The sequence below is a fragment of the Panthera onca genome, chromosome X (genome assembly GCF_046562875.1).
Source record: "Panthera onca isolate mPanOnc1 chromosome X, mPanOnc1 haplotype 2, whole genome shotgun sequence".
Classification (NCBI taxonomy): Eukaryota; Metazoa; Chordata; class Mammalia; order Carnivora; family Felidae; genus Panthera; species Panthera onca.
The window spans coordinates 30,519,058-30,639,044 of NC_138357.1; the positions used below are offsets into that span (position 1 = coordinate 30,519,058).

General features: G+C 45.7%; 2 protein-coding genes across 3 annotated transcripts; one reads left to right on the plus strand and one right to left on the minus strand.

Annotated features, from left to right (window-relative positions):
- The first annotated feature begins 39,125 nt into the window (after positions 1-39,125).
- On the plus strand, positions 39,126-94,215 carry TMEM255A (transmembrane protein 255A). 2 transcript variants are annotated; one of them, XM_081793778.1, is made up of 10 exons: positions 39,126-39,360; positions 46,051-46,193; positions 56,066-56,128; positions 58,483-58,572; positions 64,382-64,450; positions 65,738-65,809; positions 66,222-66,310; positions 76,049-76,211; positions 83,341-83,484; positions 93,122-94,215. In XM_081793778.1, the coding sequence occupies exons 1-10, from the start codon at positions 39,303-39,305 to the stop codon at positions 93,278-93,280; spliced, it is 1,050 nt and encodes a 349-aa protein (XP_081649904.1). In that variant the 5' UTR covers positions 39,126-39,302; the 3' UTR covers positions 93,281-94,215. The 2 variants fall into 2 exon arrangements, with proteins under 2 accessions (XP_081649904.1, XP_081649905.1); XM_081793779.1 differs by lacking the exon at positions 65,738-65,809.
- Positions 94,216-96,368: 2,153 nt separating this feature from the next.
- On the minus strand, positions 96,369-104,135 carry ZBTB33 (zinc finger and BTB domain containing 33). The gene is made up of 2 exons (XM_081793909.1): positions 103,818-104,135; positions 96,369-101,347 (listed from the first exon to the last, which is right to left on the minus strand). The coding sequence occupies exon 2, from the start codon at positions 101,343-101,345 to the stop codon at positions 99,327-99,329; it is 2,019 nt and encodes a 672-aa protein (XP_081650035.1). The 5' UTR covers positions 101,346-101,347; positions 103,818-104,135; the 3' UTR covers positions 96,369-99,326.
- Positions 104,136-119,987: the final 15,852 nt, after the last annotated feature.

The window sequence follows — 119,987 nt, forward strand, 5'->3', positions numbered from 1 at the left end:
CCCTCATCGGGCTCTGTGCTGTCGGGATTCTCTCTCTCTCTCTCTCTCTCTCTCTCTCTCTCTCTCAAAATAAATAAATAAACATTAAAAAAAGAAATATACAAGAATGTGATATTGGGATCTCACCACTGTATGGTATCCCCCAAAGAGCTAAAACTAGCTGGTTATTTATGAAGTATCTAAGGTACTCCAGCTTTTATGTCCTCTGGGAATTCCTGCCCGTCAATACGAATCTGCCTGACAAAAGCCTGACTCCGAGGTCAGTGATGAGGGACTTTATTTGTCACAGCAATAGTAGTAGCCAGAGTATAAAGATTTTCTTGGGTCAATTCCCTTTGTGTCCAGATTTCACAGGAGCTCCTCACAAAGGGCCAGGGGACACCCAACACCTGTTGTGACTTGTGCTGCAGGAGAGCAACACTGAGCTGCCTGAACCTGAGTCTTTCACGGTGGGTGGTAAGTGTGCCTTTCCTTTGCTCCAGAGGGAGACCCCGGGTCTTCCAAAGCCATTCACGCCACAAATCCTCTTGAAAAGCTACTCCAGAACAGTGTCAGTCAGCTCAGAACTGCACAGGAGCATGAGAGATCCGTGGGAAACGACGGCCTCAACACTAGTTAGTGATCATGAACAAGCCCCAACCTCTCTGAGTCTCATCTTGTTTTCATCAGTAACACGTACAGTAAGGCCTCGGATTGCGAGTAACTTGCTCTGCGAGTGTTCCGCAAGACGAGCAAACATTTCTAATAAATTTTAACTTGATAAATGAGTGATGTCTTGCAATATGAGTAGCACAAGATGCCAAATATCATATGATCACAACTGAGCCAATGGTTCTTCTCTCTCTCTCTCTCTCTCTCACTGCAGGATTATGGGTGATCACCTCTCATGCTCGGATGCTTGGTCTCAAGCCACGGTGTTTGGCAGAAATCAGTGATTTTTCAGAACGCTGGAAGGTGCCCATAACTGGCACTAGTGTATTTTTTTGTACCTTCAAAGCACCTCTGGACAGTCCTTTGCTTCTCCATACAAGAGGAAGCATCGGAATGCTTTGCTTCATTCTAGGTCAGGCTGCCGGCAGATATAGCCCTTTCCTCTGCTGCCTTATTGCCAGTTACATTAAATACAGCATAGGACCAGAGTATTAACACTGTACTGTAGTCAACATCCGTGCGAGCGTCTACAATGGCCCCCATGCGGAACAAGATTCCATTGAGCCAATAGATAGCAGTGATTCCGTTAGTGATAGTGAAAGTCGTCCTACACAATAACCCTCTTCTCTCTGGTCTCCCTCACACCAGCCACGAAAGTTCTCAAAGTGCAGGTTAATTTATTTTTCTTTATATTTTGCATTTTCTTTATTATTCTGTATTACATTATAGTATTATAATCATTTTTATATGAATACTTTTAGGATATGGAACGAATCATCTGAGTTTCCATTATTTCTTATGGGGAAATTTGCTTTGATATAAGTGCTTTGGATGACGGGCATGTTTCCGGAATGAATCATGCTCGCAAACCAAGGTTTTGCTGTATATTGAATAGTACCTCCGCCCTGGTGTGGTGAAGGGTAAATGAGTTCAGACGTGTTAAAGCACCAGACGCCTAGAAGATGCTCAACAAATGTTAGTTTCGTTGCCCTCGCCCTCACTTCCCTTCCTCACTACCACTAGCCTGTCCTGCTGCTTGCCACGGTCACTTCTGTCCCCGCAGCCATCCCACGGCTGCCAGTGAAGAACTCAGTTGATTGCTCACCCCTTTTGCTAGTCTCCAGCCACATCCTGTCAGGATTTAGGTCTCAGTTAATTCATTAATTTTTCATTCATTTACAAATATTTATAGGACACTTACCATGTGTCAGATACGATGCTAGGGGCCAGGGATCTGGCAGAGAACGAACAAGGCATGGCCACCACTGTCATACAGCTTGCCCTTTAGCTGGGGAGATGGACATGAAACAAACAGATACAAAATTATTGGTCACCAGGAGAAGATAATATACGGAAGAGAGGATTTTCCCCATTTCCTTCATTCGACCTGCACTGCCTCACAGAGAGACGCTGTCCGCATAGGATCGTATCTCTTACCACTTTTCCTTGATGGAATCACACTTCACTCCTGGGCCCTAACTAGGTGAAAGGTCGACCTAAACTTGTGAACCGGCTAGGATGTAGAACGCCGTCCAAAGAGCGGAGTCCTATTACATTCCAAGACAGGCCGAGACACTGGTGATAGAAAGGAGGGTCAGGGAAATAAGGCTTCTAGAATCTGCTGAGAAATTGAAAGAACAGATCCCAGTTGACATCAGCAGAGCCGTTCTTTAAGACAAAACACAGCTGCCAAAAGAGCGTTTGTAAGCTAATCTGTTAGCCTTCACTCTTAAGGAACCCACGGAGTGCCCTCATTTTTCATGATTAATTAGCTACAAAACCTTCCTCCCTTTCTTCAAAGGTCAGTCTCACCTCTGGTGTGTAAAGAAATGATCACGGTCTCCAAACCAGTGAGGTATTTCACGGGTTTGCCACCGCCCGTTCTCATCCTAGCTGAATGTTTTTTCTCTCCAATAAGGATGTAAGAACCTTGAAGGCAGAGCCCGCACCTTACTTATAACTCACCGCCACTCCTTCCCCTCCCAGCAAAGCCTGCATCTACTCAGGGACACAAACAATCTGTTCTCAAAAAGAAATACATGAATAAATACATAGCAAGAAGAAGAAGAAGAAGAAGAAGAAGAAGAAGAAGAAGAAGAAGAAGAAATGACACTGTGGAATGGTGTGTTTACAAAGCAGATTCATGGTTGTTTTATTTATAAAAATTCTCAGACTTCTCTGGTCAGTCACTCTTACGGCATCAACAAAAATATTTTTCCCCAAGTATTTTGTGAGCCCAAACAGATTGGCCTGCCTAGTTTCACAGATCAGAAAGTCAGGCGCTTATCCAAACCAATCCCCTGCTGGTACCGTACTGCTAGGAATAGAAGCGAGGGAACTTCATCCCTAACTCTCCTTTTAATCATTAGCTCGGCCTCTTTCTTAGTCTAATCCCCTTGATCACGAGTCCGAGACCTTTCCAATGGTATGTCAAGTCTTCTGTCAATGTCCCTCCCCGGGGCAGGGGGCAAATGGCGATCAGCTTCAGGGGAAGGCACGAGGGAAGAGGTCATTACCTCTCAGCTATTGCAACAGGTCAAGGGAACAGAATAACCCTTTGGAGAGAGTGAGATTTGGAAGGAACTTTCAAACATGGCAGCAGGGAAACTCTCACAAGAAGGGAAGAGGAAGAAGCTATGACGACTGCAAACATGAGTCCAGGCACTGTATCTGGCTGTTCACTTCTCAGGACTGGATCTAGGAGGCCTTGGGAAGTCAACAACTCCTAACTTTATTCTAGAGGGGAAGGATGACGTAATGGAAAAGCATAGAATTTGGACTTTGGGGGCACCTGGGTGGCTCAGTCGGTTAAGTGTCTGACTTCAGTTCAGGTCATGACCTCGCAGTTTGTGGGTTCGAGCCCCACAGCAGGCTCTGCACTGACAACTCAGAGCCTGGAGCCTGCTTCAGATTCTGTGTCTCCCTCTCTGCCCCTCCACCACTTGTGTTCTCTCTCTCTCAAAAATAAATAAACAGAAATAAATAAATAAATAAATAAAATTTAAAAAAGAATTTGGGCATTGACAGTACAGTGTACTTAACTAAGTCTAAAATGAATAAAAACAGTGAGACACTTAGAGCACTAGAACTACAGTCACTCCTTTCTAGATACTTCTCCATTTCTAAAAGTTGTGAAATATTCTTACAGATTTTTAAATAGATTATTTTTTAGGTTCACAGCAAAATTGAATGGAAAATACAGAAAGTTCCCATATATCCCCTGCCCACTCCCCCACTCTCAACATCCCACACCACAGCGGTATGTTTGTCACAATCGGTGGACCTACACTGACATATCATTATCACCCAAAGTCCATGGTTGAGTTTACACTAGGGTTCACTTTTGGTGCCGGACATTCTATGCATTTTGACAAGTGTATAATGCTGTGTATCCACCATTAGGGTATCATGCAAAATAATCTCACTGCCCTAAAAATCCTCTGTCTCCCTCTATCCCCACCCCATCCCTAACACTTGGCAACCACTGACCTTTTCACTGTAGCCATAGTTTCACATTTTCCAGAATGTTACATAGTTGGAATCATACAGTATATAACCTTTTCAGATTGGCATCTCTAAGTACATTCATTCATTTAAGGGTCCTCTCGTGGCATGAGAGCTCATTTCTTTTTAGTACTGATGACAAACAAATTTGATGCATAGAATATTATTGTGTAGCCTAATGAAAAATGTTAAAAAGCTAACACCATAGGGAAACCACTGTGGTAGGGTCCCCTCTCTATATGGAAAGAAAAAAAAAAAACCTCAAGGCAACCTGGTTTTATGCGTACGTGACAACATCCCTCATGACCTTGTAACATGAGACCACTTAATCAGACTGCATGTTTGTATGTTACCATAAATGGGAGACAGGGAAGTAAAAAATATATTTTAAAAAAATTATGCCAAGTGGCGTTCGGGGCTCAGTTCTTCGGGTACAACCCAACTGAGCGGTGCCGGCTCGAATAAAGTTGCTTCCTGGAAAGAAAAGCCTCGGGGTCACGACTCTGTGCAAGAACCCTGCTACACCACTGCGGAGGTCAAGAAATAGAAGATTGACAGCACTCAAGAAATAACCTTCTCCCCATGTGAACTTCTAAAAGACACTAGCTGGAATCTTCAAAATATCAATAACAAGAAAAGTTGGGAGGCGCCTGGGTAGCTCAGTTGGTTAGGCGTCCGACTCTTGGTTTCGGCTCAGGTCATGATCTCATGGTTTTGTGAGTTCAAGCCCCGAGTTGGGCTCTGTGCTGGCAGCATGGAGCCTGCTTGGGATTCTCTCTCTCTCTCTGCCCCTCCCCCACTTGCACTGTCTCTGTCTCTCTCAAAATAAATAAATAAATAAAAAGAAAAGTTGAAAGGTTTGTTTGAAAATTTTTTAATGTTTATTATTTTTGAGAGAGAGAGAGAGCAGGGGAGGGGCAGAGAGAGAGAGGGAGACACAGAATCCAAAGCAGGCTCCAGACTCTGAGCTCTCAGCCCAGAGTCCGACACGGGGCTTGAACTCACAAACTGTAAGATCATGACCTGAGCCGAAGTCGGATGCTTAACGGACTGAGTCGCCCAGGTGCCCTGAAAGGTTTGTTTTAAATTAAAGAACTCTGGGGCGCCTGGGTGGCTCAGTGGTTAAGCGTTCAACTTCAGGTCAGGTCGTGATCTTGCAGTCCGTGGTTTTGGAGCCCTTATGGGGCTCTGTGCTGACAGCTCAGAGCCTGGAGCCTGCTTCGGATTCTGTGTCTCCTTTTCTCTCTCTGCCCCTCCTCCGCTCACACTTGGTCTCTGTCTCTCAAAAATAAACATTAAAAAATTTAAAAATAATAGTAAATTCAAGAAGTCTAAAGGGACAAAGCAACAAAACGCAACATGTGAACCTTGTTTTGTTATTGTCTCTCCTCACCCCCCAAAAAAGATTAATAAAAGACATTCTTAGAGAAATTTGAATATGGCATGTTTATTAGGCGATACTATAGAATTATGTTAATTTATTCAAGAATGATAATAGTATTGTCATTATGTAGGAGAATGTCCTCAATTTGGGGAGACGCATGCTGAAGTATTTAGGGATAAAGCTTCCTGATGTCTGCAACTTATTTTGAGATGGCGCAGCAAAAAATATATATAGGCGTTCCATTTCCAGCATGACAATGTGAGGAGCTCTGTGGACCGGCTCTCTGATGAAACCGGGGAAAATTATGGAAAATATACATGCAGTCATTAAATCTCTCTAGAAATGATCCCAAGGACATACAACAAATTAAGAAGCTTCTATTCAAGAAAGTCTACTAAAATTTGGTGAGAACATGGAGTATCTATAGGATTTGAGCCACGACCCATTCCCTCCATCTCCCTTTCTTTTTTTTTAAGTTTATTTATTTATTTTGAGAGAGACAGAGCACACGGTGGGGGAGGGGCAGAGAGAGAGGGAGAGAGAAAATCCCAAGCAGGCTCAGCGCTGGCGGCGCAGAGTCCGACGTGGGGCTCGAACTCACAAAAGGGTGAGATCATGACCTGAGCCCAAACCAAGAGTTAGAACCTTAACTGACTGAGCCACCCAGGCGAACTTTCATCTCCCTTTGTTAGCTCCGTGAGGACAGAACTCCACCCCAGATTGGTGCAGCTGAGGACATAGGGCTCCCCCTTCTCCTAGTTCCCCGTTGGAGGGCTGTTTTCTCCGGAGGGGCAAGAGGTGAGTGTTTCTCATCTGGCCCTTAGCTACCTGTTGCTGAGGCTAGGATCTGATGAGTGTGGAAAGGTACAGGCTTCCTTCTTCCACCTACCCCCCACGTGTGGGGTGGAGGCCTCTATCTTGGGCATGGTACCGCTGAGAAATATGGAGATCCCACTCACCCCTGCACTGGCTTGTGAGGTGGTGCTTCTGTGCTGGGAAAAGCAAGCCTAGAAAACTTGAGGCTATCGCTCCCCGTTCCACCGAACACTAAGCTTCTAGAATCGAGGTGCCACTCAGAGAAAAGTGCACCATTATCTCCACCCCCAGCTCCAGAGCCGTGGATCAGAGATTTTGCTCGGGGGAGAGAAGCAGGCCATAAACAGAGGGCTCTGAATGTCTTCCCAAAGGAACTGACTTCATTTGCAACAGTGTAGAGAAGTTCTAGTTTGAAGGAGCTCTCAAAGATAGTGGAGGTTGTTGGAGCGCCTAGATGGCTCAGGTTGAGACCAGAACAGGAAATGAAAGAAATACGAAACAAGGAACATATAAAGAACTCTTAAAAGTCAATAATACAAAGACAAATAACACAATTAAAAATTGAGCAAGGGGTTTGAATAAATATTTCTCCAAAGAACAAATACAAATAGCCAATAAACACATTAAAAAAGATGCTTGACATCATGATTGATCAAAGAAATACATATCGAAACCACAATGAGATGTCACTCATAAAAATGAGGATGACTATACTGAAAACTCAGAGGGGCTCCTGTCGGTTAAGTGTCCAACTTCAGTTCAGGTCACCATCTCGCAGTTTGTGAGTTTGAGCACCACAAGGGGCTCGCTGCTGTCAGCACAGAGCCTGCTTCGGATCCTCTGTCCCCTTCTCTGTCTGCCCCTCCCCTGCTTGCACGTTCTCTCTTTCAAAAATAAAATAAAGCAAAACATTTAAAAAAATTAAAAATAAAAAATAAAAGGGCGCCTGGGTGGTTCAGTCAGTTAAGCATCTGTGAGGTCGTGAACTCCCGGCTCGTGAGTTCGAGCCCCGAGCTGGGCTCTGTGCTGACAGCTCAGAGCCTGGAGCCTGCTTCTGATTCTGTGTCCCTCTCTCTCTCTGCCCCTCCCCTGCTCACATTCTGCCTGTCTCTCTCTCAAAAATAAATAAACATTTAAAAAAATTTTAAATAAAAGTTAAAAAGTCAGATAGTAACAACTGTCAAAGAATTGGTAAAACTGGAACACATGTACATTGCTGGTGGGAATGTAAGAAGGTGCAGCCACTTCAGAAAACAGTCTGACAAAAAAATGGAAAGAGATTCCGTGCTCCTGGAGAGGAAGAACAAATATTGTTAAAATGTCAATACTACACAAAGCTATCTACATATTCAATGCAATCCCTATCAAAATAACACCAGCATTCTTCACAGAGCCAGAACAAACAATCCTAAAATTTGAAAAGACCCCAAATAGCCAAAGCAATCGTGAAAAAGAAAACCAAAGCTGGAGGCATCACAATCCTGGGCTTCAAGCTGTATTACAAAGTTGTAAGCGTCAAGACAGTATGGTACTGGCACAAGAACAGACACTCAGATCAATGGAACAGAATAGAGAACCCAGAAATGGACCCACAAATGTATGGCCAACTAATCCTTGACAAAGCAGAAAAGAATATCCAACGAAATAAAGACAATCTCTTTAGCAAGTGGTGCTGGGAAAACTGGACAGCAACATGCAGAAGAATGAACCTGGACCACTCTCTTACACAATACACAAAAATAAACTCAAAATGGATGAAAGACCTAAATGCAAGACAGGAAGCCATCAAAATCCTCAAGGAGAAAGCAGGCAAAAACCTCTTTGACTTTGACTGCAGCAACTTCTTACTCAACACGTCTCCAGAGGCAAGAGAAACAAAAGCAAAAATGAACTATTGGGACCTCCTCAAAATAAAAAGCTTCTGCACAGCGAAGGAAACAATCAGCAAAACTAAAATGTAACCAATGGAATGAGAGAAGATATTTTCAAATAACATATCAGATAAAGGGTTAGTATCCAAAATCTATAAAGAACCTGTCAAACTCAACACCCAAAAAAACAAATAATCCAGTTAAGAAATGGGCAAAAGACATGAATAGACACTTCCAGATAAAGGGTCAGTATCCAAAATCTATAAAGAACTTATCAGACTCAACTCTCAAAAAAACCCCCAAATAATCCAATGAAGAAATGGAAAAAAGACATGAATAGACACTTCTCCAAAGAAGATATCCAGATGGCCGACCGACACATGAAAAAATATGCAACATCACTCATCATCAGGGAAGTACAGATCAAAACCACGATGAGATACCACCTCATACCTGTCAGAATGGGTAACATTCACAATTCAGGCAACAGCAGATGTTGGCGAGGATGCGGAGAGAGAGGATCTCTTTTGCAGTGCTGGTGGGAATGCAAACTGGTGCAGCCACTCTGGAAAACAGTATGGAGCTAAAGCTAAAAATAGAACTACCCTACGACCCAGCAATTGCACTACTAGGTATTTATCCACGGGATACAGGCAGCTGTTTCAAAGGGGCACATGCACCCCAATGTTTCCAGCAGCACTACCAACAATAGCCAAAGTATGGAAAGAGCCCAAAATGTCCATCAACGAATGAATGGATAAAGAAGATGTGGTATATATACACAATAGAGTATTACTCGGCAATCAAAAAAGAATGAAATCTTGCCATTTGCAACTACATGGATGGAACTAGAGGGTATTATGCTAAGGGAAATTAGTCAGAGAAAGACAAATATCATGACTTCACTCATATGAGGACTTTAAGAGACAAAACAGATGAACATAAGGGAAGGGAAGCCAAAATAATATAAAAACAGGGAGGGGGACAAAACATGAGACTTTTAAATATGGAGAACAAACAGAGGGTTACTGGGGGGGGGGGTTGTGGGAGGGGGGATGGGCTAAATGGGTCAGGGGCACTAAGGAATCTACTCCTGAAATCATTATTGCACTATATGCTAACTAACTTGGATGTAAATTAAAAAATAAATTTTTTAAAAAAGAAAACAGTTTGTCAGTTCCTCAAATGGCTAAACATAGAGTTACCACATGAATCAGCCATTCAACTCCTAGGGATACAACCCGGGAGAAATGAACACACATGTCGACACATAAACTTGTACACCACTGTTTATGGTAGCGGTATTCATAATAGATAAAAGGTGGAAAAAACCCGAATGTCTATCAACTGATGAATAGATACACAAAATGTGATCTATCTATATAATGGAATATCATTCAGTCACAAATAGGAATGCTGTACTGTTACAGACTGAATTGTGTCCCCCCAAAAATGTGTATGTTGAAAACCCTGACCTCCAATGGGACTGTATTTGGACACAGAGCCTTTAAGGAGATAATAAAGATTAAATAAGGTCAGAATGGTGGTGCCTTAGTCTGATAGGACTGGCAGCCTTATAAGAAGAGGAAGAGATACCAGAGAAACCTCTCTCTCTCTCTCTCTCTCTGCAGGCACGCAGAGCAAAGGCCATGTGAGGACCCAGCAAAAATGCAGCCATCTGCAAGCTGAGGAGAGAGGCCTCACCAGAAACCAAACCTGCTGGCACCTTGATCTTGGACCTCCAGTTTCCAGAACTGTTTGAGCCACCCAGTGCGTGGCATTTTGTTATGGCAGCCGAAACAGACTAATGCAAGGTCCGACACATGCTACAACATATATGAAACTTGAAAACATTATTCTAAGTGAAAGAAGCTAATTGCCAAAACAACCACGTATATGATTCCATGTATATGAAATGTCCAGAATAGGCAAATCTACAGAGACAGAAAGTATATTCGTGCTTGCTTAGGGCTGGGAGGATGGAGGGATGGGGAGTTAATAGCTGAAAGTATGGAATTTATTTCTGAGGTGATGAAAATGTTCAAAAATTGAATACGGTGATGGCTGCATGTATCTGTGACGATACTAAAAACCATCAGTTGTAGACTAAAAATGGGTAAACTGTATGGGCTGTTAATTGTGTATCAATAAAGTTGTTAAAATATATATATGTAGGGGTGCCTGGGTGGCTCGGTCGGTTGAGTGTCCGACTCCTGATTTCGGCTTTGGTCGTGATTCCAGGGTTGTGGGTTTGAGCCCCACATTGGGCTCTGTGCTGAGCGTGGAGCCTGCTTGAGATTCTCTCTCTCTCTCTCTCTCTCTCTCTCTCTCTCTCTCTCTTTCTCTTTTGCCCTCTGCCCCTCTACCCACTCATGATCTCTCTCCCTCTCTCTCTTTAAAAATTAAAAAAAAAAAATAGGGGTGCCTGGGTGGCTTAGTCGGTTAAGCTTCCAACTTCAGCTCAGGTCATGATCTCACGGTCCATGAGTTTGAGCCCCGCGTTGGGCTCTGTGCTCAGTTTAGAGCCTGGAGCCTGCTTCAGATTCTGTGTCGCCCTCTCTCTCTGCCCCTCCCCCACTCACACTCTGTCTCTCTCTGTGTCTCAAAAAATGAATAAATGTTAAAAAAATTTAAAAATTAAAAAAATATATATGCATGTATGTATACACAGAAGGATATAAAACAAATACCAAAATGTTACCAATTATTACATCTAACTGGAGGGTGCGTGAGTATTAATTGTGTTATTTTTTTTCAATTTTTCCTATGTCTGTGAAAATATCCATAATAAAAAATTGGAAAAAGTAGAAAAAGTCCTCCCATGTGTGCCTTCTTCATTGCTCCCACCTTTCCTCTTCCAAGAAATAACCAACATCCTAGCTTTTGGGTTAATCATGCCCTTACTTTGCTTTATAGTTCTACCACCTATATATGATTCCTTAAACAATGTTTTTCAACTTTACTTGTTTTTCAACTATATATACATGGGGTCATACGGTATGTAATATGCCGTATGTAATATACGGTACATATGTAATATAATTGACCCTTCAACAACACAGGGGTTGGGACGCTGACTCCCTGTGCAGTCAAAAAATCCACCTGTAACTTTTGACTCCTCCAAAACTTTACTAATAGCCTACTGTTGGTTGGAAGCCTTATCAATAACCAGAACAGTCGATGAACACATATTTTGTATGTCATGTGAATGATATACTGTCTTCTCATAATTAAGGTAGAGAAAAGAAAATGTTATTAAGAAAGTCATAAGGAAGAGAAAATACACTCACAGTCCTGTACTGTATTTATTGAAAAAATCTGCATAGAAGTGGACCCGTGCAGCTGAAACTCATGTTGTTCAGGGGTCGACTGTATTTGTTCTTGTCTTGTTTGTATCATTCTTATGTTTGTAAGGTTCATTCATGTTGTTGAATGGAACTGTAGTTCGTTAATTTTCATTGCTGAATAGTATTCCATTGTATGGCTATATTACAATTTTTCATCTTTTCTACTGCCTGCTGACCAACATTTTGGGTGACTCAAGTGTAAGGTCTATTAATGCTGCCAAAAAACTCTCGCACGTGCCTTTTGAGGAACACACGTACACATTTCTGTTGGGTGTATAACTAGAAGTGAAATTGCTGGGTCACAAAATGTATTCGCTTCAAATCTCCAAGACAGTGGCAAGCTTCTTCAAAGTGTTTCAATCAAATTATATGGCTCAGTCGGTTAAGTGGCTGAATCTTGGTTTCAGCTCAGTTCATGAACTCACGGTTCGTTGTGTTTGAGCCCCATGTCGGCCTCTGCACTGCTTGGGATTCTCTCTCTCCCTCTTTCTCTCTTGCCCTCCCCTGCTTGCGTGCTCTCTCTCTGTCTTGCTCAAAAAGTAAATAAATAAACTTTAAAAAAACATATTTAAAATGTAGCCATTCTAGTGAATGTGTGGTAATATCACATACTGGTTTTAATATGCATTTCCCTGAAAAAGTTGAGGACATTTTTATATGTTTATTGGTCATTTGGATTTCCACCTCTGCAGAATAACTGTCTGTGACTTTTGGCCCATTTTTCTCATTTTCTTATTGTTTTCCAGCAATTCTGTAAACGTTCTAGGTCCTCAAACTTTATTTGCTACATATATATTGCAAATACCTTCTGCTACCCTGCAGTTCAGTTTTTAATTCTCTTAATGGTGTCTTTTGATGAACTGTTTAATTTTATCGTGATCAAGGTTATCAATCTTTTCCCTCTATGGCTAGCAGTTGTATGTACTGTGTAAGAAGTTCTTCACTATCCCAAAGTTGTCAACATAATCACGTACATTTTATTTTATTTTTTTTTTGAGAGAGAGAGAGGGCGCAAGTGAGTGAGGGGCAGAGAGGGAATCTCAGGAGGGGCAGAGAGAGAGAGAGAGAGAGAGAGAGAGGTAGAGAGAGAGAGAGAAAAAGAAGCAGTGTTCACCCGAAGCAGGGCTCGAGCTCACCCGGTTTGGGACTCGATCTCACGAGCCCTGAGATCATGACCTGAGCTGGAGTCAGATGCTTAACACCTGAGCCACCCAGGTGCCCCATCATGTACATTTTAAAAGCATAATTGTGCCCTTTAAATTTAGGTGTATAATCTACTTGTAACTAATTTGAGCGTATTAATTGAAGGGCCCAATTTATTTCAGTGTTTCCATGCAGGTACCCAATCATCTCCCCGCCCTTTTTGAAAATAACCATCTGTGCCTCTTGGCTATTCTTTGAAGAAGAACTCGCCATCCAGCTGCCAAGAGAGCAGTTAGCGGTCAGCCTCAAGCTGCAGCCCATTGGAGATCTGCTAAAGCATTTAAGCAGAAGCCAGGCGGGAGGCTTACTAAGACCTGATCCCTTTCGACCAGTGAGCAATTTCTCTAATGGGTTCTTCCAAATTCCAGAACACGTTCACAATTTGAGGTTCTCTGTGCCCCATCCTCCTTTCTCTTCCTTTTTAAAAAATTTTTTTAAATGTTCATTTATTTTTGAGAGAGAGAGAGAGAGACAGAGCATGAGTGAGGGAGGGGCAGAGAGAGAGAGAGAGAGAGAGAGAGACGGAGGGAGGGAGGGAGACACAGAGCCCAATGCAGGGCTCGAACCCATGAACTGGGAGATCATGACCTGAGCCCAAGTTGAATGCTTAACCGACTGAGCCACCCAGGCGCCCCTGGAGGCCAGAATTTTGAGCTCAGGGTGCCAGTATGGTCTGAGTGAGGGCCCTCTTCTGGGTTTCAGACATCTAGCTGTGTCTTCACCTGATAGAAGGGGCTCGGGAGCTCTGTGGGGTCTCTTTTATAAGAGCACCAACTCCGTCGTGATGGCTCCACTCTCATGACCTAATCACCCTAAAGACCCCACCTTCTAATATCATCACATTGGGCATGAGGATTTCAACATATGAATTGGGGTGGGGGTTGTAAACGTTCAGATCATAGCAGCTCCCCAGACAAGCATTGCCAGATTTAGCAAATAAGGATGACAAATAAAAAAATGTTTTGGGGTGGGGTACCTGCGTGGCTCAGTCGGTTGAGCATCTGACTCTTGATTTCGGCTCAGGTCATGATCCCAGGGTCATGGGATCAAGCCCTGAGTTGGGCTCCATGCTGAGCGTGGAGCCTGCTTAAGATTCTCTCCATCTGTCTCTCCCTCTCTCTCTCTCTCTGTCTCCCTCTGTCCCTCTCCCCAACTCATGTTCTTTCTCTCTCTAAAATAAAAAAAAAAAAAAGGTTTCATGGGATATACTTCCACTAACAATTTATCCGAAATTCTAATTTAACTGGGCATCCCACTGATTATCTATACCCCAACCCTGGACCTCTCTGCACCCTTAGAACCTGCACAAGTGCCCCACCCCTTCCCTGACTCGGAGAGTCAAGAGGATCAATACAGTATGGTCCCTAGGGCGCCTGGGTGGCTTGGCCAGCTAAGCATCTGACTCTTGATTCCTGCTCAGGTCATGACCTCACAGTCGTGAGACAGAGCCCTGTGTTGGGCTTCGTGCTGGGTAGGGAGGCTGCTTAAGATTCTCTCTCTCCTTCTGCCATTCCCCTGTGCATGTGCTCGCTCTCTCTCAAAAGTAAAAAAATTAAAAGAAATGCAGTATGGTCCCTAGGGCCAAATAGATGGACAGCCAAAAAGAGATAAAAAATATTATATCTTTATATGTACACAGGAGTCTGAGAAAACTATGATCCCTTGCATCCCGGACCTGAGTCCCTGGACCTGAGTCAGTTTTCAGACCTAGAACCCCTTGTCTGCAGAGGTGGGAAGTTCCCCAGAAGGAAGGACCCTATGTCACTATGGATATTATACACCATGGTCTCAGCTCTTCTCCAAAGGGATCTAGGGCCATTTATGTGGGTGACTGTACACTGGGGAAAGGGGAGCCATTTCGAGGACTACTGGACACTAATACTCAGCTCCACTGGACCTGTAGACCTACCAGGTGGTCATTTCTCTGGTCACTGAGTCTTCATTAGGATTGACATACTTAGCAGCTGGAGTAACCTCCACATTAGGTCTTTGTCCTGTGGCATAAGAGCTACGATAGTAGAAAGGCCAAGTCCACGACTCTGAAGCTGCACCCCACAGCTGAGATAGTAAACCAAAATGAAGACTCCATCCCCTGCCCCGGAATGGGGTGTAGCATAGATTGGTGCCACCTTTAAGGATCTCAGGGATGAAGCGATGGTGTTCCCCATTTGATACACCAGTATAGACCCTGAAGAAACTGACTAGGACTTGAACGATAACTGGAGATGACTACAAGTTCAAGCAGGTAGAAGCCAATCACAGCTTCTATGACAGTCATGGTACCTTTACTAGAGCAAATGAATTTGGCTTCAGGTACACGATAGATGGCCATTGATGTGGCAAATGTGTTCTTTGCTATCTCAATCAAGAGAGAGAATCAGAGAGAGCTCGCATTCACGCAGAATGTATAACAATATGCATTTACAGTTTTGTTCTGGAACATGTTATTTCTCCTGCCTTCTGTCATAACACAGTTCAAAGAGATCTGGCCTCTCTGGACACCCGCAGAACATTACTCTGATCCATTGCATCGGTGACCTCACTGTGCTGATTGAGCGGGATGAGCGAGAGATGGCTAGCACTCTGGAGGCCTTGGTAAGACACATGTGCTCCAGGTTGTAGGAGATAAAGCCTATAAACATTTAATGAAGTTTTTAAGAATCCAGTGGTCAGGAACACACAGGGAAATCCCTGCCAAAGTAGATGACAAATTGTGGTGTCTTGTAAAACAAAGCACAGCACTAGGACGGACCATTTGGATTTTAGAGCAAACCACTCCAGACCTGGGAATACAGATCCACTCGGCGCAGTCAGGGGCATGGAAGTCTACCACTTTTGAGTAAGTCACAGGGCGGTAAAAGCAGCCCTGATGCTCAACTCGCACGATCCAGCAGACCCCGTGGAGTGGGCAGAGTAAGGCGTGAGAACACACGCACTGGAGAGTTCCTGGCAAGTCCCGGGTCCAAAACACGGACTGCTGTTAACAGAATACGGACAGGGCGAGATAGGGAGGGAGCTTACGTAATCCCTTTGGACCCTTCTTGGTACTCTTTTGCCTTGCTCCGTTTTAATTGTGAATAGGCGAGTGCAGCAGGCCCAAACTGAGCTATGTATGGTTGGTTACTGGGGCTCAGGTTTCTCAGTAATGAGGGTTTTACCCACTTCACCATGTAAGCCGCCGGGACCAGCAGAGGTGATAGCCGGGGGCAGGAGGAATTTAGGATGGAGACAATTAGGGAGGAGATGAGGGATTCCGGTTGTAGTTCTGAGACCACCTGCGGCAGTGGGAGCTGCGGGTTTTTTTCCCCACTAGCCTCTCCCTCTTCTAATTGTCACTCGGGAAGAGAGGCCTATGGGAAAACGACAAAAACTTGTCCCCAAATATGCACAGAGAGACTGATGTGCTCAGCACAAGAGATGGATTGTGGCAGCCACGGAGGACCTCCCCGTGAGAAAGAACTCGCCATTCAACGCGGAGTGAGTGCTACATCCTGGCAATTCTGCCCGATGTGGGACTCCTCTACCCGGTAATCTTTGCTCTAGAGCTCCCTGTTGCACTGGCCAAAAATTTAGCCAGTCTGAGGCTCCTACTACACAATCCTGCTTCCTTCTCTTTTATCTTTCACAGATGATACCCACCCCACTCCCAATAAACCTCCTGCATTTCTAGCCCCATTTCAACTTCTGTTTATCAGGGGTCTTAAGACGACACACCATCCTCTCTCCATTTCCCCGCACCGTCTCTGTCATATAACAAGTCTCCATATATATGGATTGTTCTAGGGCTCTCTTTTGTCTCTCTGTGCCGATATTATACCATCCTGTTTACTATAGCTTTATAATATGTTGATATTTGGTTAAGTAAGTCCTCTCACTTCTGCCTCTGCTTCTCTAAAAGTGTCTACAATACCTCTTGTGTTTTTCTATGCGTTTAAAATTTAAGGCGTGCCTGGGTGGCTCAGTCGGTTGAGAGTCACTGCTGTCAGCACAGAGCCTGCTTCGTATCCTCTGTCTCCCTCTCTCTCTGCCCTCCCCTGCTTGTGCTCTCTCAAAAATAAATAAACATTTTAGGGGCGCCTGGGTGGCTCAGTCGGTTAAACTCCAACTTTGTCTCAGGTCATGATCTCACTGTTTGTGGGTTCAAGCCCCATGTTGGCCTCTGTGCTGGCAGCTCGGAGCCTAGAGCCTGCTTCAGATTCTGTGTGTGTGTGTGTGTGTGTGTGTCTCTTTGCCCCTCCCCCGCTTGTGCTCTGTCTCTCTTTCAAAAATAAACATTAAAAAATAAAAAACAAAAATAAATATTTTAAATAAACATTATAAATAAATAAATAAATAAAATTTAGCTTTTAAGTCTCTCTCTCTCTGTCTCTCTTGTCTCTCTCTCTCTCTCTCTCTCTCAAACACATACACACACAACATTGGGGGGGTTGTGACTGCAATTTCATTGAGTCTGTATTTGAGGGAATTAACATCTTTACAATATAAGTTTTCTAATTTATGAATAATGTATATCCCTTCTATATATCTACGATGTCTGTCAGGAAAGTATTATAGTTTTCCATATAGACGTCTTGCACACATTTTATTAGATTTTTTCCTAGGAATTTTTCAAATGTTTTATTTTGAAATAATATCAGTCTTACAGAAAAATTGCCCGGGTACACTCTGTACCCTTCACAGACACAGATTGCCCAACTGTTAACGATTTATAACATTTGCTTTCTGTTCCCCTATATATTTTGCTGAAACATTTAAAATTAAGTTGCGGGCTTGATGTTCCTTTACCTCAAAATAGGCATTTCTTATAAACAGAACTTCTCATATATAACTACAGAACAATTATCAAAATCAGAAATTAACATTAATAACAGACTATTATCAAATGTACTCAAATTTAAATTCATCAATTGTCACACTAGTTATCTTTAGGGCAAAAAGAAAAAAATCTGGTCCAGGATGCAACCTAGGATCACACATTGCATTTAATTGTCTTTTTAGTCTCCTTTTAACCTTGCATAGTTCCTCATTCTTTTTCCGGACCTTGACTTGTTTTTTGAATTTATGTATTTATTTTGAGAGGGAGAGAGGGAGAGGGAGGAAGAGAAAAAGGGAGAGAGAGAGAGAGAGAGAGAGAGAACCAGTGGGGGAGGGGCAAAGAGAGAGGGGACAGAGGATCTGAAGCAGGCTTTGCACTGACAGCAGAGAGCCGGATGCAGGGCTTGAACTCACGAACTGTGAGATCATGATCTGAGCTGAAGTCAGAGACTTAATGGACTGAGCCACCCAGGTGTCCCTGGACCTTGACTTTTTAGAGAGTACAGGCCATTTATCTTATAAAATGTCCCTTAATTTAGATTTTTCTGATGATTTCCATTATTAGATTTAGGTTATTCATTTTTGGCAGGAATGCCAAAGAGTGATGCTGTGTCTTTTATAGTGCATCACATCAGAGATACATGATATTGCTTTGTGCTTTTGCTCATAATGTTAATTAACTTCAACCATTTGGTGAAGGTGGTCCCTCACAGGCTTCTCTAATGTAAAGTTACATTTTACTCTCTGTAATTAATACAGATCTTATGGAAAGATACTTCAATACTATATAGATATTCTTTTTCTGATTATATTCTCATCCATTGATGATTCTTGCCTGAAAAAAGTGCAGAGCCTGCTTGGGATTCTCTCTCTTCCCCTCTCTATACCCCTCCCCACTCATGCTCTCTCTCTTTCTCTGTCTCTCTCTATCTCAAAACAAATAAATAAACTTAATAAATTATAAAACGAATGAAATAGAAAGTACAAAGTTAAAAAGGACAATAAGAAAATGACAAATTCAGCAAAGGGGCCTGACAACAGAATAGAGCAGGCAGAAGAAAGAATCCATGAATTTGAGAATAAGACAGTTGAGATTTTTTAATCTGAGGGGCAGAAAGCAAAGTGATCAGAGCCTCTGGGACCCGTTGGACACAACCAAGCATAAACACAATAAGACACCCAGAAGGAGAGGAGAGAGTGAATGGGGCAAGAGGTACAGATGAAGAAATAATGTCAGAAACTTCCTACATTTCGTAAAAAAAGAAAACGTGAATCTACGCACCCAGAAACCAAACAAAGGAGATTTTCCAAGTAGGAAAAACTCAAAAAAGATCCACACCTAAGACACATCATAATCAAACTGTCAAAAGACAAAGACAGAGAGATCATCTTGAAAGCAGCAAGAGAGAAATGACTCATTAGATAAAAGCGTGACGCAAAGAAGATTAACAGCTAATTTCTCATCAGAAACCAGGGTGCCAGAAGGCAGTTAGATGACTCATTAAAAGTGATGAAAGAAAAAGACTGTCAACTAAGAATTCTATATCCAGCAAAAGTTTTCTTGAAAAATAAAGGAGAAACCAAGACATTCCCAGATAAACAAAAACTAAGAGAATTCATTGCTGGCAGCCCTGACCTATAAGAAATGCTACAGGGAACTTCTCAGGCTTAAGTGAAAGGACACTAACTTGAATCCACATTAAAAGAAAAAAACCTGATAAACTTAATTGCATAGGTAAATATAAAAGACAATGTAAGTGTGGTTTTTTTCTTTGTAACTCCTTGCTTTAATCACCTCCTCTTCAACGCTTTGGTGAAGAATAGATTCCCCAATGTAGAATGATGAGGATGGCCAAACACATGACATCTGACACTGCGTAGATGAGAAAGCCAGTGGTCTACTAGTCACATACGCTCACAGGCCAGGGGAGGAGGGCACCAGATGCCGTGCAGGGAAACAAGGTGTTTGCACTTGAGCACAGAGTGAACAAACAGGGTCTGTGGGAGGCAGACTTTCTAGTGTCAAAAGGGTGAGGTGACTCTTGGTTCCCACAGAAGGGTGTGATTGGCTTTTTTGAATAATTCTATAGGCTGGCAGGAAACTGAGGCCTGCTGGTCAGGGATGAGCAAGAACTAACTGTGTCAGGTCCCCATGATCAGAAGTTGTTTTGTTTTGTTTTGTTTTGTTGTTTTGGCTAGGGGAACTTATCCATGGAAGCAGAGTGGGGAGGTGAACTTGTGGTTAGTCTATTTGAGGCTCTCCTGATTTTACCAGCTGTCAAGGCAGCACTTAATATTAATTTTAGGACTGGCATCACACATGACCCCTTGAATGTCTTATCGGTTTCAATCTTGGTTATGACTGAGAGTTTTAGAGAGTAGAAGTGCCTCCCTAGGAAGTGAAGTAAGTACTTGACCAGGAGGAAAAGGGCCACATGGTGAAATGATAGTTTTCAAAAACTTGAACTTTAGAGATGCCCCCCTTTATGGCCAAAAAAGGCATTTGAGGGACCTGTGTGGCACTAATGCGGGGAGTGCATGTCTCCAGGGGCCATGAATTTAGACTAATCAATGCCTGTAGCAATAGTGACACCCAGTGGGGGGGCCCATTTGCCACTCTGTAACTTAAATAAGAGTTATCTGAGGAGCCCATTCATTATGCCTTTCAATTAAACCAACTTCCTGGATCCTAGAGGGAAAATTCCACTGAAAGTCTTCTTTTTTTAAATGTTTATTTACTTTTGAGAAAGAGAGAGAGAGAGAGAGAGAGAGAGAGAGAGAGAGAGAGAATGAGCAGGAGAGGGGCAGAGAGAGAGGGAGACACAGAACCCGAAGCAGATCATGACCTGAGCCGAAGTTGGATGCTTAACTGACTGAGCCACCCAGATGCCTCTGAAAGCCTTCTTTAAGAGCCTTCATTGTGTATTCTGAGAAGTGAAATGAGTGTCCTTGTCAATGGCAATAATGTAACTACAAAAGTGATCAGGAATATCCTGGTAGGGCCTTGTATTGTGTGTGGCCTTAGTATATGTAGAGACATGTGACCTTCATTCATATTTTGGATATCTGTGAGGCAAGAGATTCCCAGAGTTCTTCACTCCAAAAGGGGGCGACTCTTGGGCAATGGCGCAAGGGTTTCTTAAAAATGTGCAAATGATATTATTTGTTGGCCAGTTATCCAGTGTTAAAATGACTACCTAAAGTATGTCCAATTGTGCTGACTCTTCAGTGCCATGCTTTTCAGGGACATTCTGGTTAAGGGAGGAAACCCAGCAACATTCTACTGAACTCCATCATGTATGACGGTGCAACGCCATCTATAAAGTGTATGAACTCCCATTGTTGGTCACTCAGTTGATCCTAAAGGGGTCTCTAGGTAGCCAGGGGTCTGGGAGAGGGTTGACCTCCTCGAGCATCATGGCATCTGGCAAGTGACAGAGGATAGAGAAGGTCATCCTCCTGTATGTGGGATCTACTAGAGGGCCCAGGTTTAGCTCTATCCTGTAACAAGGAGGTCTCAGTAGCTGTAATGTGCTTATGGAGTGCTGCTTCCATGACCCAAAGCATAATGGGCAGCTGGGTATCGAAGGCCACAGGCTTAGGGACTGTGAGAGCCTTGATTTTCAGGCTCACTATGTGGCCAGCAGTTGTTGCCCTAATAGTACATAGTGCAGGGCTATGAAGGGCAATTTCTTATATTAGAGGCCTATAGACCACTTATGGTCATCATAGGTGGCCCAGAGATTCCAGGAGGCATGGAAGGATGTTGCTAAAGCTACAGTGACGGAGTCTCTGAGGACACTCTTAGAGTACTTGTTGATTTCAATTTGGACAGATTCTGGAGCTTTGTATTGGAGACCGATTCAAGGCAAAATGATTTGCATGTAACAGCATCAGTGAGATTAAGTAAAATCTGTGAATGAAGGCTATGGTCGGGGCACTTGGGTGGTTCAGTTGGTTAAGCATCCAACTCTTGGTTTTGGCTCAGGTCATGATCTCACGGTTTCGTGAGTTCGAGTCCTGCATTGGGCTCTGTGCTAACAGGGCGGAGCCTGCTTAGGATTCTCTCTGTCTCCCTCTCTCTCTGCCTTTCTCCCATTCTCTCTCTCTCTCTCTCTCTCTCAAAATAAATAAATAAATAAACTTCAAAAAAAAAAAAAAAAAAGAAGAAGACTATGGTATTTCCAAAACAGCAACAAAATACTAGAGGATGTTGGACTTGTATTAACATTGTGGGTGCTGAAAGGGTCAGCAGCTGTTTTCTTAACTGCCAGAGATGGAGTAGCCCTCAGTATACCAAAGAGTTTTCAGGAATGTAACAGAGGTGGTGGAGCCTTGACTACGTGTGTGGCAATGGTCTGTCCCCTTTCTGTGAGTTCCTTTATCAGTATTTGCATGTCGTTAATAAATGTGTCACACGACTCTCCTTGGAGGATGGTGTCATGCATGTCATGTCATATCTGTGTTTCTAGACAGAGGTGGATGCTGTTAGGATCCTGGATCTTGCCGGCAAAGATGATGCATAATGGCAAGGCTGCTGAGGTATCCCACGGGTAGCCTGGTAAAAGACGTGTTGTTTCCTTTCAGAGAGGAAAGCAAACAGCAGTTGAGAGACTGTTGAAACAGACACCGAGCAGGATATATTATTCAAATCTATAATAGCAAAATATCTGCCAGTTGCTGAGTGGATGGAGTCACTAATTCCAATAGTCAGTGTCGGATATGGGGGTCTTAATGGCTGGGACCACAGCACTGACGTACAGTGATTCACTGTGAGGCACCGATCATTCTCCTCAGGTTTAAGACCAGGCCAAACTGGGATGTTAAATGAAGAAGCAGTGGGGATACTCACCCCTTCACTAATTAGATCTCATATCAGAACTTTTAATCCTTCAGGGCCCTGTTTTGAGTTACACTGGCCCATTAACTTTTTAAACTGGGGAATCCATGGCATCTCATTTAGTCAAGCCAATTTATAAGGGCCGAAGACTTTATATAATTTTAATTTATTACTCAATTGGGTCAGAATGTTTGTGCCCCCTGGAGGATAGTTTAGGGTCATGGGTGCAATGACCATGGGAAATTTTGGCAAAATACTAATTCTGATCGTTAAGGTGAGGCATACCTATCTGTCCTTTATTTTATATTCAGTAACTCCCTTAAGATTATAGAGTACCTTGTTTAAGTTTAATGGGTCCCCAGGTATAACTGTAATTTGAGTCCCACTATTGATCAAGTCCATGTAGGTTTGCCAATTGGTGCATTTAAGCAAATGTGGACGTTAATTCAGAACCTGTGTTGTAGAGGCGCAAAAGTCAGTCCGTGCCCTTTGGTCTTTTTGCTGTATAAATTCTTTTAGGAAATTTTGGATTTCCAGTAGTATCAAAGTGCGTGCCTTTGTCTTGATTTAAGTTTTTTCCTTGCAACCCTGAGGGGTGAGTTCTTTGTTGCAAAGGAGGCATAGCAGAATGGCATAGCGGGAGAGCACTGGGTCCACAATTCTGGTATGGCCCGACTTTTTTCCCCACAAGGGCTTTCCTTTTCCCCCCTATTTTTCTCTCTGTAAAAATTCTCTCACAGTAATTTAGATTTCCAGCCAAGCAAAGCCTCCAATTTTAGTTTCTGTTTCTGTCCAATCACCCGTGATATGGACCTTCTTGGCGGTTAGGGGGAAAGGTTCAGGGGCCCTGGGGCCTGCCTCATGGGCAGCTGTCTCTTCCTCCAGGGGATGCCAGTCAATCTTTCCAGGGTTGAGGTCCACAACCAATAAAATCATTCTGTCTGTGACCTGAATGGGATCCATCAAGTCCCATGACTGCAAGATTAGCCCTTGGGCCTCCTGGTGGGCGGCAGGGCTAGGCAAAGCTCAGGCACACTGGCTAGGGATTGTGCATGGGGAAAGCAATTAAGTACAAAATACTCCTTCCCATTTGTAAAAGTCATCAGTACCTGGGCCGTGGGTCACCATGGATGTGCACCTCGGTATCTTTGGGGGGGTCAGGAGATCATATGCTACAGTAGCAAGGGAGGTAGCAGCACAGGAGAGAGAAGCAAAGATACTACCCTTGTCTAAACAACAGTGACTATTAGGCAACCGGGGTGCCATGCTTAGTTCTCCCCAGGACGGCAGTCTCCTTCCTTTCCACATACCTCACAGAGAGGTGTCCCCAGGCCCATCCTGGCAGCGCACAATCATAAACAGGTTTGCACGGCTGCCCAAGCAGCCGGTGACAATAACCAGGCTAGACACAGTAACCAGAGAGCGATAGCTCCACTCTTGGTAGTCAAGTGCCAAGTGATTAGGACACTGTGTGTGCTGTCTTCACAGGCAGGAGGCCCAGCGCCCACCTGCCAAACCCAGACCAAACCCAATGACATGTCAATTAGCAACAATTCTTGTTGTGAGGATTAGAGCATTTAAACTCTTTTAATGCTTATTTATTTTGAGAGAGTGAGAGAGCATGAGAGCGTGCACAAACGGGGGAGGGGCAGAGAGAAGGAGACACAGAATCCCAAGCAGGCTCCACACCATCAGTAGAGCCCGACGCAGGGCTCGAACCCATGAACTGTGAGATCATGACCTGAGCCGAGATCGAGAGTCAGACGCTTAACCCACTGAGCACCCAGGTGCCCCAGGATTAGAACATTTAGAGTAAGAGCTACCAATACTTGGCAAAGACCACACAGTGCCCTGTAAGCCAAAGAGCAAGTCCATTAGCAATTGACAACTCTGTCCCAGACAGCATCCGCCATATCATGGAATCTGTTAATTAGCCATAAGCAGTGAATTAAAACTAACCAGGTGTCCTTGGTCATGGTTGGTCTATCCTCTTCATGATGCCAATTGTTTTGATCACCTCTTCTTCACCCTACTGATGAGGGAGGGATTCCTCCCTAGAATTATGGGGATGACTGAACACCCACCACCCAACACTGGACACATGAGCTTGGCAGCAGTTTATTAGTTGCATATACTGACAGCCTGAGGGAGGAGGAGGACACTGCATGTCACATAGAGCCACAGGCGGTTTGCACTTGGGATCGGGATGTACAACCAAGCGTTGTGAAGGGCAGGCTTTGTAGTATCAAGAAGATGGGGTGATCCCTGGTTCCCATAAGAGGATGTGATTGGCTTGTTGAAGTAATTCTATGGGCTGGCAGGGAACAGAAACCCACTACTCAGGGATAAGCAGGAACAGTGCCTGGTGTCCATGATAAGGAGGGTTGTTCGGCGAGGGGACCTTATCCATGGAAGCAGAGCGGGGGAGGAGAATTTGCAGTTAGGCCACTGGAGGCCTTCCCAATTTTACCAGATGTCAAAGCAACATGTAATATTAATTTTAGACTGTGTGCCACGTTCCTTTTTTCCCTTTCTGACTCAAAAGACAACTGCATAAAACAATCATGATAAATCTGTGTACATGGACATACAGCATAAAGATGTAACTTGTATGATAATAACAGCACAAAGGATGGAGGAGGGAATGGAGCTATCTTGGAGCACAGTTCTTACATAATATTGGTATTAATTTCAACTTGATTTTTATAGGTGAATGTATTAATTGCAGTCCTCAGGGAGACCACTAAGAAAATAACTGAAAATACGGTAAAAGAAATGATAAGGTAATCAAAATGGTAGACCAGAAAATAATGCATTTAATACCAAATAAGGCAGTAGTGGAGGATTTGATGAACACAAAAGACATGAAATAGAAAAAACAAATAGCAAAAGAGCAGACATAAAGTTTACCTTTTTGGTAATTAAGTTAAATCCAAATAGATTAAACACTACTATCAAAGGGCAGAGATGGGAAGAATGGATAAAAAAGCATGATCCAATTATATGCTGTCTACAGGAGACGTGCTTTGGATTCAAAGATACAATTAAGTTGAAAGTAAAAGGATGGAAAAGATGTATCATGAAAACGGTAACCAGAAGAGAGTTGGAATGGATACACTAATACCAGACAAATTAGACTTTAAGACGGAAGTTGTTAGTAGAGGCAAGGAGGAAGATTTTATAATAACAGTGAGGTCAGCAATTCAGGGGAATACAACAATTATAAATATATACACACCTAAAAACAGCCCAGCCCCATATATGTGAAGCAAACTCTGTCAGAATTGCAAGGAGAAATAGCCAATTCAACAACAATAGTTGGGGATGTTACCGCCAACATTATAGAGATTTTTTTTTAAAGAAGTGCTATAAACAATTGCATGCCAACAAAATTAGACAAACCAGATGAAATGGAGAAATTTGTAGGAAGACACAAGCTGCCAACGCTGACTGAAGGGGAAATAGAAAGTCTGAAAAGACAGGTACAAGCAAAAACATAGGATCAGTGGTCAAAATTCCCACCAAAACAAAGCCCAGGACCAGAAAAATTCGCTGGTGAATTCGACCAAAAGTTTAAAGAAGAATTAACACAATCCTCCTCTTCTCAAGCCAGAAACCTAGAAACCTTCCTTGATTCTTCCCTTTCCATCACCCCTCCTCCAAGTCTCCCAAGTGCTTAGCACAATGCTTGGCACACAGTAGGCATGTATTCATCTATTCAATGAATACTGAGCTACCATGTTCCAGGTACTGTTCTAGGCATTGGACCTACAGCAGTGAACAAAATAAGTCCCTGACTTCATGGGCCTTACATCGTAGAGAATGGATGAAGGAGTCAATCTTGTAAAACTTAAATCAGGCACCACTTCCCCCATCTCTCCTGCCTGGGTTAGGAAACCCTTCCCAGTCCTTTCTCAGAATCCAGCATAAACTTTTACCAATGCATTTAGTTTTCTGTGCTGAAATTATCTTTTTTTCTTTCTTTCTTTCTTTCTTTCTTTCTTTCTTTCTTTCTTTCTTTCTCTCTCTCTCTCTCTCTTTCTTTCTTTCTTCCTCTTTCTTTCTTTCTTTCTTTCTTCCTCTTTCTTTCTTTCTTTCTTTCTTTCTTTCTTTCTTTCTCTTCCTTTCCAAATCTCTCCCCCCCCACTTAGTTGTGACCTTCTTGAGAGCAGGATCTGAATTTTAATTATTTCTAGCATCTGGCGCATAGCAAGTATTCAACGATGGTTTGTTCTGCGCTATTCAAAGCGTCTTCTAACTTTGGATACCATCTCCACCTCCAGACATCGCCAAACACATACCAACTTAATGTGTCCAGGAACACTAGGCAGTGTTTTGTTTCTCCTGGATCCCAGATTCATTTCACACGTGGGGCCCCCGGGGGGCGCCTCAGGCAAAGTTTAGGAGTCCTTTTTTTTTTTTTTTTTAAGAGCAGAAATCCTTGTTTCATTTTTTTGGCTTCCCCCTTTTTTATTCGAGATGCCCGTCTCTCTGTCCCTCTCTCATTTAATCACCCGCACACACAGGAGTGTCCACTCCCCACCCTGTACATTGTCGCACTGGGGAAATCCTTCCCCAGGGCCAAGAGACGGAGGAGACACGATGGCAGGTGCACTGACCTACCACGAGGGCAGCTTTAAAAAAAACAATTTTTAACGTTCATTTATTCGTGGGAGAGAGAGACAGACAGAGAGACAGAGAGAGAGGGAGAGAGAGAGAACGAGTGGGGGAGGTGGGAGGGACAGAGAGAGGAGAGAGAGAGAATCCCAAGCAGGCTTCATGCTGCCAGCACAGAGCCCGATGCTCAGCTCAAACTCACAAACCGTGGGAACATGACCTGAGCCGAAATCAAGAGTCAGACGCTCAACCTACTGAGCCACCCAGGCGCCCCAATGAGGGCAGCTTTTTACCCCAAACGTGGTGGCAGGGAGGTGGCGCTGACAGTGGCTGTATTTTTCCCACTGCTTCTCCCTTGACCTCTTCCGTTTCCCGTTTCTCGCTCTTCCATCAGGGCCTGGGAGTCATGAAGTACTCCGTTCAGCTGCCCACCGAGAAGAGATGGCTCAGCCCTTTGTCTGAGCTTAGAGAGGGAGGCTGGGGCACTGTCCTTTGGATCCTTTTGGTCCTGAAGGGTCACCCTTTCCAATGTAAGCTGGGACTTCCATGTTGCCAAGCACTGCCCTGGGTCGGATCCCCGTGGCGATGCTACAATACGCTTCGCAGGGGTTTTTCGTGGACGATTTTCAAGCTCAGGAACAAAGATCCACAAGAAAAGATCCACCCAGCCTATCCCTACCACTGGGAAAACACCTCACATCACACATCCTGTTGAGGGAGGCCGGGTGCCCATCAGCTTGGGTGTAAAACGCATTGGGTCATTTGTGGCGGCCGTGGGGACCGTGGCGTGACTGTGGCGGCCACCTCGGGCTCTGATTTCCTTACCTGTTAGAGAACGTAATACTGACTAGGGAATTTTCGCAGGTCGGTATAATAACCCCTGTGCTTCTGATGGAAAAGTAGGCCAAGAAGGGTTAATTAGACCAGGGGACTCCAGTCATTTTGTGAGGAGAGGCCATTTTTCATTCCATTGAAGCCTTGAGAACACCTCTGGGAGGGAGGGGGAGCGGAAGGTGGGGGGGAGAGGTGCTTGTGCGTCGGTGTGAGTGTGTTGGAGGAGGCTGTCAGTGAAGGCCTTGAAGCCGGGGAGGGGCAGCTAAGAATGATGGGTCTGAGGGACTCCGGGAATGGGTACTCATGATAGGAGGGGGGTTAAAGGAGCAGACCGGAAAGACCCTGGGGGTGAGAGGGAGGCTGACAGTAAAGGTCCTTGGGGTGGGGAGGAGCTGAGGATCTGACAGTGATGACCCCACACAGGAGCCGTAGACGGGCTGCTGGTGTTTGCTGCACTCCGTGACTAGCTCATCCAGTGTCCCACTCGGGGCCCCCTGGGCCAGACTAATAATGTACGTGCCCCACTACAATGCCAACACATCAAACTAGCCACCATTAGAACAGGATCATTTTCCTCCAGGCAGCTGCTTGCTGCAATCATTCTGCTGATTAAATTTCATTCTGGAAAGTACTGCACAGACATTAATCAGGTGTCACAGCCACTCCATCCTATAGAGCCAAAGCCTCTCTGACCTTTAAAAACACACCAAACAGTTGCTAGAACACATCTCCCTAGGGAGGACAGGTCCTCAGGCCGGCCCTCAGAAATACACGCTGTCCTCGCCCCCTTCCAACCCATCTTCTTCTCCCCTGGAGACAGAAAGGGGTAACAGGGACCTTTCTGACATGTTTGCCTGGGGGACTCTGGTCAGTCTTCAGCCTTGGTGGTGCCAGCAACCCCCTACATCTGTGGATTTGAAGTCTAGAAGGGCTTTCCCACCTCAGAATAGCTTCCCCACTGGCCTACTCCACGGCCTGACATTTTCACTGTAAGAAAGCATTCCTTCCAGTTAAAACACCGTCATCTCCAGAAATCCTCTGTTCAAACAAAAACAAAATAAAACTGGTTTATCCGGAAGAAAGAATCCATAAACAATAATGGCACCTTTTATAATCACGGAGCACTTTTCCTTGCTTTCCATGTATTTGGCCATATGCTATCTCATTTCATCATATATCAGCCCTGTAAGGAAGATACTCTTATTATCCCCATTTTGCAGCCGTCAAGATGGAGGCTCCGAGACATGAATTGATTTGGTCGAAGGCCCGGGGCTAGAAAATGGTCTTCTGATGCCGGGCCTTAAGCGCTCTCTCTCACCCTGACACAAATGACTCTTGGCAACTGAGAATTCTAAAAAGAGATGTGTTTTGACGGGGAGTGGGGGTGGGGGGGGCAATGGTTGAGGTCACCACCAATAGGTCGTCAAAGGAAAAGCCTTCAGGGGCACCCGGGTGGCTCAGTCGGTTAAGCGTCCGACTCTTGGTTTCAGCTCAGGTCATGATCTTAGGGTCATCAGATTGAGTCCCGCGTGGGGCTCCACACTGGGCGTGGAGCGTGCCGGAGATTCTCTCCCTCTTTCTCTCTCTGAAAAAAGAAAGAAAGAAAAAAGAAGGAGCCAGAAGTCATGGTGGGGACAATGAGCACTTGGATAAGAGGAGGCAGATTGGGGGGCAGGGGGTGAGAGGTGCAGAAATCAGCCCGGTCTCCTTCAGTTTGGATGTTAGTATTTGCGCCCCCTGGTTTCTTCAACGTTTTTTTTTTTTTTTTTTTTTTTTTTTTTTATTTTTGGGACAGAGAGAGACAGAGCATGAACGGGGGAGGGGCAGAGAGAGAGGGAGACACAGAATCGGAAACAGGCTCCAGGCTCCGAGCCATCAGCCCAGAGCCTGATGCGGGGCTCGAACTCACGGACCGCGAGATCGTGACCTGGCTGAAGTCGGACGCTTAACCGACTGCGCCACCCAGGCGCCCCGCGCCCCCTGGTTTCTTTCCCTCAAGCCCGTAGGTGGCAAGTAAACTGCCTTATCTCTAGTTGGCCCTTCCTGCCAGAAGTGGAGCGAGGCTGGAAGCAAGTGGAGGACGGTAAGTCCTATGTTTCGTTCCCTGGGTTGGGCTGCCCTTGGTGATGGTGATGTGTACCGGCAGTCTGAGGCCGCCCACTCTCTTCAGGCAGGGCTCATTCAAGTCCAGGACATTAGCATTAAGACAGAGCATTATAACACTGTATCAGTAATGTAAGACAGTGCCCTGTCCTTAACGCATAATGTCGTTGAAAATGCAGAGTGTGTCAGACTGCAACTTAATTGCAAAGGATGCCTTGGACCATTCGGGACGCTACAGAACATTTGGCATAGCCATTAAAAACTGTTCTCCAGAGCCCAGGAAACTAATTGCAAATGGTTAGGTAATGCACAGCTGATGGAAATAAGATTTCCCCTGAAATTGATTCCATGGTATATGTATGGGGATGTTTACTGCAGTATTGCTTGTAACCATGAAAAACCAGAACTAAATTAAATGTTCAGCCATGGGGGGAGGGGTTGGTTAAATAAGCCTGAGACATTCACACGATGGAATGTTAGGCAGCTTCGGGGAAAAAAAATGAGGTAAATCTATGTATACTGACATGGAAACATGCCCATGAAATAGAATTGTTTTTTTTTTTCTTTTAAAGTAAGTTGCAGAATAAGAGTTATAGTTTGGTTCCATTTTTGCTCACTACCTATGTGTGTAAATGTGTACGTGTGTACTTGTGGGTACTTGTATATGCGTAGGAAAAATGGAGAAGTCTGGGAAAATATACACCAGATTTTTAACAGGTTACCTCTTTTAAAAAAATTTTTTTATGTTTATTTTTGAGAGAGAGGGAGAGAGAGAGTGAGCAGGGGAGGGGCAGAGAGAGAGGGAGACACAGAATCCGAAACAGGCTCCAGGCTCTGAGCTGTCAGCACAGAGCCCGACGTGGGGCTCGAACTCACAAACCGCGAGATCATGACCTGAGCCGAAGTTGGACACTCAGCCGACTGAGCCACCCAGGCGCCCCAGCAGGTTACCTCTTAAGAGTGAAATTGGGAAAAGGGAAAACACTTTCACTTTTTAGTTTATACACTTCCGTGATTGAAATCGAGGCACGTGTTTCATTTCTGCAATTGTTGGCTGTTTGCTAAAGGAAGGCAGGCTTTCTTGGACAACGCTTCCTCATTACAGCAGGATTCTGCGCTCCTGGCAGGGCCGAGAGGCAGGTCTAGAGTTAGGTGCATTTCATCTTCGACAGAACTTACGGCTCCAGCTGAACCGCAAAGCTGTGTTTCTTCTAAACACGAAGACACTAAAATGCAACCTTACCAAAGGAATCCAACCTAATAAACAAAGACGCTCATTTTCTCTCTCTCTCTTTACTCTTTCCCTCAGATTCCACCCACCCACCCCACCCAGGGCTGAGTTCCTTTTATCTTCCCAGACAGGTCAGTGTCTCAGAAAAGCTGTTCCTTTCAGGCAATCCACAGAGTAGACAGCCCCCTACCGGTGTAATTTCAGGGGCATAGAAAGAGCTGGACCAGAAAGAGTACTTGCCCACCTGCCAGCACCAACACGCTTTAATCACACAAAGAAAGAGAAGTACAAATTCCCTTGAAAGAGGTGACACATTGCCTGAAACTTGCACTCAGACAAGGAAGACTGAAAGCAGAGCTGTGTGTGTGTGTGTGTGTGTGTGTGTGTGTGTGTGTGTGAAAGAGAGAGAGAGAGACAGAGACAGAGACAGAGATAGAGATAGAGAGACAGAGGAAACCAAAGCAAGTGGGTCCCGAGCGGCCCGAAGCACAGGCTGCAGGGAGGACAGAGTGCAATTTACGAAGCATTCACATGTTTAATTTGTTTATAAAATACAATTTGGAGGGACGCCTGGGTGGCTCAGTCGACTGAGCATCTGACTCTTGATGTTGGCTCAGGTCACGATCTTGAGGTTGGTGAGTTCGAGCCCGGAGTCTGGCTCTGTGCTGACAGTGCTAAGCCTGCTTGGGATTCTGTCTTTCTCTGTCTCTCTCTGCCTCTCCCCCACTCGTGCTCTCTCTCTCTCTCTCTCTCAAAAATAAACATTTTTAAAAGGTAGAATTTGGAGGGTTTGGGGGGCTATTTTTAATAATACATGCTCACTGGGGCGCCTGGGTGGCTCAGTCGGGTAAGCGTCCGACTTCGGCTCAGGTCATGATCTCACGGTTTGTGAGTTCGAGCCCCGTGTCGGGCTCTGTGCTGACAGCTCAGAGCCTGGAGCCTGCTTCGGATTCTGTGTCTCCCTCTGTTTCTCAGCCTCTCCCCTGCTCGTGCTCTGTCTCTCTCTCTCTCTCAAAAATAAAATAAACACTAAAAAAATAATAATACATGCTAACTGAATATATTTGGAAGGTACAGAAAAATATACGAAAGAAGGTAGTCACTTGTAATTCTACTACCCAGCATTGACTACAGTCAGTATCTTCACGGTTTTTCCTTCTGGTTATTTTTCTCTACGTATATATGCAATTTCAAACAAAATTGGGATCAAACTGTACAGCCTACTTTTTCACTCATCATTATGGATATTTCTATGTCCCTAATATTTGAAAACACAATTTCAATAGCTATACAACATATGCACCTTTTGGCTGTGGTACCTTCTAGTTCATCATACCCTTAATTTGGGACATTTCAGGTTTTTTTTCCAATTTTTTCCTTATTATAAATGACATTGCCATGGACATCCTTGCCCGTAAATCTTAGTCCAGATTTCTCTTTCCTTAGTACAGATTCCCAGAAGTGGAATTACTGGGTCACAGAGCATAAACATTTTGAAAGGCTCTGTGGAGCAGTTTGAACTGGGAGCAAATCTATTGATTCCCAGAAACTACTGAACACAGAAATCCTCTCCAGTGCAAACGTGAACCAAACAGTTGGACACACACACCCCCGCCCGCGACGATGCCACATCTAATTAGGTGTTTAATGGATGTTTTTTGATGGGGATACAGGGAAAGGATGTACTCAGCTCTGTAATTAATTAGAGGAAGGAAACGGGGCAGTTACTGCTTAACTGAAGGCTATTCCGCTATCCCCACCAACCGCCATCTCTGGCAGGTAAACCAGAACATCCAAACTGTGAGACCCACAGAATGATCCCCTGACCCATTCCTGTGGGCTTAAGGCCACTTGCTCTCATCTCCTGCCCTTTCCCCGCCCTGATTAAAAAGAAATAAATGTGGCGAATTTTTCTGTATGGATTTTCCTTCAATAAATAGTTTACTGTATAAAATATGGTAATTATATTTACTCATTGACAGGTTTCGCTCTAACCTTAACATTTGGTGAATATTAACCTCTGTTAAATTTATTCTAAAATTCAAGCAAGCATTATTTAGCCTTTTTGAGTATCAGGATTTCCCTAGTGTATTCACTGATGCGCGCATTATTGTTCTCTGTCGCTGTTTTATGCCTTCAAATTAGGAACGTGTGAAAATCTGTGGAAAAACAGACTTTGATCTTAGAAAGAAACCCTCCTTTCTGTAGTAAGAAACAGATGTTTTTCTGAGCTTTCCTATCAAGAATTTATTAGAAGCATGTATATATACCTGTAGCATTTGGACGTTTTTGTTAATGTTTCCCAACAATGTGCTTTGAAACCAGAGCCATTTCTCTGTATTCATTTTCACAGAATTCTCCGGACGCTCTTCATCACACATTAGTGATCAGAAATGAGTTGTAATTTCCATTCCTTGCCCATAAGGGCTAAGTAGGTGTCGTAATATAAGTTGAGGGGAGTTTTATTGTGCAAGAATGAGCTACTGTTGGGTTTGATTGATTGAAGACGGACTTTGATGCAGTGTATTTGAAAGCTACTAAATGCAACTTACAAAGCTTAACAAAACACATTTTATTTTGTATTGCAAAAGTTCACTTTCAAAAAGGAGTATTTCATATTCAAAACAAACAAAAGTAGAAGTATGCGTGGAGAAAAAAATCAGGAAAAAACCGCATTTCAACCCGTAAATTGTCATCTCTGGGGAGTAGAGTTGCGGGGGAGAGGGTAATTTGCTGCATCATGTGCCTCGGCAGTTTGGAGAATTTGTACAGTGTCAGGTTTTATTCCAGTAAGCAGGAAAAAAGCAACATATGAAAAGGGCCATCTATTCAACAGGTGTTTAAGCCCCTACTACGTGCGAAGCATAACTAAGTGACCATTATAGAAATTTTGAAAGCTACAAAAAAAGAAGACTTCAGGGCATGTGCCACAGAGAACAATAATGACTACGACAATGAAAACAACGGAGCAGTTGGAGGTTTCTCGGGTTCTTGTGGACTGTGACGCAGTGTTGCCTGCCTACTGGGACTGCTCTCGGCCTCCGGCTCCTAGATCTGTGGTTCTCACCAGATGCCTAGTGCCCAGCTGACCTCCGATCCCGCTTCCTGACTGGCCCTTCCCCTCACGGGCTGTAACCGGGTGTGTCTCAAGTGCTAAAACATCTCCTTTGCTAGGTAAAGCCGAGAGAGTGTGAAGATCCAGGCATGTGCTGATATTGGGAAGGGACTTTGCTACAAATACTTTGGAGGACAATTTGGCCACATGTATTAAAAGCCTGAAAAATATTCAGACTTGATGATAAAAATCAGGATAGTGGTTGCTTCTAGGAGGGTTATTGGCCAAGAGCGGGTTCAAGGGAGCCATCCAGGATGTTGGAAAGGTTCATCATCTTGATCTGGGTGGGGGCTACAAGAGTATGTGTGTGAAAATTTATTGCTATGTGTACTTAATACCTGCGTATCTTACTGTATGCATGGTGCTAAAAATGTTTTGTTAGGAAATATATATGTGAAAAAAAATTAAAAGGAGCGCCTGGGTGGCTCAGTCGGTTGAGCATCTGACTCTTGATTTAGGTTCAGGTTGTGATCCCAGGGTGGTGGGATTGAGCCCCATGTAGAGCTCTGCACCGACAGCGCAGAGCCTGCTTGGGATTCTCTCTCCTCTCTCTTTCTCTCTGCCCCTCCCCCCCTACCTTACTCCCACTCACTCGCACGCACTTGCTCTGTCTCTCTCTCTCTCTCCCAAAATAAATAAGTAAACATTAGGAGCATCTGGGTGGCTCAGTTGGGTAAGCATCTGACTTCGGTTCAGGTCATGATCTCGAGGTTTGTGAGTTCAAGCCCGGTGTCGGGCCCTCTGCCGTCAACACAGAGCCTGCTTCAGACAATCTGTCTCCCTCTCTCTCTGCCTCTCCCCTGATCGCTCATTGTCTCTCTCAAAATAAATAAATAAACTTTAAAAAATAAACATAAAACAATTAAAAATAACATAAATTTTAAAAAAGAAAATATATATGTGAAACTTTCGAACCAATGATTCTGCTATAACATTATATCCTACAGTAACAAAAATGCAAATGTTTAGTTCATTGTGTTCCTTATAAATGTTAAAAAACTGGAAACCTCTGAAGTATCTGATAGCAGGGAGTGGTGAATAAGTGTTATTCCATTCATTTAAAATCATGTTATCAAAACGTTCTTACCAGTATTGAAAAACACTTTTAGTGTGTGGTAACTATTGTGTTTGGTCACTAGGATAGGAAGAAATCAATGGCAAAGTAAATACAGGTACCAGCGTTGTTCCCTGGTGCTGTGGTGATTGTCTTGGTACCCAAAGAAAATGTCCAGCTGACGATGGGAACCAGTCAAGCTTCGGGGGCGAAATCACAACATCAGCCATGGTTCTCCTCAGTGAAGATTCAAGCAGCTGAACGCCAATACCTTAGGCATTGACCTAAGGTAGTCTGGTGGGTCCAACTGCAACTTCAGTTAAGGACGTTTGGACTCTTTGAGGTTCTCCATTTTTTCGAAGCTTCTCTCTACCCTTAGTCAACTCAAGTCTGGGAGCTGAGTGGTGGGTGGTGATAATCAGGGTGGAGAGAGAATGGCTGGGATGTATCTATGTCTGTGTGCATTTGCGAATACTTGTGTGGCCACCATTCCAAGTATGTGTGAATGCATTTATGTGTATGTAGCTGTGTGCACGTGACTCCTCTAGTTCACGTTTCCCAAATATGGAATCAGGAAGGCCCTACAGTAATTTAGTGAAACTGATCATCAAAATAAGGAGGTGATAGACTAATACGGCTATTCCCAGGGTAAATGTGTTAGAGACACAGAACCATCTGGTATTCTTCTAGTGGTCCAAAGGCTCCTGGGGAACGCTCTCATCATTGGTTTGAAGAAGATGGAAATAAGCAGGCTGCAGCCCCATCGGCAAACGTTTCCTCATGCTATGAAACAGTTTGCAACCTAGGGCAACTGTACGCTTGATTAAGCTTGCAATGAAAAGGATTTATTTTAAACCATTTTAATGATCTCTTGTTTATCAGAAGCTAACCAAGCAGTTTTATGGTAGCCTTCGCTGCCATGAGAGACCCGTTCCTTCATCTAGGTGGCTTTCCTATTGGTAAATTTTACTGTGAGCCTCTTACTGTATAAAATCTACACGTGTTTTGACATGAGAAAAATCAGGATGGAGCCCATGCAAAATTGCCTCTTGCTTTTTAATTGTCCAGCTCATTCTGAGTAAAATAGACTTTTTTCTTTTTTGGCGGAAAGGGGGTCTTTGTGCCAGGCTTGGTTGAAATGCGGGTTGCTTTTTTTCTTTTCCAAGCTCCCATTCTAGTCCCTCCCCTTATCCCAGATCCGCTGTCCAAATAAGCACACCATCTCCAGGGACAAGACCGCTACTGCTCTCTGAGCTGTGGCGGCTGCCATTGTCACTGCTACTGGTCTCAAAGTCATCTTTAACTTGACTGAGAGCCTGCTGTGTTCCAAGTCCCATAAGGTTCCCCAAGAGACCGTATGAAGGAAATACACAGTGTGCAAGTTCTTTTAAGTAGCTACCTCCTCTAGTACTTTTTAAAATAGCTTTTAATTTTCACGCAGGCTTCGGGAATACAGATGTGGATAAAGCAAGCTCCCCCGCCTTAAGGGTACCTCACTCATTTCTGGCTTTGATTATAAAGGTCAATCGATAGGCAGTGCACTAAAGTGAAAAGACCTCAGTCTGTCCATCGAAACCAGCAAGGTGACAAGTTTCTACTTGGCTTCTTTAGGGATCTCCAGCCGTGTGGTTGCCATAGGGGAGCCAAAATCTCTAGAGAATGTGCAAAGCCATCTTTTCCAGCCCGTATAAACCCTCTTTTCTTCAAGGCTACTTTCACAGAAACAAAATCAGTTAGTTATGAAGTACTCCTGAGAAACCAAGGCTGGTTGCAGGAGACCTTCACATGTAATGTATGAGATATTTAGAGCGAAGGGGGTGGGGAGAGGTAAGTAAACACAACTGAGGACAAACACGGCAAGAGTATAAACACAGGGCTTCTCCTCTCTCTGCCTTTGTGGAGCATATGGAGATTGACACAAGCCAAGCATGCCTAAGACACACACCTCTACACCAGTGGGCATCTTGTCTCTATCTGGGACATATCTCACACATTTCTAAACCACATCTATAGCCTAAGGCTGCTAATAATACCTGACACAGCATTCAGCCTGGCCCCTGGGGTGCCCAAGTTCTTTACAAAGGGCTTCCTTTTTAACCTTCAGGAAGTGTCTTTTCTTCCTTTGGAAGATGGGAAAGGGCAAGGGCCCTTGGTTCCATTTGGTGGATAAGGAAAGAAGGCCTCGCAGTGGATTAGCAAGCCAGAGCTGGAAAGAACCAAGTTCTCGTCTTCATCCCATCTCTCAGGAAGAGTTTTTTACTTGTTTGTTTGTTTGTTTGTTTGTTTGTTTTGGCGGGAGGACCGGGAAAGAGTGTTGTCACAATCATCAGGGGAGGTGGTTGGAAGGAGGCCTGGCGATCAGAACCTGGGAGCTCTCACGGGGACAGAATGGATGCCTTCAAACGGGAAAACAGATAAATTCCATAAGAGGCCAGACCCACGGGGGCCTACTTGCCACTGTTATTGTCTTCTTCACTTTCTGGCCTCATTCTGTTCTGCTGTTTCGAGACCTCAAAACCGCCCTCTGGGCTGACAACATAGTGACTGGGGTCTAGTGGGGTCTGGAAGGACTGGTTGGGAAGGACTCTGCTGTCCTCCAAGATCAGGGCCATTCACACTTCACCCTCAGTTTCCCTTAGCAATCCCCCCAATGGATTCTGGCAGGCATGGCTTGTTCATTCTTTCCACAGTTCCTTGTGTTTTCATCCTGTTGCCCTTCTTAGGGCTAATGAGTTACTTAGGTTTCCAATATGCTATATAGAGTAATATTTCTTTTCAGCTGCCACCACAGGAAGAGCACTAACCTGGGAGTCCAACAGATCTATGTTCAAATCCCACCTCTGCCACTTACTGGCCTAGTGGCTGCAGGAAGTGTTCATCCCTTCTCGGAGATGCAGTTTCTTCATCTGTAGAATGGGAGTATCGATACTTCCTCTTCCTGCCTTGCATGGCTCTTGTGATGAGAAAATGAGATCATCGACATAAAAGCATCTTGACCAGAAGCACAAACCGGGGTGGTGCTGATGCCGAGTCATATTTGCTTTAGCTGAAACTCCTTCTAGCTCTTAGGGGGCTGTTGGTTCTAGAATTCTCAGATCTGGTGAATAAGGCTGTGTTCCCTCTCTCCATCTCTGCATAATTTTATACACGCTGGTCACATCCCTTCCCAGCCTTCATCTTTCTAGACTAAAGAGTCTGCGTTTGTTTAATCTATCTTCATATGGCAGCCCCCTCTACCCTCCCCCATCCCCTTGATTGTAGAGTGGCCCTTCTCTGGATCATCTCCAGCTCCATTATGTCATTCTGGAAGCACTAAGACCAAACCTGCACAAATGTGTGTGTGTGTGTGTGTGTGTGTGCGCGCGCGCGCGCGCGTGAATGTGTGTGTGTGTGTGTGTGTGTGTGTGTGTGTGTGTATTCATCAGCCCTGAACCTCTGACTCTGCCCCCTCCCCAGTTATAAATCCTAGAACAGGATGCTTGCCCAAGACCCTCTCTCCAAACTACAGAGAAGGCCGGTTGGCCCCAGGCTGTAGCCTCCCCCTCTTTCTCTGCGCAGCCCTGGCCCCAAGGGGCTAAAACGGCTCCCTGTCTGGCTTGGGAGGCTGGGAGGTGGATAACTAGGATGGGGGGGCCGAGGGGGAGGGGTGGGGGGGTCTTGCGCAAGCGCACGCCGCCGCTCGGACCGCCAATGCTGCTGCCTCCCGGAGCAGAGGGAGGCAGAAGAGGAGGGAGGGAGAAGAGGGGAAGGGAGGGGGAGGCGGCACTTGGGCTGCAGCTCGCAACCAGAGGCAGTCTCTCTCTGCTCTCTGGAGGGACGGGGAGCGGCAGCCGCGGAGTAGGATGCTCTGCGGGGCGCCCTGAGCCGGGGGCGCGTGAAGCAGCTTCGGGGGCCGGGGCCACAGGGCAGCTTTCACCATGCATCAGTCCCTGACTCAGCAGCGGTCCAGCGACATGTCCCTGCCCGATTCCATGGGTAAGTCCAGCCGCCCTTCCTAGGGGCGGCGGCAGCTTGGGGTGAGTGCGCTGCCCTCTGGACCACAAGCGCCCCGGCCGCCCCCGAGAGCCGGGGAGCGGGAAGCGGGGCCAGGTAGGGGGTCCGAGCTCCCCTGCGTCTGGGTCGCCGACCAGAGCCCCAGGGGAGCGGCCCAGCGGGGGCGGGGGCGACGCGCGGAGACTGGAGCGCCAAGCTTGCGTCGGAGTATCCCTGCCCCGGAGTGCGGGTGTGTGCGTGTTTGTGTGCGGGCGCCGACAGACTTGCAGCTGGTGGTAAATTCCAGCTGTCTGGAGATCCAAACACTTCCCTGCAACCTGCGCCCTCGCTTTCCATTCGACGCTCCCTCTTTGCAAAGTCCCCGTCACTTCTAAGAGCTCACGACTAACGACAATTAGGAGAAGCAGAGTCCTCGCCCCCTCCCAACTCTGTCGAAGCTGCCCAGAAATTCAGAGCTGCAGTGGTGGTGGTGGGGGCAGACTTGCACCTCGCTGGTGGGGGGGTTTGCGCAACCCTGGGGGATGGGCGGGGGGGGGAGGGGGGTTCGCGGGAGGGGAATTCCTAAGGAATCACTCAAGACAGCCCAGCCCTGCAGTCTGCAGCGGCAGGATCAACATTCCTTGAATTTGATTCCTGTTCTGCTCCAAATGCACGGAATGTGCGTGAGTGTGAAAAAAGAGGTTGGGGGGGGGGGGTAGAGACGAGTGAGAGCGCGAGAAAGAAAGAGCGAGCGCGAGCCCGCGCATCTTCTGAAGTAGCGCTTTCCCTCTCGGGGTGGAGTGGAGGGGGGGGGGAGACCCACTAGCCTGATTTGGTTCAACACTTTTCCTCATCAAACCTGGGGGACAGCTCATCAAATCAGGCACCAACTTGGCTGCCCCTCGAAGCTGCTTTTTGGTAGTTACAAACAAAACACAAACCCAGTCCCCCTCAGCTGTTAGGCACCTTCCCAAGCCCTATGATTTCACTGGGTGGAGAAATTAATTTGGAGCCCAGGAGAACGGGAGGAGATTGTCAAACCATGATCCCACCTAATCTTAAAATTCGCCTCGGGTACACTTTAACATAATCGAATTATCTCTTGCCAACATACTTTACATTCTGCAAATTTCCTCCGTCCCGAATTCCTGCCATCCAATCTGCTCAGGTCTTCTCCGATGAATTTGCGGGAACATCTCAAAAGGAGGGGGCGGGGAGAGGGTTGAACCCCCTGTGTGAGCTCCTTACTGCCTGCAGAAGGCCCGGTCTCCACAGAATTCGTTCACCGGAGGGACCCCAGAAAGTGTCATCTCCTAGATGGTGAGAAGATTCGTATTTTCAATGGTTTTGCATATGCAGTATGAGAATTTGCTCTTTTTTATTTTTGAGGGTGTAGTCATTTGCAACGTGGTCCAAATGAGGCCAAGGACTTGGGTCCGAATCCAGAACCCAGCAGTACCAGACTCCCCCCAGCTGTCTTTCTAACACGACACACACACACACACACACACACACACACACACGCGCGCGCGCGCGCGCGCACACACACACACACACACACACACACACACACGCACGCGCACACAGGCACACAGAATGCACTCCTCACCTTGGCCAGCTGTGGCGCCAGCGCAGCCCCTGGCTCCCCGACGCCAGACTGTTGCGCCAGGGAGGGCTGGGTGGAAGAGTGCGAGGGCCCGCAGCGCCCATTCCCGCAGTGGGCCACAACCACCTGCAAAGCCCGCCCCCGCGTCTGGCCGTCTGCCAGTGGGGGAGTGGGCAGGTTAGGGGCCCAGGGCTTAAAACGTTGCTACTTGGCACATGGCTCTGTGGGCTGGGAAACAAGATGAAGAGAGTTCTTTCTTGGGCTCCCGGGGGCCCTCAGCCAATCTTGGCGTTTCCCGAAAGGTCTGCGCAACAAGAAGCTGAGTGGGCTTCTCCCAGCCCAGACTCTACACTGCGGGGAAAAGAATCCTAGATCCCTCATAGACGCGCGAGCCTGCTCCACGCATCCCGCTTTGTAAAGTCTGCAGACCCAGGGCACTAGCAAATTCCTGAGTCGAGTGGTAACCCTGGATTTCCAGTTTGGACAGGGGAGTCTCCCCGGAGTTCCCTGGCTCGGGTCCCGCACAACCCAGGCCTGAATCAGCGTCTAGGCTATTTAGGAGCTACTCCCACTTAACTCAGCTCTGGCAACGCCACCTTCCCTTGCATGGGGGGTGGGGGGGTGGAAGTGGGGGGGGTTGTGTTTCAGCCCCCAAGGGGCAGCATTTCTGAGGGGATTCCCTCTGCAGGCAAGACACAACTGCAGCCCAAACAGTAAAATTTAAGACACACACTGCACCAAGGTGCCTGCATCTACGTTTGCTGGCTGCCTGGGGATGAACGGTTAGTACAAGGCTTGGAGCAGAGCAGGCGCTTGGCAATATGAAGATGGTAATTTGACTCCAGCGCCCCTGCATCCCCTTCCAGCAAACCCCCTTCTCCCTTTTGGCAACACCGCCCCCAGGCGCTAAGGCACCTCTACTACAGCCGGCACTCCTCTCCCAAATAACACATTTGTAATTCACCAGTGACCTGGGACATCTCTGATCAAAGAACTGCCAGAGGCGGGGTGGGGACGGGGGGGGGGGGGGGGGGAGGGGGGGGGACGCAGGATATCAGCACCCTTAAGAAAATGTTTGGGAGATTGGCGGCCTTGAGGCTCTTGCATGGGCAGGCACCTGTTTCCACCGATGTGCAAGGCTGGGACTTCCTGGGACCCTCCCTGTGTGGCAAAACTGACTCAGGTAAGCAAATCCTAACTGGTTCAAAAGATGAGCCTTCCAAATTAGCCAGTCGTCAACAACATGGTGTATAGGACAGACTACTGGGCCCCTGTCCTTGCTGCACGCCGATAGCGATTACACACCCTATAATCAAGGGGGTCATCAAGAGCTCGTACAGGTAAAACAGGAGTAAGCAGAGACAATCATCCCACCTTCTGGCAACCCACATCTTCGTTCCTGTCATATACACAATCTTGGACCTGGATTTGTCATATGACTTGTGTGCCAGACCCCCAATTTACAAGGGTAATCAATTTACCATTGATACATGTATTGAGTAAGGTATACAGGAATTCAGGGACATGAAATAATGAGCGATTAGAATAGAGTGAGCTTGGTAAGAAAACTTTGGGAGGAGGTTAGTTTTGAGCAGGTTTTAGGGGAAGGGAGGGACTCAGATTCAAAGACCGCAGTGCAGGTGGGGGATCTGACCAGGGGGGAAACCAGGCTGTATCTGGAAGGGTGGAGGCAGCAAATAATTGGGCGCTTCTAGAGCTGAGTATCCTGGTCGTCAGGAATCTGGGGTGGAGGTGGGGCACTGCAGAGAGGGAGGGCCGCAGTAGCTCTGCAGGGAAGCTGCTGGGGGCGGAAGGGGGGCAGGCAATGCCCATGACGGGATTTCAGACTCTCCCACTGCTCTTGGTTGCAGGGGTGGTTGTCGTTGTTTAAACAGAAATCTACTGGGCGCCAAGTCGTCCGGCTAGTGAGAGACATTGGGGTTTTGTGACATTAGTTGACCAGAGGCTTTTAGTTCTGGGGACCCGTCAGGTATACCCTAATTTAAAAAATCAATTCTATGAACACAGCTTATATTTATTCACACAATTCCCCGCATGCCTTTTTGATTAGAAGGGAAGACATTCTGATATGTTGCCTCTGGTTTATTCAACAAGTATTGACTGCTCTCTAAGTATCAACCACTACGATAGGCACTGTTTTCTGGTACCTCCTGCTTTATTTAAGTACCTCCTGGTATCCGAAGTTTTTTGATATGTTGATTAACTAAACAGAGTCGGAATCAGATGTTCCTGTGTTCGCGGGAACATCTAGGGCAGGCCCCAAAACTGTACCCTAATAAGAATAGGGCTTCCTTCTAAAATGAAACAACCACCAGGAATATGTCCTAAACGGAAACAGTTTACCTTTAGTAGCCTGGACCACACGTTCAGAGAACGTTCATCTGCTCTAAGCAGATGTGACTTTTAAGTCAAATTGACACTAAAGATAAATGGAGAGGTGATTCTTCACTTTTCAAAAGCATTCACCCCGCAGTTCCTTATGATGGTCAACTCCCCAAGTACAACTAGAAATAATTTCATCTTTCACAATTATAGTCCTTATAGTGTAAAGTAGGGAGTGGCTTGGGGGAGGGTGTGGGGAGGGGGGACAGAGAATAGATATTCAACCTAGTGATGAGAGAGTTTTCATGGGACTTTTCAAAACAAATCCTATTTGGAGGCAAGGCCCCTGGAAATCTGTAGGATCTTTGCCTGGGTTTCTCAACCGACTGGATTTTCAATTCAGGTTCTCCAGCAGGAGAAAAAAAAAAAAAATACATTTTCAAATGACACCATGTGGTTTGCTGAGTCACTTTTCTGACCTGGCTCCTGTGCTTTTAAGAGCTAGAGTGATATTTGCAAAGGAGACCCAAGAGCTGTGAATAGGATTTAAAGCCACTTGGCAGGGAAGGAGTGGGCAGGCGAGTGATACCAAAAAAATTAGAAAGACCATACACACACTCCCTCAGTTTAGTCTCTAAAGTTATATGTTTTCTGTGTGAGGTGTTGAGACACTTTTCGTGCGTCACAAAGATACCGCTGGCGGCTCCAGATGTTTCCTCACTGTGTTTTGCTAATTTGAGGCAGGGGAGGGCTCAGATGGGGTGAGCGACAAGAAGGCAGACGGAATGGAAGGCGAGGTAGGTAGGTTTATGTTAGAGCCCCTCGTTCACCGGGAAGCATCTATCAACAGACTCAAGGACCCTGGTTTAGACACTCATTTAAAGGAACCCCTCGAGATCCAGACGGAGGCTAACTAACCTCCGGGCGAACAGAAAATAAATCCTGCCCCCCTCACCAGCCCCCCCCACCCCCCCGCAGTCCGCAGCTCTGCTCTCGGTGTTTCCACCAGTCAGCCCGCCATTTGCTTCCCAAATAGCCCTCTCTCACGAAGGGCCCTGATGTCACAGGTGTCCCCAGTGGTCCCTTATGCTCTTCCCCGTGGAGGCTGGACTCGGGCCCCACTGGAGAGGAGCCTTCATCTCCCAAGTCTCCCTGCCTCGCCTCCCAGGGCGAGATCGGGGTGCCTACAAGCGCTCCAGCCCCTTCTACATTGCAATGTGTCTTAGAGCGGGATCGCATTAGAAATGACCCTGATGAGTCACGTCGCTCACTTTCCAGGCTGACGTCAGGGGAGACCGCCGGCCCCTCCCACCTCCCTTGGAGCCCTCGGCGGGGACGGCCCCGGGGAAGACAAGATGGACGGTGGAGCGAACCCGGGGGGGGGGGGGGGCGCGCTCCGTCCACCCGGGAGGGCGGATCTTCTGGGGGCTGCGCGGGCCCGGCCACAGCCCTGCCCTCTGCCCTCCTGGCCTCGGGGTCTCGCTGCTTGTCTCGCCTCCCTCCCCCGTCCTTCGTCCCCGCTCCTCTCCCTCCCAGTGGTGCGGTCTGGGCGGCTTCAGAGGCGGCTGCTGCCCTGAGGCCGAAGTGAGGCCTCCCGGGACGGTGGGGTCCTGGGAGCGGCTTCTGGGGGCCTCTTTGGGCCCCTAAACGCCAGCCAAGCCACATGGGTGGGTGACCCCCATCGTAAGGCTCCCCGCCGCTTCATCCTTCTCACTAGAGAACTGGACGCCCCTACCATTCCCCCCACTTGCTTGGTTTCCCGGAACGCAGAGGTGAGAACTCATCCCCGGTGGTCCCCGTGGGGAGTCCCTTCCCCTCGCTGGGGAAACAACGGCGGCGCGCGGAGCGGTGCTCGATTCCTTTCCAAAAAAATTATATTCAAAAGCGAGTCTCGATACCATTTTTCTATCTGACTTAATAAGCCTGTTTTCGGAAAAAAAAAATATTGGTTTGCGCTATCGTGTCTGATAAGCACTGAGTAGGAGAACGGGTTTCTTGTCATTTATAATATTTATGTCACCCTCACATAGGCCTAAATGTGTGTAAGTTATAATCTTCCCCATCTACCTCCCCCGATACATATCTTTGTGGACTAATGGCCTCCAAACACTTACTTTATTACACACATTTGTTATGTGACAAATCTTGCCAACACACCATTTTAAAGTTTATACACGAGGTGGCAAATGTCAGAAATAAGTGAAAAAAAGAATCCCAGTACCTGGCTTGGTTGTGATATTTACACTGAAAATGAAATTTCATATCTCTGGCTTATAAAAAATAACCCTTCTTAGTTGCATTTTGGCTTTAAAATATTTTCATTTAATGCCTCCATGCGTACACTTCCCATTTATCATAGGCCTTGTAATTTGGCCTTAAAAAACACTCTACTAAGTGGGTACGACACATCTTTCATGGAATGGCAAAAGCACAAAATTTGTTGTGGGTTTTTTTTTTAATGTAACTAAGATGCTGTCTGTTCATTTTCAAACCGGATATATATATATATATATATATATATATATATATATATTTTTTTTTTTTTTTTTTCTTCTTGTAAACGTGGCACCTGATGATTGCAAAATACCGGAAGCTCCATCCCTTCCCCATAATTCCCCTCCCCAGAGATAACCCCAGCTACCAGTTGGGGTAGGAAAGGAAGACCTTCCCAGTGATTTTTCCCTGTAAGTCCGTGCCCTTCTCCGGCCAAAATGAACCACTTCAGTTTCTCTGTGTGCTTTCAGGAGCCTTCAATCGAAGGAAACGAAACTCCATCTATGTCACCGTGACTCTGCTTATTGTGTCGGTGTTGATTCTCACGGTGGGCCTTGCCGCAACCACCAGGACCCAGAATGTGACCGTCGGAGGTTATTACCCGGGAGTTATTGTAAGTATAAAAGGCCTAGGTAGGTCTCAGGGGCTTGCTGGCTGCGGTCTTTCGGGTTCTACTCGGAGGGTTTTTGATTGTCTGAGTTTCCAGTGTTTGCTCAGGTTTCCTCCTGTATATTTCTCTGTATGTGTACAGAGAGGAAACTCTGGGCCCGTTAAGAGCACTGGATTGAGAGTCAGAGGAATCCCAGCTGTGTCCCTAATTAGCAGTGTGCTGCTGAGCAAGTCACCTCGCCCTTTAAGCCCTTGATTTTCTGGTCTACGAGGTGTCACCAACCAGCAGGGTTAGCTTTAGGCTACGGTCCCTTTCTCTCTGGGCACCTGCTTTCCCACGTATAACAGGCGTCACCTGACCCTACCTGAAACCTGACGACGGCTTGACACTCTGACCGTCACCGCTGATCTCCAAAGTGAGCCTGCATTCCTACCAGGAAACACATGTGGAACATTTACTTCTAAGATAGGTATATTTATCCATTTACAGGTTTTATACATGTTCCTAAAACATACAGACATGGAAATTCAAGAATTAGATTCAAAAGAAATAACTTTTATTATCCTCATGCTAACTTGAAAGAATGACATCCACTTCGCGTGAAGTCGGTCATTAAAGGTAGTGGCTATGAATCCTTATTTCAAGTAGCCCGCTAGATCATTTTGAACAGTTTTGGCTGACTTATCAGGTACAATTACGTTACCGTGGGCATCATTTTTGGAAATTTTCAAATTGGGGTCGAGTCGACACACAATATCACACTACTTTCTGGTGTACGACATAGTGAGTCCACGTCTCTCCATGTTATGCTGTGCTCACCGCAAGCGTAGCTGCCGTCTGTCACCATACAGCGTGGCGTCATTGTTTTTTTAATGTCGATCCCACTGCGTAGCTGACAAAAAGCTCATCCCGAGACAGGTGTCAACTGTGCCATTTTCTTGTGGCTCGCTTCTGCTTACTTACATTATTAGGGTCATCTTCAATTTGCGGTTTCTCAACAGGAGCCTTTCCAAACCACCTGTCCATTTGATAGGGACCAAGTTTAGTTAAAGCTAGATAACGCAGTCCGGGCACACGTCAAAAGCCCCGCCATCAACTGGTTGCTGCTGGGATCTTGCCTTTTCCTCCCTGCAAGACGGCTGACCTTGTTATCTGACATTCACACCGGGGGGGGGGGGGGCGCCAGTGACAGTCTGTTTATTGAATATTTGTACCGCTTAATTTCTCTTACTAGTTTAGATAAACAATAAATAGGAAAAAAGAGTTCGAATAGTTTCTTAGTGTACATCAGTGGATTGTTGTATCCATCACCAGGGTGCGTGGGCTCCGCTCTGGAAACCACCGAACTCTTGACATACAAAGCCTCACTTTATAGCAAATCATCGTGTCGTATACGTGACATAGATACAATTTCTTTTGTCATTTATACTTCAATAAATCTGGGGAAAAGAAGAGGAAAGAGAAACAAAAACAAACATGAGCCTCATTTGGATCGACACACACACGGCTGCTGATCCCAAAAGCCTAACCCTAGAGGTAGGGTCATATTTTCACCATCAATTATATAACTTGTCAATTGTAAGTGATTGTAGAGAACAGGGAGGAAGTTTGGAAGTTTAGGATGGTTCTTTTATGTATAGTTAGTACAGCAAAGAGGTCAGATGTGTTTGTGTTGTTGTTTTTCTTTTTTCTTTTTTTGAAGAGGTGGGGTTGGAGAGAGAAGTCAAGGGAGAGGAAAGGATTAAAGATGGATGTCTTTGACAAGCCCAAGCTGCTGCGAGTGACCAAGCCTGACGAGGGTTGCCTAGGCCACGGATTCCACAGTCAGCCTCCTCAATAGCCCTGGCTGGCTGGCGCCAGACGTGCCTCCCACCTCCCACAGGCTGCCTGGGAAGTTCCTTCGCCATTCTTGGGCAGGCAGGGCTCCCTCCAGCCAAGGGCAGGTGTCCCTCTGTTAAATGTGTGATGTGAGAACTCACCCGGTCCACTTCCTGTGGTGAGGCAAGAAAACCAGTTGTCAGCAGAATTGGGTTTTATTTTTAAGCACAAGCGAGGGGGGCGAGGAGGAAGGGGGAGGTAAGATTGCATTTTGGTGGCTTGGAAAAGCAATTTATAGGGTCTGTGTGACTTTGTGTGCTTCAGGTAGCTGCGTTTTGTAAAATATTTCTGACGGATGAACAGAATGTCAAAGCCAAGAGTCAGACTCCCCATGGGTGAGGAAAAGGTATTTTCCCTGTCATTTAAGAGTAGGAACTCCTATTCTAGAACAGTGGCTATGAACCTGCTCTGTAGAATAGCTGCCTGTGGGTGGCTAGGTTGGAATGCATTAACAAAGGAAGGAGGGCGCATGATTGTTGGTATTCGAGTACCTGATGTTCAGCAAGCTCGGGTAGTTGAAGGGGTGCGTGCCTCTGTGTGTGTGTGTGTGTGTGTGTGTGTGTGTGTTTCACTAAAAGCTAATATGGAAATGTTAAGAGGAGAACCATCCCTAACAGACAGTGTGCCCCATGGTTTACCCTTTAAAAATGTGCTCTTAGAGTTCCTGTAGATTTGTTTCTTTAAAATGGGTTTTAATTATAGAAATGAATGGGGAAGATTGCAGATCGAAAGGCAGAAACATCCATTTGGGTTTAGAGGTCAAATCATGTTGTAACAAATACGGTGACGACTCAGGCCTCTGAAACAGCGTGTGCCTGACAATCCAGATTTATCCGGGAGTGGGATGCTTTCGCTCATTGACCCGTTTGGTTATTAGAGAGGTAGGTACTGTATAAACTCTAAGCCAGTGGTTTCCCTACTTTGGTGTGCAGAAGAATGACCAGATGAAGCTGTGGGAAATGCAGACCTCAGGTCCCTACCCCCAGAGATTCTGGTTTGGTAGGCTCGGTATGGCCCAGGAACCTGAATTTCCTTTTGATGAGCTAATTTTGATTGGAAAAGTAATACAAATTGAATCTGCATTTTACTAAATACCCCAGGGGAGCCTCATTCACATGAACCGGCAACCACTTGGAGGACTAAAACCCAATAAATAAAATATGCTCAGCAATAAACCCAGGCATTTTAAGATTCCATACTGGCAAATTGGTCACTCTGAATATAAATGATCAGTGTATAGCAATGTGAAAAATTTCAGGCTACTTGGAACTCTGATGTTTTGGGGTTAGCTCTGAGGGTTAAATGCTTTAACAATAAATGAGAATTCAAAATTTCAAAACAGACAAATTAGGGCGCAGTTATTACATTAAAAGAAGGCTTATTATACATACAACTCACTTAAATATAGAGACTCGGGCATTTTAAAATATAATTACATTTGTACAGCTCAAACTCACATGAAACTTTTCTGGGGCATATTCATTTTGCCAAGCGAGGTGCCCTTGTACGGCAAGGTGCATTATAATAGGTCATGAGCTACTTGATCTGAGCTAGAATCCTAAGACACACACACGCATGTATGCATCTTTAAAGGTGCTAATCTGCCCAAGCGGAACGGCGCAGTTTTTTTAAAAACTTAAAATCGGTGAAGAAAGACAAACTGGTTTAGGATTTTTACTATCCACGAATGTTCCAGACATTCCATTCCAGAAGAGTTCAGTGAGCTTTCTACACCGGAGGCCTAAAAAAGGCAAGAGGCTCACTTGTTGTATAAAGCTGAAAAGGGCAGGGGAGAGAGCGCGCTCCTTGTCTGTAACACTTTAACCTTCGATCCGGGAGAATGAAGCCTTTAAATGTGTTTCCCAAGCAACCCACAAGATGGGGTTGGCCACCTGATCAGCATGGAAATCTTTCATTCTTGTACCCTCTCCCCAGTTGTTGTACTGCTAAGACCCATGCCAGCCTGGGTTTTCTTTAGGAGAAAAAAAAGAGGAGTTTCAGCCCCGTTCACAAGGTGGGGGTGTGTGTGTGTGAGTTAATGGAAAAATTATATCAGAGTTACCGTGGGATAGTAGGAAACTGAGACAGCAGAGATCATTCAAAATAATGGCCCAGAAACTTTCTTTAGGCAGATGTGGCTTCAGCTTCACATGTAAAGACTCTTGATAAATCCAACAAAGTTTAGACTAAAGCATGCTAAGGAAACATACTGAGCTCTGGATGGTAGAAGTTTGTAGTTTATTGTGAATTAGGGAGAAATTTGTCCACCTCTTGTTGAAAATGTCTCTAAAATATAAAATCATTCTAAAATAAAGTTCCTACCCCTAAGGTACATTTCAAAGATGGGTCTTGAATCTGGATTTGCTAAATAAGACTTGTAATGCCGTAAAGTTCTAACCTTCATTGGCTCCCTGTTCCCTCCTTAGTTTTGTCATTCACAGCACTCCAAAGATGCCTTTGGTCTGGTCTCCCATTCCCCCCTCTTTTGCCAAAACTGTCAGTTCATGGCCTTGAACGCAACTTGGATTTTTCTGCCTTGCTGCTGTCATTTTCACTGTTCCCCCTGGTCTGGAATGTCCTCCCTGCGTTTCCTCTCTGTTTATCCAAATGCTCTGTTCTATCCCAACTTAAAGACAAGGCAGGACATTTTTCAACCGCGGGTGTCCACAGTGGCGTCTGCCATCTTTGAACTCCCCGCCATAGATTTTTCCTACTCATGGTTCCTGGAAAATACATCCTGCTTTGTGGCATCTGTAGGGCCATATTCTCATTTAGTTTTGTTTTTACAGGTCCCCGATCCCTTATCTGAATCCTTGGGCCAGATGTGTTGGAGAATTTAGATTTCTTTCCTTTTTTAAAATATTTTTAAAAAAAATTTTTAACATTTATTTATTATTGAGAGACAGAGAGACACAGAGCGTGAGCAGGGGAGGGGTGCGGGGGGGGGGGGAGACACAGAATCCGAAGCAGGCTCCAGGCTCTGAGCCGTCAGCACAGAACCCTACGCGGGGCTCGAACTCACAGACTGAGAGATCATGACCTGAGCTGAAGTCGGATGCTCAGCCGACTGAGCCACCCAGGCGCCCCTCTTTTTTTTAATATTTATTTTTTGGCGATGGAGAGCACAAGTGAGGGAGGGGCAGAGAGAGGGGGACAGAGGATCCGAAGCGGGCCTTGCACTGACAGGCTGACAGCAGCGAGCCCGATGTGGGGCTCGAACCCATGAACCGTGAGATCATGACCTGAGCCGAAGTCAGATGTCAATGGACTGAGCCATCCAGGTGCCCCTAGATTTCTTTTTTATTTTAGAAGGATAATACAGTGCATATATTATATTATCTAACATCCCAGGGGGGTTGAGAAAAACCCCATAATCAAGCACTTTCATATTCCTCTAATAAACTGAGTTTTTATACTAAGTGGATAAAGATTGTAAAATAATCTCACATCAGTTCAAGGTTTTGCCACCAAGTTAGTTACGAAAAAAAAACAACCTTTCGTTTTTAAGAGCTTTGTGGATTTCAGGATTATGGGAAGGAATTGTGGACCAGTTTACCTAATTATAGCTCCTTGAGGGTGAGTCTCATTGGTTGTAGTATCATATCCCCCACCCCTACTTCTGGCCTCCAAATCACAGATATAGCACGGTGCCTGCCACAGAGTAATGTCCAATTAACATGTATTGAACGACTAATCCTTCTGAGCCTCGGTGCAGTGAATGGGAATCGGCCTAGTCCAAAAAGAGCCGTTAAATCTGACTTTGATGTCTAACGATTTGTGTTTTCCTTCAACGAGTGGAGGGCAGCCAAATCAAAGCAAATTGGTTATTTATTCAGGTAATGGGGAATCAAGATGGAGGTCCAAAGGCCTACACTTGCCATGATTCCCTGCAGTTCTCAAGGGATAGCCAAAGAGCTTCCCTTTCTGGGGTCTCAGGAGAGTAAACAGTCGATTAGAAGTAGCTGCCCACTTTCAGGAAATTCTGTTGATTTTCCCCTTTTTATTTTCAACCCCTCAGCTCTTCCTCAGATAGGATTTTTCACTCCATCCTTGCAGGGAACCTCTTTCCCGGAGAGGGAGGGGAAGTGACGAAAGTCACTATTCTACTGACACACCACAAATGCAGCACAGTGTGGCTGAAAGAACACCAGCTGTTGGTCGGGGCACCTGTGGACTCCTGGCCCTGTCAGTAACTTGCTATAAGAGGGGATGAGTCCATACAATTCTCTAGGCCACCATTTTCCTATCTATCGAATGGGAATCGTATCAGCTCCACTGAACTCCACAGCGTTACTGTGACCAAAATGGAGGGCACGTGTTGCTTTAAGTTAAAATGCTTTTCAAATGTACGGTAGTTTTTGCAACACTGGTGCGTTCATCAGCCTGTCATCCAGGTGAGTGAATTCTTCCAGCATGACTCAAAAGACAGTAGTTCCCTGCCTGGTGATCTCTACCTATCTTTGACCCCATGTTAAAATGTCTCCTCCTCTGTGAAATCTTAGACTTAACATTTATTTAGCGTCCTACCTCATGCAAGTCACACCACGTACTTTGTTAAAAAAGGTTTTCTTTTATTTGAGTATAGTTGACACAATGCTGTGCTAGTTTCAGGTGTATGACATAGTGATTCAACCATTGTGCTGTGCTCACCACGAGTATAGCTACCATCTGTCACCGTACAACGTTATTATAATATTATTGACTGTATTCCCTATGCTGTGCATTTTGTTCCCATGATTTATTCATTCCATAACTGGAAGCCTGTGTCTCTCACTCCCCTTCACCTATTTTGCTCATCCTCCACACACACCCCCCCCCTTCCCTCTGGGAACCATCAGTTTGTTTTCTGTATTTATAGGTCTGACCCTGCTTTTTGTGTGTTTATTCATGTGTTCTGTTTTTCAGATTTTGCATATGATGAAATCATATGGTATCTGTCTTTCTCTGACTTACTTCACTTAGCATAACACCCTCTAGGTCCGTCCAGGTTGTCACAAATGGCAAGATCTCACCCTTTTATGGCTGCGTATACATACCACATCTTCCCTTATCTCTTTGTCTATCAGGGGACACTTAGATTGCCTCCATATCTTGGCTATTGTAAATCATGCTGCGATAAATGGAGGGGTGCATGTATCTTTTTGAATTAGTGTTTTTGTTTTCTTTGGGTATATACCTAGTAGAAGTCACACTACATACTTTATCTCATTTAATCCTCACAGCAGCCCTGTGTGGTAGTTACCATCATGGTTTGCATTTTATAAGTGAGGTACCTGAAGCACAGAGTGGTTAAGGAACTAGCCCAAGGTCACACAGTTTACAAATAGCAGAGCCAAGGATATAATACAAAATGAATGATTCTGTTCTCCTGTAGCACTATGTTTATATGTTGCCTGCGGTCCTTAACCCACAGTTTGTCTCTCCTTCACTGGACTAGGAGCCCCTGGAGGGCAGGGACCACATCCTGTTTATCTGGCACAAGTGCTTAGTGAATATTGGAAAGTTGAATGAATCGGAGTGGATTAGAATGGAATGGAAAGAAAAGGAGGGAACTGGATAAAGTAACTGTCTAACCTGGGACTTCGGTCCCAAGTGCCTTGTCTTTCCAGTCAATTCCATAAGGCTTCAGCCCACCTCTTCCTGGCCACTACCATCAGAGTTATTTGAGAGTGCCAGGAATGACGAGGTTTTTTGCTTCCTGTCTGAAGGTCAAGACTGCTGTTGGGGTCCAGGAGACCATTAAGTGAATATCTGTGGAAACTGATAAGCTGCTCAGTCAAAGGACTTATTTTCCATGTAAGAGACTGCCTCTGATTTTCTCACAGTCTCCACAAGTGGTCCAGAGTGCCATGAACACAAACTATTCATGGAATTCTTCCTAAAAAATAAAAGCTGTGGAATATATTGGAGGTGTGGATAAGAGAAAACATGAAGCTGTGTTATGAAATACAGCAAGCAATGATAAGATTTTCCAGCTCAAATTGGGTTAGAGTTGCTCAGAAACTAAATGTCTTCAAAAATGATACTAATCAGGGGCGCCTGGGTGGCTCAGTCAGTTAAGCGTCCAACTTCGACTCAGGTCATGATCTCACAGCTCGTGAGATGGAGCCCCGTGTTGGGCTCTGTGCTGATAGCTCAGAGCCTGGAGCCTGCTTGGGATTCCAGGTCTCCCTCTCTCTGCCTCCCTGGCTCGTGCTCTGTCTCTCTCTCTTTCTCAAAAATAAATAAACATTAAAAAAAGTTTTTAATGGTAATAATCACTAGAACAATAATTAATATTTCCTGAGTACTTACTGTGTGCCAAGCACTGTGCTAAGTTCTTTCAATGTATCATCCTGGTTTGTGCTTGCAAAAGCCCTACGAGATAGCCACCACTCTAGTCCCCATTTTCCAGATTCGGAGACTGAGGTTTAGAGAAGCCAATCAGTTTGTTCAAGATCCCACAAACAAAGGTGGAAGAGCTGGGGCAGGAAGCCAGGCTGGTGTGAGAACCAGGTTTTAATCAGTATACTGTATAAAACAACACATTTCAATTACATTTAAACTAAGAGCAGGTGTTGGGGCGCCTGGGTGGCTCAGTCAGTTAAGCGTCCAACTCTTGATTTCGGCTCAGGTCATGATCTCACGGTGGTTTGTGAGATCCAGCCCCGCGTCGGGCTCTGTGCTGACCATGAGGAGCCTGCTTGAGAGTTTCTCTCTCTGCCTCTCCCCCACTCTCTCCCTCTCTAAACAAACAAACAAACAAATAAATAAGAACAGGTGGGAGATGGGCATAGTTTACCTGTTGAGTGAGGATGTTCTCAGTAGAGTCTTGGATGGCACATGATATACTCTTCATACACTTCGGCTTCTATTTCCCAAGAGGGGTTGCTGGCTGAGTGGCCCTGAAGAATGAGTCCTTGGAAACTTGTATTCATTCCTTCCCTTCATTCCCTTTCATCCTTGGGTTTCTGAGACAGTGACCCAGCCCCCCCAGGCAGCCCACCACATTCCTGCCTCGCCCTCCAGGCCATTAGATTTCCAACCACAGGTGTAAGGCTTGGGGGGGCCTCAGACTGAAATAGATGCCCCTGTTAGCCATGGTAAGGCTGCAGATGGAAACCGGGACCATTAGTGAGGTTAAGAGACTCGCAGCTACATTGCTGAGCTTGTGTTAAGATTTATTGGCCCATGCTCACCACTCTTTACTTCTTCCGTTTTTACCCCTATCGGCAGCCTTCGTTAGTGATCGTGTTCAGCTGAGACGGGCCACCTCAGTCCGCTAATGGCAGAAGTGAGAGGAAAGTGGGACCCGCTACACTGAGCCATCATCCAATCCACTTAGACAGGGAAATTGTTTCGCAGGGTTTTATGCTGCCATTTCTGTTCACCCTCTAATGAATGCTTTCTGTCCATAAATGAAGCAGAGATGGAAGAAGAGGTGAATAAGTGCTAACATAAATTGCAGTGGGTCAGCCACAAATACAAGCTTTCAAAAAATAGGGTTGGTTTTTTTTTTTAAGTCTAGGTTAAGGTGCTTGCTGATTTCTAAAGTACTTCCTGGGTTTGATTAGTGTGCCGGATGCATCAAAAATTGCTATTTCAAATCTTCATTTTGTAATCCATGCATCAGAGTAGAAGGCCTCTTTTCAAAAAAAAAAAAAAAGATTCAGATCAGAATATAATGTGTGCTTTTCACCGTTACATGTCTCTTACTGACTCACCAGTCACGCGCTAGGTAATGGATATTGACATTGAGATAGGCAGGCTCTGAAACGCTCTGGTTGACCTTTACTCGTAGCTTTTAGGTATGATTTATTTCTATGAAGAAAAAATTTGCAAATAGTGGGGGAAGCACTTTTATTGAACACCTTGTATCTGTGTAACAGTTGCATGTGGCTTTAGCATCTATACCCCAGTTCTTTTCCGTTGTCCTGAATCATATCCAGGAGCTGCAATGATCGTGTGGCCAGGCTGGCCACCTTCCCACATGCTATGTTTGCCATGTTGCTTTGCAGCTCGGCTTTGGATCGTTCCTTGGAATCATCGGATCAAACCTTGTCGAGAACAAACGGCAGATGGTAAGTCTGCATCGCTATAGAATTACACTCTTTGTCTGAAAAAGCTGAATATATGTATGAATTAAATAACACACTTCCTAAGGTTGCCCACATTGGGCCACAAAAGTAACTGCTCCTTTGCCTTTTCTCCTCAGCCTCCAGGGAACTTGTTCGAAAGTGACCCTGTGGTATGGGACTTGTTCTCATCTTGCCCGATGCTCCCTCAGTGCCCTAGTTGGTCTCCTTAAGTGAAAGAGATAGAATATTCTGGATCTTGCCCTTTGCTCTCCTCCTCCCTCTCAGATGCATAACCTTTGGGGAAGGTTTTTGCAGAGGGCTCCTGCCTTTTAGGGTATTACAATCTAGGAGACTTAGATCAAGAGGACAAGTCACACTTGGGGCACACAAAAGACAAAATTATGAAGCCAACCTAAAGTATTCCCACGACTCATACTTCAAAGCTAAGTGTGTTGTAATGTTCAAAGGAAGAAGGAACATGTAACAGGAGGTAAAACTTAGAAAGTTCTATGTCCTAACAGGGGCCACAAGGGCAAGCTGTTGGGTTTCCTGGTATGGACCGAATTGCAAGCATATTGTAGATTTATTGGCTTGTAAATCAAGATGCCTGGTGAGTGGTCAGATGGTGGACTGATTAGGCTCCCCCAGTACAAGCCTCTGTGGCATCTAGACTTTGATAATGGGGTCTATTTAACAGCAAGTTTAATCAGATAACGTCATAGCTCCAGGGACAGAGAACTCTAACCATATGTTCTCATATGAATCGCCCTCAAGGGAGAGATCATAGTTCTCTTCTTCCATTTCACCTGGACTCCCTGCCTCCCCTGCCTGTTGTGTTTGCACTTGGGGCTTACATTATTCAAAATAACGGGAGAGTTTTAATTGTAGAGCTGATCATAGCATAGCTGATAATGCCAATTTCATGACATCGTTCATCCATTATTTACCAATTCTCTGTAGCGCTGTGAAGTGAGATTTATGGGGAGAGGCTTCTGAACAACTCCTGAAGGAGATGAGTATTTCCTCCTGGCCTGTAGAGGAGGGAGAACCTTAGGGCGGCCTTGACTTTGATTTGATTTTGCCCGGGAGAGCAGTTTAATGCCATGCTATTTCCCCCCTCTTTGCCCCCAAACACCTGAAGAAAGCAAAACACTGATTCCATCTAGTTCTGAGGGTCAACACGGGCAGACGGTAGGCTTAGGCAGCGCCTGCCCCTGCCCCTGTAAGTACCTTCCCCCGCACTGGGTTGTAGTATCACCCTTGTAGTGGAAGACGAATTATTAGGAAAACTTGTCATTTAACATGATCATATAACATGATATAACATGTATATATACACTCATATACATATATACGCATATACATATGCATATATACTCATCATATAACATGTTGAGTATAGGGCGGTCTGGTTCAAGCAAACATTTTCTTACTTAAAAATTTTGGGGGGTGCCTGGGTGGCTCAGTCAGTTCAGCGTCCGACTTTGGCTCAGGTCATGCTCTCCAGATTTGTGAATTCAAGCCCTGGGTCGGGCTGTGTGCTGACGGCCCAGAGCCTGGAGCCCACCTCGGATTCTGTGTCTCCCTCTCTCTCCCCGCCCCTCCCCCGCTCGCACTCTGTCTCTCCCTCTCTCAAAAAGAAATAAGCATTTGAAAAATTTTTAAGAAAAAATAAATAAATACTAAAAAGAAAAAAGAAAACTTTTTTTATATATTACGCAGAGTTAGTTGATCAGTTCCAGAGACTTCAACCCTTGTCAAATGTCTTTGGTATTTACTTTGGTATTTGTCTTTGGTATTTACATCTTACTAAGTTGACTGTTCTTTCTTCAACAATGCAGAAGGCCATGTAGGGTTGTGTGGGGCCTCAGAACCATCCCTGTCTTCATCAGTGCCCACTGCGAGGGGTTGAGAAGAACACTGGACTAGGAGTTGGTGGGCCTCAGACCGGATGGTGACCCCGGGCACACCACTTCCCCTCCTTGAGCCTCCAATCCACCAGTAAATAAAATAGGGGGTTGGACCACATGATGTCAAAGGTCCGACATCTTTCTGAGTCTGAGCCTGGAAGAGCCACACGCGTTCCTCCTTGGACAATAGGCTGGATGTTCATTTGGTGCTGACAGACTCACTGAATGAGTTTCTTAGCTTGCCCTGAACATGGGGAACGTGCTTCAGTGGCCCCTTCCCTGCCTCCCTCGGCTCCCACTCATCCTGGATGATTGAAGAAAGCACCCTCATGGGGTGGCCGGCCAGAGTTCTGCATTGGCTGGCATTCTCTTGGGGACCATCTAGTCTCCAGAAGCAGCAAGAGTGGAAGGCTAACAGACACTTTTGTTCCCCCCTCATCCTCGCAGCTGGTGGCCTCCATCGTCTTTATCAGCTTTGGGGTGATTGCGGCCTTCTGTTGTGCCATCGTCGACGGGGTCTTTGCTGCGAGACACATTGTGAGTACTTTCAGTCCTGGGTTCAAGCCATTGTATGATACAGCAAAGTTGAGTGTGTGCTGAGATGTGTGCCGAGTGCTGTGAGGGGTACAGAAGAGGGAGAAAACAAGACCTGTGTCTCAGGTTGCCGACAGTCGAGGACACCACGGGACACACGGTCATCTAGAGAACAGGGGCTGAGCCGGGGGTATAAACTCTAAGTACCAGAGCGGTTTATCCTGGACTCCAGTGGCCAGGACAGGCTTCCCCGTGGTGGTGGGAGTTAAGCCTTTGACACGTAACTGAGATTTGGAAAGGCAGAGGGAAGGGCTTTGGGGCCAGGGGAATGACTCGGAGGTGACGTTGGGAGCGAGGAGGCAGGGAAGAGCAGGGGGGCCGATGACTTGAGAGCCTTGGAGGCTTCAGCAGCCACAAGAACAGACCATGAGGACAGAGTCACCTTTTCTCAGATACCTGAACTTTGCTGTCCCTACAACCATGGCTGGCTTTTAGTGATAGGATTGGGCTCCAGAGAAGGCCCCAGAGCTAGAAGCCTCCACTCAGAGCCCAGTCCTGGAGTGCGGGTGCCAAATCCTTCCTCCTCTGGAGAAGCTGCACCTTGAGAAAGGCCATTTTACTCCTGAAACCCAAACCTGTGCTCTTGTTTGAGGAAGCCTGGGATTCAGGGCATTCCTATGTGGCTGTCTACAGGAGCCCTCGCCCCTCTTTCAGTACTTTCCATTCCATAGTGTTCCAGACTATTCTGCTAGGGCTGACTTCTCCATCAGGCACAATAGGCACAATGCCTGTGGCCCATAAGACTTTCAGGGTTTCAGTAAAATATTAGCATTTCTTTTCAAATCCATAGAAACATGATAAGCTTTTAGGTCAAGAAAAAGTTTTCCCATATAATATAAATATATTTGTCTTTATACCAATGCAGTCATTAGATATAATTAAAATAAAGAAGGGGCGCCTGGGTGGCTCAGTCAGTTAAGCATTTGACTCTTGATTTCAGCTCAGGTCATGATCTCACGGTTCGTGAGCTTGACCCCCGTGTCGGGCTCCATGCTGACAGTGCAGGGCCTGCTTGGGATTCTCTCTCTCCCTCTTTCTCTGCCCTTCCCCCACTAGCGCTCTCTCTCTCAAAATAAACCTTTAAACAAAATAAAGAAAATATAATTTTCAATATTTTTTAATGGGGAGAAGGACCCACAAAAGCAAAAGTGCCTAGGTCCCAGGGAGGCTGTAACATAGCCCTGATCCAGCCCACAAACCCAAATCAAAAGCGAGCCACAGCAACTTACTGGGCCCCCACAACCAACACAAGTACTCCTTTCATTCCTACTGAATCAGCAGGGAGAATGAAAACACCTCGTGAACTAGTTGGAACTGTTTTGCTTTCCAAAACAACTGAATTGGAGCAAAATTGTATTACCAGAATCTTCTATGGATCAATGGCACTTTATTCCATTTCAGTCACTGGCTAATAGTGCAGGTCATGTTGAGGGAGCCTCGTGGGTATGGTTGGATCTGGGGAAGGATGATCCGTGACGTTATTATTTCAATTCCAACTTGCTCTTGGACCCTCCTCTCAGGAGTAAGAGTCAGTCCATCATTTGCCAAGATTGGAGGGACTCATGTGGTTGGTGCTTCCCCACAAGCAGTCTCCGAATTGGTGTCTCAGGAGAGGATTTCTGGGCAGAGGGCAGAGGGCAGAGCAAGGGGTGAGAGAGAGAGGGTCTTTACCCGATTTTCTTTCCGGGCCGAGAATTTAAATGTAGGCCCCTCTATCAGACCCATCCCTTCTGATTTTAGATGAGAACAGCCATCTTCTTAATCTTTTTCTTCTTAAAAAGGCCAGTGATACATGGGGAACTCGTAACATCCACAAGCCCACCACCCTAACTTAGCAATCCGTATCATTTTTGCATATGACCCTCTGAGTAAGCACCCAGTTGTGTGGCTGTGTGTAGCATGGTTGCAGCCAATCATGGCATGCGTGCTATTGGTATTCAACAGGAGCCATCTTAATAACAACAATGCCTTGTTTTTGTGTAGCGTATTTAGCTTTTAAATGTGCCTTCACATCTATTGTCTCATTGGAGACCCACAGCAATCCTGTGAGATATGTAGGGCAAGCATTATTATCCCCATTTGACAAGCAGTATTCACTCTGAGGCAGTCTCCATGGTAACAGAGGCCTAGTGGCCAAGAAGCCTGCAGTAGATTTTGATGGCATCATGAGCTAAAATGGCTTCCTCTTTTTCCTTCTTCCTCCCACTCCTAGTGTGTTTTTTTTTTAACAGCTTTATTGAGATGTAGTTCACATCCCATATAATTCACCCACTTAAAGTGTACAATTCAGTGGTTTTCAGTATCCTCACTGTTACGTGGAAACCACCACCACATCAATTTTAGAAGATTTTCAGCATCCCCCAAAAGAAGCCCCATGCTCTTGACTCTCACCTCCCTTTACCCCTAGTCACCTCAGCCCTAGGCAGCTACTAGTCTACTTGTTTTTTTCTTGATAGATTTCCCTATGCTAATTAACCTTTCATATTAATGGGATCATAGAATATCATGGTCTTTTGCGACCTGACTTCTTTCACTTAGTGTGCTATCCTCAGGGCTCACCCATGTCGTAGCATGTATCAGTGCTTCATAGCTTTTCATGGCCTAATAATATTCCACCGTATGGATATACCACATGTTGTTTGTCCATTCGGTGGCCGATGGGCATTTGGGTTGTTTCCAGCTTGTGGCTTTTATTAATAATGCTGCTCTAAACATGCATGTACCATGTGGCCATATGTTTTTGTTTTCCTTGGGTATATACCTAGGAGTGGAATTGCCTGGCCATATGGTAACCACGTTTACCCTTTTGAGGACCTACTGGACAGTTTCCGAAAAGAGCCGCACCATTTTCCATTCCCACCAGAAGTGTATGTAGGAGAGTTCCCATTTCTCTGCATCCTTGCCGACTCTTATGATCTGACTTTTTGATTCTAGTATCCCACTAACCATCCCAGTGGGAATCAAGTGGTATCTCAGTGTGGTTTTGATTTGCGTTTCCTTGACACTCCTAAATGTTTTTGAGCACTGGCCTCTGTCAAAGGCAATGGAGAAAAATCCAAGTTATACTTACTGGAAGTTTCCTCTAACGACCACCTACGTGTCTCTGACTCCAGGCCCTCTGTACTTCCCACAGTTAGTGGCCTGCAGCAAAGTGTTTGATTCGTGGATTTGGGTTAAGGCTGGATGAATCTTTTAGAAAACCTTTCTGCTTACACTGCACCTGTCCTAAGACATCTGCCAGCCCTCACTGACACCCAGAGAGTTTTGAGAAAGGAGGCTTTGTTAATGTATGGCAATATCCGTTGGCCAGTTTAACGAAAGGCCCTTTTGGATCCTAGCACTGCTTGGGTGGGCTAAAGCCAGGCTTTCTTTTTATAAACAATGAATTTTTTAAAAGATTTTATATTTAAGTCATCTCTACACCCAACGTGGGGCTCGAAGTCACAACTTCGAGATCACGAGTCACGTGCTCCTCTGAGCCAGCCGGGTGCCCCTAAAGCCAGCCTTTCCTGTTGTTGAAATCTCTCAGCACTATCTTGCCCTGTCCTTTGGCTTGGGAATGTGTGAGCTACCTCTCAAGACCTACCTTCTTACACGCCCCTTTAAATATGTCTTCTTCCTTCTCTCTTGTCTCCTAGTTCTTTCCTTCCCCGCCCCCAACATGGCCCTTAACCATCTGGGAAGGTCATTTTGCCTTTTTGTAACAGTTTCCCCTCTTTCAAATGGATGTAATAGTAACCTACCTCTCAGGCTCAACCTGAGTGTGATATGAAGTAATGGGTGCAAACTGGGCCTGGCACAGAGTAGGCACTCAGCATAAAGCAATGTCCATTTCCATCTCTTCGCTCCAGAGTCGGAAGCCCTTCGGATTTGAAAGGTCACCGAGCCCTCACGAAGTGACTTTTTCCTACCTCCCAGTTGCCAGGGCTTATTCCTTCTCGGAGGTCTCAATGCAGAATAGCAGCCAGAGGCAGCAAAGGGGCAACCGTCACACACGTCTGTCTTCATCTGGGGCAGTTGGCGGCTGAATGCTTTTTGCAGAACCAGGAGGTCGGGAGGGCTGTGACCAGCGTATCAAGCCTCCCTTTCCACAAGATAATAGTGGTCTCTGCTATTGTGCAAACACGGAAAATAAACCCTGCTGCGTGTGAACATGAGAACCCTCGCTCCTTTCCCCCCTAACTCCAGCCTCAGCCAACAGGTCAATGTACTTTCAGAACAGTGAACAAACAAGAGGTCCCTGTAGAAGCAGCTGATGGGAAGTCTTAGGTGCTCGATGGGGCTGGGAGGCAGGAGGCACTGGGGTGTCAGGATCAGGAGATGTTAAATCATCCGTGGGAAAAGCAGCCACTGGGATTTGAAAATGGCAAGTGGGGGCAGGAGGGAAGGTGCTTGGCCACCCACCCCCCAGGTCAGTTTGCATGAACTTCTTGTCCCGTCCTAACCTGCTTTTGGCCAGAGCTCCGCCACCACTCAGGAGATGTTTAGCATCACCCCAGAAGTGAACAGTATCCCCTGCCTGCAAGTTTCCAGGCAGCCCTGGATGGTGCCTGTCTGCTCTGCCCCAACCCCCGTGCCTGGGAGTTCCCTCAGCAGGAAGCTGGCCAAGCCAGGAGGGTAAACCAGCTGCCCTTGAGCCCCATGTTAGTTTTCTGGGCTTTAGCAGTGTGTTTGGAGTTCACTGTCTTTACCTAGTATCCCTAGTATCTGTGTAGTTGAGTGGAAATGGCTCATAGTGTAGTTGAGTTAAACTCTACAGCAGTCTCAGGACACCCGGGTGGCTCAGTTGGCTAAGTGTCCAGCTCTCGGTTTCAGCTCAGGTCATGATCTCATGGTTTTGTGAGTTCGAGCCCTGCATCAGGCTCTGTGTTGACGGTGCGGGCCCTGCATGGGATTCTCTGTCTCCCTCTCTCTCTGCTCCTCCTCCACTCATGTTCTCTCTGTCTCTCTCAAAATAAATAAATAAACTTAAAGAATTTTTGAAAGAGGGGCGCCTGGGTGGCTCAGTCGGTTGTGTGTCCGACTTCGGCTCAGGTCACGATCTCATGGTCTGCGAGTTTGAGCCCCGTGTCGGGCTCTGTGCTGACAGCCCAGAGCCTGGAGCCTGCTTCGGATTCTGTGTCTCCCTCTCTCTCTGCCCCTAACCCACTCGCATTCTGCCTCTGTCTCTCTCAAAAATAAATAAACATTAAAAAAAAATTTTAAAGAAATCTACAGTAGTCTCAGTAGCTGCTCAGCCCCCTGGGGCTTGCTTCCTGAGCTCTTCCTTCTGGAAAAGCTGTGGCAATGACAGCAGGGAGCACATGTCAGCCAGCCTGTGTCCTGTCCTCAGGTGATGATGAGAACTCATTGATGGAGTTGGGCTCCCTCCTTTTGAGAGTATGGTGTTGTAAGAATTTTGAATCTTGTTCCCTGGGGACTCTTTGGAAGAAGACAAAGACTGGAAATAAAAGAAAACCAGAGAGGAAATTTCAAGAAAACCATTTCTTAGTCAGTTTCCGAATTTCTCATTAACCAAGTGGCCCAACAGAAAGCAGTTATTAGAACATCTTAATCTAATCCTCAGATTCTCAGGGTCCATAGAAGGGCTGCTTTCAGAAATTAACCCAACCCACTGCCTACTCGTGTGTGTGTGTGTGTGTGTGTGCGTGTGTGTGCGTGTGTGTGTTCAAATCTTTTATTACCCATCAGAGCACTTGCTGCTTTATTTTCCAAAACCAACACTTCTTTGGTTTGGTGTTTCCCTTTCCAGGATCTGAAACCACTCTACGCTAACCGGTGCCACTACGTCCCCAAGACATCCCAGAAGGAGGCTGAGGAGGTGAGCCAGAATGAGGCTGCATGTCTTACTTTTGGGGAAAGCCTTCCGTTCTGCCTGAAACCCCCTTCCCTGTACTCCTTTTCACGGGCCTAAGGCTTGCTGTTAGGTGTCTGTAGCTGATTTGTTCAGTGGGTCAGAGCACAGTGTTAATGAGGCCACGGTCATAGGTTGGAGCCTCAAGAGGCCTAATCAGATTTACTTTGCTCTGTGGCCACAGGCTGCCCCTCTGACCCCAGCAGGCAGCCTCTCCGTGTGTGGCTTTGATCCCAAGAGGGACAGATGAGTACAGAGGCCACAGGGCAGGCCACTCCCCCAGCTCTGTGGATGGCGGTTTGGTCGTCTGGACTCGGTGCCCAGCTGCAGGGAAAGCAGGAGCCTCACCAGAGCACTGGGCCTGGACCAGGGAGGCAGAGCCTGGGTCTCACACGCAGGAGGGGTCAGGAAGCCAAACGAGGGTAATCGAGAAGCCCGGTCCACTCTAAGGCTCTGAAAAGGCCTGGACTGTGGGCCTGGCCCCTCTCATGACACCCCAAGAGGCCAGTCTGCTAATGCACGACGACTTGTCTCGCTTGCCCTATGCATCTCTCCTCGTGTTCCACGCCGCCTTGCGCGGAACTAGAGGCAGCAGGCAGTGAGGTGAAGCACGACTCCGGGCCACTTTCAGAAATTAACGCAATCCCACTGCCTGCTTGTGTGTGTGCACAATAATTGCCCCCCAGCCCAGAGATTCCTTTCATATGAAACTACCATTCGACATAAAATACAATGCGAATGGTGCCCTTGGAGTTAGGCGGGGCGATGGCCCTCCTCCCAACGCATCAGGGCAGATATTTCTATTATGGCTCTGCCTTTCACTTCTCCCCCTACTTTGCACCCAATCCCAAATTTACTGTTTTTCTAACTACCCATGGGTTCAAAGGGAGGAGTAGAAACGTTCACGTGCCAACAGCTTATCAGAAAGGCAGTGAGCATTTGGATGGAGGACCCGATATAGAAAAAGCGCCTGTTTACTACAAATATTCTCTATAACACAGTGAAACACATTCACAAGCACTTCCTTGCATCCATAAAGGACGAGAGTCTGGAAAATTTCTTCCCAACAGAAGATGGTAAATGGAAATGGATCTTTTACATGTTTTGCAAACTCGAGATGTGTGAAATGTCATTGCTGTTCTGATTTCGTGGCGATCGCTTTCTCGTGTTAACTTGGTGACTGTAAAAATATTAATGACTTCCATAGGTTCACTTGTAACCCTGGTCCCCCTAACCCTATTTTTCCTATATAAGGTCATAAGTTCCTCAACCAAAAATTCTCCTTCCGCGAGGGTTCTGAGGAACCTTACCCAGGCAGCTAGAGAGGTACTATTGTACTTCAAAGTGCATGTGACAGCCTTTCTGTCTTCCTCCCCATCTGATCCCCCGCCCCTTGTTCCCCCCCCACCATTCCCCTTCCCCACTTACTTTCATTTCCTGCTGTCATTTGTTCTTCCGCCTGTCCTTCCATCCATCCTTCCTCCTCTGCATCTCCGCCCTTCAGGGATGGGGCACTGAGGGCTGTGGCTGAGGCTGGACGGACCCCAGCTACACGGTGGCTCGTGTCAGGCACAGGTCAGCCAGCCCCGTGCCCAGCCCCATCCCTCTCCTGCGTTGGTGTGTTCATTTCGCAGCCATCCTCACCGCCTCCATCAGTCACTAACTCATATTTCCAGTCCCAGAGGGTCCTGCCTCCCATCCAGTGCCAGCCCATCTCTTCACTGTTGTGTGCCCTCAGGTGAACTGCCCTCACCTCAGCCGTGGATTCTGCACGCCTCGCATCCGGGGCAACACCTGCTTTTGCTGTGATCTCTACAACTGTGGCAAGTAAGTGCTGAGCACCGCCGCACAGGAATGATGGTTTGACCACAGTGGGCACTAGGAGGGCCGAGGCGGGGCGGAGGGGTGGGGGGAGCGCAAGGGCACACGGTAGGGATCTGAGAAATGGAAGATGTTGGTCTGTCAACAGATTTCAGCTAGTAAGCATTACCTGCCTTATCCGTGCCAGGCATCACGCTAAGTGCTTTGGAATACTTGATCTCATTTTGTTCTTACCTATGATGTATGTAGGATTATTCTCTCCATTTTACAGATGGTGAGAGTGAGGCTCAGAGGAGGCAGACACCTGGCCCAAGGTCACCCAGAACTTGAAAACAGTAGAGGTAGAGTTCAAACCCAGTTCTGTCTTAAGTCCAAGTTCAACAACATTCAACAGATAGTTACTGAGCACTTTCTCTGGGCTTGGGCCTGTTCTAGACACTGCTGACTCAGCAGCAAACAAGATAAAAGTCCTTTCCCTTATGAAGCTTGTATTTTAATAGGGAAGACAGTCAATAATACATGGATATAAAATATGCCAGGTGTTGATCAGAGCTTGAGAAAAAAATGAAGCAGGAGAGGTAGATAGGTAGGTGAGGGTGAGGGTGCTGTGTGAGACAGAGGAGCCAGGGAAGGTCTTTTTGAGGAGGTGACATTTGTGCAGAGACCGGAACAAAGCGAGAGAGCAACCCAAGTAGATACCTGGGGAAAGAGTGTTTTCAAGCAGCAAGAACAGCAAGTGCAAAGGCCCTGAGGCAGGAGCAGGCTCAGTGCTAGTCTTGTTTGGTCACTCGGCTCTCTGCCCTCTAATTGCAAAAACGTCACTTATTCTTTTTTTCAAAACATATTTACGGGTGCCTGGGTGGCTCAGTCAGTTGAGCATCTGACATCAGCTCAGGTCATGATCTCACAGTTCATCGAGTTCTAGCCCTGCATCAGGCTCTGTGCTAACAGCTCAGGGCCTGGAGCCTGCTTCAGATTCTGTGTCTCCCTCTCTCTCTGCCCTCCCCCTCTTGCGTTCTCTCTCTCTTTCTCAAAAATAAATAAACATTAAAATAATTTAAAAAAACATATTTAGGTGGTGGGAATACAGAGTCTATACCTCTGAGGAACTCACAGACTCATAGGGAAGACAGACATGAGAACAATTGATTATATACAACAGAGTGTGATAGGTACAGTGGCGACCAGTGGATATACTGGGGACCCTGATGACCCAAATGACTGAAAGTCAGGGCTGCTGGGGGAGTGTCAAGGAGGAGGTGACATGGGAGCTGAAATTTAAAGGGGAGGGAAGGAGTTGGGAAAGAAACCAGAAGGGGGTAGAGGTGGGGAAGGTATTCCCAACAGTTGTAGGGTGAGGAGAGTTCTACAGGGGGTAGGAGGTAAGGGTGGAGCTGTAGTCAGAAGCCAGATCATGGAGGGCTCACTGGCCACAGGAGTGACTTTGGACTTGACCCTGTAAGCAATTTGGACTTGACCGCATAAGCCATTGAATGGTATTGCATGAAAGATGGAGTGCTGAGGGCCTGGAGACAGAGGGGGAAGGGAGGAGTTGGCAGAGGGGGCCCGGAGGGAGCTGGATCCAGAGGAGTCAGATGGATGCAGCATCCTCCCGACCCCCACCCCCTACTCTTGGTATTGGGGGGCCCATTTCTGCGGTCTGAGGATTAAGACCTGACTGACTGGAGGTAGGGCGGAGAGGTGGGGAGACTGGCACCAGCCTTTTACCTTCTTCCCTTGCACCAGCCTCATTTCGTTCAAAGGTTTGGCGGCGGAGGAAGAGAAACTTAAAGACTCAAATGAGGTTTGGGGATTATCTGGGAGGTTCAATTATTCATGTTGTAATAATAACTAACACTTGTAAAGGACTTCCCTCCTCAGCAGCAGTGATGGCTATAATTATACTTCCTGAGCTCATCCTTCCAAAAATGATCAAAGGAATGTAAAATAGGTCCTAGGGGAATTGGGGTTATTTTGCTATCTTTCCTTTGGCCTCCCCTGATGCCCCCCTCCTTGCCGCTGTCCTTCCTTCTCCTTTTCCCCCCTGCCTCGCCCAGCTCGCTGCTCTCCTCCCTCCTCTGGCCTGCTCCCCCTCCTTTCTCACTTCCTGGCCTCCTGGTGGGGGGTGCTGGGAGCAGGCTCACACCTGCGGGCCCAGGATGGAGAGGAGCGGAGGCCCCCTGGGAGGCTGCGAAGTGATTCCTTGCAGGCGCCTTTCTCTCTGAATTTAGGTGTGTTTCTGGAAAAGGTTTGAATAAACTAAATCCTACTTTAAATTCCATTCAGTTGAGTCCTTAGGTGCATTTTTTTTTTCAAAAGTGGAGACTAAGCCCAGTTTATCTTCCTGTCAATCTGAACTTCATAATAACTGACTTTCTTACTTTTTTAAGAAAATGTTTCTTTTATGTTTGAGAGAGAGAGAGAGAGAGAGAGAGAGTTTGAGCAGGGAAGGGGCAGAGGTGGGGGGGGGGGGGCAGAGGATCCGAAGCGGGCTCTGGGCTGACAGCAGCGAGCCAGACGAGGGGCTCAAACTCACAAACTGAGTAAGTAGATTGTGACCTGAGCCAAAGTCAGATGCTTAACAGACTGAGCCACCCAGGCACCCCTGACTTTCTTACTTTCTTAAAGCAAGTTATGCAGTATTGTCTTCAAGGCTCTCAAGGAACTTTATGAGGAGTGGTGCTAAACTCTGGGTTCTCTGGAGGCAGGGACCATGACTTCATCTTATCTCTATCCCCAGTCCCTGGCACAGGAGCGGGCATGAGTAAAGGCCTAATGAAACAGGAGTGACATTTGTTGGAAAGTACCAAAAAGAAGAACGCCCTTTTCACCAGGAAGATAAAATATTGAACTAGGCAATGAAGAGGGGTCACGGGGACGTGGTCCTTAAGCCTGGAAATGGTTTTCGCCTACCTGGGGCCCAGACCCCAGCCCCGGGCATCAGTCAAGGCCCTGTCTGTGGTGCTAAGTTTCCAAGGGCAAAGCCACCAGGAAAAGACTTTACTGAACTTTCCATCAGGAAACAGTCCCACTAGGGTCATAAACCAGGGCCACGAGACTTAAGAGGTAATGATCCTACAATAGAGGGAAAAGGTTTTCCTTGACCTGAGGCTTTTTCCAGCCAGTGCCAAAGAGACCTGAACTCCAGGCCTAAATATAGCTAGCAGCAAGCATTCAGAGAGATGCGGGGACTTTAATTTTGCAGAGCCTGTATTTGTTTTCCTCACACAAAACCTATTTTTAATCAATTGCCAGCTCCTCCAGTCCATTTCCTGGAAAGGAGGCCAAGAAAAAAAAAAAGTGGGAACAAAAACATCAGGCAGTCATTTGTACAGTGCTATGGAAACAGAGTTTCTACTGTCCCCTCAAACCCACAGACCTTCTTTGACGTCAAGGCAGTCAGGTTTTAATACCAAACATAGATGATTCCATTTAGCCTTATGCAAGAAGGTGGCTTTCTCTAGGACGCAGCTCTTCAGCAGCTGCCTTTCAGAGCACTTCGCTCGGCTTTGGAGAGGTCAAGTCAATATCACTGGTTCTCAGTGTGTAACCTAAAGGAAATGGAAGGAAATGGGGGTGGTTTGGTGAACTGCTTCAGCTGGCAATAACATGGAAGAAGACAGCTTACTTTCATTCATTCCCCCGCTTCAACAAAGTTGTATTGAGCCCCTACTATGTGCCAGGGACTGTTCGAGAAGAATAGGTATGGGGAAAGCATAATCTTACCCTTCAGGAACTCGGCTTACCAGAGGGGCTGGGGGGAGGGCAGCTTAGACCCATACACAGAATACATGCAGTGAGAGATGCACAAGCTTGTCCATTGGCGTTGCCTGTCCACCGAGAGTTGGTGGATGGTTCCAGGCGCCTATGGAAGAGCAGAAGGAGGCCCTTCTGCGTTAGCCAAGATCTGTTGCCTCCTGCTTTGTTAAATGGGGATGGAAACAGAGAGGTTATCTTTTTCTCCAGGCACACCCAGCAAGTTGAGAGCAAGAGGGTGAAAGCCCATATTGGGCAATCAACCTCATGATCAATGCCACAATCAGGCTTTGAACTCAGTTACTCATTCACCATTTATTGATGACTTGCGGTGTTTCTGCCACTGTGCTAGACAGCGAGGGAGACACAAAAGAAGTGTAAGAGATGCCCCTCGCCCTCAAGAGGTTATAATTGAGACGGAGGCGCTATGTTTACCTTGGTTGTAGCTTCAGCACCCAGCACCGTACTCGGCGCTGAGTAGACTGTCAATAAACATTAGACGAAGTGACTAACTGAATTATTGACATACGCAAAGTGCCAAACTAAGAGGAACAGACTGTCTGAGGCTATGGGAGTCCAGGGGAAAAGCTAATGAGTGGGCACCGGAGTCCTTGAAGAAGACACTAGAGACATGGCTGTGGAAGCTTTGAGCAGTGGGAAAGGCTAGGACAGGCAGAGAACAGAAGGCGGTACCTTCCGTGCAGGGAGACAAATCTGAGCACAGGTTCGGAAGAAGTACCCAGTATGGCCAGTTTGGGGTTTCTCAGGGCTCTGGCCTAGCTGGAGACTGGACTCCATTTTGGAGCCGGATTGTGGCCAACTGAGGCATTTGGATCCTTCTTCCTGAAGGTAATGGGGAGCCATGGGAGGATTTTGATTAAATGAATGATTTAGTTTTAAGAATGTTTGAGGAAGCTTAATGAAGCAGTGGTAGGGTCTGGTAGGCGGGCCTCGCAGGCATGGACACTGAACCAAGTGGAATCATGAATCTCCAACAGCAACAAACCGCATTAATTTGTTAAACCCTGAACCACACCTAAATATTAATGTTCTTTTGCTTCATGGTTAAGTAAAAAAAAAAAAAAAAATTTCAATAGCTGCCGAACCTGCTCAAACCGGAACCAAACATATAGTATCTAAAATAATTGAGTATTTTTAAACAGACTGCTACCCTGTGCACCATGGTGTGGTCTGTGCCTTTAAAGTGTCAATGCTTTTATTTTTTTCATTTTCAAAAACAGCTTATTTTTGAGAGAGAGAGAGAGAGAGAGAGCGCGCGTGCATATGGGGGAGGGGCAGAGAGCGAGAGGGAGACACAGAATCCGAAGCAGGCTCCAGGCTCTGAACTGTCAGCACAGAGCCTGTCGTGGGGCTTGAACCCAGAACCCATGAACTGCGAGATCATGACCAGAGCCAAAGTCAGACGCTTAACCGACTGAGCCATCCAGGCGCCCCAAGGTGTCAATGCTTTTAAGAACAAGATTCAGGGGCGTCTGGGTGGCTCAGTCGGTTAAGCGTCCGACTTCAGCTCCCGTCATGATCTCATGGTCCGTGAGTTCGAGCCCCACATCGGGCTCTGTGCTGACAGCTCAGAGCCTGGAGCTTGCTTTGGATTTCAGGTCTCCCTCTCTCTCTGCCCCTCCCCCACTTGCACTCTGCGTGTGCGTGTCTCTCTCTCTCTCAAAAATGAGATAAAAACATTTAAAACTTTTTTTAAAAAAAGAACAAGATTCAAAGATTCCTTGCCAGAGGCTGGCTCTTAGAAGGGAAAAACAACAACAAAGCTACATGTTTTGTGGGGGGCTCTTATTATGTGCTGGAGTGCTGCTTTCTTGCATTGTCTCCTGAAATCCCCCAGGTTAAGAAAGTTGCTCAGCAAATAAGGGACAGAGCTGGGACCCAGATGCAGTTCGACTCCAGAGTGCTGCCTGTCTGTGCGCACTCCCAGCCCAGCCTGCCCTCCATGTGTTGGGAGGTAGACAAAGATCATTCAGGAAAGTCAGAAGCTCACTGTCAAGCCCTCCAACCCCACACTCACTCTTACTCACAGGCTTGCCTTTTTACAGCTCTTGTACGGCTATGCCTTTTCGTGGCAGTAAGCAATTTTCTTCTCACTGCATAAATCTCTTTATTAGTATATGATACTGATGAGAGTAATGCTTTAAAATCCCAATAAACATGGGTTATGTTAATATTTTATATCCGAAGAGAGAATTTTTTTAAAGGATAATGAAATATGTCTTCTTTCTTGATCCCTCTTTAATGGATCATTTCTTCATCCAGTGTCTAATATCCTGGGTGCCAATGTTATGGTTCATGGTTTTCTTCTAGGTTCAGTGAAGAATAAAAGATATGTGCAAGTAATCTGAAAAAATGTAGCATGAAATATAAATCTGATTTTTCGTTTATAATTCATAATGATAGAGTAACAGAATTCAACAATGATTTATGTCAGTGGGGCTCCGTTTTGATTTTGAGAGGCAGGAAAATGTCATGGTAAAGTATAAACTCAAGGCCAGCGTGTCTGGGTTCAAAGCTCACCTCCACTACTTAATTAATTTCTTTCTCTGCTTTGATTTTCTCATCTGTAGGTAACAGGGATAAAAATAGCCCCTACCACATAGGGTTATTCTAAAGATTAAGTGAGTTCGTGTTTGCACACTGCTTCGAATAGTACCAGGTGGGGGTGTCTGGGTGGCTCAATCGGTTAAGCGTCTGTCTCTTGATTTCAGCTCAAGTCACGATCTCATGGTGGGATCGAGCCCCGGTCAGGCTCTGTGCTGACAGTGTGGAGCCTGCTTGAGATTCTCTCTCTCTCCCTCTCTCTCTGCCCTCCGCTGCTTGCATGCATGCACTCTTTCTCTCTCAAAATAAATAAATAAATTCAAAAACAAAGAGTAGTACCAGGTAATTATAAGTACTCTATAGAACTTTTTGTTATTATAATTGTATTCGTTTTTCAAAATCACAGATTTGACCTACATCTATGATGGTAGATAGCTATACATATTCTTACTTAATATCAGAAAGAAAATATTCTACCTGCCAAGAGTAATAATTACTTGAGAGTTACTGTGTTCCCTGATGTATGCAGAGAGCCACTGGTAGTGGGAATAAGCTTTCTGTGTGTCCGCCTTGCTTGTGGGTGGTCTCCAGTTATAGTCTTGAAAATACTGAAATCTGGTTCAAATTCGGACGAATTAAGACACCTTTAAAATTTCAGTATGGAAGCTTACTATTTAAAACCGTGGGTTTCACGGCGCCTGGCTGGCTCAGTCGGGTGGAGCATGTGACTCTTGGTCTCAGGGTTGTGACTTGGAGCCCCACGTTGGGGGCAGAGTTTACCTAACACATAAAAAATAAATAAAACAGTGGCTTTCAAACATCAGTGAGCTCATGAACACAGATTCCCGAGGCTCACCCTAAGATTTTCTGCCGGATTCTGTGGGACTGGGGCTGGGCCTAGGAACCTGTGTGTTTAAGCATCTGTTTCTCAAAGACACATGCACACACAGACACGCAAACAGCACGCTGATACACAGGCATGCACATGTACACACAAACACACCAATGGTTCCGATGCAGTCTGTCCGGTAACCACACTGATTTCAGTTCCTCAGAAAAACACTGATTTTAAAGGATCCTGAGGGGCGCCTGGGTGGCGCAGTCGGTTAAGCGTCCGACTTCAGCCAGGTCACGATCTCGCGGTCCGTGAGTTCGAGCCCCGCGTCAGGCTCTGGGCTGATGGCTCGGAGCCTGGAGCCTGTTTCCGACTCTGCGTCTCCCTCTCTCTCTGCCCCTCCCCCGTTCATGCTCTGTCTCTCTCTGTCCGAAAAATAAATAAAAAACGTTGAAAAAAAAAATAAATAAAGGATCCTGAGATAAAATAAAATCACCTGTAAAGTTTAAAAGTCTTTTCTTGTGTGAATAATCCCTCCCTGATTGCCTTTGGAGGTTAACCTTTCATTTTTGTCCTTTTTCACATCCAGTGTTCTTACAACAGGGGAGTCACACGTAATATCCATCCTGATGCCAGGGCACTTGGTTGTGATTTTAAGAACCACAATGTTGGAGATTCATTAGTGATTCCAGCGGCCAAGTTGTAAACTAGTCTGCAACATCCCAGAAGACAGGAACTTTCACTTAATCAATTCAACACAGATTTATGTAGCACCGACCAGGTGTCAGGGAGAGCAGCAAACAAAAGGAACTGAGTCCCTGCCATCACGGAGCTCACATTCAAGTGAAGAGACAGACAGTAATGAGTGAGTGCTAGAGAGCAGCTCAAGAAGGCTAACGTGTCAGCTCTGCCTGCCATAATAAAATACCATAGAGTAGGCGGCTTAAACAACAGACATTCACTCTCGCATAGACCTGGAAGCTCGAGGTCTGAGATCAGGGCACCAGCATGGCTGGGTTCTGGTGGGGGCTCTCTTCCTGGCTTGCAGATGGCCACCTTCTCACTGTGTCCTCACGCAGCCTTTCCTCAGCGCCTACAGACGGAGAGAACTTGCTCTCTCTCTCTCTCTTCCTTTCTATAAAGCCATCAGTCCTATCGGATTAAGGCTCTGCCCTTCTGACTTCATTTAACCTTAATTACTTCCGAAAAGCCCTGTGTCCAAATACAATCATTTTGGGAGTTAGGTGTTCAACTTAGGAATTTTGGAGGGGGATACACTTCAGTCTGTAGCAACTAATGTGATAGACAGTGACTGAGCTGAGCGGGGGTGTCTTTGGACAGAGTGGTCAGGGAAAGCCTCCACAAGGAGGTGAGATTCAGGTTTTGTGCAGCAACTTGGCTTTAGTTCTTTACTGGGACATTGTTTTGTGTTTGTTGATGTTTTGTTTTGAAAGAGGAGAAACGGTGAAATCTTTGAAGCTTGAATTCAGATTCCAGCTTTTTCACTTATGACTCGGGCGAGTTCCTGACTTCTCTCTGCTTTAGTTTGTTGGTCAGGAAAATGGGAATGGTGATAGTACCTACCTCATAGAATATCATAAGGATTTGCAGTGCTGTCTAATAGAACCTTCTGCAGTGACAGAAATGTAATCCGCTCTGTCCAGAGCAGTAGCCAGCCACTAGTGTGGCTCTTAGAAGTGTAGCCAGGGGGCCCCTGGGCGGCTCAGTCGGTTAAGCCTCTGACTCTTGATTTCGGCTCAGGTCATGGTCTCAAAGTTTGTGCGATCGAGCTCTGCATTGGGCTCTGCGCTACAGCGAGGAGCCAACTTGAGATTCCCTGTCTCCCCGTCTCTTTGCCCCTCCCTCCGTCTCAAAACTAAATAAATGAACGTTAAAAAAACATTGTAAGAAGTGTGGCTATTGAGCACTTGAAACGTGGCTGGTGAGCCTGAAGAACTGAATTTTTAAAATTTTTTTTCATGTTTATTTATCTTTGAGAGAGAAAGAGACAGAGCTTGAGCAGGGGAGGGGCAGAGAGAGAGGGAGACACAGAATCCGAAGCAGGCTCCGGGCTCTGAGCTGTCAGCACAGAGCCCCATTGGGGCTTGGACTCACGAACTGTAAGCTCATGACCTGAGCGGGAGTCAGACGCTTTACCAACTGAGGCCCCCGGGCGCCCCTGAATTTTTTGTTTTACTGAATTTTAACTCATTTGCATTTCAACAGTGACTAGTAGCTACCATCTTAGACAGCACAGATTTAATGAATTCACGTATGTAAAATGCTTAGCGCTGTGCCTGGCACATAGTAAATGTGAATGTGTGCTGTCTAGGATTCGTGTCGGTGACGGCAACAAGTGTTTGTCTGGTAGGTAGGAGGTGAGTTTTTCAATTTATTTTTTGCCTAAGCAGCAATCGCACTTTGATTTATTACGGTGCCTTGCTCCCCAGTGCGTTCATGGCTATGACGTCCCTTACCATAGCTCCCCACCTATTCACCTGTCTTTTCGCTGAGCTGCGTAGTAGCCAAAGCCCTAGGGGACAGCCTGCTCCCGGGAGACTGACGGGTGTGTGCTTCTCCCTGTCCAGCCGGGTGGAGATTACCGGTGGGTACTACGAGTACATCGACGTCAGCAGCTGCCAGGACATCATCCACCTCTACCACCTGCTCTGGTCTGCCACCATCCTCAACATCGTCGGCCTGTTCCTGGGCATCATCACTGCCGCTGTTCTTGGAGGCTTTAAGGACATGGTAAGGAAGGAAGCGGCTTCTTATCCCAGAGGCCCCTGTCAGGGGCCAGGGTGGAGGCTAGGAGGTTGGAGGCAAGGGGGACCCACGTTTCAAAGGGAGGACTCCGAAGCAATTGCTTCAAGGATATAGCTGCCTTCAAACATCTCAAACTGAAGGAGACAGGCGATGTCATTAGTGGGCAAAAATTTCTTGTTAACATGAGTTGTCTGTGTTCTTGAGGTACATTCTGGGGGCGGGGATGAAGAGCCAGTGTCCTCAATTCTCCCGTTCATGCTGGTTATATAAACACAGCCTTTCATGCTCACCCCGCCCCCCCCCCCCACACACACACAAACACACACTTTTAGTAGAAACCTTTCTGGGCAGTTTTTCCCCTAACTGACTTCGGGAGAAATAGAAGCAAAGAGGTTTTTAGCTCAGGTAAGAGTAATGCTGGTCTCTCTGTCCCCAGGAATTTCATCCTGGAGTTTCTCCAGAAAGAGCATCTGGGCTCTTCTCTTTCTCCATCTGAAGGGCCACCCCTGGGCTAAGCTGCTTGCCGGGTCTTGTCCTCAACCTCAGCCTCCCCAAGTTCCTTATCCTCCCTCTCAACTCCTTTCCATATTTGTGTGTGTGTGCGTGCGTGTGTGTGCACGCGCGCGCACGCGCCAAGTCACAGGAGACTGAACGCTCAGTAAGTTCCCTGTAAGAGTGGGCTTCCTCCCTCCTTTGCTTTTAAAGAATTACTAAGCATTCATTTGCTTATTTAACAAACTTTGATCTCTAATTATGGAGAGAATAGTTTTAGAACTATGGTTGTCAACCTGGCTTCCTTTTAGAATAGAATCACCTGAGGGGCTCAAGAAGCCCAGATGCCTGGGGGTGCCTGCGTGCACCCGGGTGGCTCAGTTGGTTAAAACGTCAAACTCTTGATCTCGGCTCAGGTCATGATCTCACAGTTTGTTGGTTCAAGCCCCACATCGGGCTCTGCGTTGATGGTACGGAGCCTGCTTGAGATTCTGTCTCTCCTCTCTGCCCTTCTCCTGCTTGTTCTCTGTCTCTCAATCTCTCTCAGAATTAAAAAAAAAAACAACTTTAAAAAATAGCTTAGATGCCTGGACCTCTCCACCGAAGATTCTAAGTTAATTGGTCTAAATTGAAGCCCAGGCATCAATATTTTAAAAATTTGTTAATGTTTATTTATTTTTGAGAGAGAGCGCACAGGCAGGGGAAGGGCAGAGAGAGAGGGAGACACAGAATCCGAAGCAGGCTCTGGGCTCTGAGCTGTCATCCCAGAGTCCAATGCGGGGCTTGAACCCACGAACCGTGAGATCATGATCTGAGCCGAAGTCGGACACTCAACTTACTGAGCCACCCAGGCGCCCCAAGCATCAATATATTTTTTTAATGTTTATTTATTTTTGAGACACAGAGAGAGCGTGAGCCAGAGAGGGGTAGAAAAAGAGGGAGAGAGAGGATCCCAAGCAATCTCCTCTCTATCAGCACACAGAGCCCGATGTGGGGCTCGAACTTATGAACCATGAAGTAATGCCCTGAGCTGAAACCAAGAGTCAGAGGCTTAACTGAGCCGCCCAGACGCCCCAGGCCTCAGTATTTTTTAAAAATTCCACAGGTGGTTCTGCTCCGCAGCCAGGATTGAGTGCCTCCGCTTTAAAGAAGCGTCCCACATATGTTTAGGGAATTATTTTGTGCTTAAAAGGGTTCTCCTTTGACCCCAGAAATGAGTCAGATAGCCCCTAAGCCCCTGGGTGTTTCTGTCCCATTCTGGGGTCCCTGAGGAACAGGAACCTGAAAGATAGTTTGTAATTTGACCTTGGCCTGTCAAAAGGCTAAACAATGGAAAGGGAAAGGTAGGGTAAGATGGGGGAAAAGAAAACACTGCAGCAGAAGCAGGTTGACAGGAAGTTATTGAGTGTTCCCGCTGGTGACTGGAAGTCAAGAGAATTCCATCCCTACTCACGTCCAGTCTGTCTGTCTGTCTGTCTGTCTGTCTCTTTTTTTCTCTCCCTCTCTCACACACGCATTTCTCATTCCCACACCCCGCCCCCCACTGGGGAATGCCCAAGCACTAAGGAGTGGGGGCACACCAGCAGAGGTGCGACCCTCAGAGGGAGGAGGCCCTGTAGGTTTGGGCCTGAGGGAACTTTGGGGCGGGAGGGCTTCAGAAAAGCTGTTTGTGGGTTGAACAAAGGATGCTCAGTGTTCTTGGAGACCTTCCCCAGGGGGCCGGTGAAAGGGGAGGCGCTGAGTAGAATGGGAGCCGCTCTTGCTGGAAGGGAAGCTTCGGGGGTCAGGGGTTCAGGAGATCGCACATCAGGATGGATGTTAAGGGTTATCTGGATCGTTCCTAGTGCTTTCGGACCCAGGGGGCCGAGCTACCCTGATGCGCAAATGCAGTGGGGCTCCGTGGGGTTCCTGCAAGGGATCAGTGGATCGTTGATGTACAGGTTTATTTTTGGACTCTTCATTTCACTGTGACCTTTGATCTTTAGGGGAAACGGGGGTTTGTTGAGGGTCTGTCCTGACAGGTAGAATCACGAGCCTCTACTTTCTACAGAGGGCTTTTGCGCAATTAACTTCCTTCGCTCCTCCCCGCTATTACTACCTTATGAGGTAAGTATTACTGCCCCCATTTAACAGATGAGGAAATAGGCCAACAGAGGTCAAGTGACTTGCCCAGAACTAAATAGCAGAGCTGGGACTGGAGCCCAGGTTTGTCAGATGCCAGAGCTTTGCTCTTTCTACTGCGTCCCAGCTGCCCGGACCGACATTTGGATAGCCCTTTCCGGTTCTCCAAGTGTTTTACCACACATTACCTCCTTTGTTTAGTTGCTTTAATTTAGAACAATTAAAAGCGAGTTGTTTCCAACTGTCCGGAGCTTCTTTAAGAGGAAACGAGGAGGAGGGCAAGGGAAATACAAATGCCGGGCCTGGGAACTCAAATGGAGGACCAATGGGGAAAACGAAAGATGAAAGCAAAGATCAGGGGCAGGGCATCCGATTCATGAGATGGGAGAGTTAAGTGGGAATGTTCAGATGGGGTGCCAGGAAGGAGCCATTACTTCGATCACTTTATTTTTTTTAAGTTTATTTCTTTATTTTGAGAGAGAACGGGAGGGGCAGAGAGAGAGGGGGAGACAGAGAAGCTCAAGCAGGCTCCGCACTGTCATCGCAGAGCCTGATGCGGGGCTCAGGGAGATCATGACCTGAGCTGAAATCAAGAGTCAGACGCTTAACCGCTTAACTGACTGAGCCACCCAGGTGCCCCACTTCAGTCACTCTGAGACGTGGTGTAGACAAACCTGGAACATCAACAGGTGAACCTCAATAAAATCCTCGACCTGGGTCCAAACGCAGTTGGTGACTTGTGGTGTGCCCCCCCCCTCCGCCCCCGTGAGTGGAATGCCCTGGGATCCGCAGGGAGGCCCAGGGGTGCTGGCTGGTGAAAGCCATTCCCAGGGAGTGAGGACAGGAGCCAAGGGCTAGCTGGCAGCTGTCAACGGGATTAGCCAGGAGCCGCCATTTGCAGAATGTGTTGCCTTGAGAGGAACAAGGATGTCTTCATTCCCTGACCAGAGGAGGCTTGGGGCAAAGGAGCTTTTTTTTTTTTTTTTAATGTTTTTAATTTATTTTTGAGAGAGAGAGAACAAGTGGGGGTGGGGGGCAGAGGGAGAGACACACACACAGAATCCAAAGCAGGCTCCAGGCTCTGAGCTGTCAGCACAGAGCCTGACAGGGGGCTCGGACCCAGGAGCCTCGAGATCTTGACCTGAGCGGAAGTCGGACGCTTAACCGACTGAGCCACCCAGGTGCCCTGGGGCAAAGGAGCTTTGAGAAATGTTTGATGAAGTGTTTGTTGACCAAAGATATAAGAATTTGAGATGAGTCTTTCAAAAGTGACTATATCTTGCCATTTTCTCCTAATTGGTGTCTATGGTTTGGAGTAAAGTGGGGAGGAATGAAAGTGGCCCTCTTTAAAAAGTCCACAATCATTGCCTCAGAATAAAGTCAGTTTTGTCCAGGCAAGATTGCTTTCACCATTTCCTGTGCTTCCTAGTAACCTTTTGTTTCCCTGGAGCTCAGAATGTTACCGATCAGTAGTGGGGGTGTCATAACTTCCGAGCCCCAGAATTTTATTTATTTATTTTTTAAAGTTTATTTGTTTTTGAGAAAGAGAGGGGAGAGAGAGAGCACACGCAGGTGGGGGAGGGTCAGAGAGAGAGAGGGAGAGAGAGAATCCCAGGCAGACTCCACATGGTCGGCAAGGAGCCCAAGGCAGGGCTGGTACTCACGAACTGCGAGATCATGACCTGAGCCGAAGTGGGTCGCTTAACCGACTGAGCCCCCCAGGTGCACCAGGAGCCCCAGAATTTTAACGGAAACACACACCATTCTCTCTACGCCCTCTACCCTTGACTCTCCTGTCTTCTGTGGCTTTCCTGGGCTTATCCAATCTTCCTCTTGTGTTGCTTTCTCTGTAATAGTGAACTTCCTTTCAGAGATTAGCCTGGGCCCCCAGCCTCGCTGAGCACACAACAATTTTTATAGATAACGTTTACATTGCGTGATTGTTTCTCTATAGCTAGGCTTAGTTTATTTGCATAGATGAACTGATTTCATCTTGCAAGAGCTGGAGGGCGTGTTTTTAACTAACAGAAGGCCAAGGGAACATGACTTCTGGGACCTCCTCAGGGATGAGATTTCTTCTTAGAATTCTGGTGGCGAAGTCAAGGCGTTTCTGAGCACTCTTTCTCTAGAAAGTGAGCCAGCCCTTGGAGTTGGTCAAGGACCTCAGCCCCCTCCCACCCATGGGAGGGGCTGACAGACATTTCTCTCTGCTTGTCCGTGAGCTGCATTGTGATGCTTGAGGTTTGTAGCTCTTCAAAGCTCCCAGAGATGTAAACAGTAACCCACTCCAAGGAAGAGAGCAGTAGAACTGTGTTGAAACTTGCTATAAGGGAAGAGTCCTCTGCCAACACCCCAACGTGGCTGCCCGTGGCCACTGCCAAAGCCTGCCCACACATTTTCATCGCTTGAGAGGAAGCGTCTGCTCTCCGTTCACGTGGAGTAGATACATACCAGAACGAAGACACTGATTTTGCAGACAGCCCTTGGCTATCCACACGAATGGAAGCCGTGTCAATGCCATGGAACACGGGAAAAACATTTACCCCGTGCCTTGACCCACTCGGCACACGTCAGGTCCTGCTTGGGACAGCCCTACTTGGGCACTAATGAGCTGTGACTTCCTTTAGCAGTGTTTCGGCCCTGTTGAGAGCAGGAACTCCCCATCCTGGACAAGATCAGCTTTAACCCTTGAAGGGCTACACGCACCATCATGTTATCAAAATGGCATTAAATTCTTTCAGCGCCGTTTTGTGTGCCAAAAACAAAAGGGGATCGATATACTCTGCTTGGTCCTTCATGGGTTCTGTGTACTGCTAGGGTGTTGCCTTCCGCCGGCAGGGCCGGTGAGAAACACAGAAACACGTACCCTTCACGTGTGCATGAGAGCTCCTTAGCAAGCTTGCAACCTGCAGGAATCCTCACGACTTTTACAAACCCTTTGTGATTCGTCACATTTCCGTCACAGCAAGCGCAGTAGCCTGCTCAGCCTTGTCGATGTGACATGTTGTATTTTGGGCCTTATTCTTGTCTTTGTCTTTTGGGTTTTTGAAAACCACATAAATAAGTGATTTCAACTTTTCTATAGGTTTGAATGTTTCAAAATAATAAATTGGGGGGGAATGACACAAGTAATATACTATAAAAAAAAAAATAGAAGGGTGCCTGCGTGGCTCAGTCGGTTAAGTGCCCGACTCTGGATTTCGGCTCAGGTCATGATCTCACGGTTCGTGAGCCTGCTTGGCTCCCAAAACCTGCTTGGGATTCTCTCTCCCTCTCTCTGCCCCTCCCCCGCTCATGATCTCAAGGGGGTGCACTCTCCCAAAATAAATACATTTTTAAAAAACTCAAAAAAGAAATAGAGTGAAGGGTCCCCATATACCTCCTGATACTACTCCCCTCCCCAGAGATAACCACAGTTGACAGTCTATTTTGAATCTTTCCAGATGAATTTCTTTTCATTTACAAATGCACATAGATACATAGTTGTTTGGGTCTTTGTTTTTACATAAATTGGGAATCATGCTATATTAATATAATAGTGGCTTTTTTAAGACTTGTTTTTTTCTGAGCAGTTTTAGGTTCACAACAAAATTAAGAGGAAGGTCCTCCCTGCCCCCACCCCCCGCATAGCCTCCCCCATTAACTACATCCCCAGCAGAGTGGTACATTTGTTATCAAGGACGAACTTCCCTACATTGACAAGTCATTATCACCCAAAGCCCATAGTTTCCCTTAGGGTTCACTCTTGGTGTGGTAATGCTATGGGTTTGGACATACATATAATGACATGTGTCCATAATTGTAATATCATACAGACTGGTTTCACTGCCCTAAAAATCCTCTGTGCTCTGCCTATTCATCCCCCCAACCACAACCCCTGGCAACCACTGATCTTTCTACTGTGACCTTAGTTTTGCCAGTGACTTTTTAAAAAAATCTTTTGACGTTTGTTCATTTTTGAGAGGACAGAGTGCGAGTGCGGGAGGGGCAGAGAGAGAGGGAGGCACAGCATCCGAAGCAGGCTCCAGGCTCCGAGCTGTCAGCACAGAGCCCGACGTGGGGCTCGAACTCACTAACTGTGAGATCATGACCTGAGCAAAAGTCAGAGGCTTAACCAACTGAGCCACCCAGGTGCCCCTGCCAGTGACTTTTTTTTAATGTTTATTTTTTATTTTTGAGACAGAGAGAGAGAGAGAGAGCTAGTGGAGGAGGGGCATGGAGAGAGGGAGATACAGAATCCGAAGCAGGCTCCATGAACCTTGAGATCATGACCTGAGCTTAACCGACTGAGCCACTCAGGCGCCCCGCCGGTGGTTTTTTTTTTTTTTTTTTAATTTAACAATATATCCTGGACAACTTTCTCTGTCACTAAACATAGGTCCACATCATTGTCTGTTTATCAATAGCTGCATGTTATTCCACGGGCTAGATGTGCCAGTTTATTTAATCACTCTCCTGCTAACGAACGTTTATGTTGTTTCTAATTTGTGTTTTTCTACAGAACCCAACTCTGCCAGCACTGAACTGTTCTGTTGAAAATGCCCATCCAACTGTTTCTTACTATGCTCGTCCTCAAGTAGCATCGTATAATACCTACTACCATAGCCCTCCTCACCTGCCACCATACTCCGCGTATGACTTTCAGGTATGCTTGGAGAGAAAAAGAACTCTCCATTATTCTTGCTGCCGTTCATGCTCTCTTGTGGTCTCCCTAATTATGGAAGCTCCCTAATATGTACGAGGTAGCCGGGCTCTGACCCTGATGGCCTCCAGCAGCCTGTGGGTACCAGTGACCAGCTTAAAGACAGCGGCAAGGTGAGATGGGAAAGATGGGGAGAGGAGGAGCTGGGATCAAGGTGTCCCAGATTGCCTTGACCGGCACCCAGGAGAAGATGATACTCATTAATGTGTCCGTATGGACCCCGGTCCAGCCACGCATGGCTCTTCTCATTCCTCTGCCAGATAGAGAGACCTAGTCTGTTCTTTAGCACAAGGGACTCTGGCCACACAAGGGATTGAATGAAATCTGTAATGAGGAAGAAGTTCCTTGTTTTTCTCCAGACTTCCTAACTAGGACTATACAGAGAAAGGTTTTGTTTTGGGGTTTTTTGTTGTTGTTGTTTTTTAGTAACACTCCTCGCCCCTTTTTTGCCTTGTTATTACATGGGTCAGAAATAGAGTTACCAAATTTGCGCTTTCCCCTTTCCCATTTGAGCTGAGGCTAAGCACAGAGAAACAGAACCAAGAAAGGCACTTAATTAAAAGGGATTCATTATGTGCTGAGCACTGGACTAGGCACTTCAGGAAAACAAGCAAAATGGTCTTTTAAACATTTACAGTGATCGTAAACCCTTGACCATAGAAGAAGGGGATTACATTGAAATCTGGTTAATTAAAAATTTGAGGACCAAAGGAAATACCTTTGAAAGGAGAGAAGCCCGTAATGAATTTGCTTCCACTGACTAAGGGTCCCTGAATGCTCCAAGGGGACATAAAAGCATGAGTGTTTGGGGGTGCTTCCAATTAAGCAGCCAGTTTGCAAATACAAAGCCCTCGGGCAACCTAATTTCAGCTTTCGATTAACAAAATAATTGAAACTAGAAAACCCCATTTTGTTGAATAAAGTGTACTTTTGTTTGGTTTAGATACTGTCGTGGGGGTCTAGGACTCTATTGCAATAGTAATAGATAATGTGAGCCTGGATGTGTTCGCTGTTACAAAATGCGGTACCAGAACAAGGTGGTGTCCCTTAAAGCTTGCGAAAAAAATTATGTTAGAACTTGTTCCAAAGCCTACAGTATTTACAGGTTAGACAACTGAGGGCACTTGTTACCCAGATAGGATACAGACTGGGAAACACAAATATGTTCAAAAAGGGCAGTGGGGCCCCTGGGTGGCTAAGTCGGTTAAGCGTCCAACTTGCGCTCGGGTCATGATCTCCAGGTTCATGAGTTTGAGCCCTGCATGGGGCTCTCTGCTGTCAGCACGGAGCCCGCTTCAGACCTTCAGTCTCCCTCTCTCTCTGCCCCTCCCCCGCTTGCGTGCACTTGCACTCTCTCTCTCAAAAATAAATAAACTTAAAAAAAATGTTAAGGGTATAGATCATTTCAGTAGTGATGGAGGCAAAAAGAGTCTTTTAAGAGAATACAGGGATGTGGACATTAACGCAGGAAGAAAAAGTAATAAAAAGTCATCCCAGGGGGTGCCCAGCTGCTCAGTCGGTACAGTGCGCAAGTCTTGATCCCAAGGTTGTGAGTTCAAGCCTCACGTTGGGCGTAGAGCATACTTTAAAAAAAAAAAGTCATCCTGGCATAGAGGGGCCACAGACACATAAGTTCAGCCCAAGAGGCTGCCTCCATTTATTTTATATCGAGGTAAATTATGTTCATTACATTGACTTTAAGAATTTTCACTTTATAACGTACCCCTGAAGTAGGAACATTAATCTCCCTGGTTATGGTTGCTGCAAAAAAACAAAAGAGAGAGAGAGAGAGAGAGAGAGAGATGGGAAGACTCTCTTTAGGGTATGGAGACATTTCTCTGTCCCTCCTTCCTTATTCAAATACTACCCCAGGGATGAAAACAAGATCGACAATGCCAGTGGTGACTCAGGCTGTTGGCTTCATTTCAACCAGGGTTTACTCTGTGTTCCCATGTGCCAGGTACTGTGCTAGGAGCTGTGGATATAAAGATTGATTGCATTAAGAGATCAGTTTTGGTGGGGGGGGGGGGTGCCTGGGTGGCTCAGTCTGTTAGGCGTCCGACTTCAGCTCAGGTCATGATCTCAGGGTCCGTGAGTTCGAGCCCTGTGTCGGGCTCTTTGCTGATAGCGAGGAGGCTGGAGCCTGCTTCACATTCTGTGTCTCCCTCTCTCTCTGCCCCTCCCCTGCTCATGTTCCCTTGCTCTCAAAAATAAAATAAACATTTTTTTTAATCTTAAAAAAAAGAGATCAGTCTAGGGACTTGATGGGGGGGGGGGTCAGGGGACAGCAGTGGAGACAAAAAATGTAAATAGACTGTTACCCAGAGTGCGATGGAAACCCAGAAACAGGGTCCCTAACCCAGCGAAGGGATCCAAATCTAGCCACCTAAGCCAAACCTACACGTGGGCTTATAGCACAGACGTCAGGGATTTGTGGAAGCCTCTGCTTTTTTATTTTTTATTTTTTAAAGTTTATTTATTTATTTTTGACAGACAGAGAGAGCAAGCAGGGCAGGGGCAGAGAGAGAGAGGAAGAGAGAGAATTTCAAGCAGGCGCCACACTGCCAGCACAGAGCCTGATGTGGGGCTCGAACACACACACCGTGAGCTCATGACCTGAGCTGAAACCAAGAGTCAGACGCTTAACCGACTGAGCCACCCGGGCGCCCCACGAAGCCTCTGCTTTTTAGTAACAGCTCCTATTCATTGAGCGCTGGTTATGCACCAAGCATTGTGTTGAGTGCTTTACAAGGGTCATCTTATTTAATCCTTTGAGGGAAAGACTTTTGTCATTACCAGTGTCTTGTCCTTGGAGTCTGACTCTACAATTGGCTTCAAGAATTCTTTGGAGAAGCTATATATCTGAGCACAGCATAGATCTTTTCCCTGGGTAATTTTAGGATATTTATATTTTTTACTGACTTAAATTATGGGCTTCCTAATCATGACTCAGAAAGGGTCTCTAAAGAGTAAACTCTCTCTGATTAATTATGAAATTGCTCCTCCCTCCAGGGGCTGCTGGAATACCTCTTACACCTCTCTCGGTTCTTTTTCTAGATTCGAGCTGTCTTCGTGTTTCCTTTTTGGAGACCGTAGAGTTGTGTGGTGTGGGTTCTGAGTGATGTGTTTTTAAGCGATTTGTTTCTCTCTAGAACTTTTTAAAAAAATGATGGGACACGTGGGTGGCTCAGTTGATTAAGCGTCCAACTGTGGCTCAGGTCATGATCTCACTGCTCATGGGTTCAAGTCCCGCATAGGGTTCTGTGCTGACAGCTCAGAGCCTGGAGCCTGCTTCTGATTCTGTGTCTCCCTCTCTCTCTGTCCCTCCCCTACTCACTCTCTCTCTCTCAAAAAAAAGGAGACATTTTTAAAATGTTTATTTATTTATTTTAAGAAAGAAAGAGAGCAAGCAGGGGAGGGGCAGAGAGAGAGAGAATCCCAAGCAGGCTCCACACTGTCAGCGTATATCCCGACTTCGGGCTCAATCTCATGACCGTGAGATCATGACCTGAGCCGAGGTGGAGTCGGATGCTTAACCTACTGGGCCACCCAGGTGCCCCTCCCTCTAAAACTTAAATGGTGTGTTGGGATTGAGTTTTCTTTTGTTCACCAAGTTTAATTCCCTTATAGTTTCATAGGAGGAAATACCAGTCTCTACCCAGGAAGGCCAAGAGGATGGGGGAACATCTGCTTGGGCTCCCAGATAAATAGAAAGCAGCCAGCAAAACGCACACCAGCTCTGACGATAAAACCATCAGCAGCACGGACCCGCCCCTCCCCCCACCACACGCCAGAAAACCAGAGCTCCCTTCTGATCTTCTCAGATTGGAAAAGGGCCCAGAGTACAGCAGGAAAAGTGAACTTTCTAGACGTTTCTCCTGAATGACTTCCCTATTCTGGTCGTTTCCAAATAGGACTATATGTGACTTTGCGTTTGTTCCTTTTCACCCCAAGGCTGATGGAAGGGAGAGGAAAGAGACGCATAGGGTTTTGTTTTAACCCCTCAAAGTCATACCCTTATGAGGTGGCTGTCCAGTTAGAGAAAGCTTGGGAAACATTCCTTGTGGTCAGATGACTTCGCTCTGGTCGGATGGCCCCGAGGATGCTGTGAGTGCTGAGCTTGCAGAAGCAGGACTTTTGCAAACATTGGCCTCCAAGGTGTCCTTGCTGCTGCTTCTTTCCTCCTTCTCCCGCTCCTCCTCCTCCTCCTCCTCCTCCTCCTCCTTCGTCTTCTTTTTGAGAGAGAGAGAGAGAGAGAGAGAAAGCATGAGCAGGGGAGGGGCAGGGAGAGAGAAGGAGAGAGAGGATCTGTGCTGACAGTTGCCAGTCTGATGAGGGGCTTAAACTCACGAACCCTGAGATCATGACCTTTGCCGAAGTCGGACGCTCAACCGACCGAGCCACCCAGGCGCCCCTAAGTTGTCCTGGCTTCTAATGAACTCCCCATCCCCCAAGGCAGGAAGGATAGAAGCTGAGACTACCTTTGCCTCTTAGCTAATCTTCCCAATACTCACTTCTGTTGTCCGCCCCAGTTCATTTCCCTACTACGCGTAACCTCAGTTTCAGCCAAGTAGTCCACATTCCATAGGGTGTAAAGCATCCGTTTCTACTCCTGCTGGGAAATTCAACCCAGCGTAGCTTTATGTAAACCCTTAAGGATTCCAGCCATCCTTCCCAGTCTGGCCTATTGGGCCAGCCCCCCTGCTTCACTCTAACCGTGGACTGGTTCCTCTCCCGTCCACTTGTGTGTTGCCAAGTTTAGCCCAAAACAAAAGTCTCAGCCTGTGCAAAATGCAAATGCCTCTGTTTCTGCTCTTTATGAAATCACATGGGGGTCCATGAGATTTCATCTCAGCCACCAAACTGACCCACTAGAAATTGGGCCCGTTTATTTTTTATTTTTAGAGAGAGAGAGAGAGTGTGCAAGTGTGTGTGTGGGGGGGGGTGGAGAGAGAGTGACACAGAGAGACAGAGAGAGAGAGACAGAATCTTAAGCAGGTTCCACACTCAGGAGCCCGATGTGGGGCTCGATCCCACAACCCCAGGGTCACTACCTGAGCTGAAATCAAGAGTCGGACACTCAACTGACTGAGCCACCCAGGCACCCCAAAACTAGGCCCATTTGCTGAAAGGATTGCTTGGTCCGGGGGGAGGGGGGACAGCGTACGGCCCAGGTGGCCGAGAGCCTCAGAAGGTGGTAGCGGCTGCCACTCAACTGTTCTCTTTATTTCCCCTCTCCTACCAACTTTGTCTCTCTCTCTCTCTCTCTCTCTCTCTCTCTCTCTCTCTCTCGTTTCTGACCCATCCCCTTTTTTCTTCTTCTTGCTTTTATCCACTCTTCTCTCCATCTCCCCCGGCCTCGCTTTCTGGGGCAGCAACAGAAACCGAGGGGGCATGTAAAGAATCAAGAAAGCCTGGATTTTACCCTGGGGACACAGCATCTTCCGCTGTGACCTTGGTCACCTGGCCCGGGTACAGGGCTCTCTTCAGAGTCACTGCCTCCCAGTGCTCCCGAAAAGAGAGAGAAGCACGCGCGACAGAAGGGCACGCTCGTCCTGGAGAGTGTGGGTCCGCCGCCCGGCAGACAGGGGGCAGGCTAGGGTGGGAGAGGAGAGCCGTGTGTGTGTCCTGACAGGGTGGCCCTCCTCTGGAAGCACCACCAGCCCGTGCCTCGCCTCCCCTGCTTCGGGAAGCTTGAATGCACCGACGTAGGCCCCGCAGTAGGCTATTTAGATGCTTTTCATGCTTTGTGGCTACAAGGGCTCAGAGCTCTGTTCTTCTGAGCTGCCCGTCCCATTAGTGGAGTCGACTCCTAGGCAGGAGCCCAAATGCACCAGGCCAGCTCCCCAGCTGCAACAGAGCCAAATCCTTCCCAAGGTGCCTGCCTGTTGCTAGGAAACGACGCGCTGGTACTGTGGGCCCCACCCCCAGCCCCAAGGGTGTGTGGACTGCAGCCAGTTAGCTCCCCAGTCCTCCCATGTTATCCTTAAGAAGACTCCCGGCGCCGCCGCCAAAGCCAAGCGAGAATCATCCCACCCCCGTCCGCTTGAATACTTCCCAGCCGCGAAAGTGAGAAGTGAAAACCAAAGGCTGTCGTGCCGCCCCCTTCTACTACCACCGCGTGCAACTGCCGCCCGCGGTGGCCTGTGCCTACCTCCCGGGACACAGCCGCCTCCTAGCCGCGCGGTGGGGAGCTTGCGCCTCCCGCCTGGGGCTGGCAGCGCCTAAAACCGGCCTGTAGCGGCATCCAGAAGGGCAGAGGACCGCGTCCCCGCGCGTGGGGACTCTTGTCCCCGCTGGGTTTTGCCCTCCTCTCCGGCTGAGAGGACAGTGCTCTTGGTTGAAGATGAGGGAGGGGGAAAAGGAGAGAGCTCTGTAGCGCAGAATGGAAGACGAGGCAGTCACCATACAAATGTCTTGTTTTTTAAAAGTTTATTTATTTGTTTGGAAAGAGGGACAGAGCACACGGGTGGGAGAGGGGCAGAGAGAGAGGGAGAGAGAGAGCATCCCAGGCAGCCTCCACGCTCAGCACAGAGCCCGACGCAGGGCTCCGAACCCACGAACTGTGAGATCATGACCTGAGCTGAAATCAAGAGTCAGGCCCTTGGGGCACCTGGGTGGCTCAGTCTGTTAAGCGTCCGACTTCGGCTCAGGTTATGATCTCGCGGTTTGTGAGTTCGAACCCTGTGTCCGACTCTGTGCTGACAGCTCAGAGCCTGAAGCCTGCTTCGGATTCTGTGTCCCCCTCTCTCTCTGCCCCCTGCTTGCGCTGTCTCTTTCTCTCTCTCTCTCTCGAAAAATGAATAAACATTAAAAGAAGAAAAAATTAAAAAAAAAATAGATGCTTAGCCGGCTGAGCCACCCAGGTGCCCAAGTTGTTTTGTCTTTAAAGGCTCTGCAGTTTCTATGACCTTTGACATTCCTTCACTCAGGGTGAAATAATAGATGGGGTGGGGGAGGTGGAGGGAATAATGGCACCTACATCTCTTGTCGGTCCCAGCGTTATGTGGACAGGTATTTCAGTGTCTCAAGCAACACCTAGAAACCTGGACATCCCTTTCTAAGGAGTGCAGGGGTGAGGACTGGGGATAAGGAGACTCACCCAGATAGTCTCAGGCTCCAGATATCTCATGTCAGCGGGGCGCCTCAGGGGCCCAGTCGGTTAAGTGTCTGACTCTTGATCTCCTCTCAGGTCATGATCTCACGGTTCGTGAGTTCGAGCCCCGAATCAGGCTCTGCGCTGAGAGTGCGGAGACTGCTTGGGATTCTGTCTCTCCATGTCTCTGCCCCTCACCTGCTTGTGCTCTCTGTCAAAATAAATAAATAAACTTTAAAAAAGAAAAAGAGGGGCGCCTGGGTGGCTCGGTCGGATGAGCATCCGACTTCAGCTCAGGTTATGATCTCGTGGTTCATGAGTTGGAGCCCCGCGTCGGGCCCTGTGCTGACAGCTCGGAGCCTGGAGCCTGCTTCGGATTCTGGGTCTCCCTCGCTCTCTGCCCCTCCCCCACTCATGCTCTGTGTCTGTCTCTCAAAAATGAATAAACATTAACAAAATTTTAAAAAAGAAATAAAAAGAAATCTCATGTGGAGGCTGACTCTAGATTGCCCAGGCCTGGAAAAATGACATGATCCACTCAGACTCTGGCCAGGTGAACAAAGTAAAGGAACGACCATCCCAAACTGCACTTGAACTCTTGAGAAATTTTGGTGTAAGTGGGTGTTCCTAGAGCTAAGCCACGCCCGAAAACTGCAGTTCTCCACCCTGTCCATTGGTTTATTATGTGCACTCTTCCTGGGAGCCTAGAACTGGCCTCTGGCCTCCCGCCATCCCCATACCCCCCTCTGGCCTTCACGCCTCAGCCACGTCCCGCCGCTGGAGCAAGGCGGCGATAGCTACAAGATGTGACTGTATTCTTTGAAAATGGATTTTATTTTTAAAACACATGCCAAGTTCATCTTCTGTAGTCCTGAGGTTACAGTCACTCATTCAACATGTATTGAGCACCTGCTACTTGCCAAGCACTGTTGTCAGCTCTGGGGGATACAGCAATGAACAAAACAGGCCAACTCTCCTTGAGCAGGAAAACCGTTCGGGTCAGGGGTCTATATATACATGGGCCAGGGAAAGAGAAGTAGCAAATGACTCCTCATGAGTTAATTCACTGTTTTTTTAATTTTTAACATTTATTCATTTTTGAGAATGAGAGAGACAGAGCATGAGCGGGGGAGGGGCAGAGAGCGAGGGAGACCCAGAATCCGAAACAGGCTCCAGGCTCTGAGCGGTCAGCACAGAGCCCGACGTGGGGTTCGAACTCACAGACCGCGAGCTCATGACCTGAGCCGAAGTCAGACGCTCAACCCACTGAGCCACCCAGGCGCCCCACCGTGTGTGTGTGTTTTTTTTAATCTATATCCTCTCTCTTCCCAAAGACAACACAAAGTCACATTGAATCCTGTGTCTCTGCAACCTGACAAATCGCTCCTTGTGCTCGCCGTTGGTAGTCTCACCTCCATGCCCGTGTTCTTCTGCCCTCCCCTGAATTTGGGGGTGGTGGGCCACGAGTAAGATGAAACAGAAATTGCTGGACTTAAAAGAGCCCAGGTCCAAGACACCATTTAACCTCTCTGACCTTAGTTTCTGTTTTGTGTTTTGGTCTGCGAGATGGGCTCCGTGATATATTCTGGTAGCAAAGACTTTCCCAGGTATTACTGGCTTAACCTCAGATGTTCTTTTAAGTTTTCTTTGTTTTTATTTTTTTTTTTTTTTTTTTTTTTTTTTATTTATTTTTGGGACAGAGAGAGAGACAGAGCATGAAGGGGGGGGAGGGGCAGAGAGAGAGGGAGACACAGAATCGGAAACAGGCTCCAGGCTCCGAGCCATCAGCCCAGAGCCTGACGTGGGGCTCGAACTCACGGACCGCGAGATCGTGACCTGGCTGAAGTCGGACGCTTAACCGACTGCGCCACCCAGGCGCCCCAAGTTTTCTTTGTTTTTAAAATTATCTCTGAGAGAGTGAGAGAGCATGGAGGGGCAGAGGGAGAGGGAGAGAGAGTGAATCCCAAGCAGGCTCTGCACTGTCATCGCAGAGCCCCATGCGGGGCTTGAACTGAGATCGTGACCTGAGCCGAAATCAAGAGTCGGACGCTTAACCGGCTGAGCTACCCAGGCTCCCACCTCAGATGTTCTTAAGGCCCGGAGCACCTTTGTTTCGGAGACTTAGCTGGGATGCTGTTGCCATAGCTCGAGGGAGGGGTAGCGAAGGCTTGGGTTGTGAACGTGGAAAAGGGAGTGGCGGGTTGGAGGGACGACACAGAAGCAGGAGCGACAAGAATTGGGAACTGGATGCAGGGCTCAAGGGGCCGGGAAGGAGGATGCCGTGCTGTCTATGTGGGAGCTTTGTAGCGCGACTGGGAGAGAGAGTGGGACCAGCCCCCGCCCCTCGTGATCTTTGCGAGGTGTGGGAGCGCTCTGTGCTTCCAAACAGAAGCAAACGCGGTCCAAATGCGTTTTTAAATAACATGCACTTCGGACGACTTGCCACCTGGCTGCCTAACCTGATGTTCTGTTTTTATCACACAGCATTCGGGTGTCTTTCCGTCCTCCCCTCCCTCCGGACTTTCTGATGAGCCCCAGTCCGCCTCGCCTTCGCCCAGCTACATGTGGTCCTCGAGCGCACCACCCCGCTACTCTCCACCCTATTACCCGCCTTTTGAAAAACCACCACCTTACAGCCCCTAAAGAGGAATGCCTGTTGGCTATCGAGATTATTGTGGCTTTTGTATTTCTGCTTTAGTGGAAGTGTGTAGGGTACAACGTTTAAGGTGTGATTCTTATGCATACGGTTTTACAGAGGCTTGCCAAGCCAGGGAAAGATAGGGATGAAGCTTCTGCGTCATCAGTGCAGAGCAGGGGTGGCTGGGCTGAACCCAGTGCTTCCAAGAAGGGCAGCAACACACTCTTTAAGCAAGTCTGCGGAGCCGTCCCAGCAAGAGGCGTGTCCTGCGCGGACCTGCATTTCCCACAGGCTTGGCGTCTGCGCTCTGCAGAAGCGTGGTCACCACCTGTTTCACTTTGTGTAAATGCAGGGGCCTCCTCGGACGCTTGTAGATTGCCACCCTAGCACCTTGGTTGAAGCACCTGGCTTATGGGCCCTATCTTTCCCTACCGCCAACGTCGGTCCCTAAGGAAAATTTCCCAGATGATGGAGCTACGCAGTGGTTCCAATACAGGGCGTTCCGGCTAAGATTTTGTTTGCTTTTGTCTCGATGTTGAAAAACGCTGCCCGTATCTTGTACTCCTTTTCTTCTCCGTGAGTATTGTAAAAATGGCTGTTGTGATCATTCAGCTCAAGCTTTTGTTATCAGTACCTCCCAAAGGGAAAAGTGCAATATTCCCTCAACTAGCGGGAACAGGGTTGATTGTTTAGGAAGCACTGAAATACAAAGAGCGACATGTGAAGTGCTGTGAGTAGATCTCAGTTCTATATCCGGTAACTTAGGAGACCGCGGTTCCACTGCAGGACGCGGTACTACAAAAGACATTTGCTACGGGAGATAGAAATCCGACGGTTAAAAATGCCAGATTAGGTTCTTGGGTGGTGATAGGAATTGTTACTAATCTTTGTGACTATTTAATCTCCAAATATTGTGCTTCAATCCCAGCAGACCGCACGTATCCTGCACCCCACCCCCGAAAGAATCATCCTTTTTTGTGTGGAGACCAATCACGACAGTGTTCAAGATTATGAAAGTGTCACAATGCCGCTTTAAGTCTGCAAAACCTCAAAAGTCGCCAACCTGACAAATTCTTAAGTGTTACCGTAGATTTAAAAATCCATCTGGCACATTGTGGTAGGTGTTTGTACAGTTCTTTTAATTACACATAGCTTTAAACCATCAACCTGACGAATTTAACACTCTGGCACCCATGCCTTCAACTTCAGAATGAACACTTTCACTGCGATCTTACGCTAACCTGAGGATTGACTGATTTAAAGGCAGGCTGCTAATCCTACACTTGTATAATGTAAAAATACAGGGGCTACAGGAGGGTACCTAATTAGACAGTTCTGCAAACACAGAACACATACTGGAAAATTTTCCAGCCAATTTCGCTACCTCCCAACTTGATGGATTCGAGGTAGCAGGCAAATGCTGGTGCTCCCATCTACCTTGTAGACACCCAGCCATCGAGAATTAGCAAGGCGCGACAAGTGCACCCGCTGTTCACAAGTCAATGTTTGCAAAGCATTCGGTTTAACTTCCAGCACCATGAATGATGTCTCATCCAGAGTTCAAATCGGGAAAACGAAAATGATCCTTTTGTGTTATGTAGAATTACTATTATTTTCTACACTTCTGAGCATATTAAATTCTATTGGATTTCAAAAAGGGACTAGTAACCAATTGACTTACTATACAAATACCAACTTGTAATACTCAGTGACATCTTTTGCCATTTACACTTTACCTTTTGCTTTAGTGAACGTGTCTGAGTATTTGATTTTTTAAAAGGCACCAGTACACAGTATATCCTACATTTATCACATTTCTTAAAGTGTTAAGACTCTGACTCATTTCTATGTATTTTTCTTACTTTACAAAATAACTTGAAACAGAATAGATTTTGTAACACTTAATTTGAGCAGCTTCTTTTTTTATTACATTGAATTCTATACAGTGCATGTTACCTTAGAAAAATTAATATTTGCTGCTTTACTCTTTTGCAATACATTTGCTGTAATGAAGGAATTTCTATTTCCAATATGGACCTTGACTGCATTTTGTAATATTTACTGCTTTATTCCTAATTCTGCTTTAAAGTATTGAACTGGGCATGAAACATTAAAATATTAATCCAGAACCTGTATAAACTGGATGTTGCTTAAAATCTGTATCACTGCCATGTTGGAAACCCAGACTGCTTTTGTGATGTTTCAGATTAATAAAACTGTCCTCCTCCTTATTCACTTACGTGCGTCTTCATGGAAGGTACAAAAGTATCACAGACACCCCAAAGCCAGTGACAGACAACAGCCTACTCACTTCGGACTAATGTGGCTCAAGATACCACAAGGATGCAATTAACCCACAAGCGAAATCTGTTAGAAGGTGGGGGGGTGCGGCGGGTGGCAGTAAAGTGTCATCCAGACTGAGAAGGCATTTTGAGACCAAACCAGGAAGCAGCAAGCCACTCCATTCGGCTTGGCTTCCAGAGTTTCCCTCCGGGCAACTTACTGGCTGGGGCCCGGGTGGGGGTGGGGGATGGAGCGGACGACAACCCAGGTGCTGCGAAGCTGTTCTCCACAAAGTGCGGGCCTTAATCCACAGATTTTACAGAGCGTGGTGGTGAGGTCAAAGTGTAGTTTTATCTAAAGTGGTGCCATCTGTGTGCCAGAGGGGAGGGGAAGAAATGGTTAGCTCTGCTAGGTGTTTAAACAAGTTTAGGAAAGATCAAAACAAGCCTTCCTGCATTCTGGTCAGGACATATATTAACCTCCAAGGGGCCTGGACCATGTAGCCCCAAGGGAGGTCATCGCACAGACATGACTAAGCTGGAGAGCCAAAGATGGAGTCGGTATTGTCAGCACTCCTACAAACCTAGGAGTTTTGTTATGCTGCCATCAGAAATACCCCCAGTCTCCTACTACAAAAACTGAAAAACAACAGAAGAGTAAAGTCTATACAATTTCCTTTTCTTAAGTAAGCTCTATGGCCAATGTGGGGCTTGAAGACCCCCGGCATGCTCTACCGACTGAAGCCAGCCAGGCGCCCCAAGTCTACATAATTTCTGAAAGATAATCTCGTAAAAAATACGCTCAAAAAAATCAGAATTATAACATTTTATTTTTGCCATAAGAAGCTCTATGAACTAATACCAGGTAATGGTTAATGAAAAGAACTTAAAGTCATATGACAGGGAAGATTGTACAAGTATGAACATTACAGTATTGGGTAGAGTCAGATGATGGACAGGTGAGGAAGCCAGTGCTGTTGAATTAACATTTAATCCTTTAGAATATGCATGCCTTGACAATACAAAATACCTTGACCATTTTTAACCATTTATCTTTTTGGTACAATGGAAAAAATAACATCAATTCCTCGTAGTAGTTGTATGGGGGGATCATTACCACCGAAACGATAATGATCATTTCAAATACGTTTTAAAGTAAATCTTGCAAGATTCTTATGGCATTTTAAAATCTTTGCTTACTTTGAGCATTTCATTTTCTATCATCTCTTTTAACAAAATGCTATTTCAAACAGTTTCTATCCAGAACATTTACAGGTAATTTAGCACAGGAGCAAACTTGAAGCCAACTTAAAAGAAAAAAAGAAGGGATCTAATAGCCAGAAAACTAAATATTAAATAGGAAAACACCATGTTAAGTTTTAAACAGAATCTTGCTACAGATTTCCAACCCAATGAATCCTGGGGGTGAATGGTTTCAGCCCCGAACGAGTATGCCACACGAATTCTGAACTTTGGATATAGAAACTTCTTGAAGACCCTGACATACATCGCAGGGAAGAGTCTTCTGGCAAAAATACAAGTTAATTTTCCAGTTTTCCTTCTCCCAAGAAACTCTAGAAGATACCTTCATTAGGCACAGAGTTTAAGTTTTATATTCAGAATTTACATAGAGCACAGCAGCAGCAAATAGTTAGATCCGTATTACTCAAAATGGAGAGTTTTCCATTACAGAACTGGTTTGTCATAATAGCCTTGTAGAAACTCTCAAGTTTTGTTACGATCAACTCGTTTTCTTAGCAGTTGAGTTTGAAAGTTCTGGAAGTTCTGCTGGCATCGGTATCATTCATACTTGCTGAAGTAATTATGTCTAACTGGTAAAACAACATTAATGAAACTCAAACAGATTTCCACTGAAAATATTTCCGAGTGCACCGTATAGTCAAAGAGTAATGTTGTCAATATCCACACAGAAATTAAACAGATATTGTGATTCCGGAGATCACAGTCTTAAATTGTAAGGTAACTTAAAAATCTTCCAAGGATTAGCTTACAAAATGGTTTGAAGGTCTAGACTCACAGAACAGGAAACAGTCAGATGCACATCACTCTAGCCCTCTGTAAGCAAACCATTATAATATTTTTCTTTCTTCTTGTATTATTGCAAATACGGAGGCCTGAGACCCTCCACTGCCAACTGAAACACTGAAACCATTATCTTCAAATCTAGCTCGCCATCAGAAGAATGATGCATACATGAGAAATTATGATTAAAGCTTTAAGTTCCGAGTCAAGAAATAGACTATTTTTAAAAATACGTGGTTAAAGAGAAGAAAATATCTATGTTGAATTAAGAAATATTTAAGCAAGGTTACAAATGACTAACAACTATGCACAACAATCTTTTTTAGTATCTATTAATTTTTTTCCTTTGCAAAAAGTAATTTACAGAAGTTCAACAAGTTAATCCTGTTACAAAGGCTAGGCTATACATTTGTTCCAACCTGCTTCCTTTTAGTACTAGCACTTCAGTGAGTTTTGACTTTATTTTCTAAGTGTTTAAATAGGTGTCATTTTAAAAGGAAGAAAGGTATACTTATTGTTCTCAAGAGAAATGGGAATCAACAAGCCTCTAGAACATTCCATATACAGTTTCTGATTGCTATAATATTGCAGCACTTTGCAGATGGAATGGAACTTAACTTCAGAAGGGGTAACAACCTAAAAGGTCTTGCCGAAAGGAAAATACTAGATCACGGATTCAACTATTTCAAACAAAAACTTCCTATTAGAAATTCTAAGTAATATGAACATTTAAAAATATATACCAGTAGCCTCCCGCCTAAAATATGTAGGAGTCTCATTTATGGAATCTATCATTTATAAAGATTTATACATAATGAAAGATTTATTTGGTGGCTTTCAAATTCAAACTTTGAAATTTCTCAAGGGAATATTTTTAACCATAGGAACAAAAAGGAAATCACCATTCACCTCCGCTCTCTATCACGTAAGAACACAGAATTCAAAACAAACCAACAGAACTCTTCCTCTCCTCCAGTCTGCAATACAGAGATTTGTTTTCCGTGAACACTTTCGCCCACGGAGACCGCACTGCAAAGGTATATATATACAGTAGTCCAGCCACCAAAGTCCTTTCCAGACAATGGCAAGAAAAGTGAAACTTACAACTTAACTCTAATGAACTAAAAACTCTTTCTTCAGATGAGACACTTGTCTGCATGGCCATCTTCATGGCGGGAGGGAGGCAGGAGGTTGCTATCCATTTGGACTAGCAGAATACACAACCAAGCAGAGACTTATTCTGAGATTTTCCAGAACAACTTTAGAAGTTCTTGTTTACTTTTTATGCCATATCCAAAACACAACACACATTTATAGTCTCAATATTAACAAAATTGAGAATTCAGCAGTAAAGTGCTAACATGGAAGGGGAAAGTTGGAAGATATACTAGGGTAAGCTAATAACTCCAGTTATTTTTAAAGAACATTCAGACTGCTTCAAAATCCTATTCAGGAAACTATCTCTCCAAGCTTTTGTTGTTTGCCTCTTAAAAATGAGCTGAAAGAGAACTATATAAACAGATACTTGGGAGGGGGGGAAACTTCTCAATCTCTACTCAAACTTTCGGAACGATTTGCTTCTAAAAATTATCAACAAATAATCCAAGTAGACTGCCTTCAGATGGTGTGGCAGATCAAATTAACTCGTTTTCACCTTAATTTGTGTTACAGGTTTTCTGAAACCCTTGCCCCTTAATGCAAACCAGAGTTTCTGATACTTCCAAATTCAGTAAGATTCAGGTATTATAAATTCAAACTCAGTACTGCCATCTGTTACATTCTGTTTAAAAATGGAATCATTTTCCTGCTGAATAAAAATATCTTCCCAGGTCATTGGCTTGTTCTGAGGAGTAGATGCGGCCCCTACGGCAGGTTCTTTCCCATCATCAACCTTATACCCAATACCATCATCCTTCATTACAGGCATAGAGCCTGACCTATCAGAAAGATACGCATATTGTCTGATCTGTAAGGACCTGCACGGATGTAAACGATAAAGCTTTGCGTCCCCGGAAGGGTCCTGACTATGAACTGACTTTATGTGTGAAGACATAAACTGATAGTTGATGAAAGATTTGCCACAGGCCAAACACTGATACCTTCGCTCCCCCGTGTGATGGATTTCATGTTTTGTGCGATATTCTGCCAGAGGAAATACCTTCTCACAGTAACGGCAAGGATACTTCTTCTCCCAAGAATGAATGTTAAAATGTCTCCGCAAGCTTGTCAGACAGACATAGGACCTCTTGCACACAATACAGATATAATAGACCCTCCCATCTACTATTAACTCATAGTGATCATCGTGTTTTACTTTCATACGCTTGTTTGCCGTCTCACCGCTAGATGTTTTTGGTATCTCATTCTCAAGTCTGGCCTCCCCTTCATCAGGGTCATCTTTGACTGGGATCACTATGTCATAAGTATCTTCACCGATATTTGCATAAACCTTGCAACCCGTTGACAAGCCTTCAATCTCAGTGGCTGTATCTAAAGTAATGATCTTCTGACCCTCCATTAGATGCTTTGATCCTAAACCTGCATCGTTAGTGTTTCTGGTAATTATATCTGAAATCTTTAAAGAATTAGAAAGTGGCTCTTGCAGAAGTGTAGGAACCTGCATCTTCTGTATCAATGGTCCATCAAAAGTGGCATTCGGGGGGATTTCAGCCTGTGGGACCAAAGATGTATTACTGACGGCCGAATCTGGACTGGAGCTAATAGTGTCATCATCATCATCTATAATTTCCTCCTCCTCCTCTTCATTGGCCTTGCTTCCTGTTAACATAGCACTGTTTGGTGTCTGCGGATTCTGCACAAGTAAATTGATCGAAGGAGACATATGATTTGGAAGTGAAGAACTGACATTTGGTGGTGTAGTAAGTGGTGTCTGATTTAACAGAATAATGTTGGGAGTCAGATGTGTCGGGGCTGAAGACACCAGCAATTTTTCACTTCCTTGTGTCTGGCTCAGAGTTGCCTGATTCACAGCAGTAGGAAGTTTCTGAGTAGGTGTGACATTTGGTAAAGGGGGAGAGTTATTACTAGCACCGGGAGCAACATCTGAAATAGCAACGGAACCTGGGTTAGGCTGGACCTGTGTCACTGCATTGGTACTCGGCAAAGTCTCCTTTGCGGGCAGAATCTCAGAGCAGAAAATGACATCATCGTCATCATCGTCTGAATCGGTAACAATTATCTTTTTTGTCTCATAATCTTCAGCAGATAAGGAAAAAGACTCTGTTATAATAGGCATTATAGTGGCCCCGTTATCTTGGGCTTCATCTTTTGATTTTGGCATTTCAAGGTTCTTGTCACCAGAACCAGGTGGTAAGGTCTCTGCATTACCATCCTGAGCTGTACCTGAGATGCTTTTAACCTGTGACAATGGGACACCAAGCTCTGCTATAAATTTAACCCCTAACAACTGTCCTGATTTAATCAGCTCATCAAGTAAATCTGATCTAACACGAACGATTTTAGAACTATAGATATAATTGAGAATTTCTGCAAAAATCTCTGCTCTTATAAAGCTCAGTTCAACAACTTGCCCAGCAACCGAGAAGAGCTGATGGAAGTAAGTACTAGAAGCTGAGAGAATATTCCTGTGGGCCCGGAATTTTCGGTCTTCCACGATGACGGTAACATCACAGAAGAGTCCACGGCCACGCTGCTCATTCAAGGAGTTCAGCAGACTGCCAGAGTATTGAATGTCTGTAGCCGAAATCAGTTTTCTACTCTCCATGCCTATAAGAGAAAGGGAGGAGGAGGGGGTGGGAGAAGATTAGAAAAGAAAAACAAAAGTACTTTATCATTCAGAATGTAAGCTACAGCATGGCGTCGGCGTCGTCGCCGGGCATCAGGTTTTAACTGAAGGTTGGCCTAACTTTTTGGCTTGTATATAAATTGTTCACGAAGGCTGGTTTCTGGACCACGCAACAAATCTCATGACTTCCCCCCGAGAAGAGACAAGCAAGTTTTTAACTGATCTACAGATTTGAATAGTAATATCTCTTCCTCTGAATCTCAGATACATGCATCACCACTGAGAATTTCTTAAGATTAGAATGAATTTTCTTGGTTCCATTTTTTGGGTTTTGTCCTCAAGAAGAGTTAAGAGTTCATTTTTAACGGTCTTAAAACTTTATGAAGTCTTCGTCGTGAACACACAGAAGTTATTCCACCTGTAAATGAATGATTTCAGTGTCAGAGGAGCTTGGTGTGTGCAATATCCATTCTATACTTTCTAAATTTTAACTCATCTTTAAGAACATATTCAAAAGCTACTCCCTGCAGCCAGAAACTGAATTAGTGTTTATCAACCCTGACAATCATTACCTCTAGACTGCCCATTATTTTTCTGTTCTTATTTAAATCGGAGTGCCACATCTAGATAAACTATGAAACACTTTTTTTTTTTTTACCTTCTCCCCTCTCCTCATCCTCCTTGCCCCTTCCCCTCACCTCTCTACTCTTACAATCTCCAGAGGTAACTTGTAAAGAGTTTCAAGTGAAGTCAACAGATGCTACTGTGAAAAAATAAGACTAAGGACAAGTCACCATTTCTTAATGCTTATTTGCATGAAAACACAAAACATTTCAATTTGTTGGTAAAGAATTATGGGCAGCCTTAGGAGAACTTTTTTATACCTGATGTGTTAGTGACAATGAAAACACAAACTTACTGGAACAGAGCGGACAGTTACTCTAGAAAAAGGGAGCGGGATGTCAGTAAAGAGCAATGCTGTGTACCACCCCCCAAACGTTCTTTTTTTGCATGTTCCAGAACATACTCCTGGTAATAAGGATGCGGAGTTGTTTAAAACGCATACATGTATTAAATATATTATTTAGCTTTTATGTATTTATCTTTCATGTATTTTATGTATGTACAATTAGCTGATAAGTACTTTACGTAAACACACACACACATACACACACACACACACTTTTATTGCTAATATTCTTTCCCTTTAAAGTTACCAAAACACTACCACTGTCATCACAGTGCTTAAGTTATATACACGTGGAGGGCAGGGCATCTCAAGCCTCTTCGAAATTTTCAAAATTACAGCTTAAAAACAAAAAGTAGGCAAAAAGCCTAGAAATGAGGATTTCAAACACCATCCGTTATAAGGCGTTGCTCGTTTAACAGTACCAAGGATTTCCAGGTGACCATAAAGGCATTCATCAGAGAGGGTGACCTTTGGACAGCGAGCCAGCAACCAGGGCTTCCGAAATATGGGGATTTCGACAGAAGTCGCTGCTAAGTGGGTAGACAGGTTTTTCGGAATCCGATTTTTGTCGTTTGCAAACGGGTTCCTGGAACGGGGTAATGCATCGAACGTACGTGTCCAGGTGACACTGGGGACTGGTTTTATTTTGTGTGGCTTTCCTCCCGCTTCTCCCCGTCAGGGTGGGCCCGGGAACCGCACAGATCGCTCTGAACCCTCCCCACGAGCTGCGAGCTGCCCAAGGAAAAGCCATTCCGCGTCACTGGGAGGCAAACCCGGACCGAGGGCAGGTGAAGGTGGAAAAGCGAGAAACGCCATCCGCGAGGGAGTCAAGCCGACACGCGGCTCCCTGCGGCAGCTGCACCCCATCTTCCTTACTCCACCCCCTCTTCCCCATTTGCGCCCGGCCGGCTGCAACCGACGTTTTTCACCCCAATTCACGCGAAAAGGCAGCGTCCCGGAAATCCAGGAGGAGCTACGACCGGCACGGCGAGGGCAGGGGTCCTCCGGCGAGCCGGGGAAAGTGGAAGGTGGCGAACGCGAGGGTGGGGTGTTGGGAGGGGATGAGGCCAAGCGGGCGGCATTGTTATGCCCCGGGAAGGGGACGGAAGGGGAGGATGGGCCGGGCAGAAAAGCTCTAAATCAAAGTAGGGGCTAGGAGGAGAAAAAGCAGGCACAAAAAGCCAGGCGGAGGGCGAGGGAAAAGCCAAGTGGGTCCCCGCGGCGGGCTCCCCACGCGCCGGGCCTACCCGGGGAACCGGCGGCCCCCCGGCCCCTGACGGCGGAGGGGACCGCGCCGCGGCCCTCCGGGCTCGTCCCCTCCTTCACTCCCGGGCCCACACAAAGAAAGGGCCGGAGGAGCGGAGCCTCCGACTCCGCCGCTTCCTGGTTCAAGTGAGGAGAATGCAAACGCAGGCGCGGCCCGGCGACGGAGGCAGCGGGCGCGCTCCCTCGCCTCTCCCGGCGCCCGGCCGGGTCCTCACCTGCTTCCCGGCGCCGCCGCTTCTCCTCGTCGGGCCGCGCGGACGGGTGGGAACCCTCCAACAACCAGAAGCCGGACTCCGTGGCGATTCGGCTGCTTCTTCAAACGTCGCTCCAGTCTTGGTCGACGTCGACGCGGCTGCCGCCACCGCTGCTACAGCTGCCCCACGCCGCCGACAGAGGGCACAGCGCGGGGGCGCCTTCCACTTCGGCGCCCTCCTCCTCCGAACGCGGTTCGGGCCTTTCCGGAAGGGCCCGAGCTCCCGGCGGCCGCGCTTCGGCGGCCGCGCGTCGGCGTCCCGCTCTGCCTTCGGCTCCTTCCGCAGGGGGCGGAGTGAGACTGGGAAGCTCTGGGAGCGTTCGGCCCTTTCCGGAGGGCGAAAGGGTGGGAAAAAAGGAAGGGAAAGATGGGGTCATGCCGGCACCCGCGTGGGATGGGAGGGAAGCGAGTCGCTTTCACCTAAATTCGGCGCCAGCCTCTAGGGCGTAAAAACTTTTAGAGACTGTACGAGTTTGCGAGTTGGAAGCTGCTCGATCAGCCCGTTTCTTGGATGCTAAGCCACCTTGAAATACAATCTGAATACATATGATAAAATCAAATGGATCGACTCAGGATGATTCAGGTTTCTAGGATAACAAGTTGATAACGACATCACAGTACTATTTTTAAGAAATAAATCTAGTGTTTGGACACCAGGCTGTCTTCGTAATTTAATACTAAATGAAGCGGTACTATCTTAAATTCCTTCGTTTCAGCTATCGTTTACTGACCACCTGTCTGAGCTATACCAAACCTCAGGTTGCGTGGAATACAAAAATGAGTAGGCCAAGGTCTCCCTTTCCAAAGAGCTCAGTAGATGGGTGCACAGACATCGACAAAAGTATTTGTGCAACGTACAGAACACAGAGAAGGAAACAGCAACTAAATATTCCTGTTTGAGCTGGATATCTTGAAAGACGAATAAATTAATACTTGCATTGTTAATTTATTATTTTTATTTACCTAGCATTTCCTCCTCAGAGGGTTTTAGTGTCTGACACATAGTCGGGTGTTCAATAATTGTTTAATGAATAAATGCATGAATGAGTTGTAATTTTTTAAAACTCTCCGGTAATACATTTCTGAGTACCATGATGAATGAAGAAACAGAATGGGTGTTTGTAGAGCAAAATATTTCCCTTTAGGCTGATTATTGATCGTATCCAACTAAGGAGCCAAAATAGTGGCTTTTTTCTTCAACAATTAAGGCCATTCACTACCTTCATTTTCTTTTTTAAAAAATATGTATAGGAGGGGGGCCTGGGTGGCTCAGTCGGTTAGTCCAACTTCGACTCAGGTCGTGATCTCACTGTTGGTGATGTCTCTGATGGTGCGGAGCCATATATGTTTATTTTTGAGGGATATATATATGTATATGGTAATATTGTAACCATTCCTCAAAACTTGAATTTGCACCTATTTACCTTTCAGTCAGAATCCCTGTGCTTCCTTGCTACAAAAATCTTGCTGAAAATGTCAGCATATTCCAGGATGAAAATCTAACTGTATCTAATTTTCTTTAACATGAAATTGGACAAGAATGTCACCATCGATCCATCCCTAATCTATTCTACATTCTCCTTAATAAAGTAAAGCCACATAGTAAAATATAAAAGTGGTGTATCAAAAAAAACCCCTAAGTGGTGCATTAGAGTTGTATTTTCGCATGGAAACAAGAAATTCACATGAAATTCCTTAGGCTCTTCCAGATTTTGTAGTGTGAGAAACTAATGTGAGAATTACTGCATTGTTGGTTTTTTATTTTAATTAGGGCTTAAAATTATGAGTTCCATTGTTTAATATAAAGACATTTCACAGGAAATAGGAGTCCACTGTTATAAAGGAAACTAAAGTAGAAGGTAGTATTTTCCTGGAATTGAGTACTTAACAAAATGAGTTAGCAGATTTAACAAACTAGTTAGCAGATTAATGACCATTTTCCTGAGTCATCCTCTCCCAAAATTCAGTAGCCAAAAAAAAAAAAAAAAAAAAAAAAAATGTTTTTAGGAACTAGGACAAAGTACTTCTTGAAAATTTAGGACCTATTTACCTTTCAGTAGCTTAGTTGACAAAAAACTAAAATGAGACATATATTTGAAATACGGATCACAGTGGCAGTAGCTGCCGTCTTCATACCAAGTGTCGGTTGGTTACCTCTCAGTAAACTGGAAGATGCAACACAGTTTCTTTTGCAACAGCATTAATAGCACCAAGGCCACCAGAAGAACTGCCTTGCCTTTCCCCCTTTCCTGAAAGGGCTTTAAAAATGTGGATCCCACATAGGAAACCTCTTCTCTTCTGGCCGTGTCCCTCACCACACACCCCTCACCAGCCCAGAAAAAAAAAAGCTAAACTAAAATTTAAAAGCTACTGGGGTGACTTGGTGGCTATGTCGGCTAGGTGTCTGATGTTAGCTCAGGTCATGATCTCATGGTTTGTGAGCCCAAGCCCCTTACTGGGCTCTGTGCTGACAGTGCAGAGCCTGCTTGGGATTCTGTCTCTCTCCTTCTCTCTCTGCCCCTCCTGCACTCTCTCTCAAAATAAAAAAATAAAATAAAATAAAATAAAATAAAATAAAATAAAATAAAGCAAAACAAAATCTACCTATAACTAAAGGGGTTTCAATGATCAGGAAGGGAAGTTCCTTGTAGGAAAGCAGAGCAGACCAAGAAATTTGAGTGCCCTTAATAATTGCGTTTCAGACAAGGTAATTGGAAAGTTTGGTTAATTTTCTGTTTCTTGACAAGTTATTTCACCTTTCACTTCCTTTATATCTGCAGGCTTAATCCTGCTTGAAATGACCAGGGGATTTTAAAGAACAGATTTGGAGGTTATCAACTGCTTCACATTCCAGAAAGGTTTTTGATTGGCTGATTATGGACTCAGTTAGGGTGTATACCCACATTGTCAGTGTTTGCCTTGTTTGAACTTGATTAGGAATTCCACGAGGACAGCAACTGTCCTCTCCTGTGTCAAAATGCTGAGAATCTTGTGGGTGCTTAATACATATTCTGTTGATGATGCTAAAAGATTTTTACAATGGCATTCATCAAGTCCTAGAGCCTTTCCTCAGAGTTTGCTTAGTTTCACAGAGTTAGAAAGCTCACTGCACAAGTAGAAGAAACCACAGTAAGGTAGAGCAGGAAAACGAAGACTAGAGGAGCAGATGTGAATGGGTTAGGATTCTGATACGGCCACTCAATAGCTGTGTGACCTTGAGCCTGATTATTCATCTGTAAAATAGAGATAATAATACCTTCCCACAGAATTGTTTTGAGTTTCAGTTTCCAAAATATGACATGCTGTTTACTGCTTCCATGTCTGTGCCTAGAACCCTGCACTTGGAGTAACCATCCTTTTCATAGCCACACACTTTGCCTCTCCCGTTATTTGGCAAGTGCCTGGTCTTCCAGAAAGATGCAGCTCAAGCAGTAACTTTCTTGTGGAGCCGGCCTGGATCTAATAAATGGTAGGTAGATATGGCTACTTAATGTTGAATGAAGGAGTGTCAGGTACCCAATAAGTGCTAAATATACATTTGCTTGTTCATCTGTATCCCCTTTTCTGCTTAATCATAACAATTTTCTCTTTAAGTGACATGTTTGATACTGCTGGTTCTCTCATTCTTCTTAAAACCTCTTAAAGTCAATTGGATAGGGATAGATAGCCCTCCTACTCAGAAAGAGGAAGTGGACAATTGCTGACAAGAATACGATCTACCAAACAAAACAACCATCACCACCACCAGGTAGCATATTTCAAATATGAAAAAAAAATTGAGGGAATATACTCCCCATGAGTTCTTTGTGAAAAATTACTCAGCAACGTGAAATCAAATCAAGTAAGACATGCGTCAAAATAAAAAAATTAAGAACAGACATTTTGCAGCAAGCCAATCTATTTAAACGGAGGACTAAGACCAAATGACAAGGTTGATGATGAATATGTGACAAAATGAAACCGTTCTAAACCCTGACACAATAAAAATCCATTCGTTCGTATGTTCGTTCAATACATATCATTTAATACCCACTCTGTGCCAGGCAATGTGGTAGGCAGTGTGGATATAGTCTTCAAGACGAAGTCCCAGTCTTCACGAAACTTAGATTCTAATGGGAAAGACATACCATAGATGTTTGTGTCTGTATCATCTAAATGTATAATATCAGATAGCAATGTGACATGTGAGGAAAAATAAACAGCGTAAAGGGTTGGAGAACTTTGAGGGCGCTATTGTAAATAGTGTGGTCGGGGAAGACTTCTCTGAAAAGATGATGTATGAGCAAACAACAGAATGAACTAAGGGGAAAGAGCTATGAAAATATCCGAGGAAGAACATTCTAGGCAGTGGAATGCGTCAATGCCCTTCAATCAAAGATCACTGGGCACATGCCCGTAGTTGACAAGTTGAGTTCATTATTCTTTGCAGGGAGGGAGAAGGCACACCATAGGCAAGTGTGGGGTGTTTCAGTAAGAGGACATTAGAAAGAACCTATTGTATTATTTGGGCGACTTAGGGGGATGATCTAAGGAAGAGGGAGTTCACTCTAGATCAGTTGCTGTCAGGATGCAGGGACAATTGTACCATTGGGCACTTCAGCACATCTTTTTTTTAGTATATGTGCTGCCGAAGCGAGCACTCACTTCAGCACATCTTAACTCTAGGGAGGGCAGAAGAGAACAGGAATAAAGCTGTAATTGATAAAGTAGCAGTCACCCATTTTGGCTAAGAGAGGGGGGTGTTTGGTGTTTTCTGAGTGACACAGTGACCTTTTTTAGCTATGATTAGACAAAATTATAAATTGGCTTTGTTTTGTCTCACTTCATCAATCTCCTAGTGACTTCTTCTTAAGTTAATGTTGTGTGAGTTTATGTCCAACAGAAGATCATGGCCTGAGCGTTCTGCTACCTTGCAGATACCAGGGGCGGCCTCCCCCTTCCCCTTCTGAAACAGCAAGTGAAAAACTATAAGGAATAAAATTAACAGGTGGTGGCGGAGGTACAATAGTGACCTTCTCTGCAACAAAAATTAGCCATTTAATACTGTATTATTATTGTATGGGACATACTTAAACTAAAACATTGTTCGTTGTTTATCTGAAATTCAAATGTAAGTGGGCCTACTGTATTTTTTCTCTTTGCTAAATATGACAAGACTAAGATAAACACACTGTCAGCTGCGTAGAAATACTTTGAATACTTTGTGCTTTTTCTTCCCATTCCCCATTTAGTTTTGTTTTGTTTTGTTTTTAATTCAGGATATCCTCAGGGAAAAAAATATGTTATTCCATTTGAGCCATTCCGAAATATTATACATGCATATGTATACACACATATCTATGCATATATTATGTATACATCCATCTATACACTTGCACATATGAGACACACTAAGCGCCCAGTATTATAAAATGTTACATACACGTATGCACAGAAAGCATCTGAAACAAGCAGAATCGACTGTGTTGTTGATATGGCCATTCTGTGAAATGTATCCTGTGGTCCGTCATCCTCCCCTTCGGTTATTTCAAGTATAAGGCTGAGGAAGACTTGGTCTCCTAACCAAACGAGACGGGGTGCGGGGGAGGGGATTCGGGGTCGGGGGAGAGAGACCGCTGCGGAACTGGAAAGATGGGCGCTCGGAGCCGGTGGCAGCGGCGGCTTATTTACACGGATACACCACCCCTTTCACTTAGGCTGGACGCCACGTAGCCCTGGGGAAGGGTTTTGCCGACGTACCCGGAACGAATTCTAAGTTTTTCTCAGCTTTGGGAGGTTGCGCAGGTGGCTTCTGGGAGCCAAGGCAACTGAGGTTTTCCCAGGCTCCTTGAGAGAGTGCCCTATTTCCCCGGCAGCAGTAGCTCCAGGGTCCCGCTCTGCAGTCCGTAATGAGAGGCCTCGGGCTCCGCGGGGAAGCGTCGCAGTTCGTGGAAGAGTCCCGAGCGCAGCAAATCCGCTCGCTCCCCGCGGGGCCGCCGCTCTCGCTCGCACTCTTGCTCTCGGTCCGGGAACCGGAATGGCCTGGGCCCCCAGCGGAGTGGCCTCAGCCTGGCCTCCCGGAACCAGCCCTGCCGACCCGTTCGCGGTCACGTTCTCCGGAGCGGCCCCCTGCGCCGCGGGGCACCCCCTTCGCCTCTGCCTCCTCGTCCGCCTGTCGCGGCCGCTCCCCGCGCCCCTCCGGGACCGATAAGCCGTGGGTCTCTGGGACAAGGAGAGGGAGGTGAGTGAGACGGACCCACCTTCGCGGTGAGGAGCCACCTGTGTTGAGAGTCCCTTCATCGTTCATCTCGCTTCTTAGCGTTTGCGCTTTTCTCCCTTCTCCCATCCTTGCGCCCGTTTTCTTCTTCAGTCTGTCCACGGCCGCCCGTTATTCGCCCCTTTCCTCCCTTAATTCTCACTCATCCTTGGGCCCCCACCTGCAGTGCCCTGGTCTCCCACCACCTCCTTCCACCTCTGGTCTGGTAGCGGACATGGCCAAAGGTCGCAGATTTCTGTGCTCAGCATTGATTTGTGTTGTGTTATCATTCATGTGCATGTTTTTATTCTACACTAGACTGAGTTCGTGGAAAGGAGGATTTTATTCATTACAGAATTCAGTGTTTAGCACTTAGTAAGAGCATAGCCATTGTGTGTTGAATGAGCAGATCGGTTTGAGATGATAACAGGATATGTAAATAGAAATTCTTTGTAGGGACTTGGGAAGGGTTGCGCTTTTTTTTTTTTTTTTTTTTTTTTTAAGTAATCTCTATGCCCAATGTAGAGCTCCAGCTCACAACCCCAAGATCAAGAGTTGCATGCTCTACCGACTGAGCCAGCCAGGCGCCTGGAGATTACAGGTTTAAATTGGAAAGTAGAAAAACCTTCCTCCCAAGACATGATTGGATGAATGTAGAAAAAGTAGTGTGCTAACCTGAGATGAGGCTACCTAAAAGGCCTTGTTAAAAGTGGTCTTGGGGGCGCCTGGGTGGCTCAGGCACTTAAGCGTAGGACTTTGGCTCAGGTCATGATCTCGCTGTTGGTGGGTTCGAGCCCCGCCTCCGGCTCTGTGCTGACAGCTGGAGCCTGGAGCCTGCTTCCGATTCTGTGTCTCCCTCTCTCTCTGCCCCTCCCCTGCTCGTGCTTTCTCACTCTCTCAAAAATAAATAAACATTAAAAAAATTAAAAAGTAATAAAAGTTGTCTTGGTCTTGACCTTGAGAAATGAGGGGAGGGTGAGATGAGTTTTCCTTTAATGAAAGTGAGTGGAAAAGTAGTTTAAGAAGGAGAAGGAAAAGAGTTTTCATTATTGCCGTGTAAATATTCATATCTAATGTTTATGGAATGTGTCAGGTACCATACTAAGGGCTTTGAATGTGTTAAAAAAATTAAAAATTTGGGGTACCTGAGTGGCTCAGTGGGTTAAGCCTCCAACTTCTGCTCAGGTCATGATCTCACGGTCCTTGGGTTTGAACTCTGTGCTGACAGCCTGGAGCCTGCTTCGGATTCTGTGTCACCGTCGCTCTCTGCCCCTCCCCCACTCGTGCTCTGTCTCTCTCAAAAATAAATAAACTTAAAAAATTTTAAATTGAATTAAAAAATTTAAAAACATTACAGACATTGAGAGCTAGGTTGACATTACAACAGTTGGGCAATGTCTTGATGATTCTTTTTCTTCCAGCAGTGGGAGGTGAGTGAGGATAGTCCCTGGATTCAGACTGCCTGGGTTTGAAGCCCTGCTTTGCCACTTAATACCTGTGTGGCCTTGAGTGTCTAGAGTTTAGCTAAGCTACTCCATGGTACTGCTGCCTGAGCATCCGTTTGGTTTGGCCAGGTGGCCTCTAGGCACTTTAAACTTACACCAGCCCCCTCTTGCAAGCACATGCCCTGGGTAGCCCACAGAGAGTCACAAGCAAATAAGTTCCTGATAGGACTTCCCCAGTAGCCCTTGTGATCAACTATCTCTGCCTCCCAGTGCCTGTAGGCCCTACAGGTCCTTTAGATAAGATCCCTGTGGGGCTTACCCAAACCCCACTCTTCTGGTTTAAATGACCGATCTGGTCCTAACCTGGGAACTCCAAAGCAATACAGACCCTAATAAAAGCACACGCCCCAGGTCCTGTCTCTCCATCTGTACTCTGCCTTGACTGCCTGGTGTGGCCTCTGGAGGCATGCTGTGTGTACTTCCTCCAGGCCTTATGAGTAATTAACTGTTCTATTTGAATTTCTCTTGCGGTCTGTTGTTGAACTTTGGCTCACCATCCAGGGGAGTCCTGTGCTCCACTTAACAAATGTTAATTTAACAATGTCAAAATATCAGGCAAGTTACTTAACCTCTCTACCTTCATTTATTCACCTGTAGAAAGGGGATAAAAATAGTGCTGATATTTTTAGGGCTGTTGTAATGACTGAGTGCCTGGAACATAATGTACCTTCCTGTTAGCTATTAGGGTTTCATGCCTGGGAGCAGAAAGAGTAAAAACAGTCCTGAGTACACTAGAGTACACTAGAGACCTGCCTCTAGGGGTTAAATGTTTCAGAAAGGTGCCCCCGGTCTGTGCCAGTCAAACCAGCTTCTTTTTTTTTTTATTTTTATTTTTTAATGTTTTTATCTTATTTTTGAGACAGAGAGAGAGCATGAGCAGGGGAGGGGCAGAGAGGGAGACACAGAATCCAAAACAGGCTCCAGGCTCTGAGCTGTCAGCACAGAGCCTGACGCGGGGCTTGAACTCACGGGCTGTGAGATCATGACCTAGCTGAAGTCGGATGCCCAACCGACTGAGCCACCCAGGCATCCCAAACCAGCTTCTTATTTTAGAAATCTAAGTAAGAGATATAAGAACAGCTTGGATGAAATTTGCATTTGTGCGTGTGGAAGGTAAGTAATTTATCTTACTAGTACAGATGCAACCAGGCAGCAGTATGGACTGTTTTGATGGTGTCCTATTCACCGTGTTGGTGAAGGAGGGATTTCCTTCCCAGGATTATGGGGAGGTGGAACACAGAATACCTGATATTGGACAGATGAACTCCATCGGCTGGCAGAGTACTGAGACCCACTCAGGGATGCTCAGGGATAATCTGGAACTGGGCCTGTTCCCTTGTCCTAGAGACGGTTGTTTGGCTAGGGGACCTTACCTGCAGAAGCAGAGTGGGGAGGGGAATATGCAGTTAGGACATTGGAGGCCCTACTGGTTTTCCCAGATGTCAAGGCAGTACCTAATAATGAGCCTTAATTTTAGGCTTTATAGCGCAAGAACCGTGTGTCTTTGCATTGGCCCCTATCCTCATATATTCCAAGAACTGTTATTTGTATGTTTATTTTTAGATTGTCTGCTTCTTGAAGTGGGAGAACGTCTGAGTCCAACTCTGTGTAGTAACAATAGCTTTTCCACTGAATAAAGAAATAAAAATTTATTCAAACAATGAAACCAAATATATTAATTTTGTAAGGATTTTTTTTTGAAAAATCAAATAGAGACATAAGCGCTAAATTTTGGGGAATTGCACCCCTGTTATTCTTTTCAGTTTATGCAAAACAGCAAAAATCAAAACAGAAGAAATGACAAACATTATAATAAAATTAAAAGTGTTTTTACTGTCCTCCAAAGAGCAGACAGACAATGTACTCCTTTTCCAAAAAGGAACTAAAGGGAAAACATAGAGTTGGAAGAAACTCTGAATCTCCTTGAGTACAATGTTTGTGACATGGAACTTTTCAGGGCTCCCTTTAGTGTCATCTATTTCTAATGCTTCCTTTTTTTAAATTGTCTTCACTGATTCTCAGGTTTCTGCAAACTAAAGTTTTAACCAAGTTGAAACAGACTTCTTTTTCTTTTCATAAATATGTATAAACAAATGAAGCTATTTCTGAATGTAAAACTGTTTGTGTCACATATTGCAGAAGATCAAATGAGCAGTGAGGAGCTATGTCATGCATGAGGCAGAAGGGATGCACTTGACAGCCTCCCAGGCTGCATTTCTAGCCCGGCTGCTCAGGCTGGCTGTTGTCTGTACCATTTGAACTTTCAGAACATCAGCTCCTAAGTGTTGAGTTTACATTTATGCCAAGTTTTTGTCAATTTAAAGTTTAAAATGTAAAGGGAAAATAGGACTTAACTGGACCTCTCGAATTTGAGATACACACACACACACACACACACACACACATACATATAACACAATTTAGTCATTGAGTTGTAATTTGCATGCCTATATCTTCTGGGAGATTAAAGTGAGAGAGGATTGCAGATTTGGGAGCTAAGTATGAAGACTTTCTCCAGAGAATCCTTGTTATAGACTGAATTGTGTCCCGCCCTACCCCCAATTCAAATGTTGAAGCCCTAATTCTCAAAGTGACTATATTTAGCAGTAAAGCCTTTAAGAGGGTAATTAAGGTTAAATGAGGTCATCAGGATGGAGCCCTGATTCAGTAGGACTGGTATCCTTAGAAGAGGAAGTGACACCAGATATCTTCCCTTCTCTTGTGTGCACAGAGGAAAGGCCATGTAAGGACACAGGGAGAAGTCACCAGTCTGCAAGCCAGGAAATTTCTACCAGAAATCAGTCCTGATCTTGGACTACTAACCTCCAGTATGGTGAGAAAGTAAATTTCTGTTGTTTAATCCATCCACTATGTGATATTTTATCATGGTAGCCATAGCTGACTAATACAATCCTGAAAGCAGGTTGTTTAAAAATATAATTTTAAAATAAGTATAACATTTGTTAAATCTGGAGTCTGTTGTCAATTTTTTAAAAAAAATTTCTTAATGTTTTATTTATTTTTGAAAGAGAGAGAGACAGAGCATGAGCAGGGGAGGGGCAGAGAAAGAGGGAGATACAAAATCTGAAGCAGGCTCCAGGCTCTGAGCTGTCATCACAGAGCCCGACATGGGTCTCAAACCCACGAACCACAGGATCATGACCTGAGCTGAAGTCGGATGCTTAACCGACTGAGCCACCCAGGCACCCCGTCAGATTTTTTTTGAAGATAGTATTCACCCATTTTTATTTTAATATCTTATTATTTATTTATTCGTTTATTTAGTAGGCTCCATACCCAAAGTGGGGCTTGAGCTCACAATCCTAAGATCAGGATTTGCATGCTGTCCTCACTGAGCCAGCCAGGTACCCCTGTTGTCAAGTTTTTTATTAAGTAAAGAACTTTAAATACGTTTTAAATTTTTCTTCTTTCTTGTGATTTATCCTCTTATATCCTTTATGTTTTAAAAACGCCTGGCTGGCTCAGTTGGTGAAGTGTGTGACTCTTAATCTTGGGGTCATGAGTTTAAGTCCCATGTTGGGCATAGAGATTACTTTATAAGAAATAGAAAAAATAGTTTTAAAAATAAAAACATGGAACATATGTAAGAATTAAAACATGTTGCCAGTATATTTTAGGATGCTAAATGTTCTCTTTAAATTATAATTCGGGGGGGGCACCTGGGTGGCTCAGTCGGTGAAGTATCTGACTCTTGATTTTGGCTCAGGTCACGATCTCAGTTTGTGAGATCAAGCCCATCGTTGCTTGGGATTCTCTCTCTCCCTTTCCCTCTCTGCCCCTCCCCAACTCATGCGTGTGCTCACATGCTCTCTCTCAAAATAATAAACTTAAAGAAAATTATATTCATTATAATTATAATTTATAATGCTAATCTCTTATTCATAGAAGGGTTCAGTGTAATGATACGTTTATATTATTTTGAATTTCTGTTCTCAGCTAACCCAGTAGCAGATTGCTTGCCAGATTTTAGCATTACAAAGGGATTTAAAAATGAATATACTAGCATGGTTTGGTTTAGTTCAATTTCCTAAAGTCAGTACTCTCTGAAGGCTTAATGCTTCTTTTTCCTTATTTCTTTCCTCTTTGGTGCTATTCATAAGCAGCTTCTTCCCTCTCATCTCTTTCTTTTTTTTCCCCCAGTGATCTCTACACCCACCATGGGGCTCAAACTCACAACCCTGAGATCAAGAGGCATGTGCTGTACCAATTGAGCCAGCCAGGCACCCCACCTCTCATCTGCTTCTATGTTTACTTTAGGTTGAGTTCAGACAATGTGCTTTGGTGGGTAAACTTTGTAATTGTGACAGGGTGATAGAGCGTTATCAGAAACTTGTTCTTAAGGGACGCCTCAGTCAGTGGAGCTTGTGACTCTTGATCTCTGGGTCGTGAGTTCAAGCCCCATACTGGGCATAGAACTAACTTAAAAATAAAATCTTTAAAAACAAACAAAACAGATACTTGTTCTTAATAGAAATGCTTACAAGAATCGGAAATCATAGAATTAGAGTTGGAAGGAACCCTAAAAATAATATTCTAGGCAATACCTTAAATTATTCCAGACATCATCTCCAGAGGAAAAGATTATATGATATGGAAATTCCCCTTTTAACCTATTGTAGGATTTTAACAATATTCAGTTTCAGAATTCTCTACCACAGAATGAAATCTCTTTATATTGTAGTGTGTTAGGTTCTTCTTGCTTTGGGGACAGAGAGTAGTTGCTGCTCTACCATATGTCCTTTATATACATAGAATCAAATCATGAGGTCTTTCCTCAGCCTTCTTGTCTCTAGTTTTTTCTTCTTATAGTTCCCTACATTTGCCCTGTGGTTTCTTCTGAAAATATAAATCACATCAGTGAGCCTACACCAATACATCATAATCACCCACAGTCCATAGTTTACATTAGGATTCGCTCTTGGTGTTGCACATTCTGTGGGGTTGGAACAGACATATCATGACGTGTACTCACCATTATACTGCCATACGCAGGAGTTTCATTGCCCTAAAAAATGTTCCGTGCTCTGCCTGTTCATCTCTCTCTCCCCTCCAACCACTGATCTTTTCACTGTCTTCATAGTTTTGCCTTTAGTAGGATGCCATATAGTAGGTAGGTAGCCTTTTCAGATTGGCTTCTTTTACTTAGCAATATGTATTTTGCTAAACAAGATTCTTTCGTGTGTTTTTTAACTCAAGTGTAATTAATATGGTATTATGTTAGTTTCAGGTGTGCACTATAATGATTCAACAATTCTATACATTATTCAGTGCTCATGTCAATGAATGTACTCCTAATCCTCTTTATCTATTTCATCCATTTCCTCCCCTACCTCCCCTCTGGCAACTACCAGTTCTGTGTAATTTTTTTAAGATTTTATTTTTAAGTAATTTCTACATCCAGTGTGCATCTCGGACTTACAACCCTGAGATCTAGAGTCGGATGCTCTACTGACTGGGCCAGCCAGGCACCCTTGTTCTCTGTATTTAAAAGTCTAGTTTTTTGGTCTCTTTTTTCCTTTGCTCACTTTATTTCTTAAATTCCACATATGAGTGAAATCATATGGTATTTGTCTTTCTCTGACTTAATTTCACTTAGCATTATATACTCTAGGTCAGTCCATGTTGCAAATGGCAAGATTTCATTCTCTCTTGGGGTGCCTGGGTGGCTCAGTTGGTTGAGTGTCTGACTCTTGATTTTGGCTCAAAAATTTCTATTTGGGTCCTGTGCCCATTTTTAAAATGTTTATTTATTTTTGAGAGTGACAGAGCACGACGAGCAGGGGAGGGACAGAGAGAGAGAGAGAGAGAGAGAGAGAGAGAGAGGAGACGAGACACAGACTCTGAAGCAGTCTCCAGGCTCCGAGCTGTCAGCACAGCCTGATGCGGGGCTTGAACTCACAAACTGCGAGATCATGACCTGAGCTGAAGTCAGACACTTAACTGACTGAGTCACCCAGGCGCTCCCCTTTGCCCATTTTTTAATTGGATTATTTGATTTTTTTGGTGTTGAGTTGTATGAGTTCTTTTTTTTTTAAAGATTTTATTTTTTTTTAATTATTTTAAGTTTATTCATTTTGAGAGAGAGAGCACATAAGCAGGGGAGGGGCAGACAGAGAGGGAGGGATAGAGAGAGAGAATCCCAAGCAGGCTCTGCACTGACAGTGTGGAGCTTGACACGTGGCTCCAACTACCAAACCATGAGATCATGACCTGAGCCGAAATGAAGAGTTGGACACTTAACTGACAGAGCCGCCCAGGTGCCCCAAGATTTTATTTTATTTTAAAAAACTTGTTTTAAGTTTTATTTATTTATTTTTGAGAGAGACAGAGCATGAGCAGGGGAGGGGCAGCAAGAGAGGGAGAGACAGAATCCCAAGCAGGCTTCACCCCATCAGCACAGAGCCTGGTGTAGGGCTAGAACCCACGAAACTGTGAGAGCATGACCTGAGCCAAAATCAAGAGTCAGACGTTTAACCCACTGAGCCACCCAGGCGCCCCCCGCTCCAAAATTTTATTTTTAAGTAACCTCTACACCCAGTTTGGAGTTCAGACTTACAACCCCTGAGATGAAGAGTTGCATGCTGTACTGGCTGAGCCAGCCAGGTGCCCCGAGTTGTGTGAGTTCTTTATATATTTTGGATAATTTTTAAGTTTATTTATTTATTTTGAGAGAGAGCATGAGCAGGGTAGGGGCAGAGAGAGAGAGAGAGAATATGAATCTGAAGCAGGCTCTGCACTGTCAGCACAGAGCCGGATGCAGGGCCTGACCCCATGGACCGTGAGATCATGATCTGAGCCAAAACCAAGAGTAGGACACTTAACCGACTGAGCCACCCAAGTGCCCCTATTTTGGGTACTTTTTAAAGTTTATTTATTTATTTTGAGAGAGAGTGCGCATGTGTGAGTTAGGGAGGGGCAGAGAGAAGGAGAGAGAATCCCAAGCAGGCTCCACACTGTCAGCACAGAGCCCGAGGTGGGGCCCAATCCCATGAATTGGGAGATCATGTCCTGAGCCGAAATCAAGAGTTAGACACATAACTGACTGAACCACACAGGCACCTGTATAAATTTTGGATATTAACCTCTTATCAGATATATCATTTGCTGATGTCAAAGAGGTTCCTACCTGTGTTCTCTGCTAGGATTTTTATGGTTTCAGAAAGGTCTCCCATTTAGGTCCTTAATCCATTTTGAGTTTACTTTTGTGTATGGTGTAAGAAAGTGGTCCAGTTTTGTTGTTTTGCATGCAGCTAACCAGTTTTCCCAAGACCATTTCTTGAAGAAACTGTCATTCCCCATTGTATATTTTTGCCCACTTTGTCATAGACTAATTGACCATCGAAGTGTATGTAGGTTTATTTCTGGACTCTCTATCCTCTTCTATTGATCCGTGTGTCTGTTTTTGTGTCAGTACCATACTATTTTGATTACTATATCCTTGTAGTATATTTTGAAATATGGGATTGTGATACCTCTGGCTTTGTTCTTTTTCAAGGTTGCTTTGCCTGTTTGGGATTTTTTTGTGGTTCCCTACAAATTTTAGGATTATTTGTTCTAGTTTTGTGAAAAATGCTGTTGATATTTTGATTGGGATGGCATTAAATCTGTAGATTGCTTTGGGTACTATGGACATTTTAACACTATTTCTTCTTCCAGTCCTGAGCATGGAATACCTTTCCATTTATTTGTGTCTTCTTTAATTTCTTTTATCAGTGTTTTATAGTTTTCAGAGTACAGGTCTTTCACCTCCTTGGTAAAGTTTATTATTAGGTATTTTATTCTTATTTTCTTAATTTCTCTTTCTACTGCTTCATTGTTAGTGTATAGGCATGTAACACATTTCTGTATATTAATTTTTTAAGTATATTTATTTTGAGGGAGAGAGAGAGAGTGTGTGTGTGTGCACACCAGCCAGGGAGAGGCAGAGAGAGAGGGAGAGAGAATCCCAAGTAGGCTCTATGCAGAGCCTGATGCAGGGCTCAGACTCACAAACTGTGAGCTCATGACCTGAGCTGAAACCAAGAGTCAGACACTTAACTGACTGAGCCACCCAGGTGCCCCTGTAAATTAATTTTGCATCCGGCAGCATTACTGAGTTCATGTATCAGTTCTAGTCGTTTTTGGGTGGAGTCTTTAGGGTTTTCTATATATGCTATCTTGTCATCTGCAAATAGTGAAAATTTTACTTCTTCCTTACCAGTTTGGATGCCTTTAGTTCTTTTTGTTGTCTGCTGAGGCTAGGACTTCCAGTACTATGTTGAATAAAGTGATGAGAGTGGACATCCTTGTCTCATTCCTGACCTCAGGGTAAAAGCTCTCAGTTTTCCACCATTGAGTATTATGTTAGCTGTGGGTTTTTCATATAAGGCTG

Coding starts and splice junctions, on each gene's coding strand:
- ZBTB33 (XM_081793909.1), bottom strand. CDS start 101,345: ATGGAGAGTAGAAAACTGATTTCGGCTACAGACATTCAATACTCTGGC.
- TMEM255A (XM_081793778.1), top strand. CDS start 39,303: ATGCATCAGTCCCTGACTCAGCAGCGGTCCAGCGACATGTCCCTGCCC. Junction 39,361..46,050: donor GTCCCTGCCCGATTCCATGG/GTAAGTCCAGCC, acceptor GTGTGCTTTCAG/GAGCCTTCAATCGAAGGAAA. Junction 65,810..66,221: donor TTACCCAGGCAGCTAGAGAG/GTACTATTGTAC, acceptor GTGTGCCCTCAG/GTGAACTGCCCTCACCTCAG.